The sequence below is a fragment of the Phycodurus eques genome, chromosome 7 (genome assembly GCF_024500275.1).
Source record: "Phycodurus eques isolate BA_2022a chromosome 7, UOR_Pequ_1.1, whole genome shotgun sequence".
Classification (NCBI taxonomy): Eukaryota; Metazoa; Chordata; class Actinopteri; order Syngnathiformes; family Syngnathidae; genus Phycodurus; species Phycodurus eques.
This window is the reverse complement of record NC_084531.1, coordinates 16,549,134-16,674,895: the sequence shown is the minus strand read 5'-3', so window position 1 is coordinate 16,674,895 and position 125,762 is coordinate 16,549,134. Positions and strand designations below refer to the sequence as shown.

Sequence of the window (125,762 nt, the reverse complement as noted above, 5' to 3'; positions counted from 1 at the left end):
TCATGGTTAGGTGGCAATGCAAAAACGTGTTATATTAAAGAACATTGTTCATCAGAACAAAGACTGAATCAGGATTGCGTGTGCGTTTGTGAAAGAACACGCAAGTTAGATGATGAACAAATGTGGCATTGAGCACTTGGGTATTTCCTTTCCATGTTGAAGGAGCGACCTTCGTTGCGTGACAAAACCGTTGAAGCAGAGCTGTCAAACTCATTGATGTCGTGGGCCACATGAGAGTGCTATTAGACTGTGAAAATAATATAAATGTTTTGTCACCTCATATTTCTACATGTACACAATTACCGCTCCATTTGATTGTTACTTGAATTTGAAATCGGAAGTCATGGAAAATTGCGGCATGCATACAACGTGTCCAATTTATTTTAAGCTGTTTTGGTCAAAAAAGTGCAATATGTTGAACGTGTAGAAAAATGTACAGATTTCTGGCCAAAATGAACAAACCCATTTAGCAAGAAAAAAAGTAGATACTTCATTTGCATTAGTTAGCCACATAAAGTGCTGCAATTGGCCAGATCTGTCCCTCGGGCCTTGAGTTTGACACCTGTGCTTTAAATCATCATGACCACCTGATAGTGGAACCTCCAAAGTTTAACACAATCCAATTAACTTTCACAAACCCCAATTACAATGGTGTTGGAATGTGTAAAATGTAAAAAAAATAATAATAATGATTTTCATATCTTTTTCAAGTTATATTCAATTGAATACACTGCGAACAAAAGGTATTGAATGTTCAAAATGATAAACTTTGTTTTTTACAAAATATTCACTCGTTTTGATTTTGATGCCTGCAACACATTCCAAAAAAGCTGGGACGGACATCTTTACCACAGTGTTACATATTTCCTTTTAACAACACTTAATAAGCGTTTGAGAACCAAGGACTGTAATTGTTGAAGCTTTGTAGGTGGAATCCTTTCCCATTCTTGCTTGATGTACAACTTCAGTTGCTCAATAGTCCAGGGTCTCCATTGTCATATATTGCGCTTCATAATGTGCCACACATTTTAAATGGGAGACAGGTCTGGAGCAGTCCAGTCTAGTACTCACACTCTTTTACTACGAGGCCATGCTGTTTGTAACACTTGCAGAATGTGGCTTGTTGTTGTTTTGCTGAAATAAATAAATAATAAATAATAATGTCCCTCAAAAAAGATGCCGCTTGGATGGCAGCACATGTTGGTCCAAAACCTATATGTACCTTTCAGCATTAATGAAGCCTTCGCAGATGTGCATGCTACCCTTGCCATGGGCACTAGCACACTGCAGTTCTTTTCCTCTTTGAACCGGAGGACACGACATCCATGTTTTCCAAAAACAATTTGAAATGTGGACTCGTCAGATCACAGCACACTTTTTCACTTTGCGTCAGTCCATCTCAGATTAATTTGGGCCCTTGTTTCAGTCCATCTCAGATGAGCTTGGGCCCAGCGAAGCCGGCAGATTTTCATGGTAGAGAGTTTTAACTTGCAATTGTAGATGTAGCGACGAAGTGTTAACTGACAATGGTTTTCTTAAGTGTCCCTGATCCCATGTGGCAATACCCTTAACACAATGATGCCAGCTTTGAATGCAGTGCCGCCTGAGGGATGGAAGGTCACGGGCATTCGATGTTGGTTTTCGGCCTTGCTGCTTGCTGGAAGAGATTTTTCCAGGTTATCTGAATCTTTTGATGATGATATTGACTTTAGATGATGAAATCCCTAAATTCCTTAAAATTGTACGTTGAAAAGTTGTCCGTAAGCTGTTGGACTATTTGCACACAGTTGTTCACAAAGTGGTGAACCTCGCCTGCATCCTTGCTCGTGGACAACTGAGCCTTTTGGAAATGCTCCTTTTATACCCAATCATGACACTCACCTGTTTCCAATCAACCAGTTCACCTGTGGAATGTTCCAAACAGGTGTTTTTATTTTTTATTTAAAATTGGTTTTTAAAAATGTAAGCATTCCCCCACTTTTCCAGTCTTTTGTTGCCTGTCCCATCTTTTTTGGAACGTGTTTCTGGAATCAAAATGAGAAAATATTTGCAAAAAAAAAAACACTTGTCTTTGTAGTGTATTCAATTGAATATAGGTTGTAAATGATTTCCAAATCATCGTATTCTGGTTTTATTTATGTTTTGGCGAACAACAGTGCAAGCAGACACGTTAGCCCTGAGCATCCACAAGCCATTCAAAAATTGTGGCGCAACTCGCCCGCCGCCGCCTCCTAGTCTTAGTAAAGGTGTGTTCGCCATCTGTCATCCATGGCTCCCACGCCGCTCACTTCACTTTGAACGCCCTGTTTACACGGATGTTCAGCGGTTCGTCAAGCCTCGCGGAATGATGGCAAGCTCCGAGTCATTGCCCTCAGTCGAATGGTGACTGTAGAGACGCTTCTCCCGACTGTTTTCATTAATCCATTGCTCGAGTTGGTCTTCCAACTCGGGCCACCTCACCTTGTTTTCCACTGCAGTCAAGCCAGCCTCCTCGTAAAGTAGCAGTCAAGCCAGCCGCCCCTAATTTTGTTCATACCAGGCATTATGGTAATAGGTCGCCAACTCGCAACTCTCAAAATTAGGGGGAGCTGGCTTGACTGCTACTTTACGAGTGGAGGCTGGCTTGACCGCAGTTCGTTTCTGCGGACACTGAGCTTAGTCTTCTTGACTTGGCGAAGCTCGTTTTCCTGCTTCCTCCACTTGCGAACCATGGATTCGTTGATCTTGAATTCCCTCGCGGCTGCTCGATTCCCATGTTCCTCCGCCTAACTAATAGCTTGCAGTTTAAACTGCTTCGTATGCGTGTCTCTTCGTAGGTGCCATTTTCGGGGGTCCTTAGCCAAACCATTGCACATACCGGAACTATATACCTACTGGGGGTGTGTCTTTAGCATCCTCTGTCACGCGCACCCTTCCCTCTTTACGTCCGCATGCTGTCCTCAGTCACGTCCGACTTCCACTATATAAGCAGCGTTTCGGCAGGAAATGCTCCCAGTCGGTCAAGCGGAGCGCTCATTAAAGTCACATTTACAGATTTTGGAACTCTGTGCACACACAAGGCGCCCCCGCATTATGAGGGGCCCCGTCCAGTTTGGATAAAATTTAAGACTTTTAAGTGCGCCTTATGGTATGGTATTGTGAACATACGGTAACATGTTTAACATTGTTTCATGCTGTGTGTAGAGAAGTTATACATCTAACCGTCAGTTTCTGTAGCGTGGGTGAGTGAGAGACTAACCTGGCTGACTTGGGTCAAGATGCAATACTGGTCGCCAGCCAATTGCAGCGTACATAGACAAACAACCATTCACGTTTACTGCGATGGACAACTTCATTCATTGAACCGAAAGAGACTCCTTACTACTACATTGGCATTTGTTTGGTAAAATTCCATTTTATGGTTTTAAGGTTGCTATCCCTGGTTCTCTTTAGAAAAAGCCAAAAAAAAGGCAAATGCTTGTGGAGTTTATCCCCTTTGATACTCGCTGAACTGCACTCTCACGAGATTTCACAAACTCCCAAGATTTGTTTGACTTAGAGGCATGTTTTTCCAGAAAAGTTTGGTTGAACTCTTAAATTGTATCATGTTTGGGGCAATTGACTTTGGAGGTTTCACTTTATATACAAATTTGTATATTATTATTAGCAATGTAAAGCCGTCGAAATACGCTTTATATTCTGCGTTTGTGAATGAAGTTGGTTTCGTAAGTTGTGGCCCATACCCTAGCAACAAAAATGATCACTATTTGTCACATGAATGAGTGAAGAAAAAATGGGAATGTTGATGCTTCGTCAAAAGCTAAGAGTTTGAATATCATGCCATTAGAACCTCACTCTCCATGCCAATCTTCACTTTTAGGTTCACTTTTGTCAGGGTTTGTGGATAGTTAAGTCCCACCTCTCCACCAACCTGGAAGGGAATTTTTTTTTTAATTTTTTTTTTTTTTTTTTTGGTCCTACTGACTGACTGAATGCGTACACAGCAGGATACTGAATGAGGCAACAGACAGAAGGTAGCCATTTTTTCTGTGGTCCCAACACTGTGCCATAGTTGCAAAGCCCGGATGCCGCCATGTTGTTTCCCTCCCTTTCCCCAGTTATCGCTGGGCTACTGTCGCATGGCGCGCGCGCACAAACACAACAAAATGCTTAGGTGACAAACATAGTGAAAAGAGATTGCATTTCTTTTTAAAGATGTCAGTATTTTTTATTTTTTGGCACATTACCACTTCAGCTTGTAACCTGTATTAAATTGTATAGATGGTCTTGAGAGTTTATGAAGATGCTAAACATACCGAGATGGTCAAATACTTAAGTTGATTCAAATTGTATAAAAAAAAAAGATTCATTAAACAGAATAAGAATAGAATCAAATGTACAATTTTGTTTGTATTATAATGTATCATTGAAAAAAATCAGCTGTAATAAAGTAATTTTAGTATAAGGGGCGGTGTGTTTATTATTGACTTGCCACATAAAAGGGACTGACGGCAATAATTTCTGCATTTTGATTGGTCCTCGGGCCGGAAGCGACCAGAGCCTGCGGGACGACGAATATTGTAAACAAATGTTCAACGTTTGATGGAACATCTGTAGGAGGAATGTCACCTGCAGATACTTTAGTTTGAGTGAGTACGTTAGCAAAGATGGACGCAATAACATGCCCGTGTGCTAGCTAGCCGCAACGCTAACAGTTGCCCCGCAAAAAGGCAAAACCTGGAATAAACACAGGTTTTCTAGTTTCCTACGTCTCGCGCAGGCGAGGATGTAGTTATGTCCGCTCGGTCCTTACAATGTGAGCGTAAATCAGTTGCTGAAGAAAAGCTGCGTTCTGTAAGCTTTTGAGTACCTAACTTGGTGGCTAGTTAGCATGAGCGTGCTACAGCTAATTTAAAACAGTGCGAGCCACTTTGGCTGGTTTACCGGCAAGCTAATTATCGATGTTGACAAAATCCATTGACGACGGTGAGATATTTGCAAATGATATTACTTACAAAATATTGATACATGTATTAGTGAACTCTTTGTTACCGTCGGTGTCGGAAATGTGTCAAACGTCTAAATTTGGTTTTGTAACGTCATATAACGTTAAATGGGCAGATCAGTGTGATCCAAAACTTGATCAAATTAAGTTCAACACGTCACAGATCCAGATAAATACTAAATATCTCTCTCGCGCTGTCTCTGTGTATATATATATACATGTATGTGTATGTGTGTGTACACACACACACACACACACACACACACACACATATATATATATATATATATATATATATATATATATATAGTCCAGCAATTGCTGTATTAGTAATTCCTCACAGTTTTAATAATTTATGATATCAATGGAGTAGTATAAACAACATGTCCTGTAAATGATGATTTTTGTTGTTGTTGGGATAGTTGTGTAATTTGATGCTTGTCTTTTTTTCTTGGAAGTTCCAGAATGTTGTGCGAATTGCTTTTCTCGTCTCTATGGTTCCTGTTTGTCATCTTCTGGGTGGAGACCATCAGTGTATGGTTCTTCCTCTCCATGTTCTACCAAGACAGAGCCTTCTACCATTGGGGAGATGGGTAAGACATTTAAACTTCCCAGAATATCGCTCTTAATCAAGAGGTGGTTTTATATGATAGTCCTTAACCATAAAGCATACATTGGATAAAAAAAAGTTTCATGTCAGGTTTTTATGATATAAAATGAGACCAAAATCAATAATTTCATAACTTTTTACCATCATTAATGTGACATATAACATGTAAAACTCAACCGAGTTAAAACAAAACAGAATGAAGAAGGGAAGTAAAAATAAATGACTGAGAAAATGTGGTTGCAAAAATATGCACAAGTTCTGGTCGGGGAAGCTGCCATTGAAGGAGGTGGAGGAATTTCTGTGAAGTACTGGATAGATAGCAATCCCTGTCTTATGTCTGAGCTTTGGGAGAGGGTGGCAAGACAGAAGCATTGTCTTACAAAGAAAAAAACAAACACTTGAAATGTACCAAATGCATGTGAGAAAATGGGTTATATGGTCCAAGGTTGAACTTGTTGTTCGGTGCAAATACAACACAGCTCATCATCAAAAGAATACCATACCTACAGTAAAGCATGGTGATGACAGCATCGGTCTTTGGGGCTGTTTTTTTGTTTGTTTGTTTATTTGTTTGTTTTTCATCTGGAACTGGGGCCTTAGTCTCTAAGTGGAGTAATAAAAGAAATGTTAGGAAAAGCCTATTAGAAGCACAATCACATCCCCAGTTTTAAGAGGGTGTGCACGCTTGTGCAACCACATTACCCCCTCTTGAAAAGATTTGATTTTTCTCATTTGGGTTGTACAGGTTAATACATGTTATTGGTGGGAATTTTTTTTTGAAATTTGTCTTGGTCTCATTATTATTATTTTTAATATCGCAAAAATCTTCATTTGAACAGGGTTGTGTCGACTTTTTATATTCACTGTAATTACAAAGAGTTCTGTAAGTGTGTGTCTTTATGCTAGCTTGTGAATGTCTAATGGAACTAAACCTGTGTTTTCTGTAACTCAGGGTATTTTCAGATGATTCTGGCCAGCTGATATACATGCTGAGCAGGTAAGGGCCTTGCACCCAGCCCCCAGTGGCTAATTTAACCATTTAATAGAGAGAAAAGGAAACTAAATATTCACATTCAATATATATATTTTTTAAAGCTTATTTTTTAGAGAAACGTTTAAATATTAACATTTTATTAATCCTACATGCAAAATAATACCATTATAAAAGCATGACAAAAACATTAGTACTTCCTGAAGTTTTAGACAATTTATTCAACAATCAATTATTTAATTGAAGAACAAAAAGATGTGTCGAGTTCAATATTCCTTATCCCCCCAACCCAACCCATTCAACAGTGACCAGAAATGCAACCCTAATTTTGTATTCAGCTGCATGAAATCTGTTAGTTTTAGTCAGAATTGTGCTAAAATACTGTATATCTTCCCAACTATATTTATGTTTGCTATTTGGAGCCAACCTTCAATTTTGGAGATACCTGCTTTATGTTAATTTCCATGAATTATGGTTAATACCCATACAAAGTTTCCATCTTTGAAAAGATTATATTTACCATACTATTATACCATTAAATTTATAGTCTCACCCTTTCCCCCTTGTATGTCTTAACAGAGTTGATGCCCACATGCAGAGAGAGATGTAGCCCTTGGACATGAAGAACATCCAGGAGTGAAAACACCTGAAAGGACTCTTTTGAGTTGTGTGTTACCACACTGTGCTGCTTTTTTTTTTTTTCCACTAATTCTATCCTCGTCGCCATACTTAATGCACATCGATCAAAAGAGTGTTGAAGGCACAAAGGGCAGAGACGGCCGGAGCTCTGGGTGGAGTAACACCGGAACGTTTATTGTTTCACTTTTCAAGGAAGTGAGTGTTGCAGGAAAAATTATTAGCAGCTCTTCTTTGTTTATGTTATTATATTAATTTTAATTCCAGAAGGGGTCCTTTTGATCTGGTAGGATTTGTACCAAGATTTTTGCAATCACGCTGTTGTTCTATGCAGCTGAATTTCACGCGGTTTGAAGTCATTTTTAAGATTGCAGTCAATGTTTCCTGTAACGTTAATACCGATGACCTGTTTTATGAAGAAATATTGATGTATATATCGCAGGTGTGGGAGCCAAAAATTATCAAATACAAGTACCAAGCTGAACATGCAGAACTGTCTCCGTTTTTTACAAGAATGTACTTCAAGGAAATCATCCATCCACTTTCTGTAGCGCTTGTCCTCATTAAAGTTGCAAGTTAGCTTGAACCTATCCCAGCTGATTTTGAGCAGAAGGCGGGGTACACGCTTAGACTGGTTGCCAGCCAATTGCAGGGAACATACAAACAACCATTCACACTCACATTCACAGCTATGAATAATTTTGAATCAAAATAACATCACAGGGCGGATTTATTTTTTCCACAAAAAATCTGATGAGTTCTCTCACAAAAAAGGTCCTCTTTTTTAAAAACTTATATAAACACAATACTGAACGAATTAACGTTTTAAATGTTCAACAATTTAGAGTAAAATGACACGCAAAACTTCATGCCTTGGCTGGTACATATGCCTGTTTTCTGTTGTTGATCTCCAGCTCTCTCACACACACAAAAAAAGAAAAGACTGTTCTCTGCTCATATTAGGTTTTACATGTGAGGAAAGGAAACCTTGGCAAAATATTTGTCAGCACATACTTCGGTTCAAAGGTTTCAGACGTTGATAAATCACTGTTTTTACAACGTATAAATTGGCAGTATTCCTTTGGCAAAGTTCAGTTCAATTCGATTGAGTCAGTGATTACCTTGTACTCCGGGCTCCATTCGTGTTTAACGGAACACAATGAGGAAATTACTCCGCTCATGTTGTCTGTTTCTTAGCAGGAATTAAAGTCTCTGGTCGCATTTAAAACAAATAGTCACTCGAGCAGTTGGGAAAGTCTCTAAATACACTGACCAGCTCGCCAAGTTGGCAACACGGCTTCTGTTTCTGTGCACTTTTCTGTTAACAGCCATGACGTTATTATAAGCCGTGCAACTACGGAAGCTGCTAAATCAATATAAAACAAAAAAATCACCCAAACAAATAAAATCCAATTAATCAATAAAATTGATTGTTTACCCAGCCCTACCATTATATGATAAAAGCTGAATATTAAGAATAGTCAATTTGATGACACGAAACACAAGGTTTTGCAGAACAATCAGTATTGCTGGAATTGAAATACTGTATGTAGTGTATAATGAGCGTATTTGCATTAGCATCTCTTGATAAAATTAAGTTGTGTATGTAATTGATATGTGCTGTTCTAAGTTCTATTTGCAGTTCTCTGGCCTCATCGCACTTGTTTGCCATCAGTGGTACTCTTCTGTGATAATGTCAGAAAAAGCCAAAGAGAGTGAAAGTTTTGTTCAACTTGTACCACTTTTGGGCCGATCGGCTTTGGAGATTCCACTGTGTTACAGTAATGAATTGGTTCACTTTAAAAAAAATAATAATAATAAAATTAAAAAGTTTTTTTGTTTGTGTGTGTGTGATTTAAAGAGATTATGTTTTTAAAAACGTGCATAGTTTTTCTTGTATTTCAGACAAGTAAAACATTATTTTGTATTGTAATGCTCAATTTGTATTTCAAAGCTTAATAAATGGATGTATTTTGAAGTCACACCCAGTGTTATCAAGTCAAACCAGGTGTGGGTAAAATGTGCTCACAGATAGGACTCACAAAGTGCTTGTCATAGGTCAAATACAGTCTGACATATAGTATATAAAATACTGATCGTTATGAACTGCCCTTTGTTACAGCTGCAGTTGTTTATTAAATGTTCTATAAAGTTCAATTGAGAATCACATTTAAGTGCAAGAAAAAAATCAAATAAAAAGAAATAAAAATCTAAACAAATAAAACAATGTAGTCTTATTGGAATGCCCACCTAAATGTTTTTTGTTTTTTTTAATGTCCACTGAAAAAGCAGCTCATAAAAGGAAGTGTATTCCACAATTTGGCTCAAGAGCCACATTTTATTTTTATAACTGATAAAAGGGAACGGTTGTTTGTAGATACAGTTGTTTTTTTAAAGGGAAAAAGTTCAAATGTGTATATGAAATAGTTCAATCATCTATCCATCCATTCTCAATACCGCTTATCCTGTTAAGGGCCTATCCAAGCCTACTTCAGGCGAAAGGCGGACTACACCCTGAACTGGGCGCCGGTCAGTCGCAGGGTACATATAGACATGGACAACCATTCGCACTCACATTCACACCATCACTGAGTGGGAACTGAACCCACGCTGCCCGCACCCAAGTCAGGCAAATGTACCACTACACCATTAGTGACTGAAATAGTTAATTTTAACCAAATAATTAATTTTCATTTCTAATCTTATTATAACCAATAATTTTATAAAATGAATACAATAATGTAAAAAAATACATGTAAAATTGTTTATTTTACAAGTATTTTTATTTTATTATTTACAATAAATCAAGTAGCCAATTATTTAGTGAGCTAAATGACCAAAACATTAAATAAAGAATAAATACATTTTAATAGATCAGTATAAGGAAAAGGGGACTAATTAATCCAACATATATAACAGGACTCTTAATCGGAGTTAAATCAGTGGACCCGGGCTGTACTTTCCGTCTGTCCAAAACCGAATCTTGTGTAGCACACTTACGTACAATAGGGGGCGCTCACAAAATAAACCCGACTACTTTTCCAAAGCGGGGCAGGCAGTTGCGAGTCTGAGGGAGGTTCTTCCGGTACTAAATATTGCGCTCAGCAAATGAAGGGTACATTTTGGTAGCTGAGTGTGCTTGTACCTTTATTTGAAGGTATCCAGCCGTCGTGACTTTGATTAAAAGCGGACACTTTGGGAGCCGTGTGGTCCTAGAATGGCGCCGACGATTCAGACGCAAGCACAGCGCGAGGACGGCCACAGGTAAACACGTTACACAAGCGGACAAACGAGCTCTTCAGCAAGTTTGCCACTTCTAGCCTTATTTTCACTTGTGACTATTCTGTCACATTGGCCAATATGACGTTATTTTTTTGTAAAGCCAAATTGGCGAAATACCTCGATCATTGTTGCTGTATGCCAAACAAGATGTTCTTTTATGAACGGCTGCTAAGCGTCGTGCAACATTTCCCATGTCGGTTTGGCGTTCGACATTTCAGTTGGGTCAGTGGTTCGCAAACTTTTTACGTCAAGGACCACCTCGACAAATACTTAACTCTCCCAAGTATCACCATCCCGGCCCACGATGTAATACTGTATACCATCGTAGTAAGCCCAAATGTTCATCTAAATCGAGGTGGAGGTTATCGGGAGCGTTCGCGAGAGTCCTAACGTTTGCGCCTGCGCATAAAATGGACTTTGCAGGAGCGCCATCCGTATTCCATATAATATTGGGTGAGAAACGTCGTTTTCGGGGCTTTTTATCGCAGAATGCAAGTTTGGGCCATCTGAGGCCAAGCAAAGATAAGAGATGTTACTAAATCCAGAAAAACGGCCGCTGTTTTCCTTCCATTTTTTAATGCAGAATTTTGGGCACCTGGATTTAGCAGAGGACGACCAAAATTGGGTTTTCGCGCAAGGCAATAGATGTTCATTTCAGATTATGTTGTTGAGTAATCATTATTTACCAACTCGTTTTTTGAAATCTTAAATCCGGTATAGATTTTTCTTTTCAACCATATGATTGACATAAATTTAAAAATGATTTCATAAGTGTACCACCACCACATAAAAGTATCATTTATAATTATTCACACTATTTTGCAATGTATTTACTAACAAAACAAACCAACGTACCTATTTAAGATCATAGTCCCAAACAGAACAATCATTACGACTGCAGTTATTACACTTTATTTTAATGATTGTTTGTTTTCCTATGCAATCCCCTTTACAAGAGTCTGGGCTTTTCAACTTTGCACGTATCTTTATAAATTATGTCTTTGCTATGAACAGGGTTAGGAGGGAGGAGAGAGAGAGAGAGAGGGGTAGTTAGTTAGTGAGCTTTATATGATCAGGATTTTTGGGGCCAATAAGGGAGTTTAAAAAAACTATAACTGATCTGATCATAAATTGGAGCAATGTGTCTGTTTAAATGACGTGTTCATTTACTGTACATACTTGTATACTGAGTATCTTCAAATGTAATCTCTAGTCCAGTGTTTTACAACCAGTGTGCCATTAGTGCTCATCAGGTGAGCTGTGGGAAATTTAAACATTTTACTTAACTGCTACAATAATTATATTTAGAAATAAATAATGTATCTTTGTTCATCTATTTATGCCAGTGAGGCATAGTGACAGACAGAGCAAATGAATGGGCTTCTCTTAGATGACGGGAAGTACATACAGTAATTAATGTATCCACTTTTTGTGACATTTTTGTTTGTTGGTGTGCTGTGACATTTTTCAATTGTAAAATATGTGCCTTGACTCCGTAAAGGTTGGAAATCACTGCTCTAATCAGTCAGGTCAAACCAACATTACAACATGACAGAAATAATGGGCGCTAACTTACTGTCAATAAATTACTTTATTGTAATTCAATTACTTCACACACACCGAAACTTTATAGTATGATTCGACAGAACGCCGGCGTGTTTACGTACAACAGTTAGTGGTAGCACTAGTTTAGTAGGCTACATAACGTTTTGTTGCTAGCTTGCAAGCCGTATCGTATTAAAAGTATGTGAACATACCTCAAGCAATCCTTGAATTAAAGTCCTGTCCCGAGCATCGGTGACCACCACCACGTTTTTTCCCATTTGTTCTCATCATACACATGATGCGATCCATTGTTGTTGTCGTCGCCGTGGTAACAAGGGATTCCAGTCAAGTTTGAGTAGACGAGATAAAGCCCAGTGATCGTAAAAGACTGGATGCGGTGGTATCGGAATACAAGATTTTATTGCAGTAGTCTGACATAGTGCAATCGTGAAAGACCAGATTTGTCTTGTAGTCTGATACGTGTTGTCTGTCACATACCTCTGACATATTTATAAAAAAAAAAAAAACTTTGGCTGTCAGATATTTACAGTACTACGTCAAAAGACAGGCTAAAAATAAACTAGCTGTTGGAATCAAAGTTGACTTTCAACCATTAAAATATGCACTCGTGTAAGTGCGACAAAATGATGTTTTTAATCGCACAAGGTGAAAAAAGGGTCGCGAATGCGACCAATTTGGTCGCAGCCTCGAGCCCTGGGCCTGTTTTAAAAAAAAAAAAAAAAAAAAAAAAAAAAATATCACATTTTTGTCTCAACTAATAAGAAACATCTGAGCATTTCTCTACCAAAGAGTTAAGGTTCTTTTGTTGCCCCAGTCTCATCTTTTTTGGAGCATGTTGCAATCATCAAACTCAAAATGAGAGAATATTTGCACAAAAAAAAGCTTTCATCAGTTTGAACATTAAATATCTTTTATTTGTAGTGTATTAAATTGAATATAAGTTGAAAAGGATTTCCAAATAGTTTGTTTTGCACAACGTCCCAAATTCGATGGAATTGGGGTTTGTACATTGCAAGCCGTTCGTAACATCGAAATGCCATATGACTGTATTGTTGTAAACTGAAAACCCCTTGTAATTCATTTATGATGACACTGTGTGACTCGTTCCTGTTAAACTGTCTAATTTTGATTGGTTTATAATTGCCTGTCTCTTTTGTCCCCCTCTTTCAGTCGGCCGTCATCACACAGAACTGTCCCAGAGAGGTAAGAAGTGTTTATACTTATTTTGTAGATTGTAAATGGTGGTGACAATAAATTGTCAACAACAGCCATTTTGTGTCCATGACAGGTCGGGTTTGGTCTGTCGGGTGAAATACTGCAATAGCCTGCCGGACATCCCATTTGACCCCAAATTCATCACATACCCATTTGATCAGCACAGGTACTGTTCATGCCCCTTTATATTAAATTGGAGGACACTATTATGAATATATACATAGACTATTTTTCTTGTTTGCCATGTTAACAGGTTTGTACAGTACAAAGCCACATCTCTGGAGAAACAGCACAAGCACGAGCTCCTGACCGAGCCGGACCTTGGCGTTACCATCGATCTCATCAACCCAGACACGTACCGCATAGACCCCAACAGTAAGTCTGGGTCTTTGGAACCTCTAAAGTCAAAACATTTGTATGAAAGTGTTTCTTTCTTTTTCTTCCCCCTCAACCTGTCTTGTTATGCAGAATGCAGGCTCTGTTAAACCTTTTTTTTTGCCAACACAGTTTTCTTCTGCAGTAGAGGAGTTTTGTGTACTGACTCTGTATTTATTTATTTATTTATTTATTTATTTGTTTGTTTGTTTGTTTGTTTGTTTGTTTGTGTATGTGTAATCATGATTTATTGAAAAATTGCAGTCTGGCAGAACGATGTGTAATAGGGGATAGACAAAGACAAACGAGAGGAATAAAGTCGGGACACTAGCTATAAGAAAAACAAACAAGACAAAACATGTTTTAACTGAGTCCTTTTTTCAGTACTCTTGGATCCAGCTGATGAAAAACTGTTAGAGGAGGACATCCAGGCTCCGTCCAGCTCAAAGAGGTAAAGCTCCAGAGTTTAGCCTGCCCAGGTTGTCTTCGAAGCCTTTTGAGATTTTTACATTTTTGCGTTCTTTTGTCTTTCGCCCTTTAAAGATCCCAGCAGCACGCCAAGGTGGTGCCATGGATGAGAAAGACAGAATATATTTCTACAGAGTTCAACAGATACGGTGTCTCCAATGAGAAAGTGGAAGTCAAGTGAGTTGGTGTGCATGTGTGCGCGCGTGTTTGAGTGAGTGAGTGAGTGTGAAAGAGAGAGACAAGACATTTCCAACATGATTGCGTGTTTGTGCTTAGGATCGGCGTGTCCGTCAAACAGCAGTTCACAGAAGAGGAAATCTACAAGGACAGAGACAGCCAAATTTCCGCCATTGAGAAAACCTTTGAGGATGCACAGAAACCGGTGAGAGTGCAGTTGTACACTACTGTAAAAGCACAGGCAGGAACATTGTGATCACTCTAACACAGTGCACCCATACTTACACGCGGTTCGGTACTTGCAGATTCAACTAATTGCAGATTTTTTTCCCCCCAATTTTTTCTTTTATTTTTACTTTTTATTTTTTGGGATGATAAACAAACCCCAAAACGCTTATTCGCGGTATATCCCCACTTATTCAATAATTTTGGGGGTTTAAAAAAAATATATGTTTTTTTTTTCCCAATGCACTTATAATGGGCATCAATTATCTGAAGCGTTTCGATAGTCGCGGTCCTGCCCGGTTCCTATCCTCTGTTAATAGCGGGGGTCCACTGTACATCTTAAAACTGACTAACGGAAAATTATTAGATTTTGTTACGGCTCTTGTATTTGCTCTCATTAGATGTAATATTGTGGTCTCTTGCACATTTCTAAAAATGCCGTTTGTGTTCAGATTGTGCAGCATTACAGCAAACCCAGAGTTACTCCTGTGGAGGTGTTGCCTGCCTTCCCAGACTTTAAGGTGAGCCACTATCTTTTCATCTGGTGAAGTGACATCCACTGTCACTAAATGAGTCATGGCTAGTAGTGTATTTCTGAATATGTCCATTACTCTCTGCCTCCCCAGATGTGGATCAACCCATGCGCTCAGGTCATCTTTGACTCGGATCCTGCTCCAAAAGACATGTCAGGACCAGCAGGCGTGGAAATGATGTCTCAGGCCATGATCAGGTAGCCTAAAAAAAATTACCTGTGGTGGTGATATTAAAACATCGGGTATGGGCACTTGACCAATAAACACCTTCCACGCAGAGGTATGATGGATGAGGAAGGAAACCAGTTCGTGGCCTACTTCCTGCCCAACGAGGACACGCTTCGCAAGCGTAAACGAGACTTCGAAGAGGGGCTGGATTACATGCCGGACGATCTGTAAGGAAACGTCAAGACTAGAGCTCAGTTAATTAGGTACGGTTCAATTATGAAGCAAGTTATTTACCTTTTTTAGGTATGACTACAAGATAGCCAGGGAGTACAACTGGAACGTGAAGAACAAAGCCAGCAAAGGTTATGAGGAGAATTACTTCTTCATCTTCAGAGATGGCGACGGGGTTTACTACAATGAGCTGGAAACAAGGTACATTCCTCTGTGGTGAAATCACAAAGAAACACACACCTTTCACACAAAAAATAAATACAAGCGAAACTCACTGAGTCTTGCGTGACCTCATGCTCCATGATTGGGTGACATTTTGAGGCATATTTTTTTTCCAGTACCATTAGGTTGAACTCCAAATCCACTGCAAACCTTTTGCTGGCTGGAATATTGTTTGATTTATTATTTCAAATGTATTACTTTTAGTGGTGCTCCGATCGCTCGGCCACCGATCATGGTCAGCCGATTTCTGTGGAAAACACGTGATTGGCGCTCGTCTATCAATGGCTTTCATTGCCGGTCACAAAAAACGATTAGCCGTGGCTCGTACTTTGCAGCCTGCAGTGTAACTCAAGGCTGGGCAATTAATCCAAATTTGAGCGTGCTTTAAAGTAAACTCCGATTTGAAATGACAAATGCATTTAATTTTACAACTACTGATCTCTACTACTGAACTAGTGGTATATATTTATAAATTATTCCGATAAGTTAAAAAAACAATTTTGTTTAGACCATAATTTGATACACTGACGCCGCCATGTTTAGCGTGTGCAAAGAATTCTGGGAATGAAGATGTAGAATGGCTGTTGTAAAATTGTTACGTTGCTGCTCTCTGCGGACGCTAAGCTAGCCACTTGCGAACTTTTGTCCTCAGTGAAAAGAGTTAAAAATGCCATACTGTGCCGCTTTGGGGTGCGATTTCCAATCAGGACGGAATGCAAAAAAGGAAGTAAGCATTCATAGCTTTCCCAAAAAGATGAAGTTGAGGAAACAGTGGGAGGATGCGGCCGGAAGACTTGAGCTGCCGAACTATCCGCGGTTGTTTGAAGCATTTGATCCCCCCCAGCTCATGAGAGCGCTCACCGGCGTATCTGGGTATAAACGACGGCTTAAATCCATTGCAGTGCCGACTATCTTTCCTCACATTATTTATTAAGTATTATTCTTATTGAAAATGGTGTAATATATTATTGTTCAAATTGGTGTTTGGTGTTCACTCGGTGGGTGGTGTGGGTTTTGCCCTGCAGAGTGCGGCTGAGCAAGAGGAGAGCCAAGGCCGGCGCCCAGTCCACCACCAACGCCGTGCTGGTGTGCAAGCACAGAGACATGAACGAAAAAGAGCTGGAGGCCCAGGTCGCTCTGTCTTGATCACGTTTTCCAGCTACCATCAACTTTAGATTCCTTTTTCTTGGATCATAACTGTTTGTCCGTTTGATTGGCAGGAAGCCCGTAAAGCTCAGCTGGAGAACCACGAGCCGGAGGATGAAGAGGAAGACATGGATAAGGACTCTGGTCAGTCATCTTTACTTCTCTCTGTATTTTAGATCAGTGAGTGTTGTATTCAGGCTCCCTCTAGTGGTACTCCGTGTGTAGTATGTGGCGATGAATGCATGAAACCACTGCAATTCAAATGCCATCTTACAAACTGTTTTTTTCAAAAAAAAAATGGTAAGTTCTTTAGTTAAGCCTAAAATAGTAAAGCTCCATCAAAACCAACACATTTGTGGAGGATAAAAATGTCCTAGTGGAAATCTATTTTTATTTTAACTCACATTTATATTTATTCATTAACTTAAAATAATGAAATCCTTTGCTCATTTGTACTTGTGGCTTTCAATTTAAAATGTTTATTAAATGCCCATTAGATGGTGGTACTAGTCTGTATTCAAAATATGCGGAAAAATGTCACAGCTTTTTCTGTTTTAGGCTAAGGTACCTTGCTACAACAATGCTGTGTGTTGCTCTAGATGTTAGATAAGGGTGTGGGTGTGTTTCAGATCCCCACTTTAGTATTTAATGATATATAGGCAACATCCCTAAAATTATTCCATTTTATTTGGTTAAAATTCCCTAAATTATTATTTGATATAATGTATTATGTAATTATAACTATTAATGGTAATATTTGTGAATTTTTTTTAATTTGACATAACTGAGTGGTTTTGTTATTCAAGATAATCCATCCATCCATTTTCTTTACCGCTTATCAAGATATTTAATCAAATATAATAGCTTTTTGTTATAATTATTATAAATATTATTTTTTTTACTTTTTTCATTATACTTTGGTAAATAAAACAAACTTTTTTTTTTTTTTTTAAACAGCTTTTTATTAATTTAAAAAAAAATCCCCAAATAGTTATTTGATAAAGTTAATTGTATTTTCACTTTGTTGTATTATATTATATTTTGTCTTGTTCAAATCCTTTATATATTTAATAATGCTTCTTTTGTTTAAAAAGCTAAATATATTGTGTATGTTTGACTGTTTTTTTTAATTTATACTTTTATCTTCTTTTTCTTAAGTCCTTCAAAATGTAATTATTTGGTACGTCTTGTTTTTTTGTTTAAAATCCCCAAAATATAATTGCATATGGTTTGTTTCATTTTGTTTAAAATCCCTCAAATATAAATCGATTATATATTAAATGTTTTATTGTATTATTAAAATCGCCAAAATATAATTGATAATTCATTTTATTTTATTATTTTCCTAAAAAAACAATATAATCAGAATTACATATTTTATTTTATTTTGATTTTATTCAAACTTGCCAAATGTTATGTAATATTGTTTTATTTTTGAAATCCCCAACATTTAATGAATATTTTATTCACTTTTTATTTTATTTTATTATTTATTTAAAATCCCCAAATTCTGATCTTTTTTTTTTTTTTTTTTTTTTAACCCACACTGTCATGGCTAATGTGTGATTTTTGCCTCTTTTCCTCCAGGCGATGATAAAGAGAGAGGCAGTGGCAGCGAGGGCGAGAACTCCGCCAGCGATTCAGAGAGAGATGAGGAAGCGCCAGAGCGGCGGGCGCAAGAGGATGACGACGACGACCGAGCGAAGATTACCAGTAAGAACAAGAGGAGGCGATCGAGCGGAAGCGGCAGCGAGAGCGGCGAAGACCGCGCCCGGGAGATGCGCGATGAGGAGGAGATCTTCGGAAGTGACGACGACAGCGACAATGAGCCAAAGAGGAGCAGCGGCGACGAGGGCAGCGAGGATGACGACGAGGGAGGAGGAAGAGGAGGAGGAGGAGGAGGCAGCAGGAGTCACAGCGCCTCTCCGGCTCACAGCGAGCGCAGCAGCGACCATTCGGAGGTTCAGGTTCAGAGCGGAAGCGGCAGTGAAAGGGCGTCGGACTCCAGCGACGCTAGTGACAGTGAATGATTGCACTCTCCTCTTCGTCTCGCTCCTATATTGTAGATGTAGCTTGTACACACTGTTGCTATGTGGACACAATTCTTTCTTTTGTTGTTGTTTTGAGACAGCCATTACAAAAAAATTGTAAAAATGTATGCTCTGATTTTTTTTATTTTTTATTTTTTTATTTTTAAACATTGTGTAATGGCTATAAGAACAATAAATGTCAAGGTAATTTTTTTAAACTTCTTGTTTTTCTTTCCTTTTAAAAAAGACATACCGTAATAAATAAGCATAATAGCCTGGATCAGGGATGTCCAACTTGCTTTCATGGCAGTCCACAATAGACCTTTTCACCATGATGTCACACATACTTAAGGGTGGCAAAAGACGGAGCCATCTCTGATTGCACACTAGTAAACAACCCTTCAGTCCTTTGACAAAGGCAGAGCGGTTGAGAAAATGGTAAATCACTTGAATGTGTGAACTGTTAAGTCAAAACAATTGTTACAGTGGATACGAAGTCAACACGCTTGTTTAAATGCCAGCGTTTTGTGATACTACAAAATGAGACCAAGATAAATCATGTCAAAACTTGTCACTATTAATGTGACTTTCAATCTGTTCCACTCAGTTAAAAAAGAAAAGAGAACACAGAACTGAGATAATGTACAAATGTCCACACCCTATTAAAACTGGGGATGTGGCTATGTTCAGTATTAACCAATCACATTCAAACTCATGTTAAATGGGAGTGAGCACACACTTGCCACCATTTTACTAATGCGTGCCTCTTATTAACCCCAAATAAAGTTGAGCTGTTCTAGTAGGCTTTTCTCAACAATTTGTAGTCACATTTTAAAGCACAAGCCAAGGGCTGGAGAGAGCTTCCACATGTCATTGTTCAAAGGTATCAGGAGAATGGCAGAAAAGAATTTCCTAGGCATTAAATATACAGTGGGTATGGAAAGTATTCAGACCCCACCCATGTGCTAAAATCCTTTGTTCATTTTTTGCCTCAATGTACACACATCACCCTATATTGACAGAAAAAAACGGAATTTTAGACATTTTTGCAGATTTAAAAAAGAAAAACTGAAATATCACAGGCGGCACGGTGAACGACTGGGTAGAGTGTCTGCCTCACAGTTCTGAGGACCGGGGTTCAATCCCCGGCCCCGCCTGTGTGGAGTTTGCATGTTCTCCCCGTGCCTGCGTGGGTTATGGCAGATTGGCCCGACGGAAGCCTCTCCTCAGTGCAAGACACATGAAAGCCCGCATGGAGTTTGCTAAAAAAAACACCAGACAAGGACTCCAAGAAGGTGAGAAATAAGATTCTCTGGTCTGATGAGACCAAGATAAAACTTTTTGGCCTTAATTTTAAGTGGCATGTGTGGCGAAAACCAGGCACTGCTCATCACCTGTCCAATACAGTCCCAACAGTGAAGCATGGTGGTGGCAGCATCATGCTGTGGGGGTGTTTTTCAGCTGCAGGGACAGGGAGACTGGTTGCAATCGAAGGAAAGATGAATGCGGGCAAGTACAGGGATTTCCTGGACAAAAACCTTCTCCAGAGTGCTCAGGACCTCAGACTGGGCCCGACGGTTCACCTTCCAACAAGACAATGACCCTAAGCACACAGCTAAAATAACGAAGAACAACTTTCAGAACAACTCTGTGACTGTTCTTGAATGGCCCAGCCAGAGCCCTGCCTTAAACCCAATCGAGCATCTTTGGAGAGACCTGAAAATGGCTGTCTACCAATGTTCACCATCCAACCTGACAGAACTGGAGAGGATCTGCAAGGAGGTATGGCTGAGGATCCCCAAATCCAGGAGTGAAAAATTGTTCCATCATTCCCAAAAAGACTCATGGCTGTATTAGCTCAAAAGGGTGCTTCTACTAAATACTGAGCAAACGGTCTGAATACTTACAGCTGTGTGATATTTCAGTTGTTCTTTTTTAATATCTTTAATAATCTGCAATAATTCCAATTTTTTCCCTGTCAATATGTGGTGCTGTGTGTACATTAATGAGGGGAAAATGAACTTAAATGATTTTAGAAAATGGCAGCAATGTAACAAAGAGTGTAAAATTCAAGGGGGTCTGAATACTTTCCATATCCACTGTATCATGGAACAGCAAAGTGAAGACAGTCGTCATCAAGTGGAGACAATATGGCACAACAGTGACATTACTGTGAAGTGGATGTCCATCCAAAATTGATGAAAAGACAAGAAGAATACTGTTAAGTGAGATCGCAAATGTTGCTGTCGGCAGCAACATTAAAGGAGCTGCAGGAATGTCTGGCAAATATTCACGTCTTCCGGGCTAACGGATAAGATGGAAGCCTTGTTTTACAAAGAAAATCATACAAGCCCAGCTACATTTTGAATAAACAAACTTGAAATCTTCCCAAACACATGAGAAAAAATGTGCTATGGTATGATGAAACCAAGGTTGAAGCTTTTGGCCATAATTCCAAAAGGTATGTTTGGCATAAACACAACACCTCTCATCAGCAAGAGAACACCATGAGGGTGGCAACATCACGCTTTGAGAAAATTGAGCTGGGACTGGGGACTTAGTCAAGGTAGAGGGAATTATGAACAGTTCTAAATACCAGTCAAAGTTAGCACAAAACCTCCAGACTTCTGCTAGTAGGACTAGAGTTAACATCTCATGTTAACTCTGATGTCATCTCTTCTTCAGGGTCGTTTTCTCCCATTGATTAGCAGTGGCTTGCGTTGCCAGGTACAGCACCAACTGAGAGTGCCTTTCTTGTGCCGCGTACCAACATATTCTTACGTCGCGTGCCATTGTCTTGGAATGCCGTATGTCGTAAACTCAAGACATCCTGTAAAACTTGAAGATGTCCAGTCCAGATCATTCTGGCCCTCTCAATGTATACAATTATGTGCACATGAACTAATATTAACAACTAAACAGCTTAAACACCAGAAAACAAGAGAAAAAAGGGTATTAAAGTTTCACATCATCCGTTTTCTTTGAACTTCACCGCTTACCCGCCCTGCATGCCGCTCCACTTTCCGAGTTTGTTCCCCCACACTTGTTACATTGTCCGTTAAAACAATGACATTCCTTTTGAACATGTTGTAACGCATTTGTCCAAGCTGCCCTTGAGCACATCAGGAACAGTTGTCGCGCAGATCACACGGACAGCAGTTGAGACACGTATGCTGAAAAAATTTGGATTCATTCATAACCTCAACAAGTCTGGACCGAAGCCCCTTGTAGCTCTATAGTTTTATTTATTATTATTATTTTTTTAACTTAACCTCCAATACTGTATGTCAGTATTCATAAAAAAAATAAAAAAGATAAAAAATACATTCAACAATATTCATGCTTATTATTGCATTTTTGGATGAAATATGGATGGGGATTGGTCTCAATAAATTTGAATAAGTTGGAAAACTTGAATTGTTAGTATTTGAATTCAAAAAGTGAGATTCACTAAACGCAGAGCAAACAATTTCATGAATTGAAGATAACTAAAACCCAAATTCAACATGTCAAGAAATTGGAATATTGCGATCCAAATTTTTTTAATATAGAAATTATGTAAGAATTGGATTTCTGAAAACTATATTCCTATAATCCGAGTTTTACTTTTGAAATTTTACTCCTGTATTGAAATGTTTTTCGACGAGATTCAAATTTATTTACATGCTGGCTACCCATAATCATTGAACAATGTGAAATGGAAATCTAAAGATTTTTTTTCAAAATATTAACATTACCGATATCTTTCAATATTGAACTACAATTTGTTAGTGATCTTTTTTTAAATTTACCACTTCATTTTGTTTTTGTCATACTCAAAATTGAAGTACAGTACAAGATAAAAACAGCCAATGTCATATAGGTTCATCCATTTATTAGCGTTAAAAAAATGGGAGATAAATCACAAACATTTGAATGGTTTGCAAACTCAGTTGGCTAGCTTGGTTTTCAGCCACTGCTCGGTCAAGTCATTCACGTTGTCGATGCTGAGACACTGAGTGGAGCAGAAAATGAAAGAACATCATTTAGGCTCATCATTCTTTGGTCAGTCATTGTACGAAATGAGATGATGACATACTTACCATGGTGGCATTCATTTCATTTCTCACTAAATCCATGTTGGACGCGTACAACATCAGGTCCCTTGGGTTGCACCCTTTGGATTGAATGCACATGTTTTTGGGACATTAAACCCATCGCTTTCATTTTACATAATAAGCTAAATGGTGCAAATTTATGAGACCCACTGAATAATAAGGCGAAATGTGTCTTAATGTTGTCATTGACATTAATATAATTCAAATGCCGCACCCCCTTCCCCATCACAAATTTCTTCAGGTGGGTGTTCAAGATAAATCATTTCAAAACGTTGTCCTCCGTTAATGTAACGTACAACCTGTTCAACTCCATCTTAAAAAGTAAAATAAAACAACTGAGATAATGTGGTTGCATAAGTCTGCACACTTATCATCTTGTACAACCACATTATCTCAGTGTTGGCTATCATTTCCCCCTTAAGAAAGATTTCAGATTTTTTTTAGAAAAAGTTTTGAAGTAATTTATTACGGCCTCATTTAAAAAAAAAATCACACACACAAAAAAGAAATAAATCAAAAACTGGCATTTGTACAAGAGTGCGTAGAATTTGTATATCCGCTGTGCCTTGGGTCAAAAATGTCCAACATTTGGGGTTGCAACGCATAAATGGGCACAAAGTGTTTGTCAATGTTCAGCGCAATCGACACCTTGATTCCCTTCCACTGGGCTCCTTTCTTGTCATATGGAAAACAATATGAAAATGATGCTGCTCAAGTTGTCTGTTTCTTAGCGGGAATTCAAGTTGCTAGTCGCTTATTGGGAAAATAGTCAATAGAGTGGTTGGAAAGGTTTTTCGATATCCGGCAGCGACCAAATCACTAAGTTGACAACATTGACTCTGCTTTTGTTAATTAGCTCCTTTCTGTTTGCAGCCATGTTGTTAGTGCAAGCTGCTCAAAGAAATGGTCCTGAGCAAAGAACCCCAACTAATCAATAAAATCCATTAATTCCCCAGTTCTACATGTAGTGAATGAGCTGAACACAAACACCTTGTGCCCTGAATTCCCACAATTCCCACCTGCAGTTCAAATTCAGCTTTAAAGAAGTTGCGATTGACGTGCGGTAACACAATAAATACTTACCGGTAGGGCCTACGTATATAAGTATCTTGTAGTATGTCTTCGTCCCACCACCTCCAATGGAATCGTAAGGGTAAGCAATGAGCTTACGTGACAGTCAAGGAAAAGTCAACATACTGTAAAAATCATGGAATTTTGGGAGAAATTCATTTCCGTATGTCAAAAATAACGTGCCTCGATTTGAAGGTCCCGGTTTGGTTTACATTCGGTACAGTGAGGGAACAAAATGAAATGACATGAAAGAGTTTCTTCTCTTTTTTTGTAGTCTGGAACCGATGAAATGACATTCAACATGAAACAAAAAACTGCTGGCAGTAAATTGCACAATCAATGAAAGATTCTCATATATATATTGTATAGAATAGAATTTAAAATTGATATTTAATCATATATAATGGCTTAAGTCTTTTATTTTTACATTACACTAAGAGCTTGTCTTATTTTTAGGAAGCAGAGTAAGATAATGTATCCAATAAAATATAACTAGATATTTGATCATACAGAGCCACTTAAATGTTTTCTTTTTAGGAACGTGCAACATCAATAGTTTCTTCTCTTTAGGAAGTCCAGTAAAATAATCCATCCATCCATCCATGATCAACACCGCTTATCCTGGTTAGGGTCGCGGGGCACTGGAGCCTATCCCAGCCGACTTTGGGCGAAAGGCGGCCTCCACCCTGAACTGGTCGCCAGTCAGTCACAGGGCACCAGTAAAATCATGTATACAATAAAATAAGAAATAATGAATAATATATAACAGCTTTTTTCTTTTTCTTTTTAAGAATGTGCAATAGTCTTCCTTTTGGGAAATTGAGGAAAATAATGAATACAGTACAATACAACAAAAACACCCACCCATCCATCCCATCCATCCATCCATCCATCCATTTTCTTTACCACTTCTCCTCACTAGGGCTGGAGCCTATCCCAGCTATCTTCGGGCGGGAGGCGGTGTACAGCCTGAACCGATCGACAACAAAAACACATTTTTAATAATACATAACTTAAGCCTCTTTTTTCAAGGGAAGTGCCATATCAATTTTGTAGTTGTCTTCTTTTTAGGAAAGGGATGATGCAGACAAGTGTAACAGTTTGAACAGTGAATTATAATGCTATAAAAATACTACTAATAATAGCATTTGTTATTATCTTGGCTCCATCTCAGGATGAGCAGCTTAAACACTGCTGGAAGTTGCCTTCAAAATTGGCGATGTTTTTTTTCCCATGCTGCTTTTTTTTTTACAGTGTATATGACTAGCTAGACATACAGTATCTTCTGTATGGTATGCCTTTGTACCCCCCCCCCCCCCTCCAAAAAAAAACACAACAAAAACAACAAATAAACAAAACAAAACAACAACCTTACAATCTTATTATCCATTATTCATTATTATAGATTGAGGATATCTGGGCTCTTGCTTGGGTAGGTTGTTTCTTAAATCATCCAGTGAGATGTTCTGAAAGACAAATGTTGACGTCTATAACAGAGAATGTGACATTACGGGAAGGGAAAAAAAAGGAGTCACGTCTTCAACTTGCCTCATATTCCTGATCGAAGGTTAAAACCATCCGGTCCATTTTCACTAGGTGAGATGTCATATACATTCACGTATCAATAGCCATGACACTGAACCACAAACAAGTCTTTTTTGAAGACGATACACTCACTTATCAGAGCGTTTTGGTGGTTAATAAGAATTCTCAGTTTTGCCTTGAGGGTGTCATCGACCTCTGGTCCCCTCATTGCCTGTAGAGTTATATACGGTACATAACAGTATAGTATAGATCAGTGATTCCCATGCAGTGGCAGGGCCAGCCCTATTTTGAGTACAAAACTTGCCTTAGTCCACCCTGTGAATTCGTCCTCAAATTCATTTAAATTTAAATGTAAATTGTATTGATTTTATTGATTTATTTTTAAAGAAAAAAATGTTTTTGTTTTTTTTAAAGAGTATATCCCTTTCCTCTGAATTGAAATACTCATATTGTATTCATACTGTTACAAAAGGTCTGTGCTTTTCTGAAAAATAAACCAGACTTTTATAATGTATTGAAAAAATAGATAATAATAATAATAACTGTTATTATTATTATCTAGCCTTATTTTGGGCCGTCCACCAAATGGTCTGTTTCAAGGTCTAAAAAATGTGATCAAATTTCAGAGGTGTACCAAAATTAGGTCATGGGCTCAGCCCATCCAAAGCACTCGACCAAGACTCGCCCCTGCACCCAACAAAGCTGTTGTGGCACCCTCGTGTACTATAAGAGAACATCTAGGGTGCTGCAGAAAATTATGCAATTTCACTTAATTCGTCCAAAAATTCTTATTATTTAACAACACTTTTTGTAATTTACATTGAAACTGTCTGTATGACCAAGATGATCTTTTTAAAAATCCTCCCTCTCTGGTCCCATGTTTTGCCTCTAATTTAATGTTAGTTATTATCTTAAAACTTGTCCCGCTGTAAAAGGAACAGCCTTTGTCAAGGATGCGAGGAGAGGTGAAGCGAGGCAACATTCCAATCAGTTTGAAAAATCTAAACTCCACATTTAATTACAAAATATACGTTTGATCATCTATATTTGCCAGCAACATATAGTCACAGACTGAACAATTAAATGCTCTTCAATTCGATGGCAAAATGTACAATAAAACATTGTATCTACTTGCTGCCAACATACAACAGAATAAGCCATGGCTACCTGCGAGTAGAGCAGATTTGTTCTCAATTAAACAGGCCCAAGTTTCACACTGAATACATTTGTGAAATTGTGACATTTTTGTTTGGTGGTGTTCCGTGAGATTCTTCTAATGTAAACTATGTGCCATGGCTCAAAGTTTGGGAAACAGAGACATACACACATGCACGTAGACACACACAAATACATATCATGTGTACAAAACAGTATGTAACAATATTATCCTGGAATTGCATCGGATTTACTGACCATTTTCCTGATCTCTTTCCACGGTCTTCTTGACTTCGACAGAAAAAAAAGAAAAAAAAAAGAATTAAAAAAAATAAACAGGTATTATACTATTGCTCTACACACACGCTTGTTCAATAAACAAAGTAACAATGTTTTTTTTTTTTTGGCATACATTGCAGATCAATTCTAGCAGGAAAAACCTGTTGATTACGAGGGTGTGTTTCATAAACTTGTCGTAAAGAGGGAATTTACGAACCCTGAATAGAAAAAAAATGCAGTTGGTCAGAAGTCAGATTTTGCGAAACATCGACGTACACCGACTTAAATGAGCAAAAATAAATAAAGTAGTAAAACGTTAATTAAGGCTGCTGGGACACTTTGAGGTCGGGCTACGGAAGATCCAAGTGGGAAATTTCAGATTTTTCCAGAAGTTTGAAAAACACATATATTTCCAAAACATCAACATCACTCACAGAGTGCTTTAAAATGCAAAACAATTGTGATGTACTATTTTAGCAAGTGCATCTAAATTGGGACCAGTTATAACTTGTCATGCATACCCCTTATAATTGTTTGGGAACACTCAAAATCAAAGGATAAAATTGCAAATGTATCACTGACAGATATACATTTAAAACAAACAGTAGCAAAATGGATTCATGTTGCAAACGTCTTACCTGTTGAAGAGGCAGTCAAGCACACAGAGCTAAGGAATGCAAGTTTATGTAATGGAGTTAATGTGCCAGTACATATAAATGGTTAACACCCATCTTCTTCTTCTCTGGTAGTTATTTTAAATTACTGGTTTTAGTTGTCTTTTATTACGCTGTATAAACCCAGTGCACCCCATGCTGGCAGAGTTTGATTTAACAGGTATGCGTTTAACACTGATTTTGTCAGCTTTATGTTAGAGTATAAAGCAAATGGTTGTGTATATCGTAAAATATATTATAATAAAATGTATGCCATCCATGGCAAGTTTCTCTGAACAGGATCTCCATCCATCCATCTATTTTCAGAACAGCTTATCTTCATTAGGGTCACGGGTGTGCTGGCTCCTATCTCAGCTGACTACCCGTGAGAGGCGGGCAACATCCTGAACTGGTCGCCAGCCAATCACAGGGGACATATAAAGCAACAACCATTCACACTCACGGGCATTTTAGGGTCTTCAATCAACCTACCATGCCTGTTTTTGGGATGTGGGAGGAAATCGGAGTACCCCAGACAAAACCCACGAAGGCACGGGGAGAACATGCCAGCTGCACGCAGGTAAGGCCAGATTTGAACCTGGAACCTCAGAACTGTGAGGCAGATGTGCTAACCAATCGTCTACCGTGCCACCTAAACAGGATCTCTTCATGATAAATCATGCAGCGGAAGGCCTGCAACTACTATCAATGATGAAAACATTAAACTCCTACAGCAGGTGTTCACACAAACACAGGGACAGTCTATCCGGAGAGCTGCACTGGAAGTCGGCATCAACAAAAGCTCCATTCAGCAGATGCTTTGGAGATTTATAAAGCTTTACCTGTACCAATTTCAGGTTGTTCAAAGGCTTCAAGGGGGAGATAATGGTGCTCATAATGGGGTCATGCAACCTTTTAGTAAAAACACTGCATTTGGTAACATTCAACCCTTTATAGATAATTTGTAAAATAAAATATATCATATTATGTAACGTATGCAATGTTTTTATTTATTTATTTATTTTCTGAATTAAAGTGCTGTCTGGTAACATTCAACCATCTTTTAAAATAGTGTTAGATTTGGCAACATTCAACATTTATTTTAAATGTTCTTAATTGGGCGGCACGGTGAACGACTGGTTAGAGCGTCTGCCTCACAATTCTGAGGACTTGGGTTCAATCCCCGGCCCCGATTGTGTGGAGTTTGCATGTTTTCTCCGGGCACTCCGGTTTCCTCCCACATCCCAAAAACATGCATAAATTGGAGACTCTAAATTGGCCGTAGGTGTGACTGTGAGTGCGAATGGTTGTTTGTTTGTATGTGCCCTGCGATTGGCTTGCAACCAGTTCAGGGTGTACCCCCCCTCCTGCCCGATGACACCTGGGATAGGCTCCAGCACGCCCGCGACCTTAATGAGGAGAAGCGGCTCAGAAAATGTATGGATGGATGTTAATGCAACATAAGGCAATTTTTATTTAAAAAAAAAATATATATATCCCAGATATCATCAGGCAGGAGGTGGGATACACCCTGAACTGGTTACCAGCCAATCGCAGGCCACATATAAACAAAACCATTCACACTCAGATTCACACCTACAGGCAATTTAGAGTCTTCAATTAACCTACCATGCATCTTTTTGGGATGTGGGAAGAAACCAGAGTGCCCGGAGAAAACCCACGCAAAGTACACACAGGCGGGGCCGGGGATTGAACCTCAGACCTCAGAAATGTGAGGCAGACGCTCTAACCAGTCGTACACCGTGCCGCCTGCATTAACATTTAACTTTTTTTTTTTTTCAACTATACCAAATCTGGTATAAACATTTCAAACTCAAATATAGTGTGATATCTTGTAACACTGAACATTTTTTATATATATAAAATGTGACATCATGTAACATTAATTCTTTAAAAAAAATACAGCTCTATATGTAAATAATATAATAAATTAATTTATGTAAACGTTTTTTAAGTCCTGGTTCAGATTAAATGTATTAATAGTGTTGTATTGAATTAATCCAAATGATTCATATTATTACACTTACAATATTATATTGACTCTTGCTATCAAAAACTCTGAATTTTGGGGGGTGATGTGTTGTAGTTTTTTTGTCTTTAGTCTTCGGACCGTTTTTTCACTGAACTAAGGTAGAATAATACATATGTTTTTATCGACCACTTTTCTTGCGGTTTTACAACATGACGTACCGTACAGACGTCAGACGCCTGACAGTCACTTACGTCATACGGTAACTAAAAAAAATCGAAGTACATTTCTCACCAGGCGTCCACTCTTGTATTGTCATAAACACATATTTTTTTGTACATATATTGTTCGACTTTGCACGGGAATCTATTTCTAATGGACGCTACTACGAGGGAGGATCGGAATCTACGCCTCACGCAGCTAAGGCAACATTATTGTTAGCAAAACTTGCTAAGCTACGAGGCTAGCGTATAGCACCCGAGAGCTAAGCTATGCGTTAGCCTTAGCTTGCTAAAAGCACTGACAAACCGACAAAGGTAAACAACTTGGAGTCTTCTACGTGTATCTTTGTGTAATAACCCCAAGGCGGTCTCTGTTAACTTAGTTGACGTTGTGTTGTCGTCGAAGTGTGTTGCGGGGGGAATATGTGCAGCAACAGCGTCAACGAAAAACAATACAACCCCCCCCCCCCCCCCCCCCCCCCCCCATCACTAGCAAGGCCGACTTTGCTGGTGTTGGCTAGCACATTCTAGCGTTCTATGCCGCCAAGAAGTCAACTTTTTGTTTTTTTTACCCTCCACTGACTATACTCGGGAACACTCTGCTGACCAAATCCACTTTCGGTGTGCTAATCTTTTATATATAAGCTTCTAATATTACAGGCGCTACCGTTTAAGTGACGGTTGCGTTTTTGACGTGCTACATTAGTTTTGCCGGTCACCCTGTCATGTGTATGTGAAGGTTTCTATAATTTTAGTGGCCACAGGTGTCCCAGGTCCTTACCGCTTATAAAATAACACATACATTTGTAAATGTGGCATTCAAGGGTAGTCATATGCTTTATACCCCCCACCCAAAAAAAAAAAAAAGTTTGCCAGGCTTCTACACAGCTTATTAAATAATGTTGTCTTCATAACATTTTATTTCGTGACGTTTCCCACCACAATGTTTGGGAGAATTGGGGGGTCTTGAATAACCCATTCAGTAATTGAATAGCAGGACATTTACCAGTAAATTGTCATCTTCAGACACCCACTAATCAGCAACTGTGATATAACGCTGCCACCTTGTATAGTGTCTAAAATATACATTATGAGCAATCTGTCTCTGATAAACCATTGACTCTGACACTGACATGAATTCTGCTGTCCATAATGTACTAGACAAATATTTTGAACGTAGATTAAATGATTTGGGTAATTTAAAGGACTAATCAAACTGCATCAGCCATACTGCAAAAAGAGAAACTTTGAAATTAAGATGACCGTTATTTAATGCAGGATGGTCCAAATAACTTAACGGTCCCGTATTTTGGCTATTTAGACCTCCATCGGGTGACTCTCTAACATGGACTTAGTATAAAAGTGTCAATTTCATTAAAAAATAAAATAAAAATATGAGTGTCCACTAAAGGCCCCTCTGACTGCTACTTTTGTTTGACCCAGTTTTGTATGTGCTTTGTCGATATTTAGCTAAGACCGCTCCCTTGAATGGTTGCCTCCGTGTAGAAGACCCACTTGTGAGGGACACGTTACAGACCAAACTAGTAACTGAAGCATAATCAATTTATGGAAAAATAATAGTCAGTTTAATATATCATCAAAGTCATTGTTATTTGAAGCTGTAATATGAATAACCTGTAATTGAATCTGAAGCAGCCTCAGAATTGTATGTCTCACAAGCAGAGGTGGCTAGAGTAGCCACATATTGTATTCAAGTACTGTTACTTTAGAATAATATGACTCAAGTAAAAGTAAAAAGTAGTCCTCCAAGTTATTACTTAAGTGTAAGAAAGTACTCTGTGAAAAAAACTACTCAACTAATGAGTAACTAGTGATTAACAACTCATTTATTTTTAAATAAAAATAAAATAAAAATAACTAAATAAAATATTAATGCAAATTCAGATATTGCTGAACAATATCACGTAATCTAAAACATAATAAATGCTTTATCCACTAAAATGACTGAATGAAGAAGTTGTTTGCTGAACAAACTTATTGATTGTGTGTGTATGTATGTGTGTGAGTGTGAGAGAGACAGAGCGAGAACAAGACGTGTTTTACAGTAACTTGTGACCATAAAATAGTGCTAATGTTGCCGTATGCACAGCCAAAACAACAGCAAAAACATCTGCGACTTACCGCAAGGTGTTTTCTCAAGTTAGAAGTGGGATGAAATATCCAAGTTTGGGCAGTGAAAAAACTACGCTGCATGATAAAGCTGTTGTTGTTCATAGTCTGTCATGTAAACACGAGTCGCGTGCGGCTGTCATGACTCACTTTGATTGGCCCGCGAAGCCCAGTAGAAGACTTTGTGTCCAGACGTGTGACTTTCTTGTGTCGTTTGATTGGTGAACTTGAGTCAGACCTCACTGTGGTATTCACGGTGGATTGGAGCAACAGCGCCCGGTGCAGAAATAAAAAACGAAAGTCTAAAAATAGATCGTGCACGCAATTATTGATAAATGAAAGTGGCGAGCGGCATGTACATTATTGTAACGGAGTAAGAGTACCGTTTCTTCTTAACATAAATACTTGAGTAAAAGTCAAAAGTATGCTTCATTAAAACTACTCTGACAAGTACAATTTATTCAAAATGTTACTTCAGTAAATGTAACGCAGGAAATGTAGCACGTTCCCACCCACTTCCGCTAACTAGTAGGGCTTCTTATTAATCAGTACCCAAGAAATAGCTGTTTCAAAAAGGTTGGTGAGTACATCGCTCCTCCTCATGTGATATTGCTTAATTGTTGTTTGATCATTAAACAATACCAAATAAACAACAGTAATCGGTTAATGAACAGTGATCTAAAAAATGATTTTGCAACAAATTTGAACGTACAACTTTTATGTAAAATAATTTGTTATCCTATAATTTGATTATTGGTTGGAGTAATCAATGGAATAAACAATTCTAAAAGTATTCGATAGCGACCGCCCTAGATTTGATACAAAAGGTCTGATAAAGCAGGGTTGGGCCATGTGAACTTTTAAATTGGCCCACCGTGCGATTCTAGAAACAAATAAAACCCAGAGGAGGTCTTGCACAAAGCTCCAAAAACATTAAGCATACTTTGCCTTCATGGGCTGTGTTCTGTGGTATCAAAGACAAGGATTCAATGTTTTAAGAAGTGCTTGCACCATGACACCACCTATTTTACGACAAAGTTATTGATCTTGTTGAAGATGATCTGTGACATGCAGTTCACCTTAAAACACTCAAACTGTATTATTGTGACACTTAATTAATTTTGTCATTCATTTAGCTGCTATGAACAGAAATGGTTTGTATTTGATTCAGTAAGAACTGATAAAGCAGGGTTGGGTCATATGTACGTATGTGATGTCATTCGTTTCGGCTCCTCTTGGGTTTCTAGAAACCCAAGAGGAGCTGTTTTAAAAAAGCCCTCAAGACATTAAACCCAGAGATGCTCATAAGGTATAATAATATAGATTTGTTTGATGGTTGCATACTTTTTCTTCATGAATTTTGAATGTTGGACATGTTTCTAAACTCCATACAAAATGTATGAACAGATTACTTTCTGTTGTTTCCTATGGGGAAAATGGTGAATCAAATTGCGGCAGATTGTGGTCCTAGTGACGAGCATGTCTGCCTCACAGTTGTGAGATCCAGGATTCGAATCTGTGCTCTGGTCTAACAGTGTGGAGTTTTTATATTTTCCTCATGCTTGCATGGGTATTCTCTGGGTACTCCAGCTTCCTTCCACCTTCGAAAGTCATGCATGTTAGGTTATTAGAAGACTCAATTGTCCATAGGTGTGAATTTAAGTATGAAAGTCTGTGATTGACTGTTGACCAGTCCAAGGTGTGCCCCGCCTCTCGCCTAAAATCAGCTGGGAAAGTCTATTGAAGTGCTATTGAAATGAATGGAGGACCTTATACAAATTTTAAAATTCCATCACAATTAAAATGTTAACATCATGTTTTTCTGTGTTTTTCTGCTTTATTAGGTGGCCAATGTGATCCTGAGCATGCGAGAGTGACTCTGCAATCTCTTTGGACTCTTCCTGTCAGGATCACTTTACGAGGACCCCCCCCCCCCACCCCCCCACCCCCCCACCCCCCACCCCCCCAAACAGTCCACAGGGTGATTTGACAGGATTTTCCATTATGTTTTGCTGCACCTGAACCATGTGAGGGTCTATGAATGGTGTCCGGGGAAAAGACTGACCCTGTCTGTCCCTGAAAAGTGTTCTTCCCCACCCCTTTTTGCCCCCTTCATCCCCTCTACCCCGTCCAGACATTCTTGAGCTCCTTACCTAAAAAAGGAGGCACGCCATGATGTTCAGAGACCAGGTAGGTATTCTCACGGACTGGTTCAAGGGCTGGAACGAGTGCGAACAGACAGTGGCTCTGTTGTCCCTCCTCAAGAGGGTGTCCCGCACACAGGCTCGCTTTTTACACATATGCCTTGAACACTGGTTGGCGGACTGCACAGAGATTCATATCCTTGAAGCGGAGGCCAACAATGCAGGTAGATGAACATATATTTCAATATTGATATACAGTGGAACCTCTAAGGTGGAACAAAGTCTGTTTTGGGATGCTGGTGAACCTCCAATTTCATTTTAAAACAGAGATATTATGTTTCATGGTCAAACTGACACTCCATTAAAAAATGTAATAACTGTATAGGCAATGCTGAATGACAGAAGACCATCATTTGGAGAAAGTGTTTAAAAGAAAAAAGCCAAAGTAAAAGCACTGAACTGAGGTATGCTGAGGTCTGTAGGCATCTTTGAAGGTTCCCCTGTATATCCAAATTGTGCTTTGAACATAATAAAGAACCAGCACTGATTGAATGTCCTCTGTCCTCAGCCATAGTTAACCAGTGGCACCAGGAGCCCAAGGAGAAAGTGGTCTCTTTGCTCTTGTCCCATCTGCCTTTGTTGCAGCCGCGCAACAGCGAGGCCAAATGTGAGTACATGAAGCTGCTGCAGAAGGTGTTGAGTCACACCATTGAGAGTAGCTTGTTTGTGGAGGAGAGCAGACAGCTACTGTCCTACGCACTCATCCATCCCGCCACCACACTGGAGGACCGCACGTCCCTGGCCATGTGGCTCAACCACTTGGAGGAGCACTTATCGGGCTGTTACGCGCCATCCACACGGCCGCCACCCAGCCCATACCACCCGCGTCAGGGCTCGGACGAGTGGCCCAGCTCGGCCGAGGCCCTGGAGCCCGGCCACGCCTGGCACGACAAGTCTCCCTCGTCCAGCACGTCTCCTGCAGGCCACAACGGGCATATGGCTTTTCCGGGCGGATTGTCTTCTCCTGTCAACAGCAATAACACAGGTTTATATATAGGTCACACTTTAAAAACTGCATATAACACAGTGTTGCATTTAAAATTATTATTTTTTTTTTACATACCTCTCCTCATTCCCAGGACTAGGTGGGCAGATGCAGCCGAGCCCTCTGAAAAAATCCATTATCCCCTCCAGTCCCCAGGCTTGTGGGTCCGAGTGGCTCAGCCAGGATGACACAGGGAGCCGGCAGAACTTCCTCCCGACAGATCACGCGCCCCTCTCCCCGCAGAGTAGTGTGGCCTCCTCGGGCAGCGAGCAGACAGAAGAGCATGGCTCGGCACGCAACACCTTCCAGGAGGACGGCAGTGGCATGAAAGGTCAGCGGACTCTCTCTCTTATGTGACGCTGCAGCAATTTAAACTGACCTGTCATTTTGTCCTGTGTTTTTTTTGTTGCAGATGTTCCTGCGTGGTTGAAAAGTCTCCGCCTTCACAAATATGCATCACTTTTTTCCCAAATGACCTATGAGGAAATGATGATTCTCACGGAGCATCATCTGGAATCACAGGTTTGTAAGACTTGTGTTAGATACACAAAGACCTGGCTTAGATTACAGTGGAATTTCCAAATTTTAATGGGCATTCGGTAGTACAATTCTGAAACAGCCCCAAATCGTGCCATTACAAATTTTTCAAGACTTCAGCATATCTCAAGACATTTCCACTCATCTAAAGGATTACCTCTACTAATCTGTTTCGCTGTTTCTTTGGCTTTTTCATGTTCTTTTATGACGCTGCTGCAGATGAAAAAGTAGAGAAGTGTGATAATAACCATCAAACAGGAATTAGAACTTTGTTGAAAAAGTAGCATAAAAACTGGGAGGCTAAAACATACAATCAACGTATCCAGAGACGTCTGCTCAGTGAGCAGCGAAAGGATTAACAAAAAGTATGAATATAATAAATTAGATTTATATAGCGCCTTTTAAGGATGATAACTATATAACTGGAAACGGAACTTCTTGCGACTTTGGGGTAGTGTAATTGGTGGACAACCACCACCGGGACCATAAAGCAGCAACACCATGAATCTAGGATGTACACAATCATTAATCCTGTATTCAGTAGTTAAATTATTCATCACATCATTCATCACAAACAAACCACCTTCACATGAGGCTTATCAATAGTATTAGCTAGCATCCTAGCCTAAATAACATGCTAGCACAAACTGACGTGACATTACAGCTGGACAAAAAATGTCCGCACTAGCACTTTACACAAATGGTATGAACTCAACTAAACTCAACTTCATTTATGTAACACTTTCACAACAGCCGCAGTTGTCCTAAAATACAAGTCATTAAACTCACCTTTTGGTATTTAGATACATGTTAGGGCATACAGTGTAGACAAATTGTCACGGCAAAGGAGACTACACGGGGTATTAATAGCTGCATTGGAAGAGAAGCAGAAAAACACTTTAAGCTTCACTTGTCCTGGTGCATGTGGTGTTTTTAACAATCAGCAACAAAGCAGGACATCTCAAACGGAGATGAAAATCCCTATCAATTAATTAAAGCTAGGGATAGCTGGGATAGGCTCCAGCAGCCCGTGACCCTAGTGAGGATAAGTGGTAAAGAAGATGGATGGCTGGATGAATAACAGCTACGCTTTACACGATCAGGATTTTTTGGGCCGATCAGCGAGTTTAAAAAAACGATAAACCGATCACCGATCCGATCAAAAGATGGAGCAATGTATCTATTTAAATGACTTGTTCATTTACTTTATGTACTTGTGTACTTAATTGCTCAAACAATTATATTTACAATAAATAATGTATCTTTGTTCGTCTGTTTATGCCAGTGAGGCATAGTGACAGACAGAACAACGGGTCTATTAGATGGCAGGAAGTATAAACAGTAATTAATGTCTCCACTTTTTATGACATTTTTGTTTGTTGGTGTGCCGTGAGATTTTCAAATGTAAAATTGGCTCCACAAAGGTTGGAAATCACTGCTCTAGTCAGATCATGTACTCAAATCAGTCAGGTCAAACCAACATTACAACATGACAGAAATAATGGCATAATAACAGCACAATTCCACCAGATGGCGCCAAAGTAACATGTATCGCTTTGGCCAGAGCACATAAACCCCGAATAAAGGATCTGCAATAAAATGCAAATTCACGAATGCCAGCTGGCGAGTATGCGGGGGTTCACTGTATGCCTTCCGGGTAGCACAGTGATGTAGTGGTAGGCACGATGCGAAGCCGCTCCTATGCGAGGTGAGAGTCCACTCTGCTTAAGGTGTCAATGCAGTCGCTAATCATGGCAGCAAATAAACTTGACTTGACTTTATGATGTCACGTTGAAGTTTCATATACTTTGATTCAGGCTGCAACTGCATCCGCCATGACAAGGTTGATGCAGTAAATACATTAAGATAACAAATATTGAAGCCATAATTTAGTCACGACTAGACTTTACGTCGATCTGATCGGTGTGATCGGTATCGGCCGAGAATTTGCATTTCATGCTGATCGGCTTTCATGTCATAATTCGCCGATCCGCTCAATGACGTCATCGATGGGCTCCACAAAAGACATTTAACTCCGCGTCGCCGTCGCGTATGAATCCAAAAGCTAGTTTATTTTTAGCCTTGTCACGTCTTGTGGCGCAGTATTGTAGCTATCTGACGGCCAATAAAGTTTTTTTCAATCTTGTCGGTGGAAAAACACGTCGTCGGTATGGGACTATTTTGCGGTGTCTCAGACAAACAACACGTAAGTTATTTGCAGTCTGCACAACTGAAGTACGTCGTGGGGAACGTCATCTAAATGCTTCAACACAACAAATTTGATCGGGCACCTGAAGAATGTACTCAAGGAGGAACATGCCACGTTCAAGCAACGCAGCGTGGGCGGGAAAAAAAACCCGAAACAAAGGAAAAGTTAAACGGATGCAAACTCTGGACAACACCCGTCCATATAGCCGCGACAGTGAGTAAGTTAGAGTAAGCATGTCATTAACAGTATTTATTAAAGTAATTTAATTGCAAAATAAAGTAATTTAATTACAGTTAGCACCCATTATTTCTGTCATGTTGTAATGTTGAGTTTACCTAAATTTATGTCAGTGGCCAATCCTTGAAGGCTCCCCAGAGGTCATTGATGTTTTCACTTTTGTCTAAAATGCTAGAGAATAATTTTGAGCTGGGATGGGCTCCAGCACGCCCGCAACCCTAGTGAGGATAAGCGGTACAGAAAATGGATGTATGGATGTATGGATATAGTACTCAGTATATAGTACAGAAGTATATACAATAAAAAAACAAGTAATGTAAATGGACACATTGCTCCATCTTCAACTTGTCTATGCTTGGTTGGCTGCGATTGGCTGTGAGCCAGTTGAGGGTGTACCCCCACCTCAATAATCAGATGGGGTAAGCCCCCCCCACCCATAGCCCTAATAAGGACAAACAAGCTAGATTACTCCTGTCTCATCAATGGTAAACGCTTGTGTCCTTAAACCTGATAATACATCACCTTTCAATGAGGCGTGAAATTAAACAACTTACCCCGCCGGTCACACATAGCGGCGGCACGATTGTTGTCCCTGCTCCTTGGCATAAATGAAACAGATGGTGATTGTTTTGTTGTGTAGTAACATTATAGATGGTTGGGGCAATAAATGACATGTCTTCATCACGCACACTCTCGTTATCTCTCTTTCCTCTTTAGAATGTCACCAAGGGAGCACGGCATAAAATTGCCTTGAGCATCCAAAAACTGCGTGAGCGGCAAAGTGTGCTGAAATCTTTGGAAAAGGTAATTTACACAATGTTTTGTTTAAATTAGTTCATTTTCTGGGACCAATGAGTGGGCAATAATTAGTTGTCATATGACTTGCAATTCAGCTGAGTCAGGAAATTCCCCTTCAGCTTGTTGGCTGGTTGGATTTTAGGTACTTCTCAGACTCTTGTGGCCGACTAATCTTCCTTCTCACGTGTTTGCAGGACATTTTGGAAGGAGGAAACCTGCGTAATGCACTGCAGGAGCTGCAGCAGATCATCATCACGCCCATCAAGGCCTACAGCATGTTGTCGCAGCCGGCCAGCGCTCCTCCAGAAGCGACAAAGTCAGCAACGGATAAAGAAACAGCCCCTGAGGGATTCCATCATTCCCACAGCACGCCTACCTGTGATGGAGACTCCTCGACGACGCCTATCTCGGACGGCGACATTGCCGGACAGTTCACCCGAGTCATGGGGAAAGGTAAGAGATGCCTGTTTTTTTTTTTTTTTTTTTACTTACCTGTGCAGTGCTTAGCAAATATATTGTAGCAGCTCCCAATGGAAGGTTCATGCCCCTAAATAAATAACACCGGGCCTGTTCTAAAAATAGTTCAACAGTGTGATGTTTTTGAATATTTTTGCCATTATGGTCGTGAAAATACGGTAAATTAAAAGCTGCTGAAACACAGCGTAGCAGTGGTTCGAACGTCTATCTCACAGTCCAGGGGTCCAGTGTTCGAATCTCTACTCGTGTCTGACTGAGAGTTTGCATGTTCTGTGGCGAGTTTACATGTTCCAAGAACATGCCTGTTGTCGGTTCATTGAAGACTCGAAATTGAACATTTAGCAGCTTCCTATCCTGTATAACAGTTCCAAGCTTGGTTAAAAACACAAACTTAGACATCAGAAAGTGTGGAAAGGAAGCACAGCGAGAGAAAAACACAGCGGTGATTCATATGTGCCGGTTGCGTTCCAAGAGTCATCAGCTCTGTAGCCTCGTCTCACTCGATAGAAACAAAACTGGAAGTCGTTGCCACGGGAAGTCAATTTCAGCCTTCCGAATAAGATTCTGATTAGCTTGCCCTGATCTCTGTGGTGTAACACGTGACTGACAGTTCTTCTTAGTCAAATTTCTATTTTCTCAATTCAACACGTTGTTATCCTGTTGTGAAATCGAGTTGAGTTCTGCATTGCATGTTCCTTTCAATAATGGAATGAAACCCATTGGTGCTCCCATTTATAACTTCAAATGCAGATATTTATTTTTTGTAACATTTGTGTAATACAGTAACCAGTGTCTTCCTGTAGATATTGTCATTGATTTTACTGAACTTAACTGAATGGAAGTACGCTAAAGTGCTTTCTCTTATTAAATACACTATATAATAAGTTAGTCAATATCCTTGTCAGCGTGCTGTGCTCATTCCACATGAACACGCTCACTTCTTTTGTTTCAGTGTGCACGCAGCTGCTCGTGTCCAGGCCAGATGAAGAGAATATCAGCTGCTACCTCCAGCTCATTGAGAAGTGTCTAATACACGAGGTAAGTGTGTGTACCTGATGTATATTCAGCAAATAGTGGCCAGGTGAGCGGCACGGTGGACGACTGGTTAGAGTGTCTGCCTCACAGTTCTGAGGACCGGGGTTCAATCCCCGGCCCCGCCTGTGTGGAGTTTGCATGTTCTCCCCGTGCCTGCGTGGGTTTTCTCCGGGCACTCCGGTTTTCTCCCACATCCCAAAAACATGCATGCTAGGTTAATTGACGACTCTATATTGCCCGTAGGTGTGAATGTGATTGTGAATGGTTGTTTGTTTGTATGTGCCCTGCGATTGGCCAGGTGGTGTGTTTATTGACTCAACCGCAGATGGGGTGGAGACTCTCTCTCTCTCTCTCTCTCTCTCTCTCTCTCTCTCTCTCTCTCTCTCTCTCTCTCTCTCTCTCTCTCTCTCTCTCTCTCTCTCTCTCTCTCTCTCTCTCTCTCTCTCTCTCTCTCTCTCTCTCTCTCTCTCTCTCTCTCTATATATATATATATATATATATAAATATGTACACACACTCATATTAAACTCATATTGTGTGTGTGTGTGTGTGTATATATATATATATATATATATATATACACACACACACACAGTGGGTATGGAAAGTATTTAGACCCCCTTAAGTTTTTCACTCATTTTTTATATTGCAGCCATTTGCTAAAATAATTTAAGTTAAATTTTTCCCACATTAATGTACACACAGCACCCCATATTGACAGAAAAAAACTGAATTGTTTAAATTTTTGCTTTTATTAAAAAAGATTTATTAAAAAAGAAAAACTGAAATATAATACAGCCATAAGTATTCAGATCCTTTGCTCAGTATTTAGTAGAAGCATCCTTTTGAGCTAATACAGCCATGAGTCTTTTTGGGAATGATGCAACAAGTTTTTCACACCTGGATTTTGGGATCCTCTGCCATTCCTCGGCATCGGCAGATCCTCTCCAGTTCTGTCAGGTTGGATGGTGAACGTTGGTGGGCAGCCATTTTCAGGTCTTTCCAGAGATGCTCCATTGGGTTTAAGTCAGGGCTCTGGCTGGGCCATTCAAAAACAGTCACGGTCACAGTCAAGCCACTCCTTTGGTATTTTAGCTCTGTGCTTAGGGTCAGTGTCTTTTTTTAAGGTGAACCTTCAACCCAGTCTGAGGTTCTGAGCACTCTGGCGAAGGTTTTCATCCAGGATATCCCTGTACTTGGCCATGTGCACCTTTTCTTCGATTGCAACCAGTCTCCCTGTCCCTGCAGCTGAAAAACACCCCCACAGCATGATGCTGCCACCACCATGCGTCACTGTTGTGACTGTATTGGACGGGGGAGCAGTGCCTGGTTTTCTCCACACATGCCAATTTGAATTAAGGCCAACAATTTCTATCTTGGTCTCATCAGACCAGAGAATCTTATTTCTCACCATCTTGGAGTCCTTAAGGTGTTTTTTTTTTAGCAAACTCCATGCGGACTTTCATGTGTCTTGCATTGAGGAGAGGCTTCCGTCGGGCCACTCTGCCATAAAGCCCTGACTGGTGGGGAGGGCTGCAGTGATGGTTGACTTTCTAGAACTTTCTCCAATCTCGCAACTGCATCTCTGGAGCTCAGCCACAGTGATCTTTGGGTTCTTCTTTAACTCTCTCACCAAGGCTCTTCTCCCACGATTGTTTAGTTTGGCCGGGCAGCCAGCTCTTGGAAGGGTTCTGGTCAGCCCAAATGTCTTCCATTTAAGGATTATGGAGGCCACTTTGCTCTTAGGAACCTTAAGTGCAGCAGATTTTTTTTTTTTTTTAACCTTGGCCAGATCTGTGCCTTGGTACAATTCTGTCTCTGAGCTCTTCAGGCAGTTCCTTTGACCTCATGATTCTCATTTGCTCTGACATGCACTGTGAGCTGTAAGGTCTTATATAGACAGGTGTGTGGCTTTCCTAATCAAGTCCAATCAGTATAATCAAACACAACTGGACTCCAATGAAGGTGTAAAACCATCTCAAGGCTGATCAGAAGAAATGGACAGCACCTGAGTTTAATATGAGTGTCACAGCAAAGGCTCTGAATACTTATGTCAACAATTCTGTTTTTTTTCTGTCAATATGGGGTGCTGTGTGTACATTGAGGGAAAAAAATGAACTTATATAATTTTAGCAAATGGCTGCAATATAACAGAGTGAAAAATTTAAGGGGGTCTGAATACTTTCCGTACCCACTGTATATTAATATATAGTATTAGTGTATTAAATATTTATTATATCAGCAAAGTTATTTGTTTGTTTGCATAATAGTGCGTGTTTTGATTTTGACCTTTGAGATGCGCACAATAAATGTTCTCAAAATTACATCATATCTTGTTTTACTTTTTTTTTTTTTTTTTTTAATCAATTTAGCTTTGCTAAAGGACAATACAGTCTGATACCGGTATTTATTTTAATGTACCATTCTGTCAATAAAACTGTCACTACATTATTGTATATTTAGCAATGTAGTCCCAAAACATCGTATTGAATAAATCCAAACTGAAATAAAAATTATCTGTCAAATATTTTGTCACTCAAAACGTAATGTAATAAAAATATGAAAATCTAAAGAAAATATTAGATTTTATATTAGTCTTTCTCGTGGCATGTGGCAATGCAGAATGTTCCTGCGAGGTGATGATGGGGTTGACATCTCTGGGGATGGCCACTATTTGAAGAAATACAATTATCACCTTGTACATAACTACATACAAAATGACTGAAATCCTCAAAATGAGTTGTTTGAAGTTTGGGGTTTTTCTTCTAAGGCTTTCACAGAAACCCACAAAAAGCGTCTGGTTTCATGGAAGCAGCAGGTCCTCAAACTGCTCCGCCTAGTCCCTCGGAAAGCCATGCTGGACATGCCCGTGTACCGACAGAAAGGGTGAGCTGAGCGTGCCTTTGAAACCTAACCGCCATTTGATGTCAAGTACTTTCAGCAGGTTCAAAATTGAGTTCTCCTTATTTAGTTTATTTCACCTTATTGTCTTTTCACGCTCCAGCTGGGCCTACGGGTCCAACTCCCTCCCCACAGCAGGCTCTGTGAGCGGAGGCGTGGGCCGACGGGGCCAGAGGCAGTTTCAGATAACACCGCGTGGACTCCAGGCTGGGCGAATGGGTCTGCTGAGTCCCGGCGGCATCGGCAGCGCCTCTCCTCGCCACACGCTCACTAACCCCGCGCTGGCAGGCCAGGGTCGACAAGTTAGTACAGCGAGCCCAATGTGCTATCTGTTGCTTTATTCCACTCTTATAATCATCACAGCTTCGGTGACTGAGCCAAATGACACTGGCTGACGTGACTCATTGGTGAATTTCTCCCGGTTTTTAGAGCCTGTGGTTTGCCAACCCCGGGGGCAGTAACAGCATGCCAAGTCAAAGTCGCAGCTCTGTGCAGCGGACCCACTCACTTCCTGTCCACACCTCCCCGCAAACCATGCTCATGTTCCAACAGCAAGGTACTGTATCAAGCCTCTCCCATCCGCTTCTATCATACTGTATTTCTTCAGATAGTCCCTCTAATACAGTGGTTCTCAAACATTTTAACTCAAATATGCCCTAAAAAATAAATTACTCAACAAATGACAAATAAAATTCAGGGTGGACCAAAAGTAGGTACCTTTCATTTTATATTATTTACAGGTTTCTTTTCATGGCATCTTTTTCTTTCTGATCTCCTTCCTTCACAGTTGCTTTTTACTCCTGCGTCCATTCCCATCAATCCTTTCTTTGCTGAAACCTACTTTTCAGACTTCTTTGTTTGTGTTTGAGCATTCCCTCCTTCCCTTCTGACTTCTTTTCTGCCTTCCTTTCCCCCAGGCCCATTTTTTTCTGGCATCTTTTGTTCTTCTTTGTTTTTGAGTCTGGTGGCCCTCATTTTTCTCTTGATAATACCCCATAGATTCTCAATGGGGTTTCGATCCGGTGAGTTGGCTGGCCAGTCAAGCGCTGTGATGGCATGGGCATCAAACCAGGTTTTGGTGCTTCTGGCAGTATGGGCAGGGGCCAGGTCCTGCGGAAGATGAAATCTGCATCTCCATACACATCCTCAGCTGAAGGAATCATCCAGTCCTCTAAAACATTCTGGTATACTGTTGCGGTGACTTTGGATTTAAGAAAGCAGAGTTTACCAACACCTGCACTGGACATTGCACCGCAAATCATGACTGACTGTGGATAATTCACACTTGACCTCAAGCAGCTTGGGTTCTGTTCTTCACCCGTCTTCCTCCAAATCCTTGGCCCTTGATTCCCAAATGAAAGGCGCAGTTTAGTTTCAACTGAAAAGAAAACCTTGGACCACTGTCCAACAGTCCAGTCCTTCTTCTCCTTTGCCCATTTGAGACACTTCCTACGTCTGCTCAGGCTCAGAAGTGGCTTGACTCGAGGAACCCGACAGTTTTAGCCCATTTCCTGGATGTGTTTGAATGTGGTGGTTTTTGAAGCTGTGACTCCCGCCTCCTTCCACTCTTTTTGGCTCTGCTAGATTCTTGAATCTTCTCTTTTTGATAATCAGCTGAAGCCCACGGTCATCTATTTTACTGGTGCATCTTCTCCTGCCACATTTTGTCCTTCCACTAGACTTTCCATTGATATTCTTGGACACACCACTCTGTGAACAGCCAGCCTCCTTAGCTATGCACTTTTGTGGCTTATCCATCCTCTGGAGGGTATCAATGATGGTCTTCTGGCCAGTTGTCAAGTCTGCAATCTTCCCCATATTGAACCCAACTGAGACAATTGAACCAAACTGAAGCAATTTAAACAAACACACAGTGTGTGTGTGTATATGTGTGTGTGTGTATATAATTGAGTTTAGTATATGATAATTGTGTGACACTCAGTTTAAAACATTTATGGCCTGCTAAATTTGGGCTGAAATATTTTTTTTTTTTTTTTTTTTTGAATTCCTGATTTTGTGGGTTTTATGAGCTGGAAGCCCAAATTAAAAATAAACAAATAAATACTTGAAATTGTTTAAATTGTGGGCCCTGAATCTATAATCGATGAAAGTTTAACTTTTTGAATGTAATTACAAAAATAATGAAACTTTTCCATATTCATTTTTTTTTAAAAGGGTCTGTACCTCAAGCAATCTGTGAATTAACGTCCTCTCCCGAGCATTGGTGGTGACCACCACACGTTTTTCCTTACTTTATTATTCCCCCCCCGCCCTCTCTCCCAAACAATAAATTTGCGCGATCTGTTATAGTTGTCGTCGCCATGGTAACGAGTGTATCCGGTGGTGTTTGATTTGACAAGATAAAGTCCAGTGTTGGTATAAGATGCGGTGGTATCAGAATACAAGATTTTATTTCAGTAGTCTGACAAAGTGCAATCATGAAAGACCAAATTTGTTTTGTAGTCTGATCCATTAAGAGGGTCTGTTTGAGGCACCGCAAAAAAGTCCCACATAGCCGAGTGTTTTTTCATCGACAAGATTGAAACAAAATTGGCCATCAGATAGTTACAGTACTACATCACAATACACGTGACAAGGCTCAAAATGAACTAGCTTTCGGTACACGACGGCGACGTGGAGTAAATGTCCTTTGCGGAGCTGATCTATGACGTCATTGATCGGATCGGCGGATTAAAGCCGATCAGCCGATCATCATGAAATGCTAATTATCGGCCGATACCGATCAAGCCGATCAGATCATTGTAAAGTCTATTGTATACTCATATCTATTGATAACTATGAAAGAGAACACTGGAAACAATGTACAACGGCTGCATTACCTATTTCTCTCTTGAAAATGAAATTAGGATGGTACGCTACAGCTGCATCAGTTCGCAAGGTACGTTCAAGGACACTGTAAATGAGAATGAAACTGTTCCTTTGTAATACAGTACAAAATAAAAAAAATTGATTACTAGGAAAATTATTATTTATATTAGAATGCTTTAGTTAAAACAGTATATGATCACACTGATAATATGGGTTTTGTTTCGTAATATAAGAATAGTTCAATTATTTTGTTAAAATAGTCAGCCAGACCTGCGAGGAATGCAAAGTTATCAATGTCCTTTCAAAAGTCCTGTTTTTGTTTTAATTCCTCATTTAAAAAATACAAATAAAAACACCATTCAAGCAAAACGATTTTTTTCATGTTTTTCAGATTGTAGGGTGAAAGCTGCAGCAGGCAACTAGTGTGGATTGAATGATGTGGCAACAATGGGACAATGAAATGCCAGTATTTTGAGATTAGTAGCCCATCAGCAACATATTGGGAAAAAAAATAACAACTTTGAACTACTTCATTTTTGGACCAGTGAACTTTGTTTAAAATTTTGAATTATGAACTATGAACTGAACTAGTTCATTTTTTTTAATAAAACTTTGAACCATTTTGCGTGGAAAATAAATTCTCCCAACACTGATCATGTATTATTTCACATCGCAATATGTATCGCAGGTTTGAAAAAAATCGCAATGTCATTTTTTTCCAATATCGTATAGCCCTACTGGACATATATCGGTAGCTTAATACAGTGCCTCCCAACCACGGTGCTGTGGCACATTAGTATGGCGCGTGCAATCCTCAAGTGTGCCTTGGGAAATTGTCCAATTTCAGTTCATTGGTCCAAAAATTATTTATTACTACAAATCTATATTTGTTCATATATCAATCATATAACATTTAGTGGCTGGCAGAACAATTAAATGTTCTTCCACTAAATGGCAGAAGATACAGTTGACCTGTTTATCCACCTGTTGCCTTTCATACAACACAATAATAGCTTTGTGTTCAACTAAACAGGCCCAGTACATTTCTGAATCAATTGAGCCCAGATCAAGATTATTTCACACTGCAAAAACTAAACTCTAACCAAATATTTCAAATCAAGGCAAAATATGCTTGCTTTGTTTCCCAAGATATCTTCTTACCAGGCAGTTTTTGTATAAGAACATTTCTCTTGCTTCAAGCAAGATACTATAACTTATTAAGGTTGTATTACTGTTTGAGTAATCTTATCTTAAAATAAGAAATGCCGTAATTCTATAGATATGAGTAGTATAAATATACTAGTTTTAAGACATTTGTGGGTTTTTGCTTTTTTAGATTTGCTAAATTTACAATAACAATTTTGCTTGAATTAAGTAATATAGTCTTCATTTCATTACTTTTTTTCTTGTATTTCCTAGTTTTTACAGTGCAGTATGTGTACTTTTTGATACTGTATACATTTTGTGATATTTTTGTCGGTGCGCGGTGAAATTAAAACAGATTCACTGTCATTGACGACTGTCGAATTCAAATATCCATGGAGACTGGCAGTGAAGGAGTTTTAAAGAAAGTGCCTTGGCTCAATAAAGTTTGGGAAATAGACGTCTCTCCCATCTGCGGTTGAGTAATCAAACACCACCAGCAATAACTTGCAGAAATATGGTGTCTGCGTTTTAACACACTTGACTTTGAAAGTAATCTGCTTACGGTCAGAGGACGTTCTGTCTGTCCTTTCTTCACAAAAAATATGTATTAACACATCATAGAAAGAGAAGCTCGAGGTAACGTCATCCAGTAGTGAGCACAAATTGGACAAGCCAGTTGTAGCATCTGTCTTTCTTTGTGGAGGAAAAAAGGTATACTCCTATCATCATAGATTTCAATAAATATGGTGGGAAGCAGCCGCACATTTTACAGTCGAGGCAGTGTCGTGAAAGAGGTCAGCGTTGGACTTGGTTGGAACACGAAAGGGCCATTAGAAGAGAAATCTGCAGCACGGCATCTGGCAAACGCTTGTGTGTGCCTTGCAGATTGTGCCAGATTGTTTACAGCCACATGCTGCTCGCCTTATCTTGTTATTGTGTCTCCAACATAGAGGGAGAGCGGTGTTCTGTTGCTGGAATATGACCAATTACTTTTTTGTTTTGTTTTAGTTGGTGAAGTTGTGTAGCACGTGTGGTGTACAATAATAGCATACAATATATTTTTTGGTTTGTGTATTAAAACAAGAGTTTCCTATTATGACTATTGCAAATTTTCATTTTCATCTTCGTAAAAATGAAAACTTTATTTTCGTAATGTTACAACTGTATTCTAAAATTACAATTTGTTTTTTGAATTATTACAACTTAAGCCCCATAAAATTATGACATTCCTATTGATATTATCCATCCATCCATCCATTTCCTTCACGCTTATCCTCACGCAGGTCGCGGATGTGCTTGAGCCTATTCCAGCTATCTTTGGGTGAGAGGAACTGGTTGCCCTGAACTGGTTGCCAGCCAATCGCAGGGCACATATAAACAAACAACCACTCGCACTCACATTCACACTTACGGGCAATTGAGAGTCTTCAATCAACCTACCATGCAGGTTTTTGGGATGTGGGAGGAAACCGGAGTACTCGGAGAAAAGCCACGCAGGCACAGGAGAACCATGCAAACTCCACACAGGGAAGGCCGGATTTTAACCCGCAACCTCAGAATTGTGAGGCGGATGTGCTAACCAGTCGGATCACCGTGCCACCCTATTGATAGTACAATTCAATTATTTTATTTAAAATAAAATTAAGACTTTGTAGCACAATAGTTTTTTATTGTAATATTACAACTTTAATTTATTAATTATGCCCTTTTTTCTATTACATCTTTATTCTTGTAAAATTAGCACTTTATTCATGACTTTTTCCGCGTAAAATTACACATTATTCATGTCAAATGGATTTTTTCCTTGTAATATTAAAAAATTACTCGTAAAAATATAACATTTTCCTTTTTAATGTTATGAGTTTATTCTCTTAGAATTACGTTCTCATAAAACTGCCTTTTTGCCATAATATTATGACGTTATTCTCTTAAAATAATAATAACAACCATATTCTCAAAATATTTAAATTTCTTTCTCTTGACAGGACAATTTCGTTCATGCTTTTTAATTCTATGTCTCTATCCAATACTCCTTCGTACAACCCAATCCGGTATACACGGAACTTACTTTCGCATTCGGCAAAATGGGTCTACGCACTTCTACCCGGTTCGTCTTCAAACAAGAAGAAGAAGAAGAAGAAGACAAAACAATCATGTAATCAAACCGTAGTCTTGCTCATTGGCGTAGCATAGACAGGAAGTCAACTGTTCTGTTTTCTGGGTTTGCTTACGTGATGTTCCGCATACAGCGGATTTGGAAATGATGAAGAATATGAATTTAGTAATCCCACGAGAAATATCTAACGCGAAATTATAATTTTCACTTTGTATCATTGTTAGATTGCCAAGTTCCAGGCGCAGACCTGGAGATAAACCCTACGCTAGAGTCGCTGTGCCTCAGTATGACGGAGCACGCCTTAGGGGGTGAGTTTCCTTTGCTGCGCTCACACTATCCTAACACTCTCTAAAAACGTCAAGTGAGTGGTCCCGGTAAAATGTTTTAACATGTTCTCATCTCCATGACAGACGGAACTGACCGGACATCAACGATATGAAAAGAAGACTAGAAAAAAAGAAAAGCTCCTCATCACCCAGCACAAATATTTACGTACGCTCGAGCAAACCAGGCAAAGCAGTCACTACATAATGACAAAAATACTGTGTATATGTTCGCTAATATTTTTGTACTTTATTATATATATATATATATATATATATAACTAAGTTTATTATTAAGAAAAATGGAATACAGATAATTATATTGCAGGACAGGGAGGAAGGTTCACGACCGTGTCACTTGCAGGACTGTGACATGGCGCAATTGTGAGAGCGAGAAAAGGATCGGTGCTGTCTTAAAAACGGCCCTGTATGAGTTCTCCTTCTTTTCCCTATTCCTCACAGTTCTGCACCACCTCGCGTGTAGATCGGCCAGATGTAAGGCACTTTTATCCATACGGCACTAGACTGTAATTGGCTTAAAGAAGACACTTTCGAGAACCCGAAAGGCTTCTCAAAAGGTTAGTCTCTTTACGGTCTTCTCCAGACATGTTTTGAGAGAATGAGCACGTAACTCAACAGCAGGCATCGCCTTTTATTTAAACGTTCCACCCTGAAGACTCCTCCTCTCCACTAAAGCCAAAGAGAAGGGTTGATCGGTCGATGGCTCATTCGGGAAGGATTACTTGCAACAGAATGGTTTAACTTCAAAAAGCAGTTGGAGAATGCTTGGCTGCGCTTTGCCGGTGTTATTTTAATTGTTTTTTTCTCCCCCCCCCACCCCTTTTTTTAAATAACTCCCTACTGCGTCAATGATGATGAATTATCGCGTTGTGCCGAGGAGCTAGGGCCGGCAAAGGGTTGTACTATTGCACAAGAGCTGATTTGAAATATGGATCCTCTCCAGTGACCCCTAGTACAGGGGTTCCTCGCTTTTATGACTGCATTCCATTCCCATGGCGGCAGTGTAACTCAAATTTGTACTAAGGTCGAAATGTGTCACAGTCATTCACTAACCTATGCTAAAGCTGTAGTAAGGTCATAATAGCAAATATTTGTATGAAAAATACTTATAGGCTATAAATATAAAACAATCCAATGAAAAACAGAAAGTACAGTGGTAACTGAGTGACAAATTATTCTTACACAGCGGTGCGAACTACTTTGTAACATCAAAACGTATGTGTGGACCGTTGTAAACCGAGGACCCCCTGTATTGTCGTAACATTCACACATACTGTACATAAACAAATGAGAAACAACACAGTGGAACCCTTTCTCCAAAGAATTGATAGAGAATCCCTAATATAGCTAACACTCTTGACAACTGGCCAATAAAACCCACTCTGGGACCCCAAAGTACACCCTTTATAATCACACGTGACGATTTGATGACTCATGCGTCTCCAAGGTGCTCCAAGATGGCCATACTTTTCCGTTACTGTCTGTGTTTCAGTCAACCCTTAACATTATCGCGTGGTATCAGTGTTGAATCGTTTAAAAAATAATAATAATAAATAAACAAAAGAAGCGGTCTTCTAACCCGGCCTCTGTCTTGGAATGTGGCAGAGCGGAGGTGCATGTACGTTTGAATATGGTCACAATATGGCTCACTTTGTTTGTTCGGTTGCTTTGTAAGGCAGGGATGACCGAATTTTTATTTTGTGGCAGCACCCATAGTTAAAAAGCAAAGATAGTTCTACAGTGGAAACCCCAAAGTTGACTCCAAACTTATTCTAATTTCAGGTTTTCCCATAGGACATAATGTAAAAATTCGTTCCACAGTTAAATTTTCAGCATCATACCCCAAGGATCAAGAAGTCTAGTAGCCTTCACAAATCCTTTTGTCTTGCTGAAATTAGCCCAAATCGGCCCTATCTCATGCATGTGAGCCAGCCCTCATCTTGGAACACATGCTGCTGGGCCTATAAGGAGTATGGATTTGGTTACCATGACAACTAGCGGCAGAGCAAGGGGTGGGTGCACTGACAACCCTGAATCTAAAACAGCGGGTGAGAACTGCGAAGCACATGCGCGCCCCCACGAAGACAGCATGGATTCTATTTTCCCTCATGGAGGCAGCACTTCAGCACCAAGTCGCCAAATTACACTTGTCAATTTCTGTGCTGACCTCTGTATGTGGCGCATGCAGTGGGCCCGTCACCAAATACAAATACACTGCCACCCCCACCTTGTCAAGTATGTGCCACTGATCAGAAGCTAATGCTAATCTGTGCATCCAACAAAACTCAATGGCGGTCTCCTTACCTTTTTGCTTTAATGTACTATTTCACCAATCCGTGTCAAGACTACAAATGAATGGCACTTGTGCAAAGCTACCACTGGCTAATTTAACCATACGAAATTCCCTGCACATTTTCAGAAGTAGGCAGCGAACAAAACATTTACTTGGTTGTTAATTTTCACACTTAGAATTACAATCTTTATTGTCATTGCACAGTGGTTGGTAGGCAGTGGGCACACACTCCAGAGACCCAACTACTTGTACAAGCCATAAAAAAAGTCTTGAGTCCTGTAATATGTTCTCTAGATAATTGTATGTAGTTACTCGCTATGTGTTCAGCTACACAATTTTTACCTTTAATAAAATAAATTCCATTTAATTGATATTTAATGAATTGTATTGCTCCTATTTTAAACTAAGCGGCCCGACACATTCCTATCTCACAGAGCTAACTAATATGATGATGTTTGAGCCTTTGAACTCTCAAGTTTTGTCGGTAGTTCAACTTTGGAGGTTCCACTGTATACTCAAACCTGTTTTTTTATAACTCTCCCTTGATATGGATAACTTATGCTTACTTTGTATAATCGCATGTTTTTTGCCACACTAATACAGCACTGTTGTAGATAAGAGGACAACATGGTGAGCAGACATTTTGCAACTAAAAGTGTGTGTGTGTGTGTGTGTGTGTGTGTGTATATGTGTGTTTATAACGCCTGTTTACATCTTTCTAAGATAAAGCCCATGTCATATTATATGGAAAAAAAAACAATTTTGCGTCTGCGGATCTTTAATGGCTTCATGTTGTCGAGTTACATTGCAGTTAGGTTTTCTTCAGAGCAGGCTCTTGAATACATCTGACTTACTGAGAAGAAAAAAACAAACAAAAAAAACACATCACACTCGTGCCCGACAAGGACCTCAACAAAGACAGCTGACATTTTTAGGACTTGTTACATATGGCTCAGATTGTCCTTTCCAGAACCAAGGTGCTGCAGTAGAGTACAGTACAGTCGATGTGCATGATGAAGCTGCAGCAGAGCATGACGACGCTTTTCTGAGCCACAGTCGATGATGCGTAATCTGTAAAACACTACACAACAATACAAGGCCAAGGAGTACTCTGTTTACATTCCAGTGATGCACTTCGTTTTGGCACTAGTACAGGGGTGGGGAACCTACCTGGCATGGGACTTGTTCCAGCTCAAAACTATAACATAAAACCCACAATTGCTCATAATAGGCTACTCACAAAAATGTATGGATATTGGGCTCTTGGTTGAAATTTCAGGATGAACCTGAAATGCACTATAACCTTTACAGTTTAACTTAATTTGACCTTCTCTCGCTAAACTTTTGAATGCAGTTCTAACTTCTCAGTGTTTCAGCTTTTAACAAAACTCGCAGTGCTCTGTAAAAGAGCTGACTGGCAAAATTCAAAACAGGTGTAATAGATTTCCCATGACGTCCGCATCTGCCTTTCTGTAACTCTTCCAGTCTGTCTGTCTCTGTTGCAACTTGCAGATGGCATTCTTCACACTTTGAATTCAGTGGTCACTTTCCTCTGAGAACATTATTTTTGTTGTTTAATTGTTAAGGTGCTATCTTGGTCTCGAGATGTAAAAATCTGAAAATCATGATGAAGAGGACTGTTTAAATACTAATTGAACTAGGAAATGTATTGGTCCATTCACGAATCAAGCACCTGTTGTGAAATTTGCTGTTCAACTTTTTATTAGCGAGCAACAAGTTGTGCAAAAAGTACAAAAACATATAACAGCTGGACATGTGCAGGTCAAATTAAGTTAGTTAATAGTGCATTTTAGGTTCATCTAGAAATTTCAGCCAAAAGCCACATATCCCTAGCTTTTTGAAAGTAGTGTATATAATAAACATTAGTTGGCACATATTGTTCCATGAACATACTAAGGATATCAGAGAACTAAAATGGTTCCCCATTCCTGTACTAGCACACGCAGTCACATTGAGATCATCGATGACCCTGCCGAGCTTGATCCATGAATTGAATGCAACTGGGCTGTTGCGGTTTTCTTAACACAATTTATATTTCATTCTGATGACTTCCCAGACATTTTCTAATGTTTTATGAAATCTGTGCATCACATGCTTTTTTTTTTTTTTTTAAACTGTTAGTCCTATTTGTGAATTGGTCTGAAGTGCAGCATCCATCGGGGTCATTGACAGTCCTAATAAAGAAGTTCAGTTCTTTTTGCAACAGAATCAGTGGCGTGTCCGTTGATTTGGATCCTCATTTTGTGACTTAATAAATTGCAAAGAATGTTTCACTAATGAGTACTAGCACTAGAATTAATATAAATGAATGGTAAAACTATGAGGGGGGAACATTGTGAGAAATAAAACATGATATTACCAGAGACAAAGTGAACATTAGTTTAGGAGGGTTATGGCCACATTGAAAATAATTATATAATTATATAATTATATAAAAAAGTTATATATATATATAGTTATATAAAATATAATATCGCCAGTGTTCAGTTTACCAGTGAAACCCCAAAATTTTAAGTTAATTATTTAGTTAATTAAGTTAATTATTTTCTTCTTAAAATGACTATATTTGGCACCCTGGCTGTTCATTACATTTTTATTACTACTCTAACTCATGTAATATGATTTTTTTTTGCTAAATTACCATTTAAGTCTTGAAAATAATTACTGGTATTTGGAAGGGGAAATGTTTTATTTTAAGGGGGGGTTGGGGGATGGAAAGGTGACTGTTTAGCACATCTGCCTCACAGTTGTGAGGACTCGGGTTCAGATCCCGCCTGTGTGGCTCCGATTATCTCCCACATCCCAAAAACATGCATGGTAGGTTGATTGAAGAATCTTAAATTGCCCATAGGAGCGAATGGTTGTTTGTTTATATGGACCCAGCCTCCACTCGTAAAGTAGCAGTCAAGCCAGCAGCCCCTAATTTTGTTCATACTAGGCATTACGGTAATAGGTCGCCAACTCGTGGCGAAAGCCACCTTCAAAATAAAAGCTTCCCAACAATACAGACGTCAATGCTCTTCGGTTAAGGAATGCAACCTGCAAAGTTAATTTGCATCTTGAGATGCATTAAAAAATTTAGTTTATTTGATATCTTATGAAAAATAAATGGTAAATGGACTTCACTTATATAGCGCTTTATCTACACCATCATAGTGCCCAAAACGCTTTACAAATACTCACATTCACACATACATTCATAAACCAATGGGCGCTGCCAGGCCCACTGGCTTGCCCAAGGACACTTCGACATGCGGACAGTCGTAGCAGGGATTCGAATCTGTTCTACCTACTGAGCCAAAGCCACCCTAAAATAATTAATAATTAGTCCCCTGAAATATGCATATTTCACTGTCACCTTTATTTTGAAATGGCACATCATATTTGGATGGGACCTCTTTTGTTGGAGACCTGGGGTGGTATAGTGTCCCCCAGAACTGGACTGGTGTTGCGATATCTCAGATTTTTTTAAATGAATGTTTTAATTCAGTGATAGTGACAGTGAAATATGCATATTTCAGGGGACTTTTGTTTTGAAATGCCACATTAGATTTGCGTGGGACCACGTTGGTTGGAGACCTGGGGAAGCGTAGTGTCCCCCAGAAATGGACTGGTGTTGCGATATCTCGTCGATTTGTTTTAATGAATATTTTAAATCAGTGTTAATGTCAATAGAATATACCAATTTCACAGGACTTTTACTTTGAAATGAAAAAGTATAAGAAACATTTTGAAAAAGAAAGAAAGCTCACACCAACGCCGTAATTTTATCGACCGAATTTGAAAATTCCCATAAAATTAATGTAGTCACCAGATCACCTACAGCTCCCTTTCTGGACACCTTGCTGTCATGTCTGTCTATCGATCAAGTAATAACAAAAAATATTTATTGAAAACATACTTCTGGTCAACGTAGGCTATAACGCGACAAAATCCTCGACTTTTCTTGTTTTAAGACAGATAAACTTTGAGCTTTTAATACTATCAAGCCTTTATGTCGTAAAATTACAAGTATTTTCTTGTAGTTCGTGTGAACTCACGACTTTGTTCGTGCACATTGGCAGATGTTGGGTTGCAAATGTGCGACTTTAATTTTAGTAGTGACTTTATTAACATATATATTTTTCTCAATATTTATTTGACTGCGACATCGAAAGTACTTCCGGGTTGAACAGCTTCCGTGTTTAGTAGCTAACAAGAGCCGGCCGCCGTTTGGTAACGTCATTAATGTACCCGAGATGAAGTCTTCTCCGTGCTGAGTTTGATACGACCAGCAAAGGTACGTTCATACACTTCGCTCGAGTTAACCTACCGTTTTGTATATATATATTTTTTTCATTCCGTTAAGCATGTACCAAGTTAACTAGTAGCTACATTGTCAGTCAGGTTAGCCTTAGCTGTGCTAAGGCTTGATATATACGTATTAAGTTGTTTTACAGTAAGAATTGTTCCGTGTCGCTTAAGTTTTCCAAGTAGGACTCTTTTGTGTTTATATAGGGACAACTCTGCCATGATAGGAACAGTAATATTTCAATTAGTGTAACTCGTCCACTTTTGGATTTATTTGTCTCTGACTGCTTAACGATTAAATGAGTTGTTCTGAAATAATAGACAGTACACCCATGGAAAGTAGAGTTGGAAAAGGGACGAAACTTTCTTAATTCTGGCAATATTTTAAGTAACACTTTTTCCATGGGAAGTAATTATCCACTCATTTTCTATACTGGTTATGCAGTTCAGGGTCCTGAGGAAACGGCCTACCCCAGTTGACTTTGGGCGATACCCTGGACTCGTCAACAGTCAGTTGTAGGCCACATATAGGGTGCATCTCATTTCTATATTTGGACCTTTCTTGGTCCTAGCTCCTCTGCTTAAATTGTAGCTCGTCCCACCAGAAATTCCATTGAGAAGCCAGGATTTTGACAGAGGAGCAATACAAGAGGACGTACAACTATTTTGGAGAAATAAGACAATCGTTCCTCGATTATGTCATTTAATGGAAACCGCTACTAAAGATGACATTACGTCATTGACTTGTCACAAATTAAACGTCTATGTGGCTATATTATTACTATCACCACAAATGTCTGGTTTATGTCTTATATATTAAGTGGCTTTACATTAGTCGAGTCAAATATAATAAACACATTTACTCTTTACAACTTTGCAGATGCAAAGATGATCGTGATTGGTCAATCCCATTTGTGCCAGTCACAGGGCAGATTCACACCGATGAATGATTTAGTCTTCAATGAACCCAACGTGCATTTTTTCGGAATGTAGGAGGAAGCTGGAGCACCATAAGAAAACCCACTCAAGCACAAGGTGAACATGCAAACACTGTTCAGGAAACACCAGAACTGAGATTTTAACTCAGAACTTTGAGACAAACTTGCTAACCACTATTCACTGTGCTACCAGACAACATAACATTACATTTCAATTATTTTTCGACATATATGCCTATTACTTCCCGTGCAAAGTTCCCAAATTCAAAAGCTCACAGAAGTTTCAACCCTCCTGGAAAGGTGGGCCAAAGCGTGTTTACTGTAACAAAATCAATTATTCATAATAATAATATAGTGATCCATGTCAGACTTTTTTTTTTTTTCTCCCCCTAGTCCACGATGTCATTACCAGAGGAGTCGGCGGCTCCCAGAAAAGAGCGCGAGAGGGGAGCGCGGCCAAAGGTACGGCTGAGTCGTTCAGAGGAGAGACGGGGCACTGGCGGTGGGCAGAAAGGTGCTCACTGCAAGAGGAAAGGCTTTACAGCACATGAGCTGGCCGGCGAACGGCCTGTCAGCGACGGTTTTGAGTATGGGGATTTTTTAAAGGAGCTGGAGAGCAGGGACCAGACCGGCCCGGCCAGCTCCTTGTCTTCCCAGAGAGTGGTCTGCCGACGTCACGGTAAGGAAGCCTCATTACTGTCAGAAGAGCGGACATCCAGTCCAGTATTGGGAGCAGTTAACTTTTGCGCAGAGTCGACAGCCACTGAAGGCAGCAACAGCAGTCGCACACTCCGGCAAAAAATTCAAGATGCAATGGGGCAGTGTTTCCCCATGAAAACGCACAGTGGAGCGAGTACGCCGCCGCTCCCTCACGTGTTCTCCCTGTCAGCAGGCTGCACCTCCTCCAGGCGCAAGATCCACCTAAGCGAGCTGATGCTAGACAACTGCCCCTTCCCGGCTGGGTCGGAGCTAGCTCAGAAGTGGCACCTCATAAAGCAGCACACGGCGCTCGACACCGCCGTGACGTTCCCGGCGGACGATGTCGATGACCGGCTGAGGGAGCGGCGGCGCATCAGCATCGAGCATGGCGTTGAGCCGCCGGCTAACGCAGAGATCCACACGCTGGAGGTGACGGCGCAAGCGAGTGCGGCCCTCCACAGGCGCCGCGGACCCAAGCTGGCGCACGGCCTGAACGAAGCGGGCGGCGCTGAGCAGAAGCAATTTCTCCTCCAGCGGCAACACCAGCTTCTTCTGCAGAGCTGTCTGGACACTCTAGATGAGGTGGTGGCTTCGTCTTCCACGTCATCTTCCTCCTTCGATGTTAGTGCTCCCCCTCCGGTCGACTCAGAAGCGCCCCCAAGAGCCACGCATCCCCACGCCAGCCCACATGTCCATACTCAAATCGACTACATCCACTGTTTGGTCCCCGACCTGCTGCAGATCACCAACTTGCCTTGTTACTGGGGCATCATGGACCGCTATGAGGCCGAGGGACTCCTGGAGGGCAAGCCCGAGGGCACCTTCCTGCTGCGCGACTCGGCCCAGGAGGACTACCTCTTCTCTGTCAGCTTCCGCCGCTACGGCCGCTCGCTGCACGCCCGGGTCGACCAATGGAACCACAACTTCAGCTTCGACGTGCGCGACCCCAGCGTCTTCCACGCGCCCACCGTCACGGCTCTGGTGGAGCACTACAAGGACCCCAGCTCCTGCATGTTCTTCGAACCGCTGCTGTCCTTCCCCATGCACCGCACGCAGCCCTTCAGCCTGCAAAGGCTCTGCCGTGCCGTCGTCAGCAGCTGCACCACCTACGACGGCATCAACGCCCTACCCGTACCCAGCGCTTTGAAGAAGCACCTCAAAGAGTACCATTACAAGCAAAGGGTACACGTTCACAGGCTGGACAGTTGGTGGGAATGACCATCAACAACAACTACTCACCAAGCTGTACTTATTTATTGTACTGTATATCCTCATGTGTACATTCTAACTACACTGACGAGAATATGTAAACCTACTGGTTGTTTCTGATAGAATAAACCTACTGAATCTATGTGTTCTGCATGTAGCTGTGCTATTTTATATGATAAGTGGTGGTCTCCAGTGTAGTGTTCCCCAACTATTATTGAGCCAAGGCAATTATTTCATGAGAAAGTAATCACAAAAATGTATATATGCTTTAAGGTCCCATATTTTACCAAACTGACTTATATTGGCTTATATGGTGCCTCAGTAAATGTGAAATATGAATGAAAATGGTCTACGCATTCCTGTGCACCTTTATTTTTTTTCCTGCTGAGAGGCCCGAAATCAGATCATTTGAATGTCTTAAGCTTATCTCCTTGCAAAGATCTCCCCCTTACCTTTCCGAGACAGCGCTGTCAACATGACAAACAGGTGTGCTCTCACAAGTGGGTCTTCTACATAGAGGCAACCAATCAGGAAAGGGGGTGGTCTTAGCCAAATATGGACAAAGCAGAGTCAAACAAGTAGCGGTAAGAGGAGCCTTCTCTGGACACTCGTATGGCAAAACCAAGGTGTTTTTGAAAGTGAGACTTTTATACTAAATCCATTGCAGAGTGTCACTACGGAGGTCAAAATGGCCAAAATATGGGACCTTCAAGTAATGATGATCTCGTCTTAATTTACTCAAGTATTTTGACAATAATATTTCTCGCTCATCACCATGGTGGTGCTGCAGTACTGCTCTCAGGATATAAACATTACGGGAAGCCTAAAATAAATAGAGTGAAACCTTTCAAGTCATTCAGCCATCCATTTTTCAATAGCGCTTCTTAGCATTAGGGTTGTGGATGAGCTGGAGACTATCACAGCTGACTGGGCAAGAAAAGCACGTTAAACCCTGAAATGGTCGCGGATCTGGTCACATGTCACAGTCAAATCCACAGACATCTAAAGGAAGCCAGAGTAAAGACACGCAAGCTCGGGGAGAACTTGCAAGTTTCTAACCAAGAACTGTGAGGCAGAAGTGCTAACCACTAGTATCCCATGCTGCCCTACAATTTGAATTTCAATAAAAAAGTTATGGAATAAAAAATAAAAAAAATAATGCTTTAAAATGACAGGGGGGGAAGTGTAACAATAACCATAGATGAGGAAATCCAAAACTTCAAAGTAAATGGCATTACCCATGAGAACGCCACTAGGTGACAGTATAGCGCTGCAAACCCCATCCTGTCCCTTGCTCGTGTCTTGTCAGGCATTTTCACAGTAACTTAGTTTTTATTATACAGTGGTTAGGACGTTTTTACACTTGCATTACAGTAAGCAATGTTAAAATGTTACCTAAACACTTGCCTGTACAGTTAATAAAGATTTTAGTGACATATTAATTCACTTTACAATATTACATTATTTCCCAAGGGAAACGAAAATAGGCTTTGCCTTTTTCATTTTTTTAAAATTAGAACAACTTGGGAGCTAAGCAGAACTGTTTTGACTTCGGAGGTCCCACTGCATATTACTATTAGCAAACGTGGTAATACAGTATGTCTCACTTTAAAGGCAGTAGAACCACACGATTTGTGCCAGCCATTCAGCTAAGACATGTAATGAATAATACTGGTAACGTGTCAATGAGGTATCGTGCATATTGCAATAGTTTCAAAGTTTTGGCTTTGGCATATTGCAATAGTTTCAAAGTTTTGGCTCTGCTTTTGTAATTACAGCATTAGGTACACTGGCACAATTTTGATCAAGTTCAGTCCACGCCATCCTACTTTCTCTCAACAAGCTCCTGCAGTGCTTGCTGCAATACAGCCTTGAGCGCTTATTTCAATACCCTAGCTGCTGACACCTTCTGTATGTTGCTAAAAAGAGATGCCTGGAATAAAGGACGTTCACACACTGGGGAAAAACTAAGTAACCTATATTCACTCAATCACTGCTCAGTCTCTATTCACGCCATGTAGATGATGTATTAAAGGTTTGTATGGAATGAAACAGGCATGCAGTCAAGTAATGATGATGCAGTTCCAAGTCATACAGGTCAAAGAATTTGGGCCCTGCCTGTGTCCCAAAACTTCTGTTCAACCCGTGTATTTCCGAACCGTCATGCGTAATGCCATGTGTGGCATCGGCATGACATAACGTAGGCATCTTGTGACTCCTCCACAAGTGTGTTTAGCTTTTTCTTTGGCTACTGACTATTGACTATTTTGTGACATAATTACAGAAAGGGTACAAGTGATGACAAACAGGAACTGTGCCACGATAACCATTGAACAGAAAATGGAATTGACAGCAGATGTGTAGCAATACCTATAAGATGCCACTGGGTGACAGCACCTTCTTCCTGTTCTCTCACGGTTATGCGTCAGGTCTCATCAAGGGGGTGAGTAGTTTTTCTTTATTTTAGTCTTATTGGACAGTGGCGACTCCCCGTGTTTGTGTGGATTTTCTCCAGGTATTTCGGCTTCCTCCCACATTTCAGAAACATGCATGTTAGGTTCATTGAAAACTAGGGATGCTCAATACCACTTTTTTTCCCACACTAATACCAGTACGAGTATTAACTCACCGACACCGGTACTAAATACAAATACCACAAGTACTTTAGATACATGACTTTTTAATTAACACAATAACATGTAATTGTTAAACAAAGACCTTTCTTTCTGATGCACATGATTCGCCCATGTGTCAAATGGCCGCAGTGTAGTGCCAACTGCTGGCGAGGAGGACTTACTCAATGTCAGATTTTTTTTTCGCCTTAAGTATCGGTGGCTGGTACTGGGAGCCTTCTCAACGAGTACCCGATATCTTCTCAACGAGTACCCGAAATAAGGTTGCTATCGGTCCACTCTGTAAGTGTGTGCCCTGCCATTGGCTGGGGACCAGAGCAGGGTGGTCCGCTCCTCTTGCCCAAACTCCACTGGGATAGGCTCCACCTCACCGAAAATGTACCACCATAACACTACTAGTGCAAACTACCACCACAGGAATGTATTTTTTTTTTTGCAGCTGTATTCCAGTGAGCACAGCAGGGGGCTCTATGGAGCTTCATCGTGTGTTGGGCTGGATGTATATTTCTGCTGCAGCTAACAGCAGTGTGGCACTCATCATGCAGGTATTAGAGCCCCTGAGGGAAGAAAGAGGTTTTTCTTCCTGGATCAATGGGCTCAGAGGGGACAGCAGTGCTCAAGGAGACACCCAAGCTGATTGGCTACATATTGTCAGTGTGTTTGAACCTCTCGTTCTCTCTCTTTTTTTTCCACCATTGAGGGAAGATATTTTCCTCTGAGTTAATCTTCACATCTGAGCATCAAGGGGGTGGAGAATAAGCTTGGAATGTTCACAACACCTGGGGACATACCCACTGCCAAGTCGCCCGGCAGGTCTCCGTGTCGTACAAATGCTGCAAATGGATTCAGGCTGGCACTGGCCCAACTTCACTAGGTTTTTGGTGTGGGCTTTTTGTGTGGACCCCTATAGACCAGTTGGTGACTCTGCTTTAGGGGTATGAGGTACGGGCCAGCAACACAGCAGATCCAGCAGATTGTGCCGTTTACCCCCTCAAATAGTGAACTCCACTCAAACAGATGCCATGTCCTGGTTAATCAAATAAACACTACAAATCGATGCTTCCTCTTACCCCACAGTTGAAAAAAAACAACAACAGTTGGTGCCATTGAAGGGCTGTAATGACCTTTGTGTAAACTTAAGCTTTGTATATGCCACATCTGCTCTATAGATGGTGTGTGCTGAGGCAATAATGTTGGCCGTGAATCGCGGTGCAATCACCAGTTAATTAAAGCCTGCTTTGTCATGACCTTTACTGGTATTGACACCACTATGAGTCACTGCCACAACAGCCACCACCTGCACAGCACATGTGGCATCTGTAAAGCGGAACTCTAGCTATCGATCTATCTATCGAGGTATCTGCTGATATGATACATTTCTTAATACTGTATTTCTTGGTAAATGCTGGCTTCACTTTATAGATATGAAGAAGACTGGAGGTGACATTCCTAGAGCAGGTCGTAAACCAACTTCTCTGGTACTTAGGACCCTACTCAAATCAGATCAAACAGTGAATAGTCTTAAAACCATTTGGGACTTCATCTGAGTTGATGTCATCAACATTTATGGTTTAGAAAACAGTCCCTTTCAATGCTGTAGTAGGGTACCGTAAAGGGGAGACAGTACTTCGAAGGGCTTTAAATAAGAAACAAACAATAGCCATGTGGATAAAGTAAACTCAGTGGGGTTAGCACATGAACACGTTTGGGGCCTGAGAGTCAGATTACCAAATTGACTCAGTGAATCTCATGCCGCAGCATTTCTGTTACATGGCTTAAAATAAATAAAGTCATTTTTATTCAGCAAGCCGGTGTCAAGTCTTTCTTTACTATTCTCATCATCCAACTCTCTTCTTTTCTGGAAGAAGAGGGGACCTGATCAAATTCACTATCTCACTAACTTCTAAATTTTTACGTCTGTCTGCCTGTCACTCAGTCGGTTGGACGGACGGAAAGATGGACGCCAGACATCCCAGGAATCTTGCTCAACTGCAATAGTTTTATAAAGAGGAATGGTCCAAAATTCACGCTCGTTGTGCACGTCTAATCTACTTCTACAAGAAACATTTGGCTGAGGTTATTCCTGCCAAGAGAGGGTCAAGAAGTTATTAATTCAAAGGATTCACTCACTTTTTCCTCCATGTCCTGTGAATGTTTGTTATTTTTAATAAAAATATGAAAACATATTCGGCATGGTGAAAGACTGGTTAGAGTGTCTGCCTCACAGTTCTGAGGACAGGGGTTCAATTCCCGGCACCGCCTGTTTTCCCCATGCCTTCGTGGTTTTTCTCCGGGCACTCCGGTTTCCTCCCACATCCCAAAAACATGCATGCTAGGTTAATTGACGACTAAATTGCCTGTAGGTTGTGAGTGTGAATGGTTGTTTGTTTGTATGTGCCCTGCGATTGGCTGCCGACCAGTTCAGGGTGTACCCCGCTTCCTGCCCGATGATAGCTGGGATAGGCTCCAGCACGCCCGTGACCCTAATGAGGAGAAGCGGCTCAGAAAATGGATGGATGGTTGTTTATGACCAGCATTCTGTCGACTCCTAAAAAGGCACAGCTGCGTCATTAATGACAAAATGACGCAGCTGTCATTTTTTCATGACATAAATATTTTCACCTGCAAAGCTTCCGCAATTAGTGTCCTCAGTTCCCAAACGTTTATTGAATGTTGTTAAAAGAAAAGGTGTCCCAGCTTTTTTGGAACGTGTTGCAGCCATAAAATTCTAAATTAATGATTATTTGCTAAAAACAATAACGTTATTAGTGTGAACATTAAATATATTGTATTTGTAGTGGATTCAATTAAATATAGGTTGAACATGATTTGAAAAGTGTATTTATGTTTAACACAACGTCCCAACTTCATTGGAATTGGAGTTGTATTTTAAATATGTTTGAAGATTATCTTAATTAATATGCAAAGACTGAGAACAATACACTGTTTTACTGAATTGTTGAGAAAAACTACAGACTTTCTTCATCTGGCCGGATTAAAAACTTTTCCTGTGGCGTCAACGGGCTGGGGCGAATACTTTCTAGCACGAGGCCGTCCCCCACTATATAGACGCCAAGCGCTCTTATTCCACGCAGTGGCCATTTGGCGGAATTGCCACTTCCTCGTTCATTAACTTGACCCATTACTACCAGTATAGTATGCAATTGGCCATCAAACTATGCCCACAACTGAAAAAACACCCACATTTTCCCTGAAGTGTGATGTGTTTTGTCTTATTTGGGCTACAGTGTCTCTGCCGTTTGCCACCACACACGTTGCATTGCAAGGGAGCAGCAAACCAGATGGTATCCGCCACCCCTTGCCAGCTTGCCAGCGGTTAGAGAAGCAGCCGGAGGTCCGGTGCAAAGGCGTTAGGGCCATGAGCCACACGCGTTGTGGAGCGAGGAGGAGGAGGGTGAAAAAAAAAACAATTCATCCGGCTGTGGCCCCCGGAGGCTGAATCTTGGCGGCCTCAGCTGGTTGTGCACCACGGTCCCCCCTGCCTGGATGACTTTTTCCGCCTTTTGCACTTGCGATGCGTGACTCTTTATGCCATCGATTAACGGCCAGCTCAATTTCACCAGAGACAAAGGGGTGGCCGGCCCAGATTGTCTCTCTCCGTGAGATCGTGTGCAATCGCTGCGAATTCTCTCCCTGCTTAGGAGGAGCCGTGAGATGAAGCAAGTATTTGATTGATAGCTGAAGGTTTGGCGACATGTCTGGAAGCTCAAAGAATGTCTCAATTCTTGACCATTTTGAAGGCTGATTTCACATACGTGATTTTTAAAAAAAAATCATTCATTCATTGTCCAGCTTGTTAAGAATCTTTTCTGTTATGTGTCAACTTTACATTTACAGTTACTAGTTTAGTGTTGATGACTCATACCATGTAACAGGTAGATGCTTGTACTTGAATATTTGTGTTTGTAACCGGTAAACTGAACCTGTGTGGTTCATCTTTAAAAGCTGACATATATCAAGAATGATGAGAGTGAAAATTATTTGTTATCCTAATTACAATCAATGCTCCATCTGATCCCTTATGTCACAATACATAATCAAATCACTGGGCTTCAACCCTTTATTCTGCAAGTTTTCCAGTATTAGTGGTTGGAATTTCAAATGTTAGATATTTTATACCGCCCAAATGATTAAATAATACAGTATAAAGATGATAAATATGAAATAATCATTCACTTATCATATAATATCATACAAAACAGGGGCATTACTGGCTCTGAGAGGGCCACCACTCAAAAAAGCTTAATCTGGGACCCTGTTAGTTGGAATGTTTTTTTAATGAATCAAAAACAAATTTGTTGTCTGCGTGATTTTTAACATTGGCATTGGAAGAAAAATACTGCAAGACTAATTGAAAGAAAACCAACCACCATTGTTTTGCCATACAAATTCTATTGAATTCTGTGAACTCAATTTCCGCGGTATGCAGTGTATGTAGGCCATTAATTCAGGTGAGGATGTATGAAACAGATTCCCAGGTCCTGCATAGACGGTTATGTCTAGACATGTTTTCCTCTGATCCGCCCACCCGGCAGGCCAACATTTCCGTGACGGAGGAAACACTGCAGATGAAAGATTTTTTTCCCCATTTCTTTTTTATGGACTGCAAATTATCATTGCTGAATTTCCCCCTTTTGAACATTAATAGGGACATACCTGGCTATTTTCGTCAAACCTTTCAAACGGCGTGCTTCTTGTAAAAAGCAGGTTATGTCATTCCCGGTTTATAAAAGCTTCCTTTCTTGAAAGTCTTCACAATTCCCTCTCGGAGATACACAGTCACACTTGACTTGATGGAATGTTTGTTTGCCAAAAAATATGCTTTAGACCAAATATTATAATTGATGTCTATGTTGTGTCGTTGAAATCTATGTTGGTTCTGACATATACTTGCTGTACTGTATGACTGATACAATTACTTATTTTTAGCATTCATATTTCATTCAGTATTGTTAGGCACTTCACGATGTAATCTGAAGGAGGTTACTGACTGTAAGGTAGTGGTAGGGGAGAGTGTGGCTAGACAGCATAGGATGGCAGTGTCTAAAATGACTCTGGTGGTGGGGAGGAAGTTTAAGAAGACAAAGGCAGAGCAGAGAACATGTGGTGGAAGCTGAGAAAGGAAGAATATTGTGCAGCTTTTTGGGAAGAGTTGAGACAGGCTCTCAGTGGACAGGAGGAGCTTCCAGAAGACTGGAGCACTACAGCCAAGGTGATCAGAGAGACAGATAGGAGAGTACTTGGTGTATCTTCTGGCAGGAAAGGGGAGAAGGAGACTTGGTGGTGGAACCTCAAAGTACAAGAAATCATACAAGGAAAGAGGTTAGCTAAGAAGAAGTGGAACACTGAGAGGACTTATGAGAGGAGAAAATAATAAATTGAGATGCGACGTAGGGCAAAGGTAGAGGTGGCAAAGGCCAAACAAGAGGCATATGATGACATGTACGCCAGGTTGGACACGACAGAAGGAGACAATGATCTATACGGCTTGGTCAGACATAGGCTTAGAGGTGGGAAGGATGTGCAGCAGGTTAGGGTGATAAAGGATAGCGATGTAAATGTCTTGACTGGTGCCAGTAGTGTGCTGGATAGATGGAAAGAATACTTCGAGGAGTTGATGAATGAGGAAAATGAGAGAGAAGGAAGAGTAGAAGAGGCAAGTGTGGTGGACCAGGAAGTGGAAATGATTAGTAAGTTAAAAAGGCATTAAAGAGGATGAAAAATGGAAAGGCAGTTGGTCCAGATGACATTCCTGTGGAGGTATGGAAGCATCTAGGAGAGGTGGCTGTGGAGTTTGTTCAACAGAATTCTAGCGGGTAAGAAGATGCCTGAGGAATGGAGGAAAAGTCTGCTGGTACCCATTTTTAAGAACAAGGGCGATGTGCAGAGCTGTGGGAACTATAGAGGAATAAAGTTGATGAGCCACACAATGACATTATGGGAAAGAGTAGTGGAGGCTAGACTCAGGACAGAAGTGAGTATTTTCGAGCAACAGTATGGTTTCATGCCTAGAATGAGTACCGCAGATGCATTATTTGCCTTGAGGATGTTGATGGAAAAGTACAGAGAAGGTCAGAAGGAGCTACATTGTGTCTTTGTGGATCTAGAAAAAGCCTATGATAGAGTACCCAGAGAGGAACTGTGATACTGCATGCCAAAGTCTGGAGTGGCAGAGAAGTATGTTAGAATAATACATGACATGTATGTGTCTTTATGTCTCAAAGGTGTTCTCTGTCAATTGACTGTCTGTTGTGATACTAGAGCGGCTCCAATTACTGGAGACAAATTCCTTGTGTGTTTTTTGGACATACTTGGCAAATAAAGATGATTCTGATTCTGATTCTGATGAGGGCAGCAGAGCAGTGGTGAGGTGTGCTGTAGGTGTGACAGACGAATTTAAGGTGGAGGTGGGACTGCATCAGGGATCAGCCCTGAGCCCCTTCCTGTTTGCAGTGGTGATGGAAAGGCTCACAGATGAGGTTAGACTGGAATCCCCGTGGACTATGATGTTCGCAGATGATCTGCAGTGAAAGCAGGTAGAGTAACAGTTAGAAAGGAGGATGCATGCACTGGAAAGGAGAGGAATGAAGATTTGCCACAGTAAAACAGAATATATGTGCATGGATGAGAGGGGTGGAGGGGGAAGAGATAGCGAGGGTGGAGGACTTTAAATATTTGGGGTCAACAGTCCAGAGCAATAGTGAGTGTGGTAAGGAAGTGAAGAAACGAGTCCAAGTAGCTTGGAATTGATGGGGGAAGTTGTCAGGTGTGTTATGTGACAAAAGAGTCTCTGCTAGGATGAAGGGCAGTGTTGATAAGACAGTGGTGAGGCCAGCCATGATGTACGGATTAGAGACAGTGGCACTGAAGAGGCAACAGGAAGCAGAGCTGGAGGTGGCGGAAATGAAGATGTTGAGGTTCTCTCTAAGAGTGAGCAGGTTGGATAGGATTAGAAATGAGCTCATCAGAGAGACGGCCAAGGTGAGATGTTTTGGAGACAAGGTTAGAGAGCAGACTTCGATGGTTTGGATATGTCCAGAGGAGAGCTAGTGAGTATATTGGTAGAAGGATGATGAGGATGGAGTTGCCAGGCAAGAGAGCTAGAGGAAGACCAAACAGAAGGTTGATGGCTGTAGTGAGGGAAGACATGAGGGCAGTTGGTGTTAGAGAGAAGAATGTGCCATCGACAAAATACTGACGGCTTCCTGTATGAGGTTTTGTAAATGATCCTATCACTGTACTGAGTAAATAAACTTGCACTTCTCAGGTGGTATTTTCTCCCACTCTTCCTTTGCAATTTGCTCAAGCTCCTGAACATTTGCAGGGTTCTTTTCCTCAAACGCAGATTTCAGCTCCCCCAAACATTTTCAATTGGATTGAGATCAGGACTCATTGCTGGCAATTTTAAAACAGTATATTGTCATGGGTGTGGGTTCCGGTTTTTGTCTTCCCCCTGTTTCACACACACCTGCTCCTGTGAGCATCTTCACCACCTGTGCCTCGTTCACCCTAATTACCCCTGGTATTTAACCTCGTGTCTCATTCCCTCTCGTCGCCAGTTTGCTGTACCTTGTCGTCGCGTTCCAGCATTCCCTGTTTCCACGTCACAGACTCATAGTAAGACTTGACCCTGTTCCGATTATCGACCTCGCCTCTTTGCCTCATGTTTTTGGATACTGTTGCCTTTCTTGGATTGCCTGCCTGTGTACCGACATATGCCCATATATTAAACCTATCTTTTTGGAAACTGTCCATTTGTTTTGGAGTCGTGCATTTTTGGGTCCTATCCTCTTTTCCGTTCATGACACACACACATATATATATATATATATATATATATATATATATATATATATATATATATATATATATATATATATATATATATATATATATATATATATATATATATATATATATATATATATATATATATATATATATATATATATATATATATATATATATATATATATATATATATATATATATATAAAATAATATATATATATATATATATATATATTTTTTTTTTCAACCATTCCTGTGTGCTTTTGGATGTGTGCTTTGGGTCTTTGTCGTGCTGGAGAACCCATGATCTTTACCTCAAACCAAGTTTTCTTACACTGGGTAAAACATTTTGCTCTGAAATCTGCGATACAGTCAAGGCCTCCGGTACCAGATGCGGAAAAGCAGCCCATAGCATTATGGATCCTCCACCATGCTTGACTGTTGGCAGGGTGTTCTTTTCCTTAAAGGCTTAATTGCGCTGTTTGTAAGCATAGTGTTTGTGCCCATTGTTAAAAAGCTCTATTTTTGTTTCATCTGTCCATAAAATATTGTTCATCATTTGCTCTTTTGTATCAAACACAAGTTCTAAATAGAAAGATGTTGTTTCCCTCATTCATTTTCTTCAGGAGATTTTCCACATTTAGTATTTAAACTTCATCGGTGCCAATAATGGTGAGCACGACTGTATCTGTCTGTCTGCCTAAGGGCGTGCAGGGTGGGTGGTTCTGTCTCTCTCTCTCTCTCTCTCTCTCTCTCTCTGTGTGTGTGTGTGTCCTTGATGCCCAAGGTGCCACTTTGTAAAAAAAAATTTTAAACCTGTATGCGAGTGTGTAAGCCTCGAATATAATCGTGTTGGAAAAAAAAAAACTTTAAGGTATACCTTATAAAGAAATTAATAAAGTTATACGCATTTGAGTAGTGAGAGAGTATATGTGAGAGGGGAGGGGCTGCGGCCAGTCTTTCCACGTGCCCGCGTGAGCTGCTCCTCCATGAGTGAGGTTCATGTTTGTCAGACATACAAGTAACAAAATGTCACCAGAATCACAGCGGCGTCATAACAGAGCAAGGCAACACTGAATATTTCCCGTGCTGCCCCTCACTCATGCACACAAACACAATTTGGCAGACTTTAAAACTACTAAAATCATCTTTAACATGCTATTACATGCATTTTCGACCTATGCTTGAATGCACCATAATGCTGGCTCACACACGAACAACCAGACGATCAAATGTTGGACAGAAAAGCCATGTGAGTGGAGTTACTCTTTTACATGTAAATGTAGACTAGACAATGTAGGACAACTGAATAGGTCATGTTAACGTTAGGAGGGATAATATGGAGTGAGTGGGCGATTGTGGGCGGCACGGTGGACGACTGGTTAGAGCGTCTGCCTCACAGTTCTGAGGACCTGGGTTCAATCCCCCGCCTGTGTAGAGTATGCAATTTCTCCCCATGCCTGCATGGGTTTTCTCCGGCTACTCTGGTTTCCTCCCACATCCCAAAAAGACGCATCGTAGGTTGATTGATCAGAATCAGAATCAGAATCATCTTTATTTGCCAAGTATGTCCAAAACACACAAGGAATTTGTCTCCGGTAGTTGGAGCCGCTCTAGTACAACAGACAGTCAATTTACAGAACACTTTGGGGACATCAAGACATTGACAAAAAACAATTGACTCTAAATTGCCCATAAGTGTGAATGGGAGTGCAAATGGTTGTTTGTTTCCATGTGCCCTGCGATTGGCTGGCAACCAGTTCAGGGTGTACCCGGCCTCCTGCCCGATGATAGCTGGGATAGGCTCCAGCACGCCCGCGACCCTAGTGAGGAGAAGCGGCTCAGAAAATGGATGGATGGATGGTTGTTTATGACCAGCATTCTGTCGACTCCTAAAAAGGCACAGCTGTGTCATTAATGAAAAAAATAGCGTAAATGATCAATTAAATTGCACCACGCTGGCTCTATGTGCCCAATTACCCGCTTGGAAATGTTGCATTCACTGACCACAAATGATACCTGACATGTGAGCTCACTCTGACTGTGAGTGACATTTATGAGGAATCATGCTGCAAGTTTTCATTATTAAAGAAATAGCAGCTAACCCAGCTCTTACATATATTTTGACATTATCTGAATAACAGGAAGACACATAATGAAATAAACCTACTCTCAGTGGAGGTTTATAGCTGAAGATCAAATGCATATTAGATTTACTTTTGCAAACCTATGACTAAAATTTTTTGTTTGACCTCTTTTTCACCTATTGCTGTAAACTATACATATTTGTAGTCAAGCACGTATCAAAGAACAAAAAATTGAATGTGCGTGAACAAGTTTCTTGTTTCTCAATATGGCAAGTACATTTGTAACATCTACTGATGTACAGATGTTTCTTTTGTAATCCAACCCACTGCCTTTTTCCTGAAAAAAATGACTGACATAATTAAAAAAAAAGCGTTTTCGTCCTGTTGTTGGTTTTTATTGTATAACAATAATAATCACAATTCTGCCTCTCTCTTCTTTTTTTAGACTTGCTCTGAAATACATTTGAAAAGATACACAATTATATGTGCTTAAAATATATTTAAACAATTAATAATAATAATTATTATGATATAAAACATTTGGACCACGACATCAACCAGAGGTTAAAAAACAAACAACCAAAAAAACTGAACGGCATTTTCAACAAATTCAAACAAAATGCTACATAAATATTAAAAAAACCCCTCATTATTATTATATTATTAATTTAGCGATGTCTTTTCCCCGGTTGTTGGTTTTAAATGTTTTATTAAATTTGGGTGATGCACTTAAAATTTTAATGACTTATTCATTCACTTAATACATTCAAAATATTCACCATGACAGAAACCATTGATAAGAAAAAGAACAGTATTTTCTCCAAAAAGACAAAAAAAATAAAAATATGGGAAAAGAACCATTCAGTGTGTAACCTAAATTGTTCTTGACTAATTATAAGGAAGAAATGCAGGTGCGTTTCATAGCGACAGGAACTGACTGACCAATCAGAGGAGGAGGGTGGGGCTAAGGAAGAACCAGGTGTAGCTAATCAAGCAACGAGGTCTTGCACTGGTGGAGACCATGGAGGGAATACGATGACACTTAAAGAGAAACTTAAGGATAGCCATATTAATGAAAAGTCCTGATGTAAAACTGAAACGAAAGAGCGACTTAGTTGGAGACGTTAGAACTGAATCTGAATCTGAAGCTAAAGGTAAAGCTAATGGACATCCATTTGACCCAGTCCTGTTCAGTCTGTAATGATTGTTGCATAGGATTTGCTCATTATTGGCAAGAGGGTTCATTTACAAAATAAACCTTCACCAGTATGTACATTTAAGATGCCAGTTGCTTTGTCCGTTGCCCCCGTTGACCTCCTGTTAACACTGAGTGAACAGGTTTAATCAAGTGCCAATGATGCTCTTATAGTGGAAAGGGAGACTGCAACTGCAATATCTAACATTTCTGTCATTTGATATTTACAGTATTTTAATTGTGGATTTTAGAGCTTTTAAGATGGTTTCCAGGAGACTTGGTAAACATTGAGTCTGCTGCTAGCAAGCAATAACTGTCTTGCAATTTTTATTCCCATTTTTGTTATAGAAATTCCTTCATTCATGCAGTAATTGTGACAAAATGCCACATTTTTGGGGACATTTATTCTACTGCATAGTTCAAGCTGTCTATAAATAAACATAACCTGACATTTATTAGAAGATAGACCTTTCATTTGTACAAATGGATTTAAAAATATCACATAACATAAATTACGGTAATTATCCATCATAACATGTTATAATACAAATATCTAATCATGAAAAGCGAGTCTTTTATTTGTACTAAAGCCATGTCTGTCGTGCAGGTCATTTGTGTTGTGTGGAGATGTCTAATGCAATACATGGCTGCATATCAGTTAGTATGAAGCTTATTATAGCCACTGTATATCAGATTTGTCATTAGCAGAACTGCTTGGAAAGTGTTGTTTGAAGAGTGCATACAGATTAGTAGGCGGGCGACCTCTTCATGTATGCTTGTGCAAGGCCAGGTTGGGATTTATGTCGAAGTAGCTGTGTGGTGTGCGACAGTAAGTGGCTGCCGAGAGGGTGTGTGTACATACTGTACCTGTATGTGATTAGGTGCTTCACTAATACCAAATCAGTCCATCTATCCATCCATTTTCTACCGCTTATCCGAGGTCGGGTCGCGGGCACAGTAGCTTTAGTAGGGACGCCCAGACTTCCCTCTCCCCAGCCACTTCATCCAGCTCTTCCGGGGGGATCCCGAGGCGTTCCCAGGCCAGCCGAAGGATGTAGTCTCTCCAGCGTGTCCTGGGTCATCCCCGTGGTCTCCTCCCGGTGGGACGTGCCCGGAACACCTCACCAGGGAGACGTCCGGGAGGCATCCGAATCAGATGCCCCAGCCACCTCATCTGGCTCTTCTCGATGTGAAGGACCAGCGGCTCTCCTCTGAGATCCTCTCGGATGACCGAGCTTCTCACCCTATCTCTAAGGGAGAGCCGGACACCCTGCGGAGGAAACTCATTTCGGCCTCTTGTATCCTGGATCTTGTTCTTTCGGTCACGAACCACAGCTCGTGACCATAGGTGAGTTTAGGAACGTAGATCGAACGGTAAATCGAGAGCTTCGCCTTTCGGCTTAGCTCCTTCTTCACCACAACGGATTGATACAAAGTCTGCATCACTGCAGACGCTGCACCGATGCGCCTGTCGATCTCCCGTTCCATTCTTCCCTCACTCGTGAACAAGACCCCAAGATACATGAACTCCTCAACTTGTGGCAGGATCTCATCACCGACCTGAAGAGGGCACGCCACCCTTTTCCGACTGAGGACCATGGTCTCAGATTTGGAGGTGCTGATTCTCATCCCAGCCGCTTCACACTCGGCTGCGAACTGCTCCAGTGAGAGTTGGAGGTCACGGCTTGATGAAGCCAACAGAATCACATCATCTGAAAAAGCAGAGATACAATACAGAGGCCACCAAACAGGATCCCCTCTACGCCTCGGCTGCGCCTAGAAATTCTGTCCATAAAAGTTATGAACAGAATCGGTGACAAAGGGCAGCCTTGGTGGAGTCCAACCCTCACCGGAAACGAGTCCGACTTACTGCCGGATATGCGGACCAAACTCCGACTCCTTATCGTACGGGGACCGAACAGCCCGAATCAGGGGGTTCGGTACCCCATACTCCCGAAGCACCCCCCACAGGACCCCCCGAGGGACACGGTCGAACGCCTTCTCCAAGTTCACAAAACACATGTAGACTGGTTGGGCGAAGTCCCATGCACGCTCGAGGACCCTGCCAAGGGTGTAGACCTGGTCCACTGTTCCACGGCCAGGACGAAAACCACACTGCTCCTTCTGAATATGAGATTCGACTTCCCGACGGACCCTCCTCTCTAGCACCCCTGAATAGACCTTACCAGGGAGGCTGAGCAGTGTGATCCCCCTGTAGTTGGAACACACCCTACGGTCCCCCTTCTTAAAAAGGGGGACCACCACCCCAGTCTGCCAATCCAGAGGCACTGTCCCCAATGTCCACGCGATGTTGCAGAGGCGTGTCAACCAGGACAGTCCTACAACATCCAGAGCCTTGAGGAACTCCGGGCGAATCTCATCCACCCCCGGGGCCTTGCCACAGAGGAGCTTTTTAACCACCTCGGTGACCTCAACCCCAGAGATAGGAGAGCCCGCCTCAGATAACCCAGACTCTGCTTCCTCATGGGAAGGCGTGTCGGTGGAATTGAGGAGGTCTTCGAAGTATTCTCCCCACCGGCTCACAACATCCCGAGTCGAGGTCAGCAGAGCCCCAGCCCCACTGCTTCCCCCTCCTGAGACACCGGATGGTGGACCAGAATTTCCTCGAAGCCGTCCGGAAGTCTTTCTCCATGGTCTCACCGAACTCCTCCCATGCCCGAGTTTTTTGCTTCAGTGACCACCAAAGCTACATTCCGCTTGGCCAGCTGGTACCCATCAGCTGCCTCAGGAGTCCCACAGGCCAAAAAAGCCCGATAGGACTCCTTCTTCAGCTTGACGGCATTCCTCACCGTTGGTGTCCACGAACGGGTTTTGGGATTGCCGCCACGACAGGCACCAACCACCTTACGGCCACAGCTCCGATCGGCCGCCTCAGCAATGGAGGCGCGGAACATGGTCCACTCGGACTCGATGTCCCCCGCCTCCCTCGGAACATGAGCAAAGTTCTGTCGGAGGTGGGAGTTGAAACTCCTTCTGACAGGGGATTCCGCCAGACGTTCCCAGCAGACCCTCACAATACGTTTGGGCCTGCCACGTTGGACTGGCATCTTCCCCCACCATCGGAGCCAACTCACCACCAGGTGGTGATCAGTTGACAGCTCCGCCCCTCTCTTTACCCGAGTGTCCAAGACATGCGGCCGCAAGTCCGATGACACGACCACAAAGTCGATCATCGAACTGCGACCTAGGGTGTCCTGGTGCCAAGTGCACGTGTGGACACCCTTATGCTTGAACATGGTGTTCGTTATGGACAATCCGTGATGAGCACAGAAGTCCAATAACAACACCGCTCGGGTTCTGATCGGGGGGGCCGTTCCTCCCAATCACGCCCTTCCAGGTCTCACTGTGATTGCCCATGTGAGCATTGAAGTCCCCCAGCAGAACGATGGAGTTCCCAGCGGGAGTGCTCTCCAGCACCCCCTCCAAGGACTCCAAAAAGGGTGGGTACTCTGAACTGCTGTTTGGTGCATAGGCACAAACAACAGTCAGGACCTGTCCCCCCACCCGAAGGCGGAGGGAGGCTACCCTCTCGTCCACTGGGGTGAACCCCAACGTACAGGCGCCGAGCCGGGGAGCAATAAGTATACCCACACCTGCTCGGCGCCTCTCACCGTGGGCAACTCCAGAGTGGAAGAGAGTCCAACCCCTCTCGAGAGAACTGGTACCAGAGCCCAAGCTGTGCGTGGAGGCGAGTCCGACAATGTCTAGTCGGAACTTCTCGAGCTCATACACCAGCTCGGGCCCCTTCCTTGCCAGAGAGGTGACATTCCACATCCTGGCTCTAGCAGCTTCTGTAGCCGGGGATCGGATCGCCAAGGTCCCCGCCTTCGGCCACCGCCCAGCTCGCACTGCTCCCGACCCCTATGGCCCCTCCCACAGGTGTTGAGCCCATAGGAAGGGGGACCCACGTTACCCTTTCGGGCTGTGCCCGGCCGGGCCCCATGGGTGCAGGCCCGGCCACCAGGCGCTCGCCTTCGAGCCCCACCTCCAGGCCTGGCTCCAGAGGGGGGCCCGGTGACCCGCGTCCGGGCAAAGGAAACCTGAATCCATTAATTGTACTCGTCATAGGGGTTTTTGGAGCCGTGCTTGGTCTGGTCCCTCACCTAGGACCTGTTTGCCATGGGTGACCCTGCCAGGGGCATAAAGCCACAGACAACTTAGCTCCTAGGATCATTGGGACACACAAACCCCTCCACCACGATAAGGTAATGGCTCAAGGAGGGGAAATCAGTCTCTATTCTATCCTGGCCACAAGAGTTCTTGGAAGAAACATAAACTTAGAGTGGAATTACCAAGTAACAGCAAGGTGATAAAGACGTTGTGCTCCAGTTTTAAAGGAAGTTGTTATGGAGGCACTGAATGAATGACGACAGATGAATGTAAAAAGATGGCCATTTAGTGGAAGTGGGCCTCCGCTTAGAATGAACTTAGCCTGTGATTCGTTCGTGGGCGACCAAAGCAGCAAATGCGCAAGTTGTTACTTCTTGGCTTCGATGCCATCGGGATACGCCTCCTTCCCAATCAATGCCAGGTAAAAGCGGTCCATTAGATTTTAAGTTAACTCTTTTATTGCTTTACCTTGTTAACTTTAACAGTAATTAACTTGTTTTTATTCTTGCGTGCTGTTGTGACCTTCGGCTCGTCCCATCAGAGGTTGCCACAGTGAGTCCCTTAGCATGGTTTGTTTGGGGCAGTTTTTACGCCAGATGCCCTTAATCCTGACACAACCCACCCATTGGCTGGCTATGGACCATATGCACGGCAACTCATTATGTGACTGAGAAGCCATCTGATTGAAAAAATAACCTCTGTGTGATTCATCTCGTGTTGTGTAATAGGTATATTCAATTGTTTGGTGCTAGTACTTTTCAAGATCGAAATGGCATCAAAAGTCTTTTACTTCTCAAAGATGAGGAGATAGTGTAGCTCCTCAAGCCAAAACTGTGCTATGCCACCATCATGAGCGGCAACTCTGTTTTCAGTTTTAACACGTTTCCCATGTTGTCACTATGCGTTAACATGCCGAGTGGAAGTTCGCATACCACCTTAAATTGAACGCAGAAGTGCTGCATGTGTAGAGTCCGTTGGGCTCTGTCTGGGAATCGAACACGTCATCAGCATTTAAGGCAGCAGCATGTACATCTACACCAACACCCCCAGTTCTTTTTTTCCACTTTCAAGAGAGTTCAAAATGCTAAAATGTTAATTCAATGAGTATGCATCCCCTCCCCACAATTTAACACAGTTCTATGCTTTCGTCTAAATAGGATAAAGAATAATTGCACATCCTAATTCTTGCCGACAAGTTTGATGAACGACATTTAATGCTTGGCCAATGGCGAGTCCGGCTTTCATTACCATGACAACCAGGGGCAGAGCCCTGATATTAACACTACAGTGGCTTCTACTTGTGGTAACAGAGCCCAGAGCGTGGTTGCAAAAAAAAAGTTCTCATGAAGATGGTAGAAGCATTTTTACTCCTAGTAGCTCCTAGTAGCAGCAAATACAAACAAATGTCTTGCATTGCCACCGTGTCAACAACTTCACAGAGCAATCGAGCATGTGCCACTTATCAGAAACTAACAGAAGATAACGTTGATCTGTGCATCCAACATAACTGCTTAAAAGTGGCTCTGGATCTGGACTTGCATAACGGTGTGGAGGGACTGCATAATGGCTGACATATTTTCACAAATAGGCAGATAAAAAAAAATGTACTTGGTTGTTTTGCAGAACTTCCTCAATCAATTCTTTTTTTTATCGTATTTATTTGTACTGGAATTAAAGATATTATTGATCAGAATGATGTTGCCCGGTCCGCATAGATGAATCTCAATTTCAAAGTTCAAATTAGTTGAGTTGTACTCCATTTTTTTGTGGCCATTTTTTTCAAGAGGCTGTTAAGCAAGTATCAATCCAACACAATCAAAAGATTTGTATTCCCCACTTTAAACTTTGTGGCCTCTATTATTGTGGATTTCGCAATTGCAGCGGAGCGTGAAAACCGCCATATGTTGATTTTTGTGCAAGTGAAGCCTAGCTGGATTCATGAAAATAGAGCTACTGCATGTGCATTTACTAAGTTTTGAGATGGTGACAATTTAACCCTGAACACATTTCTTTTCCCATCATTACATTCATGTGTGGATTAGCTATTTTAAAAATAATCCACTATGATTAAACAAGAAATTGTAGACAGTTAGGTACCAACAAAATGCAATGCATTTAGCTGCATTGTTACATTCGGAAACACAGCACGCCTAATTTCTCATAGCATCACGAAGCTGAATGCGAGGTTATTCAAATTTAAATGCTAATGTACCGCCGATTTGAAGCATCATGTTGAATAACCGTATGATTGACAGCAGGGAGACGGGCAACATCTGTTATTGCAACATCTCTGTAATTGTGTTACATATTGTGTGTATATGTGAGTGCATGTGTGTAAGCTGTACACAAAAGGGAGACAAAACACAGCTTGAAGCACTAATGTTAAACCGGAGCAGAGACTACCCGCAATGCCGTGCCTGCACTTACTGCGCCTAATTAAAACCCAAACTACTTATTTGGAAACGACAGCGTGGTGAAACGAGTATGGTCCCGTCGCAAAACAGCCCCGCGAGCTTACAAAGCGATTACAATCGAACAAATTTACCAACAGATTGCATCTATTGGCCTATTTTACGAAGCATGATGCCAACTAGGCCTGATGAGATTACGTTTGAACGCTTTTAATTTTTCTGTCTGCAAACTTCGAATTAGATTTTTGCGATCCATCATTTGAGAGCCATTTTGCATCCCTTGGGTCAAAACATTATGTTGGGCTAATACATTTTACACATTTTTCCCAATCCTGTTATTTTGTCTCCAAAGTTTCAAACAGTGTCCCAAGATTGAACTGAGCTGCATATTTAACATTTTATTAAGATGGTAGGGTTTGTGTAAAGGGCACTTGTGTGCAAATCCAGGTTAAGTCGCTGTCAGAAATTTCACTTGAAATTGAATGACTAGTATTTAAAGCATTTTGCTGGTATACCATCTCAAAGATGCCGAGACAATTTAATTGCTCTGCCTGTCGATACGTCGCTGGCAAAGAACAAAGATACTGCACAATAACTATTGATGGAAATACTTCGGACCAATGAATTGAAATAGGCTAATTTCACAGCTAATGATCGCTTACGGAACCTTGTGCCGCAGCACACTGGTTGGGAATCACTGGTTTAATTTTCCACGTGATCCTCGGTTGAAGGTGGTCCAGACGTGTTGTTTTGAGGTAACAAATGGTGTGGAAAGAGCCAGTTTGTGCAGCGGCGTAAGACTATGCACAAGTCTGCCACACACTGGAATGTGGCCATTCACTGTCGAATTGGGACGTGTGTGTATTCTGCTATTGACTTAAGCACTTTTCTTTCTCTGCACTCTGGAGGCTGTAGTAAGTAGAGAGCCCTGTGAAGGTGAAACATCATATGGCACTTGAAGTTTGGAGGCAGTTACAATATCTGCCATACTACATGAAAGAGACTCCCGGAAAGCTGTCAACGTATTCAAACTGCGACTGTCACAAGGTTTACCACCAACTTTCACTTTCAAGCAGACATGTCAAGCTCCCATTTTTAATTTGAAGTCAGCATGACATTAACCCGCCTGCACATTGGCATCAGCAAAATTTTGAAAGCTCTGTTTGTTGTCAACTGAATGAAGACGTATTGTGGTCGCGGTTTTGTCAACGCAAATCTGAGTGCAAAAAAGTCAGTGGATGGCGAACAACGAAGACGACAAAAACGCTGCGTTGACGGACCTCTTATTTGATCGTAGGCAATGACGTCTCCAGGAATACGCTCCAGATTCTTATGGGGTGAGTTTACATTAACGTTATCTACATTACGTTAGTGTTTATTCACAGTTTTGACAAAGATGAAAAAGGTTCCTCGTGGTTGTTAAACCTGACTGCAAAAGGTGTTTTTTGGCATCGAAAATCACGCGTTTGTAGGATTCGGACACAATAGAAAACTATAGGGATGATTCAATATTATTTTTCTTGTTGTCTGTGAAGTTTGAAGTAAATCTTACGACGCGTATGCTCTCAGTGTGACCCGGAAAATGAGATGGCTCGAGCGCACGCCGCCATTGTTTGGTGTTTAAAGGTAGCTAGCTTAGTTAGCTCACAATATCAATGACTGTCTCAAGCAGCAGCTGCTGCCGCCATCCCCATTAGCTTGTGCCGTAGCAGGTTTGCTAATCTTCCTGGGGTCCACATATAATCAACAGTACAAATAAGAGATTAGTACAGCACATCGATACAGTAGTTACACATGATTCCTTGATACAGTAGTTACTCAAAATACATGCTACAGAGTCTAACAAGTAAACATGAGCACAAAAGATACCACTTAATTATTGATAAGATATTAAATAAAATACTGTTTAAAAAAAAAAAAGAAAAGTATTTTAATCCTCAAGCAACATCTCTTAGATGAAAAGAGTATCAGGCTGTAATAAGACCAAATAGCGGGCATGTTAAACTCGCAGCCACATCCAGCCCCACGCATCATGTTATGTGGCCGGCGAAAGCAAATCATTTGCATCAGCTTCCATGATTCTTGCTAAAATCTGTACCAAAATTTCACATCCTAATGAATAATAATGTTGAGATTTTGCAAGCATTTTTTGTTGTTGTTTCAAACCTTGTTTTACAGTAACTTGAGCAATAGTTGAACAAACTATTATCCTTGACTTCTGATTTGAAAACTAGTTGTCCATCATTTTGTTGTGTGTGTGTGTGTGTGTGTGTGTGTGTGTGTGTGTGTGTGTGTGTGTGTGTGTGTGTATGTATGTATGTATATATATATATATATATATATATATATACAATGATCAGGTAATGAAACATTTTCATGGTCACACTGGCCTTCTGAGGGGAAATCTTACCAACAATGTGGCTGACGGCAAACATTTGTTTGACACCCCTAACTTAAGGCATGTTCACAATTTTACACCAGTTAAAGGCAGGACATGGTCACCACAATGTATGTTTCATTGAATACATAGTACAGTAATTATTTACGACGTTCTCCCCTTGCCGGGTTGAGCTCAACCAGTTGGGTACTTGTTTAGTGACGCTAAGATTTAGATTTTTGACATTATATTGTCCAAAATGTTTGACATTATAATGTCAAAAATCAAAGCATGCAATATGCCGGTGACAGCGTATCACCGGCACCAATGCGTTCAGTCACGAGCACAGTATTGCTTACGAATGAAGCGGTGGACACATCATCAGCAATGTGCCGATCATTAACTTCTGTATCCGCTACGGAGGTTGATTTCACATTTGCAGTGTGGCACGTTTTCCAGGTGGATTTCAATGGCATTCGCATGTCTGGGGAAAACGACATTTTCTGGGAATTATATCATCCCTTGGACTTCTATAAGTAATGCCTTTCAAGCCGTTATGCACTAACGAGTCAGCTACGCACATTCTGTGTGGCAGAAGTCATTGCGGGAGAAACGGTGTACCTTGAGGGTGCGTGAGCCAGGCGCGTAAAAAGGAGACTTGTGCACAAACGGGAGAGTATGGCCCTCAGTGAATAACTCTGCTTGCATTGGGACCAAGTGGGGCAGTGACCCACCATAGTAGCTCGCTACGTTACTTTATAATAGCAATTACTGCCACCAAGTAGGACTAGGGTGGAACAGTATTCCCTGGCACATGACTCAAGTCGAGACAAACCGTGTTAAGGGTTGTTGGGCCTTGCCGCAGTTTTAATAATTTAATTCCATTTGAGTTCCCCTCTAGTTTTAATTGTAGATAGGATGTTTCAACTTGAAAGCTGCCGCCAAGACAGTTTCTCCATTCGTTCATGATTGCTTGCACAATATTTGACAGCAGTGTTTCGGTTTGTAGTCACTAGGCAGCCCCTCTCTCATGATCGGTCCCAGTAATTAGAAAGAGAGAAGGAGGAGGAGGAGGAGGAGGAGGGATGGGCTGTGTTTAACCTTCACATCACCTTGTTGTAGCAGCAGTGAGTCTCCTGAACAACTTGTGCTTTGTTATGAAAGTTCTCTTGTCAATCTGCACTCTTTTCTTACGATTTGTTATTATTTGTGCGTGCGTGTTCTAGCAGTGACATCTTCTCCATCACAATGTAGGATTTGTCTATTCCCAAGACTCAGCCCCTTCGTGCTTATCAAGTGGACTTGTGTTTAATGAGTTGTAAGGCGTTATCTCCAAATTAATGCCGAAGCTTATTTTGTATTCCAGCTGGGGGATGCTTGGCTCGCTGCTCCTCGATGTGCATGGCAGGGGAATCGCAAATTCCTGTGTAAAAAGCTCTGCGGAGGACTGAATCGTCCTGTTATCTGTATCCCAACCAATGCCAGAGATGCTCTGGTTTGGGTTGAATGAACCAGGGAGATATTGGTAGTGATTGTATGATGGGACTCTCAGAAATGCCTGAAAAACTCAAAGTGGTCAAAATCATCTCAAAAAACGTTTTCAATAGCGTTACGATAGTAATGTTTTGTCAATGAAAACAATATGCGCTATTTTAATAGGGCAAAACATATATATGTACATGACACTTGCCTCCAAATGTATTGGAACAGCGGCCAATGTTTCAACAACTCGTATGAATGTAATTTTGACAGGCAAAACTACAGTGGCCGACACGGTCCACCAGGCCACTCGAGAGCGCGACCTCTGGGACGGACCAGCCCTGAGAGACCAGAGGCACCACAGGTAAGTGCAGTATAGGTAGATACGACATGCCCATTTTGAGCTCAATGCCGATGGTGACGCTAAATGAGATAGGTCAAAGTCGTCAGCGGATTCCACATATGTGGACGTCGAGAAAACCAAAAGACCAAGGATGCCGGCACATTGTGCCGCATACAGTTAAAACGCCGTACAATAACGACAGGGGGACTGGGAGTTTGTTTCACATATAATTTGACATTTTTTTGCTTTTTATCAAATGTTGAGCATTGATAGCATATACTTTTGCGTTGACAAAACAGCAACCCTCCTGAAAATCGGTTGAGAAATGAGCTCGTTACGACTAATTTCAGTGCCCATGTATTTCCTTCTATGGGAATGACAAGCTCCCCAACATGGCCGCCATGTAGACACGTCAGTTAGTCAGTCTGCTTCAGGGCGCTGGTATATCTAGTATTTACTATGAAAGGCAACCCCTGGTCTCACAGGACTGGTCGTTCCCAGAGGTCGCGCCCCCAAGTGGCCTGACAAACTTTTGTTGTGTCGCGTGAATGTGCAGCATTTCTCTTTTGCAGTTGTTTTTGGATGTGTATGTTTTTTGTTTGTTTTTGCAGGATTATCCCTTTGCAGTTGTTTTCTGGGATTGCAGCGTTTTTAAATTACAGTGTTTTTCTTTTGCTGTTTTATGTGCTTGTGTGTTTTTTGTCATTCCTGCATTTGCAGCATATGGCCGTTTGCAACGCATTTGCCCCTGTCGGCCACCATACAAAACCCAAATATGATAGCGAGCATAGACATTCAGCAGAATTCTAATAATCTGTGTAATAGGACAGACCTCAGCAACAAAAAACACAGGCAGTCACATGCAACAATTCATTTTATGCAATAGACCAGATTCATAGCAATAAATTAATTGATTCCCAGGCCCCCTTATACATCCCTTATTTGTACAATTAAATGACTTTAGTGCTTCAGAATAGTGGTGGGTGGGTTCAGCCAAATTTAGATATCCATACAGATTTTGGTATTGATCTTGATCAAGATCAGTGTCACGAGATCGATACTTGAGCTACTGTTTTGATGTTTTATGCACTGCATCGAAGCGGTAACTTAGGTGACTGTGTTTGTGTGTCGCTACTCACTACTGACAATTTCAGTGCAGCTCTGGGCAGTCACAGCACGAGGCAGATACACTTTGCTCGCCCTCTTGTTTTGGTGTTGTGCCACCTGTCACAAGACTCAGCAGCGCCACGTAAGCAAGCCAGTAGGATCAGCCAGTGTTACCCGGCCAGCACAGAAAGACGGACCTGAAGGATGGCAGAGGGAAGACGTTTGCTGTGTGGCTTTATTTTAGTTTGTGAGCCACATTTAAATTTACCTGACCTTAAGTGGGCTGGATATTTGTGTCTTAATAAGATATAAGTAACTAATATGCCACATTTCTCCCATTGTTTTGGTGCAAATAATTACATGTACATTCAGAAAATATTCCCAGTTATTGATAATCTTTTTTTCAAATGTTGTTGCAACTCATAAGAAGTGAAATATTTCTACAGGATGTATTTATTTTCTGTTGTTGACCAATACTGGCCACTCGTGCTTGAGAGCGATTTGCACCATTTGCACAATTGTCACTGTACCAGATTATTGCTCTATTAGTCACTTCAAACTGCTCTAAATTGCTTGAGGACTCTGGATCATTTGCACAATTGTCACTGTATTAGCATTACTGCTAACCTTTCATTGCTTAATGACTATCCGTAGCGTGTTTTTATGTCTCCAAAGTATTTTTTTTGTCACAATTGCTGTCTGTTGTCATACTAGAGCGGCTCCATGTAGCGGAGACAAATTCCTTGTGTGTTTTTGACATACACTACTTGGCAGATAAAGATGATTCTGACTCTGATTGTGAGGCTGCCAGGCACATCCAGATGAATAATAGTGGCGAAAGTAACATTTTAGTCATCCTCACCATTAGTTCATATTAATTTTCAGTGTGCCACTGGCCATTTGTTACGTTAGCCAATTCAGAAAGTATAAATTATGCTTAAACCTTGAGGCAATGCATTTATTCTAAAGAAATGCGTCATCTACCATCCATCCTTTTTCTGTACCGCTTGTCTTCACTAGGGTCGTGTGGAAATGTTTCATTTACCATTTTCCGAGATTTAAAAAGTGCACTTTTTAAATCTTGTTAACTATGAAAAGGATATCGTATACTTCCTATAGTATAGCAAGTGAATAAAAATATTTATAATAAAGTATTTTCCATTTACTTATAAACATTTACCAAATCCTTTCCTGGTTTTTAACTAATTACTATACTATTCCAAAGAAAAAAAGTCACAAAAACACAATGAAGATCCTGAAAATGTATTCAAATTTTGCAATTTTGTGATACATCAACCTTATTAAAAAGTATTGATCGATAGCGATACTCACCCTGTATTATACACTCTCACCCCTGCTATTTGCACTATTTATAGAACCACTGACAACAGCAATACGGCAGAACACTCGTATTAAAGCTATCTGAACTCCTGTGTCAGAACACAAAATCAATCTGTACGCAGATAATATTCTTTTTCATTTACAAGAACCCGTCATCATGTCAAACAGTTTTTAACCTCATTAATACATTTTCACAATTATAAGAATATGCTATCAATTGGTCAATCAATAGTAATCTAGCCTCTTACTTCACACACTTGGCACATTTTTGTAACTCACACTGTACATATTTCGCACACTAGGCACATTTACATCTCATTCAGGGTCCCCTGGGGACCTGGCCCGAGACATGATCGGGCGGACGCCGGGCCGGGTTCTGGCACATCTGTGCCGGTCTCCGGTCTGGTCGGCCCCCTTCTCTGCCCTGCCGGTCCTCCAGTTTTAATGCATCATACACCCGTCAGTGGGGGGAGGACAGTGTCGGGCAAGGGAGGACTCTCAGCCAGGTGTTCCGGCACTCTGCCCTGCTCTCAAGCCCGCCATGCCTTTCCCCCGTGGATTTTTAATGCACCACACACATTTGCACATCCTTTGGGAATCTGGTTTCCATGGGTGGGGGTGACTGTTATGGGTCGTCATTTTCCCGTGACCGTCTCGCCTCTGCCAGTCGACGATCTGGTAACAATAGTAATAGGGTGGGTGGTGAGTCTTCACATTTCTCTTGGCTTGACTCCTGCCCCCCCCACAGCTCTTGAGTTGTACAGAGGTTATATTATGATATTAACTCACAGGTTCTTCCAGGTGTTTCGACACTATAAAAGCATCCCACCGCACCACTCATCAGTAGCACTGCCTTGCTCATATCCCACATCCTGTCCTGCCCTTTTCTGTCCTCCCTCATCTTGTCCTATTGCTTAGCTGCTGCATGTCCTTGCTTGGTGTTGTGCTGCATCTTTTTCCACTTTGTCTATATATTTGTCTACTTTAACATTCTGTCTCAATTTTGCACATGTATGTGGAATGCTTTGTTACTGCTTGCTTTAAAAAGTGTTGCATAAATAAAACCTTGGTTACTTACAAACATGCCTTGGCCAAAATATACCAAGCATCAACAAATATAGTACAGTCCCTACCCTAGTTTTTGTCTCGCTGAAATTAGCCCGTTTTAGACCTGTCATGGAAGTGTATTCTTCCTCCCATCTCCTGCTGGGTCATCCGTCTTTCGTTGCCATGATAACAAGGGGCGTGGCGCCTGAGCTTTGCAACTCGGGTGGCTTCCGTATGGTGGGAAGAAAAAGTGAGCACCCATAAAAACAATGAAAACATTTTCACTCATGAAGGCTGCACTTCATCCAGTAGACTTTGTGTACGTGGTGCATGTATACATCACCAAACAAATACAAACCTCCACTGTGTCGACAACCTCACATTATTTGAAGCTAATGCTGTTAGCCAATGCTAATCAATGCATCCAACAAAACATAGTGGAGCTCTGCTTACCTTTTGGCTTTGACATGGTAGCAGCGGCGTCACACACAGATGTGAGTATATCAGCATGACAGCATTTCAGACGACGTAGTGCGACCCTCGTGGTTCTGGATCTTTGCCCATTGTACCTGGTCATGTCATTGACGGTCGCTATCCCCCCATAGCTGTTGTTTAATTTCACATTTGATAGGTGGGCAGTCACTCCAAAAACCCAACTATTTGTTTCTAAAAAAATCAGTCGATTTCCCAAAATGTCCCCTTTAGGTAAATACCATATTTGATTTTTAAAGCTTGTTTGGATTGAAATGAATGTCCCATCCCCCCACCCCTCCGATGCAGCATCTCTAATAAATTCTGCTCTGCACAAACACACACGCTGCAGAGATGTGACAGTTTAACTTTGATTGGTCTGATAGTGTCTGACGTGCGTATTATGTCCCGATTTGCCGTCCATATCGCTCCCGAGAAAATATGATTTGAACCATAGCGGTCCTCAGAAATGAAAAGAGGGCTACTGGAGTTAGTCGTTGCATGCCAATCGGTTGCTGTGCTACACTGTTTCATTTTTTTTGTCTTAATAATTACATTGTAGTGATGCAGCAGGGCAATTATCCAGGTAAACTTGATTGATAAACAATAATAGAGGGGCATTTTTTCCCCTCTCAGTGTGCATGAAGAGAATGATTTTCAAAGGTCACCCCCTGGCGCTTGCATAATGAATATGTCACTTCTCTGTGTGTTTGTGTGAGGCTGCGGCCAGAATATACAAGTGTCACGACAAATATTCATCTTGAATACTCTAGCATGAAATTATATTCTCACCCCATTAGTTTTGCTGGGGTATTTTTCTTTTTCGTTTTTTTTTTTTTTTTTTAGTAGGCGATGTAAATTGTATGACTCGGAGAATGAAGAGCAGCCTCTTTTTCCGCCTGCCTTCCAGAGCGTGGAATTTAATAATAGCGCCATGCAGCATTAATTCATAATCAGCAGTATGACACCAGCAAGCCCTTTTTGCTGGTATAAATAATTGTGCTCATACATGCGCCCAAGGTAAGGACGCAGTAAATCACAGGCGGTCTGTGGGAAAATGCCAAAAGGAATTCTTCAACGCACATTGATGAGAGTCTGCCAGAATACTGTAAGTCATTCAACACATTCCATTCTTTTTTGTATTTTTATACATTGTACATGTTGGATTTGACGGCGGCACGGTGAGTGACTGGTTAGAGCGTCTGCCTCACAGTTCTGGGGACCGGGGTTCAACTCCCGGCCCCGCCTGTGTGGAATTCGCATGTTCTCCCCGTGCCTGCGTGCGTTTTCTCCGGGCACTCCAGTTGCCTCCCACATCCCAAAAAACATGCATGGCAGGTTGACTTTGCCCCGTAAATTGCCCGCAGGTGTGAACATGAGTGTGAATGGTTGTTTGTTTAAATGTGCCTTGCGATTGGCTGGCAACCAGTTCAGGGTGTACCCCGCCTCCTGCCCGATGACAGCTGGGATGGGCTCCAGCACGCCCGCGACCCTTGTGAGGATAAGCGGCTCAGAGAATGGATGGATGGATGTTGGATTTGATGTTGACGCTGTGTGAAGATTCCTGATAACGACTGTGATGCATTAATTTAAAGGTTGTTGGCATTTTTGAGTTTCAAAGGAACTCTTGTGATTAGATTTCATGACTGAATTGTGTGAAATGGAATTTTCGATGTGAAATTTTAATTGCATGAAAACGCATACCAGGATCAACCTTGATTTGACGGTGTTGCTTGGGACACTGACTATACAAAGCACTTTTTATCAAATCGGATTTGATTATTCAAATATAAAATATCTGGAAATTTTAACAAGCATATACTAGTTTGAAATTTGTCCATATGCCCAATCTGGATCAGATCTGGATCAAACTTGACTGTACAGCTTCTAACTTGACATATACATAGCATATTTATGAAATCAGATAAAATGTGAATTTGTAATTTTGGAATTAATAATCATAAGTATTTTTGAATTTCTCCCAATAAGATTTAATAATACTGTATACATGTCTGAACATGAGAAATGAGAATTTCCTGTGTAAAATTTTGATCTCTGTTGAACATGCAATCGAGATCGGATGCGGATCAAATCTGAGAATATAACTTGTAACCCAAAACACATACATAGTCAGAAAAGATGTGACAAATATTTTTGTTGAAACAAGGGTTATGTCCTGATTAAATCTCGATCAGATTTGGATCACGATTGGTTTGACAGTCCAGTCTAAGAGCCTGCAAAGACGTTGGAGAGCCCATTGAAAGAGGAGAAGGGGAACACTTGTGGTCCACAGCTGGCCGTAGGGGCATCCCGGGAGAAGCAGGAAGGCTCGTGACTTTCAACACGAAATAAAGATTAGGCCATTCATCCTTGTCTCAGTGTTCCCTTTGTGAGGAGCTATGAAATTGAGGGCCTCTCGGCGGAAAACTTTGGATTGGGTTCCGCGCTGGACAACAAACACTAGCACGGGGGAAATCCTTGCTGAATGATGGTCTGTTTCTCTGGCATCTGTGTCTTCCAGACATATATTGTAATTATAACAATGAATCCATTTCTACTCCCGTACCTAATAATGGCGAATGCAGGCAAAGAGAAACCATCTCAGAACTGTAAAGCTGCTACTGCATAAATTGACCATGCAAATGGCCCAGAAATAAGAATGCATGATTCATGGACGTGACGATTAATTTTCCATAAGGTTCAAGAAGGCGGGCGGCCTCATCCCAGACTACGAGATTTATTTTTATATTTCATTTCATGTTTTTACTTTGATCAGCTTGTCTGTCAGCGGGAGAAAACAATTTTAATGCAGGCGATTCCTGCAATTCGTATATCTTTTATTCTCCTCGTTGATTCACATGCATGTTTAAACACCTGACACTAATGCAGACATTTTTACATTAGCCTGTTTGTATTTATTTAATCCATTCCTCTGTATGAATCCAGTATGAGTCATCGGGTGCCTGAGGGATCGTCGACGCACCATTAAACACCCTGTTGTGGGCTGACTCTCTGTGAGGTTTTGCAATAGTTTTCAGCATATTACAAATAAACAAGCATATTTTGTTACAGTATAAACTGCCTGGAGTCCAAATCATTTTCTGCCTTTAAGTATACATGCAGTAGGCACAGGCCACAATATCAGGGACACCCAACCAAAAGGATATTGTATGATGCCAGTGTCGTATTGAGCAGAATCATTTTGCCTTTTACCTTTTCTCGATGTAATTTTTTACATTTTCATATTCCTTTTTTGTATATCAATAACTTACAGCAAATACTTGTTGTTTCTGTAACTTCTCAATTATTGTTGAGAGGGATCTTCCAAGGCTGGAGTGTATTTTAGTTTTATCTCGTTTTTGTTTTGTAAAAAGTAAAACAATGATCACAGAATAGTTCGTTTTTTCCCCAAATGTATCAACAAGGCGGTACGGTGAACGACTGGTTAGCACATCTGCCTTACAGTTCTGAGGACCGGGGTTCAAATCCCGGCCTCATCTGTGTGGAGTTTGCATCTTCTCCCCGCGCCTGCGTGGGTTTTCTCCGGGCACTCCAGTTTCCTCCCACATCCCAAAAACATGCAAGGTAGGTTGATTGAAGACTAAATTGCCCTTAGGTGTGAATGTGTGCGTGAATGGATGTTTGTTTATATGTGCCCTGCGATTGGCTGGCAACCAGTTCAAGGTGTACCCCGCCTCTCGCCCGGAGATGGCTGGGATAGGCTCCAGCACGCCCGTGACCCTTGTGAGGATAAAGTGGTCCAGAAAATGGATGGATGGATGTATCAACAACTTGGAAGTCAACCACAGAGGATAATGTGGTTGACTTTTTGTCTCACATTATTCATGTTAAAGTATTTCTTATATTCATGACCAAAAGTACTATTGATATCATCCTAAAACAGAAACAAAACTGGTGTTTCTATTAAAGTTGTTTCACCACACAATTAGTGTGTGCGTGTGTGTGAGTGTGTGTTAATTGGTCACTAATCAAGTGTGTGTTCTAATGTCACACAAGACTAACAGTGGCGCTGCCCTTCTTCCTTGCAGTATTACAGTCCAACCTCGCTCTCATATTCTGTTGGGCAAGCAGCCTCTCATGTATCGATCGGGTTCCCGAGAGGTTTGCTGCTCTTCTCTTTGCACCGGGAGAAGTGAGCACACTGAATTTGAACCGCTCTTAACCAGGAGCAAATCTTGGTGAGGTCAGTATTCGTACTTGAGAAGCCGTGATGAAATTAAGCAATTTCACTTAATTGGTTTGACTTTTTGCTACTTTTTTACTTATTTACTACAAATGTATCTTTATCTAGCTAGTCAATCCAGTGATGTATAGTGACAGGCAGAACAATGAAATGCTTTTCCACTAAATGGCAGCAGGTACAGTCCACCTGTTGCAATTCATACTTAAAAGTTACAGAATAATAGCTTTGTGTTTGACTAAACAGGCCCAGAATTCACACTGAATCAATTTGTGACTGCTTTTTAATTCCAGCACTACCTAGAAAACACACTGACAGTATAGCTTTGCAAACACCTTCCTGTTCACAGGCAGCTTCAAATGATGAATAGTTTTGCTTTTAGTTTTTTTTCTTCAGCTGCTGACATCTTTTTATACTTGTAATGATAGCTTAGGATTCTAACATGGGAAATGATGATGATGATGATTATTAAAACAGGCATGATAGTGACAGTTTGGGTGAAATAATTCACTTTACATTTTTTACCTATGGGGAAAAATGACACACCTAAATCGCACTCTAATTGTCTCTGTTAAAAAAAAAACGACATTTGAGCCACAGTGGCGTAATGCCGGCTTCTAAATTCAGCAGCAGGTCCTCCCAAGTGGAAGCAAATGTCTTGGAGCACAACAAATCTGCCGCTGCTGCTTTGCAGTGATGTAAAAAAATCTCAATTGTGCCTTATTGATCCACAGGGCGAAGTTTAGCTAGTGCAGCAACATTTACAGGAAGGGAACTTGTCTCATCCTGTTTCATAAGCCTGACATGGATTTCTTTCTCATGCCTATTACAACATTAGACCAAACACATTAGAATAGACCCAAGATAATGTAATTAGGAACTTATACACAAACTGAATTGCTGTATTGGGTATATTGCTGAAATAAGTTCCTGTTCATGTGCACACACTGCTGAGCACTCAAATCAATTAATTGATAGGTATTTAGTAAATTGTGTGCATTTGGCTGGTGATTAATTGAAGCATATTTGATTATCCACAAGTTGAAGGTTTCATGAAGAATCCATTTTGTAAACACAGCGAGATCAGCTGACATGGACTGCTGCAAAGTGGAAAAGGGTGCTGTGGTCTAGCCTCCACTACTCTTTCCCATAACTTCATTGTGTGGCTCATCAACTTTATTCCTCTGTAGTTCCCACAGCTCTGCACATCACCTTTGCTCTTAAAAATGGGCACCAATACACTTTTCCTCCATTCCTCAGGCATCTTCTCACGCACTAGAATTCTATTGAACAAGCTGGTCAAAAACTCCACAGCCACCTCTGCTAGATGCTTCCATACCTCCACAGGAATATCATCAGGACCAACTGCCTTTCCATTTTTCATCCTCTTTAATGCCTTTCTAACTTCCCCCTTACTAATCATTGCCACTTCCTGGTCCAACACACTTGCCTCTTCTACTCTCCCTTCTCTCTCATTTTCCTCATTCATCAACTCCTCGAAGTATTCCTTCCATCTAGCTAGCACACTGCTGGCACCAGTCAACATATTTCCATCTCTATCCTTAATCACACTAACCTGCTGCACATCCTTCCCATCTCTATCCCTCTGTCTGTCTGTCTGTCTGGCCAGCCTGTATAGATTTTGTAGTGTATCCATACAAATATAGGTTGCAAATTATTTTCCACAGCATCCCAACTTCATTGGAATTGGGGTTTGTAGTTGAGACTGTATTAACAATGCCTCTGCTGTTTGCGGCCAAGAAGCGCTATCCATTTTTCTTTAGTCGGCAAACAAATCGATACAATCAGCGGAATTATAAATGATAATTCATTGACAAATGACAATTGACAAATTTAGGTCCTGGTTTGGATGGCTTGCCAAACCTTTTGTCCCAACATTTTCAGGGCCACCTTCCAAACTGTGAAACTTTGAATTCTGCAAATGTGTATTGCACAATTATACATTTCTCAATAATATAGTTTGGCTTAAAATGACAAGCAAATATATTTTCCCTGAGCCATAATAAATAAAATGGAGAGACTGTGTCGATCCTCTCCAAGAGCCCAAACAGCTGTGGGGAGTCACAGCCTGGTGAGTCAGAGTCATCAGTGCCTTCGGGCTCAGACGTTCACGTCATTCCCATTTAATATTTTCATTAAAATTAATGCACACGGGACCCCTTTCGAACAATGTTGGCTTCTCCATGCATGATACATTTTTAGCGTTCTTGCCTTGAGGAGCTTAGCCGGGTCAAGTTAACTTTCGGTATAATGAAGATAAAGCCTGAATAAACCGCATCCACTTCCTACTGTCTCTTTAAATGTAAAACAACATGGGAATAAGGTCTTTGCAGGGCATTCCTTCTTTGACAGACTGTATCTTGGCCAGACGGTCAAATCCTGTGCTCTGATCTGGGACCAGTGAAGTTCTGAAACACAATGCAGTGTACAGAAGAACCAAAATCGGTACAATTAATTCGCATTCGACCACCTTGTTTTGCCTCCAGTCACACAAAATCTGTATTTTAAACGGCAAATCAGCAGATCCTGTGAGACATCAGATCCGTGGGCATCTGAAGGGCAAAACCTTTGATTTTTAACATAGACCGGTGGGCCAGGTCATTCATATATGACACAACAAGGATTGCATCAAATGTGCTAAATTGCCACGCAGTTAATTTTTCAGTGTTTTGGGGTTAGGATACACGAATAGAATTCAATACACAAAATTTGATTAATCGAACCTAAGATGAACTCTGATAGCTGGTTTGTATGTATAAAAAGGCAGGTGGAAACCAATGGGCAAAATGGTGTGTAACACTGGCCAAAGGAGAGGTGAAAAAAAATGAACAAAAATGACGGACATGCTGTCGATTTATAATGCAACTTTGGAGCTTCTGAATGATCTAAGGCAGGGATGGGCAACTTCAATGTTAGACAGGGCCAGAATTTCTCTTCATAGGACCGCACACTTCTTAATCAGATATATGACAACAATGCCATTTTAAATATGGAAAAAATACATTATATTGCCAAAGGTATTTCCTCACCTGCCTTGACTCTGCACTTATACTATCTTAAATTCTTCTGGGAAGTGTTTCCGCAAGGTTTAGGAGCGTGTTTATGGGGAATTTATGACCATTTTTCCAGAAGCGCATTTGTGATGTTACACACTAATGTTGGACGAGAAGGCCTGGCTCTCAGTCTCCACTCTAATTCATCCAAAAGTGTTCTATGTGGTCAGGATTGTGTAGGACAAACATGTTCATTCACATCAAACTCTCTCATCCCTGTCTTTATGCACCTTGATTTGTGCACTGATGTGCAGTCATGGTGGAACAGGAAAGGGCCATCTCAAGACTGTTCCCACAAAGTTGTAAATGTCCAAAATATTAGCCCCTGAGCTGCAGTGATAGGAACTCTGAATGCTTCAGCATACAGAGATATTTTGGACAGTCAAACAGTTTGGGGATTACCCCTTCCTGCTCCAACACGTCTGTGAACCGGTGCACAAAGCAAGGTCCAGAAATGGTAAATGGACTGCACTTATATAGCGCTTTATCTACACTAAGAAATATGGCTGAGATAATTTGGTAGGGATGAACTTGACTGGCCTGCACAGAGTCCTGCCCCCAACACAATAGGACACCTTTGGGTTGATTTCGAGTGGACAGTGAGCCAGGCCTTCTCGTCCAACATCACTGTGTGACCTCACAAATATGCTCCTGGAAGGATGGGCAAAAATTCCCATAAACTCACTCCTAACCCTTGTTGTAAGCCTTCCCAAATGAGTTGAAGCTGTTAGAGTTGCAAAGGGTAGACAACATCATATTAAACTACATGGATTTAGAATGGGATATCACTTAAAATCATGTGAGTCATGGCAGGTGAGCGAATATTTTTGGCAATCTAGTGTAGTGCATTTGTCACAGTGTCTTTATATATCTCATAGCCAAATGCATGTATAAAACATCCACTCTTAAACAGCAAAGGGTTTAAACCAAACAAAAAGTAACCACATACTGTTATTTTTCTTCCCCAGTGCAAAGACTCTCTCACATAAAAAGTACCATTCAGAGAAAAACTGAACAAAACCGCTGAACCTGAAAACAACATAAAGTGCAAGAATTCGTGTGCATTTTTTTCACGAAAATCAACTCGCTCAAAATTTAATTTTTCAAAGTTTTAAACCGGATGGCCCACCTTGACGCAACCCTCAGCATTTATCCAGGCTTGGGACCGGCCTACAGTTTGCACTGGCTTGTGCCTCCATAGGGCTGCATTTCACTCAAAATTTTAATAATACATGATATTTGTCATGCAAGTCATTAAAACCCCCCAAATTATTAGTCTTACTCACTTTGCCATATAGTGCAGTTCACTGTCCTTTTTTGAAGCAGCCCTGGTGTGTCCTTCCCTGTCCTGCCGCTCGTCCAAGCCACCATATGCGTTTGGCAACATTATAAATGGTGTTAAATATATCCATGTTTTTGGAGGACAAACATTTTGGTAACTCCTCATGCACTTGTCAATGGTTCTTGCAAAGAACAAAAACGCTGTTGTATGTGTATACCTTTGATTTGAGATCGCCACAAGAGAAGCCCATGGGAGCTTATAGATATTTCTCGTGTTTAACTTCAGTTCCCATTGTGTAATAATGTTATCCGTAGTTTGTTGAATGTCTCTTATTTAACCATCTGGTTAGATTTATGTTGCACTTTTTTTTTTGTTTCTCAATGAAATCCTGTCTGTGAGTTGTGTGCAATACATTAACCTCCCGGTCAGTCCATTTGTATGCTAAGTAAAGACACGCAAAGCGAAGATAAGCAAAGTGTTACTTGGCACCTCCAGATATATAAGATGCTACTGCGTTCTTCCTGTAACTGAGTGAAAGAGTCTTTTCCGCGTTATTACAGAGCCTCCGTTGCGTTGTGTGACTCATTGGGGCCACATAATCAATCATGGCTGACAGCATCGCTAAGCAAACAAGGTATATCGGCTTACCTTTAAGTTTGCTGAACATATAAACTACTTTCTATTCTTCTTCTCTGATGGAGAAGACCTGGTGGAAGCACTACTAAATGATGTCTGCGTTATCCATCCATCCATCCATCCATCCATTTTCTGAGCCGCTTCTCCTCACTCGGGTCGCGGGCATGCTGGAGCCTATCCCAGCTATCATCGGGCAGGAGGCGGGGTACAACCTGAACTGTTTGCCAGCCAATCGCAAGGCACATACAAACAAACAACCATTCGCACTCACGTCCACACCTACGGGCAATTTAGAGTCCCCAATTAATGCATGTTTTTTGGGATGTGGGAGGAAACCGGAGTGCCCGGAGAAAACCCACGCAGGCACGGGGAGAACATGCAAACTCCACACAGGCGGGGCCGGGGATTGAACCCCGCTCCTCAGAACTGTGAGGCTGACGCTCTAACCAGTCGGCTGCCATGTCTGCGTTATCACAATTTAAAACTGATCAGGTATGGTAGAGGAAACATTTTTATAATTTAATAAAATTATTCAAGGGGCGAATCTAATCGCCCGGAGTTCCTAAAGGCTCTGGATGTTGTGGGGCTGTCCTGGTTGACACGCCTCTGCAACCTCGTGTGGACATCGGGGACAGTGCCTCTGGATTGGCAGACTGGGGTGGTGGTCCCCCTTTTTAAGAAGGGGGACCGGAGGGTCTGCTCCAACTACAGGGGGATCACACTGCTCAGCCTCCCTGGTAAGGTCTATTCAGGGGTGCTGGAGAGGAGGGTCCGTCGGGAAGTCGAATCTCAGATTCAGGAGGAGCAGTGTGGTTTTCGTCCTGGCCGTGGAACAGTGGACCAGCTCTACACCCTCGGCAGGGTCCTCGAGGGTGCATGGGAGTTCGCCCAACCAGTCTACATGTGTTTTGTGGACTTGGAGAAGGCGTTCGACCGTGTCCCTCGGGGAGTCCTGTGGAGGGTGCTTCGGGAGTATGGGGTACCGAACCCCCTGATACGGGCTGTTGGGTCCCTGTACGACCAGAGTCAGAGTTTGGTCCGCATATCCGGCAGTAAGTCGGACCTGTTCCCGGTGAGGGTTGGACTCCGCCAAGGCTGCCCTTTGTCGCCGATTCTGTTCATAACGTTTAACTTTTATCGCCTCGGGATCCCCCTGGAAGAGCTGGATGAAGTGGCTGGGAAGAGGGAAGTCTGGGCGTCCCTGCTAAAGCTACTGCCCCCGCGACCCGACCCGGATAAGCGGTACTAAATGGATGGATGGATGGATAATCAAGGGGCCACTCCAAGTGTGGACGTGGGCCACATGCAGGCCAAAGAGAAAAAAAGACAGATTTCCAGGGTGTACCCCACCTCTCGCCAAAAGTCAGTCCGGCGACGGCAGCAGCTGCAAATTGGCCGATTTGAAGACGCGATACCAAAAACACCTGAATGGTTGTTAGTAGACTTCAAGATTTAAATGTGGATGAAGAGTAGTAGTCTACTTGTGGACTTGTCAACTAATTGACTGACTACTGACTCATCAGCAGCCTCACCTGCTATATATACAGTATTTTATTATTGTTATTATTATTAAAATTTCTGTTTTTAATAAGTTTAAATTTTTAATAAGTGCCCTTTAAAACATTGCCTAAAGGATGGTGATAGTTTTAACCTTGAATTAATAATTTTCTATGGGGGGAAGGGCTGGGCAATAGTTTAGAAACTAGAACAACTTGGAAGTCAAACAGCTTAACAAAACAGATTGTGGTGTGTTTCCTTTTATTAGCGTATCTGCTGAATTTCCTCTCAGTGGACAACTTACAAGTAAATTTATGGTAAAGATTAGCATTTGCTTTCTTGTGTTGATAGTCATTCTTCAAAGTCGCTAGTTTGTCATTTAACGGTGCCATTATCACATAAAATGTCTCTTGTTCCTTTTCCGGCTGTAAATTTTTGCGAGAACCTGTTATAAGTTCTCCCCCACAAAGGCAGGAGGCTCATCATGGTGGATGTCAACAGTGCATTTTTTATCTTTATTTCAGCATGAACATCCATTCCACGCTAATTGCTGTTGAATTGTTAGCAATGTGGATGTCAACAAATAAAACTACGAATAACCATTAACTGTTCACCCATGGTTATGGTGACCCTTTACGCAAAGCTGGCCGTGCGAGGTAGATAAATGTGTATGCTTTCTGTTAGGAATCCTTTTTAATTTTCCATGTCGGATGGAGTTAATTGAATAATTGCATTCATTATTCACTGCGTTACAAAATACAAAAGGGCCATGAAAGGTCATTGAATAGCGCATATATATATATATATATATATATATATATATATATATATATATATATGTCTACATATATATATATATATATATATATATATATATATATATATATGTGTATATATATATGTATACGTATATATACGTATACACACATATATATATATATATCTATATGTATACATGTATCTATATATATATATATGTATATATATATGTATGTATATCTATGTATATATATATATATATATATGTATGTATGTGTATATATATGTATATAAATATATATATATGTATGGATATATATGTATATATGTATAAATATGTGTATATGTATATAAATGTGTATATATATATATATATGTATATATATATATATATGTATATATATATATATGTATGTATATATATGTATATATATATGTATATGTATATATATGTATACGTATATATATGTATGTATACGTATATATATGTATGTATACGTATATATATAAATGTATACGTATATATATACCCACTGTATATATAGCAACACTGCCGCCTACGGATGGAGGGACTAGCCTTCCCATACGTGTGAATATTCTCAACTTTTATGTGAGAATATCTTGAAAACTTCATAACGTTTGTCTAAAGAAATAAATGCGCCTGCGCACTGATCAACAAACGCACCAACAATTCACAAGCAGAAATTTCATATTTACAAATGATGAGTCACGATCAATGCACACACACAACATTAAAAAAACACATTTGTGGATTTCAAAAACACATGTAAATCACAGATAAATGTGTGGATCTGAAAAACATGCAAATTGTGTATATAAAATGTGTAAAATATATTTGTGTCAATAATTTTGAGACAAAGCTCACCCCATATCATATATAAGTCATATATGGGAGAATTGGTGCATATTGACAGCATGCAAGCCGGGCGCATAAAAAAAGACTTGCGCACGAACAGGAGAATATGACAGTAAGCACACGCTTGCCGATTTTCTTCTCGTCATGTGTGGGGCCTCTTATGTTTAAAAACATCGGTTATGTTGTTAAAAAATGGTGTGTGGTTCTTTACTGTATGTAACCTGCTCAATCAAGCTTTCACTTCCTGTCTAGGTTGTCATTATTATGGCCACCTTTTAAAGGTACTATGAAGATAAAAAGGAAAGCAAAAAAGACAGAGAATGATGTTGCATTTTCTAGCAGCGTCTGCGGAGCCTGATAAGAATATTCCCGGTGGTTTTAGTGACTCAAGACCCTTGACTATCTCCATAAGCCTTGTTGCTTGATCCCAGGCGGGATAAGCTGTGGCTTGCAAATCATTCCCCCTGCTTTTAGGAAAAGGATGAAAGGAGAAAATCTGTTATGATCCACGTTGCCCGGATCAGCTCTCAGCCACAATGGAAGCGCGTAGCTTCCTCTTTTTGCATTCGCCTACATTGCATTCTCTTTTGTAAGTGCCGGTCACGGGGGTGTGTTTTGTGGCCAGACAACACGGCCTGCAGTGTGTGTGAAGATGAGACACTGTAGCTGCGACACATCATCCATCTATCTTCATATATCGTCCAGCACGCCGCTTCTGTTTGGAGCCCCTGAGGGTGACAAGTGAGCGTCATCAACCATGTTGTACAACCCCAATTCCAATGAAGTTGGGACGTTGTGTTAAACATAAATAAAAACAGAATACAATGATTTGAAAATCATGTTCAACCTATATTTAATTGAATACGCTACAAAGACAAGATATTTAATGTTCAAACTGATAAACTTTATTGTTTCTTGCAAATAATCATGAACTTAGAATTTTATGGCTGCAACACGTTCCAAAAAAACTGGGACAAGTGGCAAAAAAGACTGAGAAACTTGAGTAATGCCAATCAAACACCTGTTTGGAACAGGCCAATTGGGAACAGGTGGGTGCCATGATTGGGTATAAAAGGAGTTTCCCTGAAATGCTCACTCATTCACAAGCAAAGATGGGGTGAGAGAGTGTGGGAGAAAATAGTCGAACAGTTTAAGGACAATGTTCCTCAACTGTACAACTTAGGGATTTCATCATCTATGGTCCATAATGTCCTCAAAAGGTTCAGAGAATCTGGATAAATCATTGCATGTCAGCAGCAAGGCCGGAAACCAACATTGAATGCCCGTGACCTTCGATCCCTCAGGCAGCACTGCATCAAAAACCGACATCAATGTGTAAAGGGTATCACCACATGGGCTCAGGAACAGTAAATACATTTCGGCGCTACATCCGTAAGTGCAACTTGAAACTCTACTATACAAAGCAAAAGTCATTTATCAACAACACGCAGAAACACCGCCGGCTTCTCTGGGCCCGAGCTCATCTAAGATGGACTGATGCAAAGTGGAAAAGTGCTCTGTGGTCCGACGAGTCCACATTTCAATATTTTGGGGCGAAATTGTGTTGCAGCCATAAAATTCTAAGTTAATGATTATTTGCTAAAAACAATAAAGTTTATCAGTTTGAATATTAAATATCTTGTCTTTGTAGCGTATTCAATTAAATATAGGTTGAACATGATTTGCAAATGATTGTATTCTGTTTTTATTTATGTTTAACACAACATCCCAACTTCATTGGAATTGGGGTTTGTACATGAAAGTCGACAAGACAGCAGTCGATGCGTGGACCATTTTGTCCATAACAAAACATGTAACACATGAGCTGCATCACACATTATTGCCTCTCCAAGGATGATAATACTTTTTTGATGCATCTCCAATTCCAATTCTGTGCAGCTGCAAACCACAACAACAAACCTGGTTAAATGTATTTGTCAATTTTTGGTAAGTCAGGGGTGACCAAACATCAATATGCAACACTTTTTTCACACATGAACATTTTCAAATGATATATATTTTTTAAACATTCCTAGGAAATTGTAATGTCCTGTTGAACTGGTGACCGCAGTGGTAAATGCTGTTTTTGTTTTACTTTTTGTTTTTTTAAAAATAATTAAAGCTTCTCCATCGGATATTTCCACTCACAAAAACTAATATACAGGATGTTTGGCTTTGGGATAAAATTTCAGGCATAAAATGACCCTAAAATTCAGTATGACCTTCACAGGTGAACAGTTGGACGTGCATTCAAACGAGGTGACAAGGTCAAATTAAGTACACCTGTAAAGGTGAGAGTGCATTTTAAATTAATCCTGAAATTTCACCTGAATATCTCTAACATTTTGTGAATAGTGAATATTGTCAAGGTGTTCCTAATGAAGCGTCTGGTGCATATTAAAAGTCAACACATCTGTAAGAATAATAAGTGTACTATGTAAGTAAAATATATCTTCTAATGAATAAAATTCAGTTGAAAAGCAAATTGATCCTGTATTGGGAGAAAGGGGAATTTATGCCCTTGATGTGGATCAAAGCTTTTAATGTAGGACGTTAACAAATTAATGTAGTTGGAAAATCAAGCTAAATCAACAGATTTTTATTTCGTGTTCATCATCAATACCGGCTGCTTTTTAAAAAAAAAAATATTTATTGAACAGATTGTGAACACAGCATCACAGAACAGATTATGTTCCACTTTGGGGGTTGAGGTCTGAGAACGAAACAAAATGAAGTTCACTGACTGACTGAATGGACGAAGGTATGACGCAGAAGCACAGCACCTTGGATGTGTTCTCTGCTGCGGTGCTCAGCGCATCACATTTTGGCCTGAAGTGCATCAAGGCATCCATTCAAGGCCTGTGCAACACCCTGCAACGCCCAGTCGGTGCTAACAGCTTTCACTTGGGGAGCCAGCCTAAATTGTATCACGCTGCTTTGAGATGACACTAAAAAACGTGATGAACAAAGGTAATAAAGAGGACTTAATAAGAAAAACTTAATTTTTAATTGCTTGTATACAAGTAGTCGTGTCTCTAGACTGCCTGCCCACCTATCAAGTGTGAAGTTCAACAACCAAATCTTTTCTGCCTATTTCTGAAAATGTGTCTGGAAGTGAGCTGTTCTGAATTTTGCTGGATCGTGACATGTACCTGTGACAGTGCAGCTAATATATGTAATGCCACCCCCACACTGAATTTCTCCACCCATGACAAGGCTAGGTGAAGAGACGCCATTGCCAAGCATCAAGCACCAATCTCACGTCGAAGCCAAAAGCTAAGCGGAGCTGAAGTGTTCGCAGAGATTAGGGTTGTTCGGCGAAGTTGTTGATTTATGGAGAGGGGTGGTACTTGTATGGGTACTTCGATGGGTAGTAGCCACTCATCTTGTCACAACCCCATAACTCGACCCCGGTTGCCATGGAAATGAAATCTGTACTCATTGTTGGTGGATCAGTAGAGAGAAGGTGGGTTGAGCAGTGGCTCATTTGCATGAGATTGGACTGAAGTGTGCTGTAATAATACTCTGGGTATTTTGATGAAAGCATGTCACTTAGATTTGGGGACTTTAAATTGTGTGTGTGTGTGTGTGGGGGGGGGGGGGGGGGTGGGTGGGGTGGGTGCATATTTTCATTTTAAATGACTGTATGGGCAAGTAGCAATCAAATCAGAATCAAATTCACTATGTAAAAAATGCCCTGCTCCACATTCTGCAGGACTCAGTTGACATTTTTAAAGGCTGACACCGCATAGCACCTTAAGGCCAAGGCGTGAGAGATATTTTTCTTTTTTCCTTTGCACACACGAGACAGACGACAGCATAAATCTTGCGTCCACGTTTGTGTATTTGTCGCAGGCGTCCTGTCACACAGCTTAAAGTAAGATTTATTTACCTTCAGTGGACAGACAGCAACGTCTCGAAAACAAATATGTCTGTGGCATTGAGTGCCAACACGGTAACAAGAAAATAGCCTCCTTCATGCCGGAAATGTTTCTGCCCTAAGTGAATGAGCAAGCTTTTTGTTAATTATTTTAATATAATATAATTATTATCGAGTTGTTTTCTTTTCATACAGGCGAGTTATTTTGGACAGATGAAATACTTCTTAATGCAGCTGCTGACCTTTTATTTCTTTAGTTATTAATTTATTAAAGAAATGGATGAATAGGAAGGGCTCGCTGGCATAAATAGTTGTACAGTCTGTGCTGAGAATCCAATTGTGAGAGTGTACACGCAAGTGCTAATGAGAAGCTAATTCATGGACTTGCTCTGTGCTTACCTCTCTTTCCTGTCCAATGACACGCTCAGCTTTTTATGTTTAAAAATTATAGGTGACATGTTCTGGCCCTGAAGCATTGAGTAAGAGATTTTCTGAAGAACACAAGCTGATTTGTTAAGTACTTCACACACCTATCCCAAATAATTTCATTTGAATCGTTGACACCCCCCCCCCCCCCCCCCCCCCCCCCCCCATTTCAAACCAAGGGGAGTATTTTTATTTACTTATATAGCAGGGTGTTTACTCAACTGTAGGATGTGAAACTCTGTTTTGGAAACCTAACCCTTGCTTGTAATCATGATATGAAAACCCGAACTACAAAAGTGAATCCTTGCTAGAAACCCTATTTTCCATGTTGTATCAGTATTGTTTATTACCATTCTTGCCATAAACCATATATTAACATGCAGACATAAAAGAAAAAGAAACCCTAACCCTATTTTGGAAACCTAACCCTTACTTGAAAGTATGATTTTTAAATCCAACTACAACCCCTAACACAGGCTATAAACCCTGTTTTGGAACCAATCCAGTCTTGAAACCCTATACCTTCCACGAAACCCTAACACTTTCCTTAAAACCCTATTTTGGAACCCTAACCCATGCTTGAAACTACAATCTGAAACCCTAACTAAAATCCTGACCCTGGTTAGAAACCCCATTTTGAAACCATACTTGACAACTCCAGCTCTGGCCTGAAACCCTATTTTGTAACCCTAACCCTTGCTTGAAACCGTGATTTGAAACATTCGCTACAAACCCTGACCCAAGCTAGAAACCCCGTTTTGAAAACCTTAGTTTGTAACCCTCGTCCTGGCGTGAAACCACTTTTTAAATGAGATAAATGTAAATAAATTAAATGGAAATAAATGTAATGTAAGTGTCCATCCTGTATATTCTATCTAATTGAGGTGCTACACATCTATTCATGTAGACAATGCCCTTGCCGATTAATTGGGCCGTGGTGTCAATTGTTACAGCCCAAGGCACTATTTGAGGAAATGCTGTGACTCACCGCCGCAGTCACAGTAGGAATCACATTCGTGATCAGGCTAATGTTGGGCAGCCTTTTAGTGTCGTTAGCCTCCATTTTTGTCAATGGAGACTTAATTGGATGGCGAGTTATGTCGTCATACGAGGTCAAAAGTTTCGATTTGTTTCATCGCTCCTTGTTTTGTTGCTCATTAGTTTCTGCGCATTCAATGCTGTCGGCGATCAAATATTGCGCACGTAACATTCCAGAACGTGTTCACATCTGTTGTTCATGTTGTCTATAGTGAACAAGGTGATGAAGGTTTAATAAGCTGTTAAAGCACAATTCGCGTTTCTCATAAATAAATAATTGGACCAATTTATCTTTTTGTCTCACTTTGTCTGGGCCCCCGGGAATGTGCTTGCGGATCTACATGTTTTAGTGTACCACAAATTATTAAACTAATTACAGTAAAAGAATAATAAAAACAACAGAATTCTACTTTGGAAATTCAGGCCAGTACAATGCGACACTTACTGTACATGTGCATGTCTCTCCAGGTTGGTCACCTGGGATACAGAACACACGAGTCATGTCCTTTGTGCTACCGAAGTACGTCTGCCGGGCATGTGTGACATTTAAAATCCTATTTTAAGCAACCATCACTGTCCAATGACAAAACAGTGAGTTGCTCATTTTGTGACCTCTTTCTATCCAAATAACTACACTCTTTTTGGGTGTTTCAAATGGAATTAAAAAAAAAAAAAAAAGTTCTGCCTTAGTGCTTTCTGTACTTTGTTACTAGTTTGCTATGTGTTTGCGCAAACTGCTAGCATGTTAGAATTTTATCCATACTTCTGAAATGAGATTTTCAGGGAGTGTTTTAAAATCCTTATCAACCTGTCCTAGCGTTTTTTGGTGCTCAGGTTGCTATCTTGCTGTGTTATTATACTTGCTGTTAGCATGTTATCACGATATCTAGCCTCATTAGACTTTTGAAATAGTACATTCACGGGAGAGATATAAGAACCATGCCACATCTGCCACGGTGCTTTCTGTACTTAGTTGCTATATATCTTGCTTTATGTTAGCATACAAACTGCTAGCATTTTAACCATTCTCATGCAACAGTGTACAGGAGACGGGTTTACATGCAGACGTTTTTTGTCATTGCAGTTGACATGTGCCGTGATCTAATCCGATGTGCCATTTTACAGACGTGTGACATGCACAGACCTATGTAAACACGGACCTGAATCCGACTGAGCGTGCATTTCACTTGCTGAAGACAAAACTGTAGTGGGAATGATGGCACGAAAATGATGCTTTTTACCTAGCAATGGGCGAAATGCGGCCCCTTGTCTTTTGTAAAAAGCTCACTAAACATGTTATTTTGCCTTTCTGTAACATAAAATAATCAAACAATTATTCATGTATAAATTAAAACAATAGTATGTTCTTATTCTCAATAGTCTCAGTAGGCTTCACTACCTCTGGATTGAGGCTCAAGATGTTCGTAAAATAACATTATGGATATGATTTTTTAGTTATTTAAATGATGCAAGACCATAAAATGATCCTCATCGAATGGTAAAATGAGATACAAGAAGGGGGGTAATATAACCTGCATTTTTATATATGTAAATAATTTTGGCTTTGATCAGCGGTGATTGCAATAAGTCACAATTCCATGCTTGACAAACATGTAAATAGATGCAAATGCATCGAGTGCACCTGAGCTTCTCAGGGCGCAGCCATGATGCCGGAATTGCTTCTGACTCTGGATGACTCCTCACGGACTTGTGTTGTAGAGCTCATGAAAGTGGAGATGCAGCGAGAATTGTGGGCTTCCTTTTTATGATCTCCATCTACTAGGCATAAAGTGCTGCGTCCACTATCGGTGGGGAAAATCAAATGAGATCTGTAAAGGGTGCAGAGCCAGTCAAGATGGACTCTTCTGAAGTAGAACGTTAACGTCACGGTGATGGTAGGAAGGCAGATAAGAATGACAGGTAGCCTGCAGACACCAGATAGCCCATTGTTTACGTCCTTCCTCATCCTTTTGCACCCTTTTTATTGTGGCTATTCCCCCCAACTGCGATCGTTAATACAAAAACGGGCGGAAGATGCTACTAAATTTGCCAGCACTGTAGTAACATCAACACACACACGTGCATGACCGCCAATTTAACTCAAGGCCAGGATGTTGAGACCTTATCCATCTTCCTAAGCAACCTGAGCATAGAAACACCTATTTGCTGTATGTTAGCATCTCCAATGAAAGCATGTCTGCATTTTAGTCTCAGGCTTTTGAAATGGTATATTCCTAATAGGAATATGTATTTAAAACCGTAATTTTTATCAGTGATCATTTGAAATAGTATCAGACTACAGTGAACGATGTAAAATTCTTATCGATCTGCCTTAGCAGTTTCTGTGCTCAGGTTGTTATCTTCCTCTATATTAGCATAGCAACTATTAGCATTTAATCCTGTCTCAGGCATTTAAAATGTTCCATTACCAATGGGATTGATATATAAATCTTATTTGCTGCCCTGGCGCTTTCTGTATTTTGTTGCTATATGTTAGCATGCAAACTGTGAGCATGTTAGTATTTTATTTGTGATCATTTGAAATAGTATCTGACTGCAGGCCATGATGTGAATCTTCTTCAATCTGCGTTTGTGTTTTTTTGTACTCAGGTTGTTGTTTTGCTATGTTAGCAAAGCAACTGTTAACATGTTAGCATTTTATCCATTCTCAGACTTTTTACTACCGATTTAGAATCCTTTTCGATCTGCCTGAAATGTTTGTATGCCAGTTGCTATATTTTAGTTTACCAACTGCTTGCATCATGCCGATGGGGCACAACAGGCAAACAATATAAAATATTTATCTATCAGTATCACAAGTTTATAAGTTCCAGTTTGCTTTCTTGCTATATATTAGTATAACAACTGTTAGCATGTTAGCATAGCAACTGTTAGCATGTTAGCATTTTATCCAGTCTCAGGATTTTGTTGAGCTGCCTTAGTGCTTTCTGTATTTCGTTGCTATACAGACCCTTTCCAAAAAAATTTAATATCATGGAAATGTTTATTTATTTCCATAATTCTATTCAAAGAGGTAAACCTTTATAGATTATAGATTCAGGGCCCACAATTTAAACAATTTAAAGTATTTATTTGTTCATTCTTTACATAATTTGGATTTCCAGCTCATAAAACCCACGAAATCAGGAATTAAAAATGTTTTAATACTGTGAAGAAATCACCATTTACTTCTCAGTTTTTGTTGGAAAAAAACCCCCTGAAAAATGAGGGTCACATGAAATCAATCAATATATGGTACTTTCAAAACGATATGTTAATCTTCAATACTTGATTGGGAATCCATTTGCTTTAAACACTGCCTCGATTCGCCGTGCTATTGAGACAATTGCCTGGAAGCCCAGATTTCCTTGATGTTTGCTGTCATTTCCTCTTTGTTTTTGGTTCTGGTGACCCTCATTTTCCTCTTAATAATACCCCATAGATTCTCAATGTGGTTTAGCTCCAGCGAGTTGGCTGGCTAGTCAAGCACTGTGATGGCATGGGCATTAACCCGGGTTTTGGTGCTTCTGGCGGTATGGGCAGGGACCAAGTCCTGCTGGAAGATGAAATCTGCATCTCCATACAGATCCTCAGCAGAAGGAATCATCAAGTCGTCTAAAACATGATAATTGTGTTTAAAACATTTATGGCCTGCTAGATTTGGGCTGATTTCTTCACAATATTCAAATGTTTTTAATTCCTGATTTTGTGGGTTTAATGAGCTGGAAGCCCAAATTATGTAAAAATAAACAAATAAATACTTGAAATAGTTTAAAATGTAGGTCCTGAATCTATAAACTATGAAAGTTTAACTTTTTGAATGGAATTATGAAAATAAACGTTTCCATGATATTCCCATTTTTTGGAAAGGGTCTGTATAGCAACGAAATACAGAAAGCACTAAGGCAGCTCAACAAAATCCTGAGACTGGATAAAATGCTAACATGCTAACAGTTTCAATTTCTCACATGTAATACTATCTGACTACAGAGCATGGTGTGGACTCCTCGCCCATTGTTTATGTCCCTCTTTATCCTTTTGAGGTCTTTTTATTGTGTATGTTTTCCCCCAACTCTGGATGTACATAGAAAATAAAACAAGCAGAGGATATTACTAAATTTGGCAGCACTGTAGGAAACATCAACACATTAAAAATACACACACACAGTAGCCTGGAAGACGTTTACAAGCACCAATGGATTATTTTCCAAATAAAACAAAGATGATCCTCTTTGAAAAGCACCGTGTGTGTGAGTGTGTGTGTGTGTGTGTGTGTGTATATATATATATATATATATATATATACACACACACACACACACACAACGGCTGAAATAACTATTTAACGCGTCACCATTTTTCTCACTGAATATATTTCCAAAGTTGCTAATGACATGAAATTTTAATCCATACGTGAAGAACGTGTGTATTCCTTACGATATGTATTTTACCAACATATGCTGTGTTTGTTCATTCTCAGCTCTTAAATTGTTTTTGTATAGGTATATGTATGTTTTGTGCCACATTCTCTAATTTAACTTTGGAATTAATTAATAAGGATGAACACGATTATTAGGCTATATGTTGTTGGTTTCTGTGTTTAGTAAATTTTCTGATGATACCAACTTTTTGAAAATGGAATAAAGATTAAGAAAGTTATCAAAGTTTTGGATCTACTGTATTATATTGTCTTGTAGATGTATTTTACAGCTTTTTTACATCATGGCCAGGGGACTACAGATGAAAACTGGCTAATTCTGGCTTTTTTAACCATGTGTACTTCATGTGTTTTATGAAATTGCATTGTCCCCTTTCAAATAAACTGATTAATAATAATAAATTGAAAGAAAACTTCCACGCATTGGCTGAATTGCGTCACATGGATGTCTTTTTTTTAGAATGAATTTAGTTTCACTAAAATACATACACATGGTGATGCAAAGAAAAATGGCCGGTACACACGTGTCATGAATCTAACGGTGACTTTGCATATATGCTCAACTTGTGTTCATAGTGAGAACATTTCTACGCATTTATTGGTGAATGAAGCCTAAAGATTCCATTTAAACTCACATGAAAGTGGTTCCAAACTTTAGACTCTGCCCGAATAAATTTCTATTCAAAGAATGAAGAAAATTCTGATTCACTTCCGGTGAGGCTCACAGTAAAAGATCCCCAGTGCTGTACATCTCTTGTGTACTGTATGTCTGCTATTAGCTTATTACAAAATTAACATTTCTTGGTCCGATCATTGACTCCCTCCACGAGCTTATCAACAAGAGAACCGGAAAATGAAAATGAAATTTTTTTTTTAAAAATTGCGGAAATACAAATTATAAGATTATTGAAGTGTACCTATTTTCGTGGTCTGTGAGTGCATTATTGTAATTTTGGTTTATTGGATCATGTTGTAATGATGCTCTTTAATTGCAACATCTGCGAACCTGTTGGTCTTCCTAATGATTCAGCATGGCTCCATTCCCTCCAGCTGGGATTTATCTCTCTGACAGAGTCCTTGAAGTGAGCCAACAAGCTCTCGGCAACAAATGAACAGCGTCTGCCTGTCTTGTGTGTGTGTGTGTGTGTATGTATGTGTGTGTGTGTGTGTGTGTGTGTGTGTGTGTGTATAAGGAGTTAATACTGTCTGGTCCCAAATTGAAATTCGGTCCCTGTAAAAGACTCCAATGTGGAGTGGAAAGATAACGTGTTTGCCCCTAATCTGCCTGCATGTAAGTGAAGCAGGTGTTTGCTGTACAAACCAGGACAAGGCGCACCATCAAAGCACATTGCTTCATAAATTCAGTCATTTCATCCCGTCAAATGACCTCAAAGCTATTTTGCCGTTTGAGTGCAAAATAACACAAGCGTGTTAGCGCCCTCCGGTTTAATGCTTAAGACATGACAATAATGGGGCTTCCTTTAGAGCTGGGTGGGGGGTGCAAGCAGGTGAAGAGATAAAATAAAAGTGACATTAAGTCAACTGGCTCTAAATACAGTAGTTTTTGTCAGAAGATACTGGAAGGGTCACAGAAAGAAAAATAGGGTTTTGTTTTTGCTGGAAAATTCAATTTGAGGGACAAGTGCAGACTGTGTGAGCCACTCCGCAATATCTCTCCCATCTCGACCCAATGTGCTATCGTTCATCAAACAAAATAGACTCTGGCCATTTGTAATCAAAATTCTGAAAATATGTCCACAGAATCAGAGCGTCCTCAAAATTACTGAATTGTGGTGCCTGGAGATACAAGTTCAGTTCATTCGGCAATACCATTAATCTGTTCTAGCATCCCACCCTCAAAAAAAAAAAAAAAGTAGTGTTTTATCAATGAGAAAAATAGTACCCTTATATTATACTTTGTAAGATTTTAACTAATTGCATAATACAAAATAATTCAAAATAATTAAAACATATTTTGTCGCACTTTCTCGTTCAATGCACATTGTGGTGCTCATTCTGGTGTGCGCGCCTTGGCAGTATAAGACATCATTTTGACATGGATATACTGTACTGGAAGCTCAGTCCCTCTCTGGGCTTCTCAGTACAACACTGAAATTAGTCATTCTTCACAGAGGATAAATAACATTTGCCAGTGAGCATTGTTATATCTGTCTAGATGTGTTGCTCCACCATTTGTGTTCAGATAGCTATTGCGTTAAGGGTAACAACAAAAATATTGGGTGTAATGTTACCTCTCCCCCTTCTTCTTCCAAGTGTCACAATGCAGCATATGATGCATTATCAGGAAAACAGGATATTTCTGTTTTGGCTATCTACGCAGCCAACGTGTGCTGTTGATGTAAAGTTAACCAGTCCTACATTCTTACTGACTGTCCGCAGTGCATTTATCCATCCACATTTATTCGTACGGGTCAAAATCAAACCTCATTCATAAAAACAAACCAGGTACTAAAAGCCTGAGAGTGACACAAATTTTTGTTAGCTAGTCAACACAAACTTACCTAAATAGACTTTTGAGGGTTATTTTAAAAGATTGGATGGCTTTAATGTGTTTCACGAAAATTGTGAGTGCCAATTTGAACCCACTTATGCGAATGGGTTAAAATATGAAAGTGTTTTTTTTTTCTTTCTTTCCAGATACAGCATTTTCAGCAAAACATTTCCACATATATATATGTATAGTGGCAGGGTCATACTTGTATTGAGGTGTTCTGCCACAAATGGATTGATACAGATGAAAGGGAATAGCACTACCAAACTGCATTCTTGCTTGTCTCCTTGGCGATGTGCATTTATGACAATTTGTGTGTTGGAGTCTTGTAAATGAGCTTGTGTATCGAAGAAAAATGCAAAGTGTTTCATCAACAGCCCTGCATACGCCGTCTTTAAATCCAACATTCATTTCCAGACGAAACATTCACAAGGGGAAATGTTTGCAACCTAATAATGGTGATATTGTAATATTTTTGTTGTTGTGCTGCAGATAAAAACATAATAGTCATATTTGCTTGGTCACATAATCACTAACACTTTGAGCCTGTGCAGGATGCAATAGCCATAAAGTCTTAAGTGAAGTTTTTGTGCAAGAAAGCAAATATTAGACAAGCATTTTTATTCAAATCATTGTGGTTATGCATGTGTGCCTCTGTAATGAGAAATAGATTTGATTTCACTCTGCAGACATTCTCCAAAAGCTACAGTTTTCTCCAACACACAAAAAAACCCTGCCTTTGTATTCTGCGGGTGAAAATCCTACATGCAAACTGTAGTTATGTTGTTGCTAAATTGAGGACGACACTTTTAAAACATCAGGTGACATCCCAGATGACATTTGAAATAGGCGACCATATGATGCTGTCTGTAGTGATTACGCGTCAAGCGATTACTTAGGCTAATAAGTTGAGTAAAGAGGAGGGTTGTCGTCGTCGTCGTCCCCCCCCCCCCCGCTGATGACGACGTCAAAACTGCGACCACTGATGACTTGCTCGGGACCAGTTAAACATTTTTGACAGCAGGATGACGCACCATTATGTCTCTGAGTGTGAGTCTGCAGACAAAGAGACTCACTGACACTCATTTTTCCCTTACAGAATGGATCTGTGTTACAGGATGGAACAGACAGACAGACCGACCGACCAATCTATCTGACCATCTATTGGAACAACCAACTGACCAATTCACTATCTATCTGACTGTCTATCAAGCCAACCGACGGTCTGCCGTATCTGAATGTCTATTGCACCGACTGTCTAGCTGCGTGTCTGACTGTTAATCCATCTCTAACCAACCGATCCACTGTTATTAAATTCTATTTTTCCTCAAATAGCGGACTCTTCATGTCTCAAATGTCCAGCAGGTGCGTCAGCCAATGAAACTAAGTCTAATATCTCAGTTTATAAATGCTATCATTCACAAACAAATATTAATGCTGAGCCTATTCGAACTCTTTTGCTAACCAAAAATGTTGCACAGAATCACATTGATGAATTAAAGTGTAGAGTCGTCCCTGCACAGATAATCTAACCAATGTAATGTGGCGACCGTGTCTCTTCCAGCAATTAGGCTTACAGTTGGCTGACAGGTGGCCGCTCCACGATGTTGTCTGCGTCCATGTTTTTGTTCCGCAGAGCAACGAGACTTACAGTGTTAGTTCTGCCGATTATGCCTCAGTCCTCAGTTCTTCTTATATTTTCTGTGAGTCGCTGACTGCAATTTGTTCACACTAGTCTTTTTCAGTTGTAGTGCTTGGTGTGTGGCCTTAAGAAAATTTTGTTTGGAATGTGGGAAGAAGGGCGGCACGGTGGCCGACTTGTTAGAGCGTCAGCCTCACAGTTCTGAGGACCCGGGTTCAATCCCCAGCCCCGACTGTGTGGAGTTTGCATGTTCTCCCCGTGCCTGCGTGGGTTTTCTCCGGGCACTCCGGTTTCCTCCCACATCCCAACAACATGCATAAATTGGAGACTCTAAATTGCCCGTAGGTGTGCATGTGAGTGCGAATGGTTGTCTGTTTGTATGTGCCCTGCGATTGGCTGGCAACCAGTTCAGGGTGTACCCCGCCTCCTGCCCGATGACAGCTGGGATAGGCTCCAGCACGCCCGCGACCCTAGTGAGGATAAGCGGCTCAGAAAATGGATGGATGGATGGATGTGGGAAGAAGCCAGAGTACCCAGAGAAAACCAACACAAACACGGGGAGAACATGCAAACTCCACACTAAAAGACCAGAGGCCACTTTAGTACTTTGAGGCAGATTAGTGACCATTAGTTCACCACGCCGCCTTGCCTAATACATTCATGCATTCATAAATTTTCCGTACTGTTTATCGCCACCAGGGTTGCGCGCGTGCTGGAGCCTATCTCAGCTATCTTCGGGCAAGAGGGGGGGTACACCCTGAACTGGTCGCCAGCCAATCGCTGGCTACATATAAACAAGCAACCATTCTCACTCACATTCACACCTACGGGCAATTTAGTCTTCAATTAACCTGCCATGCATGATTGTGGGTTGTGGGAGGAAACCGGAGTACCTGGAGAAAACCCACGCAGGCACGGGGAGAACATGCAAACGCCACACAGGCGAGGTCGGATTTGAACCCGGGTCCTCAGAACTGTGAGGCAGATGTGCTAACCAGTCGTCCACGGGGTGCTGTCACCCATCCCAGCTGACTTTGGGCGAAAGGCAGACTACACCCTGAACTGTTTGCCAGCCAATCGCTGGGCACATTCAGACATGGACAACCAGTCGCACTCTGAACCCACGCTGCCTGCACTGTAGTCAGGTGATTATAAATCTACACCATCAGTGACTCTTGCCTGATACACTTTCATATAATTTCAAACTCATCTTACTGCTTTGATACTACATCTGAAAGCAGAACATTTAAGTGGCAACTTTCCTGCATTCGCTGCATGCACACATTATACAGAACACTGACATGGAAACATCTTATGTTCCTTCTAGCTTTTTTTCTGATATTCCAATGGTGCACATGGAGATGTGAATCTTATCATCTATGGCTAATATGCAAATGAGCCATCTTGTTCAGCAGACGGGTGGAAATGTTGTGTTGCGATGCGTTAGGGTGACCCGAGGCTGTGTTGTGCTGTTTGATAGTGATTATTGGTTCTTAAGTAGAAAAGTGTTGGAGGGGTGTTTAGCCTCCAACGCTGCTTCCTGCCTCACAAATTGACTCTGTTTAGTTTTGTAAGGAAGTCCTGAGACACACACATGCGAAGACACGCACGCGCACACTCCTTGAGGGGCTTTGTGGGTTGAAAAGACGCAGCTAACTTTGGGTGCTTTTATATTAGCGCAAACCTACAGGCCAAATTCATCCATATGTGCTTCCAAAATATGCTTTTAAACAGTTTTTTTCTTCAGCGAGTGTGTTCTCCAGTATTAACTTGCATCAAATTCCACAGAAACAATACTTTATTTTTTTCTCTTGCATCCATCCATCCATCCATTTTCTGAGCCGCTTCTCCTCAACCCCACGCAGGCACGGGGAGAACATGCAAACTCCACACAGGCGGGGACGGGGATTGAACCCCGCACCTCAGAACTGTGAGGCTGACGCTCTAACCAGTCGGCCACCGTGCCGCCTTCTCTTGCAGATAATGTGAAAAATAAGTTCCGCTTAGGATAATGTCCCTTTAGTCAAAACATGAATGTAAACAACAGATCCGCTTTCTCCTTTATTTGTACTTTGCAACAATTTAAGTGCCCATTTTGTGTCGTGCTAACCTGTTTAAACTATTTTCAGCATTTTAACTGTGACGTTCTTCTTTGGCAGAGAATATTGGCGCTGTTGTTGTGTGCACAAGGTTTTCACCACCATCTCCCATAACAAAATAATCACATGCTCACTCTTGACCTCTTATGCATCCCATTTAGATCTTATTTATTGTTAGCCTAATAGGATAATTACCCAATTACTGTCACAATATCAGTAAAAAAAAGTACCAATGTGTTGCTAAATTTTTGTTCGTTTGTTTGTTTTGTTATTTCTGTGTAGATTGTCGGTCCTCCAGGTCATGGAAATATGCAAAGGTTGAATCGAGGCAACTGGATGCTTCTTATTTATTGATTTTTGTTTCTTTTTTTTTTATTTTAGTTTTTTTTGTTTTCCAAAAACCGTCAAATCAAAATATCTAATTTCTAATCAATATTCCCCATTGAAAGGAATTGAAATGCCATTAATCCATTCCAGTGGTGTTGGAGTCACTCTTTGTGAGTGATCTAATTTTGTATTTGAGTTTTTGACTGTCCATAGGCAACTGTGGCTCTCCTTGCCACCATACGAGGGCACAACAGTATGTTAATTGCGGCGTTTCTTTTCGCCTCGCTCCAATGGCGGCGTACCTGAAGCTCATTTGTACCTCAAATTTCGGCTTAACACAAAGCAAAAGATCGACCAAGCGACGGCCTGTAACTCGGAAAACTCATAAATTGGGACTCTCGTACATCAAGGTATCATTGTACCAATTATTGTACGACTTTCCTATTTAGACAGGGATGTTGCGCCATCTCGTGGGCATTTCTGAAAGAGCACAAAAACCTGATTCTAAAATTGCATTGTTGCATTCATTGTGTTTTGGCCTGAATCTAACAGTAACATGGCAGATTTGCCCAAATAATGAATTTCTTCACGTAACAGTCTCGGCTCTAATACTCTCAAAGAATCGATGGGTGCGTGGTCCACTTAAAGAAATAAATGCCCCACCTTGAATAAATGCCTTGTACTCTCTGCAGTTGAGTCAATAAACACCCCAGGCCACAAGTGGAGGAAATGGTAATTAACATGAAATGGTATCGAGATGCTGCAAGTAAGTCACCAGCAGCAGCAGGGAAATTAAATGTAAAAAATTAAAGAAAAAAGAAAAGTTGTGAAAGCAGTCTTTGGTTCCATTAATTGACGTTGATATCCCACTGAGATGAGAAAAAAAGACAAAAGAAATGAGACTTATAAAATGACATAAATTGGCGGAGAGCAAGAGCTCACTTTGTAAGGAGAGAGCTGAAGAACACAATCTGCTTTGAACAAACAAAAAGCACTAGCCACTCAATTATTAGTAAAAGCATGTTGATTCTTCTTGCTTTTCCAACAGGCAGCGAGGTTTTATTGGCGGTGTCGGCCATCGTTCTTGAGATGCGATTATTCCACAGTGTCATGTTTGTGTGTGTCAAATTGCACTTTTAGGCCTTTTCCATCGATTTTTGTGCCGAGCTCAAGATTGCTGGCAGATGGCCATCGTCTCCTTATTTTCCGTGCTCCCGAGCCAGTGCCTGACAGTCGATGTGATGTGAGTGGCCATTATTTGTAATGCCATACATTGAGGCATATATATGTGTGTGTATATATGTGCGAGGGTGTATGTTATGGGCATTTTAGTTGTGTGATTTATAGCTTGCAACAAGCAGCAAATGGCCAAATAGAAAACTACTAGCAAATGATCATGGTTCACAGTCGCTTCAAATTCAGTGTCAAGCCATTTTTGGCTATATGAGACGCTCAGAGCCACAGCTGCTGGATGGATGAACACAACACAATGACATTTTTATCCATTATTTTTACCTTACTTTTTATTTTGGGCTCCATATCACAATGGCTTGAAGGGAATCATTGTGCTTCAAAAGATCTGTGAATTTTTTTGGCAGAGACTTCCTTATAAAGAGTTTGGCGCTGCGTCTTTCTCGTTGATGGCGTTACTTTGTGTGCGGTTTGAACAATCCCGTTTACAATTTTGTCGTTGTGTGTTGACAGATCTGTGTCTTCCAGCATTAGAAGAGCTTTAAAGCGATTAGCCAAACGTATTTGAAACTCGTCGCTTCTTTCTTGAATTAAGTTTAATTTGCTAAGCTTGCTCTTTAGAAGTTTCTTTCGTTCAAATTGGCAGTTGATTTGCAGTTTGACCCGCACCAATCTGTGGTCACGTCCAATGTCAAATTTGTTTAGGGTGGTGCAATCCGTAAATACCCCTTTGTCGTTGGACACGAAGTAGTCTATGATGCTCGTATTACCTTTGGGGCTTATCCATGTCTACTTTATGTTCCATTTCTTGTTAAAGAATGAATTGATAAAGTATAAGCCTTCTTGTTCAGCAAATTCTATGAAGCGTTCTCCTCTTTCGTCTCTTGATCCCATTCCGTAGGATCCAATTGATTTCTCGCCAGCGTTAAGGCCCATCCTGGCATTAAAGTCACCCTTGACTATTCAAAATGTGTGCTTTGATTGACGATAAAGACGGGATAAATCCTCGTAAAATGCTTCCACCTCATCGTCGGTGTGGCTGATGGTCGGCGCATATATTTGTATCAATTGAAGCGAGTAAGGCTTTCTAATAGAGGTGGTACATGTGGCGATTCTATCGGAAACACCTTTGACGCTGGTAACGTAATTGCCGAGACTTTTATTAATAATGAAACCAACTCCACCATTGCGTCTGTTTTCTGATCCTCTGTAATAAAATAGATGGCCATTATCGAGAGTCAACATAGCTTCATCTTTCCGACGTATTTCACCGAGTCCAATTATATCCCATTTGATGGCTTGTAGCTCATGTTGTAGATCTTCTAATCGAGAATCGTCCTTTAGCGTTCGCACGTTGAGCGTCCCAAAAATATGATTTCGTGCGTTATCGCTTTTTTTCTTTCTTTCTTGCTACTTCTAAAGATTGTCCTTTGAGTTGACTTAAAATGTTTGTATATGTTTATATTTGTATATATGTGTATATATATGAATGTATATATTTGTATATATGTGTATATATATATATATATATATATGTTTGTATATAAATGTATATGTATATATGTGTATACGTATATGTATATGTGTATATATTTATATGTATGTATGTATTTATATATCTATATCTATATGTATGTATGTATATATATGCATATATATATATATGTATGTAAATAAATGTATATGTATATATGTGTATACGTATATGTATATCTGTATATGTATATATCTATATGTATGTATGTATATATATGGATATATGGATGTGTGTATATATATATATAGATATATATGTATATATGTATGTATATATGTATGTGTATATATATATATATGTATGTATGTATGTATATATGTATGTATGTACTCCGGTTTCCTCCCACATCCCAAAAACATGCATGAATTGGAGACTCTAAATTGCCTGTTGGTGTGAATGTGAGTGCGAATGGTTGTTTGTTTGTATGTGCCCTCCGATTGGCTGGCAACCAGTTCAGGGTGTACCCCACCTCCTGCCCGATGATAGCTGGGATAGGCTCCAGCACGCCCGCGACCCTAGTGAGGAGAAGCGGCTCAGAAAATGTATGTATGTATGTATATATTATATACATATACACACAACACACACACCATTTTTTTCCAGGTGAATTTGTGCCAAAATTTGATGAGTCGAGGCAGGACTCAGAGTAAATAGGATACTGTGAGGAGAACCTTATCTGCATGCTTTCATTTGTCCACGGTGACATCCCTGAACATTTGTGGAAATAATGTCGGCTGTGATGGAGGACAACCAGTCGCATTAAACTCGACGCTCACAATCCGCTGACCCGCTGAACCGTGGCACCCCTGCGAAGTCTTTTTTCATTTTTGTATTTCAGTGAATGAAATAGCCAAAATAAATAGTGTGGAGAAAAAAAAGCAGCCTTCAGGTTTTAATGCTAACCCTGAAGGCAGAATGAACATTGGTGCAATGCTAAACCTTGTTTATTTTGTGAGCGTGTGTTGGAACATCCTCACATTTGAGCAGGTTAGACTGTGCTCATCACCAAAGGGACGCTTTCATTTCAAGATGGAACCTCCAATGTTGAAAACATAGGAAATAATGTTAACTGATTTTGCTCCAGGCTGAAACTGTTGCCATCAGTAAACCCATCCATCCATTTTCTGAGCCGCTTCTCCTCACTAGGGTCGCGGGCGCGCTGGAGCCTATCCCAGCTGTCATCGGGCAGGAGGCGGGGTACACCCTGAACTGGTTGCCAGCCAATCGCAGGGCACATACAAACAGACAACCATTCGCACTCACAGTCATGCCTACGGGCAATTTAGAGTCTCCAATTAATGCATGTTTTTGGGATGTGGGAGGAAACCGGAGTGCCCGGAGAAAACCCACGCAGGCACGGGGAGAACATGCAAACTCCACACAGGCGGGGCCGGGGATTGAACCCGGGTCCTCAGAACTGTGAGGCTGACGCTCTAACCAGTCGGCCACCGTGCCGCCCATCAGTAAACCTTTATGCACTATTTGCATATACTGGCCACTCATGCCAGAGTAGCATCTGCTCCATTTGCACACTGATTGAGGAGTATCTGTAACATTTGCACAACCAACATTGTCCCAGATGATCGCACTACTCGTCACTTTAAACCGCATACACTCCTTGAAGTCTCGGCGCCCTTTGCACAATGGTCATTGCACCGGACTATTGCAATATTAGTCATTCGAACTGCTCTAAGTGCTAGAGGACTCTGCATCTTTTTGCACAATTGTTTTTTGTCAATGTCTTGATGTCCCCAAAGTGTTCTGTAAATTGACTGTCTGTTGTACTAGAGCGGCTCCAACTACCGGAGACAAATTCCTTGTGTGTTTTGGACATACTTGGCAAATAAAGATGAGTCTGATTCTGATTCTGATTTTACAAGTGACATTTTAACATTCTTAACACAAATACAGTGACAGTGAACCACTGTTTTGTCATGAAAATCTGTGATAAAGAGACATGAATTTCTTTGTTTTGTTTTAGCCCTCCCACACTTTTTACACACATTGTAAATGTATTTTAACATGAAATAATGCAAGCATCAATGTACAGAAAATACTGTATATATTGTGTGTTACATATTATTGCTGTCAGGCAGAAACCTTGTTTCTACCAAAACCTCTAATTTTCAGGAAATAAAAAAAAAAAGAAAAGGCAAAAAACTCTTCTTTTTTCTCATGCTTTTTAGAGCATTTCCACTTTTTAATATTTCTTGCACTGTGTGCTGTTTTCATTGAACTTTTATTTGTTTCTCTCTTTGTTTTAAATGTTTGTTTTTTTCCTTTGTGTTTAAATGCTTTTCATCATGTAAAGCACATTGAGTTACCTTGTGTATGAAATGAGCTATATAAATACATATGCTTTGCTTTGCTTCAAACTATTTTTACACAATAGATGTTCTTTTCTGTTCCGAACATCTGTAATAGTGGGTCGCGACTTAGCAATAATAGATAAACGTGGGTCCCAGGGTGACAACAGTTTAGAACCAATGCCCTATATTGCTATCATATACCGTTGCACATTCACGTCAACGTAAAAGCACCCAAAAAAGTATGTTCAATCGCTAATTTAATATGCTAAAAAATAATTAATTTATTATGCAGTCATTGATTAAAATGGTAAGAACACGGCGGAAATAGACGGAGTTTCACAACACTTCCTCAGACATTTTGAGTATTCAAAAGCGTCAGTAGATGTCCTCAAGTAATTTTCACCACTTTAAATTGGTTAATATTGCCTTAAAATGACAGACGAAGGAGGGACATACCAATAGTATCGATTTGTGAAAAAATATGAACTTGACCACATTTGGATATATGGGCTTCCCGTCTGACAGCGACGATCTGTTTCTTTATGAGGTGGGCCCTGGTGGGGTGGCGTGTGACGTTGGTGAGTCTGTGTGTGTGTCTTGGTGTGAGCTGCGGCCAACAGCAGCTCCTGCATAAATATGCTTATTGTGTTTTTGTTCACCCAGTGTTCTATAAACAGCTGAAAAGCGCATCACTACAGTAAGTACACTGTAAGAATCCAAAAAAACAACAATCGCTAAGAAAATCCACACAATAGCAGATGTGCAAACGATAAACCATGAGCTAATGGGTGGACAAGCTCAAGAGAAAATGAATAGATGGACGACTTTGGAGATGTGTCCATGGTCTTGTGCTGTTTTGTCTGCCAAAATCCTTCACATGGTCTGGCAGCATCGCGGCCTCGTGCACGATTTGATGCCGGGGTGGTAGCCACGCTAGGTGAGACGTGTGATGAATAACGCCCACGGCTCTCATCAGGAGCAGCAAATGAACGACCTGACAAATGGAGATGATTCATCACATTAATGCACAGAGCGGGCTGTTCATCACAGGTACAAATTAGTTGTGGCCTATTCATTTGCAAACATCCCCGCAATTCCCTAATCCGCATTCTGTAATTGCGGCTGATTTATTTCGCGCGGCGAGGAGGACAATCTGGCCCAAAGATCACATGATACCGAATAGTGTCATGTGATCTAATTCATAATTTACTAAACCCCTCATTAGCAAGAGCTAAAGGTTGTGTTTTCAATGCCATTATAATGTTTGTTGACGTGATTATGAAAAATGGATGGCTGGGGTGGGGGGCATGAGCGAGTCAATTTATGGTGAATACTGTTTCTGGAAAAAGGTGCAGCTCAAGTGTATTTTTGCTGCATATAATTTGTTTAATGTGTCAGCAGTAACAACAATTTGACGTATGCAAATGAGGTTCACATATTTTCACTCGGTTAGAGTGGATTTTTTTGTGAAGATAAACATGGAACCATAAATTGACCGTTGTGTAAACACGATTTTGTAAAATGACAGACGTGTTCTAAAGCTAACAAATGTTTTGACAAGCTCTGTCCACCATGTTGAACTGTGCCACTGGCACGATAAGGTGTCCTGGCTGCTCCACCAATTACTGTGTTGCAGAACATTAGTGAGAGAACATCCGGTGGGCTGCTGGAATTGACCCAGTTTCACTTAATTGGATTAAAAAAAGATACTTTATTTACTACAAAACATCTTTGCAGGCAGAACAATTAAATGCTCTTCCACTACATAGAAGAGGGTGCAATTTAACTGTGTATCCACCTGTTGCCATTCGTACAACATCATAATAGCTTCATGTTAAACTAGAACTGAGACGAGATCATCACTACTTCAGTATACTGGAGATACTTTTTGTGACATTTTTGTTTGGTGGTATGCTGTCAGATGGCTAATATAAAATACTGTATGTGTATGTTTGATTGGAAATATTGTAAAAGTAAAGTAAAACCCACTTTCCTCCTTAAAAGACCTACATGATTTAGAATTTGCTAATGCATGTTACATGTAGTCATGTATACGTAATTACTGAATGTTTATTAAAGTTATTTCTTGCACTGTATGCTGTTTTAATTGTATTTTCTTTCCTATTTGTTTTAAATGTTGATAAGCTGTTTTCCCCCTTTGTTTTTAAATGCTTTTAATCATGTAAAGCACATTGAGTTACCTTGTGTATGAAATGAGCTACATAAATACATTTGCTTTGCTTTGCTTCAAGCTATTTTTACACAATAGATGTTCTTTTCTGTTCCTAACTTCTGTAATAGTGGGTCGCGACTTAGCAATAATAGAAAAACGTGGGTCCCAGGGTGACAACAGTTTAGAACCAATGCCCTATATTGCTATCATATACCGTTGCACATTCACGTCAACGTAAAAGCACCCAAAAAGGTATGTTCAATCGCTAATTTAATATGCTAAAATATCATTAATTTATGATGCAGTCATTGATTAAAATGGAAAGAACACGGCGGTCCGCAGTCACACTGAGCCCCCGACCAGATGAAAAGTCTTTAATACGTCACAAACGCAAACGGCTGTGTAACGTCATTGTCTCAAACTTTTTTGCAAAGGTCCAGAGCCACGAGCAATGCAATAATTAAAACGATCAGCCGACAAACTCTGTTTTCGGCGGATATTATCGTTCATGCTCACTTACCTTCAAGGCTGACGAGCGTTCTTCTGCAACAAAGCATACTGTGTTTGATTTTAACAAAACACACCTTCTCCAATCTAGCTAACATCACTATTTTCATTCGTCATTGTCTAAAAAGCATCCAGACTTTTGAAGGCCACTATTACGTCTCACAGCTTTCACCGAATGAGGAAATAGACGGAGTTTCACAACACTTCCTCAGACATTTTGAGCATTCAAGAGCGTCAGTAGATGTCCTCAAGTAATTTTCACCACTTTAAATTGATTACTATTGCCTTAAAATGACAGATGAAGTAGGGACATACCAATAGTATCGATTTGTGAAAAAATATGAACTTGACCACATTTAGATATATGGGCTTCCCGTCTGACAGCGACGATCTGTTTCTTTATGAGGTGGGCCCTGGTGGGGTGGCGTGTGACGTTGGTGAGTCTGTGCGTGTGTCTTGGTGTGAGCTGCGGCCAACAGCAGCTCCTGCATAAATATGCTTATTGTGTTTTTGTCCACCCAGTGTTCTATAAACAGCTGAAAAGTGCATCACTACAGTAAGTACACTGTAAGAATCCATAAAAACAACAATCGCTAAGAAAATCCACACATTAGCAGCTGTGCAAACGATAAACCATGAGCTAGTGGGTGGACAAGCGCCAGAGAAAATTAATAGATGGACGACTTTGGAGATGTGTCCATGATCTCGTGCTGTTTTGTCTGCCAAAATCCTTCACACGGTCTGGCAGCATCGCGGCCTCGTGCACGATTTGATGCCGGGGTGGTAGCCACGCTAGGTGAGACGTGTGATGAATAACGCCCACGGCTCTCATCAGGAGCAGCAAATGAACGACCTGACAAATGGAAAATGCCAAATTTTCACTCGGTTAAAGTGGATTTTTTTGTGAAGATAAACATGGGACCATAAATTGACAGTGGTGTAAACACGATCTAAAGCACATCGAGTTACCTTGTGTATGAAATGAGCTATATGAATAAATTTGCTTTGCTTTGATTGAGAGTGGTTGACTTGGACTGCTTTCCTCCAATCGTTATCTTTAACGCGCCCTTTATCACAGTGTTAGAACTGAAACATCATTAGAATTTAGTTCAACATTAGAACAAGTTTAACTGGTGATTGCGGCAGTTAGAGCTATTCAATATAATCTACAGCACGTTCGTTTGTTTTTTAAATACCCCGCTCTTGCATATACAGGATATACAGTAAATCCACCAGCTCTCAGAGATGAAAAAGATTACATTCATAAACTGTGAATGTCATGAATTAATGGTGTTGACATTACACTTTCTGTAGTAATGTGTAAATTCCACAAGTAACGCGACATGGGCTACGTCATCTTATGATTTTATGCAGAGCAAATCAAATTTGAATACCCAAAAAGTGGTACAATGCGGAAGTTCAACCAACATGTTTGGAGAAAATTGTACCTCAAAGGTCAGTCAAAGCAGTTCACTTCACTTAACAAACAGCGAACCAGAAATTGACGTAGCATTGGCTGCTGAAAAAATTCATTGCCTGCACAAATATATTTGACCAATCCGGCTAATGTAGGTGGAACAGTGGACGAGTGCTTGCCTCATCTGCCTCACAGTTGTGAGGTTTGGGGTTTGAATCTTGCCTTGGGCTTCCTTTGT

The 125,762-nt window shown here is 40.7% G+C and overlaps 4 protein-coding genes and 3 long non-coding RNA genes across 10 annotated transcripts in view; 5 read left to right on the top strand and 2 right to left on the bottom strand.

Annotated features, from left to right (window-relative positions):
- Nucleotides 1-669, top strand: part of taok1a (TAO kinase 1a) — a 37,896-nt gene extending 37,227 nt beyond the window's left edge. For all 3 annotated transcript variants that reach the window (XM_061680812.1, XM_061680811.1, XM_061680813.1), the window contains exon 20: nucleotides 1-669. This exon is cut by the window's left edge and continues 1,804 nt beyond it. The gene's annotated coding sequence lies outside the window, so the exon portion shown is untranslated.
- Nucleotides 670-4,638: 3,969 nt separating this feature from the next.
- On the top strand, nucleotides 4,639-9,346 carry LOC133404701 (uncharacterized). Its single transcript, XR_009768860.1, has 4 exons — nucleotides 4,639-4,965; nucleotides 5,443-5,577; nucleotides 6,547-6,591; nucleotides 7,165-9,346. It is a non-coding gene; the product is annotated as an uncharacterized LOC133404701 (long non-coding RNA).
- Nucleotides 9,347-10,275: 929 nt separating this feature from the next.
- Nucleotides 10,276-19,077, top strand: paf1 (PAF1 homolog, Paf1/RNA polymerase II complex component). The gene is made up of 14 exons (XM_061682582.1): nucleotides 10,276-10,485; nucleotides 13,240-13,272; nucleotides 13,358-13,450; nucleotides 13,538-13,659; nucleotides 14,044-14,110; nucleotides 14,203-14,304; nucleotides 14,404-14,509; nucleotides 14,982-15,050; nucleotides 15,156-15,259; nucleotides 15,341-15,457; nucleotides 15,534-15,662; nucleotides 16,709-16,814; nucleotides 16,904-16,973; nucleotides 18,417-19,077. The coding sequence occupies exons 1-14, from the start codon at nucleotides 10,439-10,441 to the stop codon at nucleotides 18,857-18,859; spliced, it is 1,608 nt and encodes a 535-aa protein (XP_061538566.1). The 5' UTR covers nucleotides 10,276-10,438; the 3' UTR covers nucleotides 18,860-19,077.
- Nucleotides 19,078-22,781: 3,704 nt separating this feature from the next.
- Nucleotides 22,782-24,111, bottom strand: LOC133404881 (uncharacterized). The gene is made up of 3 exons (XR_009768886.1): nucleotides 24,040-24,111; nucleotides 22,942-23,015; nucleotides 22,782-22,853 (listed from the first exon to the last, which is right to left on the bottom strand). It is a non-coding gene; the product is annotated as an uncharacterized LOC133404881 (long non-coding RNA).
- Nucleotides 24,112-25,704: 1,593 nt separating this feature from the next.
- LOC133404822 (uncharacterized) lies at nucleotides 25,705-27,741 on the bottom strand. Its single transcript, XR_009768878.1, has 3 exons — nucleotides 27,645-27,741; nucleotides 26,986-27,018; nucleotides 25,705-25,783 (listed from the first exon to the last, which is right to left on the bottom strand). It is a non-coding gene; the product is annotated as an uncharacterized LOC133404822 (long non-coding RNA).
- Nucleotides 27,742-29,896: 2,155 nt separating this feature from the next.
- Nucleotides 29,897-54,340, top strand: LOC133405187 (protein Smaug homolog 2). The gene is made up of 13 exons (XM_061681936.1): nucleotides 29,897-30,185; nucleotides 33,845-34,368; nucleotides 34,713-35,189; nucleotides 35,284-35,520; nucleotides 35,602-35,711; nucleotides 38,890-38,976; nucleotides 39,165-39,423; nucleotides 40,400-40,485; nucleotides 43,253-43,368; nucleotides 43,487-43,685; nucleotides 43,813-43,939; nucleotides 49,699-49,782; nucleotides 49,885-54,340. The coding sequence occupies exons 2-13, from the start codon at nucleotides 34,173-34,175 to the stop codon at nucleotides 49,911-49,913; spliced, it is 2,007 nt and encodes a 668-aa protein (XP_061537920.1). The 5' UTR covers nucleotides 29,897-30,185; nucleotides 33,845-34,172; the 3' UTR covers nucleotides 49,914-54,340.
- Nucleotides 54,341-55,557: 1,217 nt separating this feature from the next.
- On the top strand, nucleotides 55,558-60,819 carry socs9 (suppressor of cytokine signaling 9). 2 transcript variants are annotated; one of them, XM_061682519.1, is made up of 4 exons: nucleotides 55,558-56,411; nucleotides 57,303-57,457; nucleotides 57,754-58,039; nucleotides 58,253-60,819. In XM_061682519.1, exons 3-4 carry the CDS (start codon nucleotides 57,760-57,762, stop codon nucleotides 59,275-59,277), a joined length of 1,305 nt encoding a protein of 434 aa, XP_061538503.1. In that variant the 5' UTR covers nucleotides 55,558-56,411; nucleotides 57,303-57,457; nucleotides 57,754-57,759; the 3' UTR covers nucleotides 59,278-60,819. The 2 variants fall into 2 exon arrangements, with proteins under 2 accessions (XP_061538503.1, XP_061538502.1); XM_061682518.1 differs by having other exon boundaries at nucleotides 57,754-60,819.
- The last annotated feature ends 64,943 nt before the right edge of the window (nucleotides 60,820-125,762 follow it).

What these genes read in the sequence shown, in the direction of transcription:
- paf1 (XM_061682582.1), top strand. Translation starts at nt 10,439, where the DNA reads ATGGCGCCGACGATTCAGACGCAAGCACAGCGCGAGGACGGCCACAG. An exon ending in TACCCATTTGATCAGCACAG is followed by an intron (nt 13,451 to 13,537) that starts GTACTGTTCATG and finishes CCATGTTAACAG; the next exon opens with GTTTGTACAGTACAAAGCCA. An exon ending in ATGTCTCAGGCCATGATCAG is followed by an intron (nt 15,260 to 15,340) that starts GTAGCCTAAAAA and finishes CCTTCCACGCAG; the next exon opens with AGGTATGATGGATGAGGAAG.
- LOC133405187 (XM_061681936.1), top strand. Translation starts at nt 34,173, where the DNA reads ATGATGTTCAGAGACCAGGTAGGTATTCTCACGGACTGGTTCAAGGGC. An exon ending in TGTCAACAGCAATAACACAG is followed by an intron (nt 35,190 to 35,283) that starts GTTTATATATAG and finishes CCTCATTCCCAG; the next exon opens with GACTAGGTGGGCAGATGCAG. An exon ending in TGGCAGGCCAGGGTCGACAA is followed by an intron (nt 43,686 to 43,812) that starts GTTAGTACAGCG and finishes CCCGGTTTTTAG; the next exon opens with AGCCTGTGGTTTGCCAACCC.
- socs9 (XM_061682518.1), top strand. Translation starts at nt 57,760, where the DNA reads ATGTCATTACCAGAGGAGTCGGCGGCTCCCAGAAAAGAGCGCGAGAGG.